A 106599-nucleotide genomic window follows, 5' to 3' on the forward strand; every position below is an offset into this window, starting at 1 on the left:
TGCGAGAAAGAAAAATCGAGTAAAATAAGAAAACATGACTTGAAAAATTCAACTCCAGGTCTTAGGACCTCTAAACATCCCTACTTATATGTATAAAAAAAAACTAAGTCAATTGCATAAAGGCAAAGCAAATTATAGGTCAAATTCACATGGTTATCCGTTTGGGAACGTACATAAATCGGGTATAGAAAATCTAATGAAAACCTAACCAAAACATAGAATTAGACTTTTATCTTTTCCACACAATATGGTATATGAGCCTACTGATATCACACAAAAAATGGCAATCAAATTCTACTCCTAAGGTATTAAACAAAATTAATTTGCGAAACCGATCAAACTTAAAAAACACAATGAACATGTTGAAAGAAAGGATTTATTAAAAATAACAAACTAAGTTCTAAAAATCTAACAAAAATATCAAAAATTTCTACACACATTATTCTATTTAAAACACATTTTTATTGATTTTTTATTTGAACCAAAACAAATTTATGAATCAAAAGTTATGGAAGAAACAAAATTAAAAATAAAATCTAAGTCTGTCTAGAACTAGGGGTGTGTTAGCAAAGGCCTAATGAACTATGCCAATGTTATAAGGCATCTGGGCCTGTTACTGGAGAGGTGTGGAAATGATAGAAACTGGGCCCAATTCAAATCAAGTCTATAGCCCAGATTTTCCCTTACCAATTTGGTTTCATTCTTTTTATTCCAATTTTATTTACTATCACAGTATTATTATTATATGGTATCGTGACAAAAGATGCTCCCAAAGCAATTACGAATTGGTCAAGTATTTTTAAGTGAATAAAACAAAACAAGTATCAAGTCCACTCACGAAATGCCACCTCATGCGCCAATCATTGTAATAGGACAAAGATGGAATAAAACTGTGAATAGCAACCAATCAGGAACGGCCACGTACACCATCGGAGTAGAAAACATGCAAAAAGAATGGACGCCGGAGAACCACCTCCGGTCGTCTTCTCCGATCATACAACCATCGGCTCTTCATGAAAAGAGCCCCAAAATGAACGAAACCGACAGCACTCGACTCGAAATTCGCCGCTGAGTTTGAATATGTACTTCGTTTCACCCAATTCCCACTCTAACAATCTAACCGGGTGCATTCAAGAAACCCTAATGTGACGCAAACTCCATTAAAACGCACAGTTTAAGCACCAACCAGGTCCTTACCGTGTACAATATCCACATGCATCATTCAAGCATCCAAGTACACAACCATCTCACAGAAACCGAAAACGAACTCAAGAATAAAAGATAAATGCACAAAAAACGCACCACATGCGCCATTACACACATGCCCTATCATATTAACCATTATGCTGAGAAGGATAGGAAAACTTACCTGTACGAATCTTTGATGCAAATCTTCAGAAAAGAAAAGTAACTCTATATCGTTGAAGCGCAAGTGTCAATGGCGAGCTCCTTGAGTCTTGTGATGAATAACGAATAGAGGACTGTAACTTCCTGAACACATGAGGATCTTGGCGATGATATTCAGAGGAGAGTGATGAAGATCTTGTGAAGATGCTGTTGGCATGGAAGAGAGGATGAAGGTTGCGCTTGATTGATGAAGGTGATGACGATTCGAAGTGAAGAATGAAGGTTATAATGGTGGTGCGGTGTCGAAGGTCATGATGGTTTGTGGTAGTTGTAGGAGTTTGTTATGGTGGTGGTGCAGAAACGGTTATGGTGGTGGACGGTGAAGTTTGCTGAGTTTGTTACGGTGGAGAGAGACAGATGAGAGAGGTAGAGAGAGAGAGAAGAGAGTGATGAGAGGAGGGTGGAAACTGAAAAAAGAAAAAATGAAATCCTCCCTTGATTTGTGAAGGAATTTTGGTTTTATAGGTGAGGTGCATACATGGAGCTGTGGTGCGCTGCGAGTGTAGAGGATAATTCTCCTCTAGTGTACCCGGTTTTTCCTCTTGTAGTAACTTTTTCTTAATTTTAGTGAGCATAAGATTGCATGATTAAAGGAGGTAATCAGTGATGTATAATTTTGGCTAACAAGTTACGGTCATTTCGTGGCGAGAATGAAACATTTCATATAGAATTGGAGAAGAGTGTGCATTGGTGTGATGGTCGTAGCAGCCCCTTTTTTTATAGATTTTCTTGTTTGCATGGCTTTTGTAGTAAGCTTTTTAGGGCTTTTCATTTCAGAAAATTGCATATATGAGAAAGCAGTGGCTGTGTAGCTTATTACTCTTGCAGCAAGCTACTACAACATGAAACTTTGGCAAACAAACCCATCTAAGATGCTCTCTTCTCGTGCATAAAAATTTTGCTACAGTTCCTTATTTGATTCAAACTTGGACTCTATGCAAAGATGATGCGTGATAGCCTAGATTTCATGTTGGAATGATTGAGAGAATAGGTTTGTAACTGCATGAAAGTGAGCCCTAAAGTTACATGATCATCACCGACTCGCGTGGCCAAAATTTGCGTCATGCCCATAGCTCCTTTACACCTTCGAGCAACCTACTTTAAGGCTCCATATTTTGACAAACATATCACCAAAATTAATGACCTTGGTCCCGTAGGATATAGGACATAGGGTAGGGTAACTTGGTGTGAAGTTTGAGTCAATGGAATGCTCGTAGATCTCTAAATTTGGGCTTGAAACTGACACGCCACGTGTTCGATAAAATGCATGCGTGTGCCCTAGGAACTTGACTCAGCTTGCCATGCAGTGGTGACTTGATGAGAGTGTGACTTTAAGGCTTAGTATCTTCCCAAAAACTAACCAAAAGTCAATGACACTCAATTATTTGGATAGAGGGCATGGAGGAGAGTATTTGAATACCAAGTTTGCACAAAATGGACTTGTGTATTTCTCTAAAATCAAACTTAAATTCAGCACGCCACCTGCTTGTCAAATTGCTCACGCGTGACCTGGATTTGTGCCCAGCAACATGACTTGAACAAATGTGATTCTTCAAACTTCTCTCCTTTGTATCTTTTAAACCATGATTCAAATTAGAAAACTTCCAACTACAAAATTGTAGAGGACCATGCATTGAACAAATTTAGTGTTGAGCTTGTCTTGAATTGAAGCCTTGATCCACGTGTAAATCATCCATGAAGTCAGCTGCTCAACCAATTTCCAACCCTCCAAAATTTCTTTAAGTGTGAAACTTTCTATTTATGGCGAGCTCCAATTTCAACTAACTTGCCATTTTTGGTAATTTTGACATTTTCTTGATTTTATTTATTCCATTGACTTTCTTTGACCGATTTTCCACCAAAAGTCAATATTTTACATTTGACCCTGATTTCGACCACAAAAGTCAACTTTTCCTGATTTTTCCGATTTCAGATGAATTTCCCGATTAATCCGTTTCTGATCTAATTCTCAGTCAATTTTCAACCAAAGGGCTCCAATGAATACTTCCTCCAGACAACCATATTTCATACTCAAAAATCATCTCCTGATTATATGTTGACCGAGAAGTCAACTGGGTTAACTTTGGTCAAAACCCTAGTTTGAAAAGCCTGATGAACTTGAGGATTGTATCTTTTAACCAAAGCTTTGACTCGGAGAGAATGAGACCCTGATTTTAAGAGTATGCCCATGGAAATGATCCTCTTCAATAAGACCTCAGATCTGATTCTTCTTAACCAAGAATTTCCCCAACCTCAGCCTCTTTTGTGTCAATTTTCTTGAGCAGTAACTGTGATATGGATGAATGTATTAGATGAATGACCTACATGAGGTATGTACATGAATGTGATATGAAAGCCAATTGGATATAAATAAATGGGCAAATTTTGGGGTGCAACAGCTGCCCCTATTCAATCTGCTTGGACCTGAATGTACGAACGACACAAGTTCTAGACATGAGAGGTGAAAGTGGATTGAATACCCAAAAGTACCATCAAAATTTGCATTTTGTGGTAAAGCAAAGGTGTTGAATAGTATCAAAGGTGGACCAGACAAGTTGCTAACCTTAGTTAGACTTTGAAAAGATTGCTATCCTTAGATAGACTTGAAAAGGAGAGTGCTAACCGTAGTTAGACTTGAAGAAGAGGCGACATCACCGTAGCGTGACTCCGCAAGGAAGAACCATCCTTAGACGACTCAACCAAATTGCTAACCGTAGTTAGACTTTGAAAAGAAGACACAACCGTAGCGTGACTCCACAAGGAAGAACCATCCTTAGACGACTCAACCAAATTGCTAACCTTAGTTAGACTTTGAAAAGAAGACACAACCGTAGCGTGACTCCACAAGGAAGAACCATCCGTAGATGACTCTATCAAATTGCTAACCTTAGTTAGACTTCGAAAAGAAGACACAACCGTAGCGTGACTCCACAAGGAAGAACCATCCTTAGACGACTCAACCAAATTGCTAACCTTAGTTAGACTTCGAAAAGAAGACACAACCGTAGCGTGACTCCACAAGGAAGAACCCATCCGTAGACGACTCTACCAAATTGCTAACCTTAGTTAGACTTTGAAAATGAAGACACAACCGTAGCGTGGCTCCACAAGGAAGAAACCATCCGTAGACGACTCCACCAAATTGCTAACCTTAGTTAGACTTTGAAAAAGATTGCTAACCTTAGTTAGACTTTGAAAAGAGAAAGGAGGTGCTAACCTTAGTTAGACTTTAGAAAAAGGAGGTGCTAACCTTAGTTAGACTTTAGAAAAAGGAGGTGCTAACCTTAGTTAGACTTTAGAAAAAGGAGGTGCTAACCTTAGTTAGACTTTAGAAAAAGGAGGTGCTAACCTTAGTTAGACTTTAGAAAAAGGAGGTGCTAACCTTAGTTAGACTTTAGAAAAAGGAGGTGCTAACCTTAGTTAGACGTTATTGAACACGGCAAGTGGAAAACTGACCAATGAAACATGATCTTAATGAGGACTAACTTTGTATCCAGTCCACCTTGGAGGAGGAGAACAAGACTCCTTCTGGGAATATATTATCTTGTGCCTTTAGAGCACATACAAACTTGGCTTATGCATTGATGCATGTTTGAATTTTCTTTACGTAATGCTCCATATTCATGGAAATGCTACGCTTTTGAGGATGCAATGCGAATGCAATGGTTACTATATGCAAAGATGACGAGGGCCCTTTAAAGAATATTTCGCTGACTTGTTGATCGAACTTCGTCTTTGACCTCGGGAGAGGTAAACACAAGGGAGAATCCCCTTAGTGTTGTGAACTCTGTGGGGGTGCCAATAGATATTGGACTTTGACTTGCAAGATGTACTTCTTTGTTGACTTGAAGAATGACTTCTGACTTCTCACCATGTGCCATGACTTGGAGAATTTTTAGCTTGAGGAGATTCCCTCAATTCAATCATGGTGGGGATTAGAAATCCGGATAAGGAACTCTTTTTAGGATGAATGGAACAACTCCGAGGAGAAATAAACTCCTATACTTGGGGAGAGAATGAATTCTCAGGAGAAATAAACTCCTATGCTCGGGGAGACACTTTTTCAGGAGAAATAAACTCCTACGCTTAAGGAATGGAACCAACTCTTAGGAGAAATAAACTCCCATGCTTGGGGAGAGAGTAACTTGTTGGGGAAAAGCATTATGATACTTCTCCATTTTGTGATGGTCAACTGCACTTTACAAGTGAATTATGGTTCCCCCATACAAACCAAAAGAGTATGCCCCAGGCTACCTGACTCATGAAGATATCTGATTTACAAAGATATTTGCCTCGAAAGGATCCTTACATTACTTGAGATAATTCTTCCCCAGCATATTCAAGTGTTTGAAATGGTCCTTCTTGATCAACGGGTCCTTGAAGAGATTTGTCGAATCTCGACGTAACTGCCCCAGATTGAGTGAGCTTGAGAGATTCCTCGATGTCACTACCTCCGGTTGGTCGAAATCAAGAGAGAGATTCCTCGTCGTGATCGACCCAGGTTGATTGAATTTGAGATGTCAAACCTTGATTTGCTTGCCCCAGATAGGCTGAACTCACGAGAGAGATTCCTCGTCGTGACTGCCCCTGATTATGTACATCTTATCAGAATCCTCGAGTTTACTTCCCTTGAAGTCAAACAAACTATGGAAGCAACTTTATCATACTCAATGGAGTCTTCAAACTCTTCCCCTCAAGGATACTTAATCAAAATTCATCTCTATACAACAGATTATTCCGACTTCTCCTCTCAAGGTAGTCAATTAAAGACGGTATAAACTAATTATGCTCAATGGAGTCTTTAGGCAACATGCCCCTTGATATATTAGTCTCTGGAATGATTTCTTTTTACTCTGAGGAGTTCTCAAGTCTCTTTTACTTTGACATGATCAAGCTCTTCGTGGATTCTCATCATGGAAACTTCCTTGATGTTTAAGCAAATGTTTTGTATGCAAAAGAATGTTAATTCTAAGAATGACAATTCTAATACAAAGCCTATGCTAGTCTTGAAGTTTAAAACTTTTTATGCAATGAGGTGGCCACCTCTTGTGAATGAAATGTAAAGCGGGCATACGATACCAACATAGATATGTGTTACGCTTCATTGGGAGTCAGCCAAACGCTATCTCTTTGGAGTGCGTCTTCGAAATAAACCCTACTTCAATTAGGACTTTTAAGGGTTGTAACTTGGCTGGGTTCACGGTTTTCAGAAACAAAGGATTTTTAGGCTCAAAATTATTTGGAACCCACCCCCTTCGTGATGTTCTCCACTCCTAAGTTCAATTAACTCAATATGAGTGCTCATCCCTCACAAGGAATTTTGAAATGATTGAGGAATCAATGAGGTTTTTTCGGACATGACAGTCACTCACCTTTTATTATTCTGATTCATTGTCACACGACCTTGTTTTTGCTTTATTTTCACCATTATTTTTTCTTTTTATGGCTATATTTTTCTTTCATCCTTTTTTCCTTTTCTTTTCATTTTTGCCATTTTTTTTTCTTTTTTTTTTTGAACAAGTCGTGTGACCTCGCATTGTATTTAATTTGTGGGAGATGATTGTGACTGCCTCACACCTTTGATTGATGAAGAATTACCATTGCGGTATCGTCATCTTTTGTCCTCTTGGTAGGTGAAGGATAACCATTGCGGTTTTGACATTCCTCAACCTTTTGAAGGATAACCATTGTTGTATCCTTGGATGCATATCCTTTATGAGTTTTGAACACTTGATCAAGTTAAATGAACACTACCCTGCCCCAGGGTTAAAAATGAGGGTTTTTTTTTTCAGAAAAGAAACTCCTACTTCAAGGCTCAAAGGGGTTGACAATGGTCTATCTCCCTTATATCTCCAGTGTTTGGGAATTTGAAACAATGTCTGTACATCCTCAGTAGGTTTTATTCAAAAATACACAATTAGAGATTTTGCATTTTTTTTTCTCCCTCCGCTCTTTGCCTAAGCAAGAGATTAATAAAGTTGGTATCGTAATGCCAAACACATTTTTTTTTTGAGTGAAAACGAATGGATTACTTCAAGACAAACATAAACAATGCATTATGATTTTCATTCAGAAATTAACAAATTTTTACATGCTAGAAATGCTTAAATAAACAATGAAATATTACAAGATGATATTGCAATAAAGAACTTAAATGAATGCCATTGTTGAGGAGACTTGACTCCGTATGGACTTATTGCTCTTGAATGCTTTCTGCAGTTTTGATACCCCTGAATGCTTTCTGCAGTTTTGATACCCCATTGGGACTTCAATTTGTGCATAAACCCTCTTGGAGTGGATATGGTTGTTCTGAAATCAACGAGGACTTGAATTCTGCCTTCGAATGTCCTACCACCTTCAGTCGAATGGCTAGGTGCCCCAGCATGGTAATCACCTAACGTTATCATATGTTGCTTCCAATCACTTTAAATTACTTCCCAAAAGAAAATTCTAACGAAGGCGTACAAGAGTGGTGCATTTTTGCCTTACTTTAGGGATTCGAGCAATGCAAATGATGCAATACTCAAGATAGACAATGTCTTGCTTATCCCTCGGTCGGGAGCCCCAAATATAGATGCTAGAATAGTAATCACCATTATAAATGGAAGAAGATAGTATGATCATCACACTCAGGAGAGCTACGTGTGGTAAGGAAAGCCCAAAACACCAACTGGAATACCAACAATCAAGGATATAACTGAGTACAAGGCCTTGAAATTACATCACTTCGTTTCCCATATTGTTTCTGTCTCATATTCTTTCTTTCTCTGTCGACGATCAAATGTCACTGAGAAGAAAATTTCGGGAAGAGATGACTCATGATATGAAGCAAAAGCTTGAGAATGTGAAATGTCTTCGTAGAACCCTCTTGATTATCACATGGAAAAATATTCTGACGAAGTTGCACAAGAATTTGTAGTGCTTTAAGGGATTCGAGCATGCGAATGGTGCAATGCTCAAGATAGACAATGTCTTGCTTATCCCTCGATCGGGAGCCCCAAGCAACTTCCACATATGTATAAGAGATGATTACCACTTTGGCTTGCATGTCCAAACTATCTAAAGAGAGCATAAATGACCTTTGCAGCTATTGACATTAGGCACAAACCAACAAAGTATAAGTCAATAGAGTCACGACCTTCTATGACTTTCAACCTTTTCTCCAAGAGGTGGAACCTTTTTTCATTTTCAATAATCGGAAACTCGAAGACTTCAATGATGTGAATTCTCCTTACCAAGAATAGGAATCTCAACATTACTTCAGACATGCTGATTCAAAAGACCTTCTCTTGAGGTGAGATTAATATTGCATTTGGCCTCTGAGGAACTTGTCTCATTTCTTCCTTGTCTAAGAGAAAACTCTTGAATAATCTCCATACACTGATTCAGGTTAATCCCCATTCCTGTCCTCATCTCATTCAAGTACTCACGGAGTTGTTCCGTTTTTAACTTTCAAGCACGTAGCGGTGAGAAGTCATTTTGTTGCTGGAGTCGGTATCTGAGTAGAAAGGGCCCTCATAAGCTTCTGATAGAACTATGAAATGCATGATAATGTGAATGCATGTTCCATTTACAGGGGATCCTAAAGTCCTTTCACTCACTTTTGTTTCTTTTTTATCAAAGCTTCTTTTCTTTTCTTTTCTTTTTTTGCATATAGTATCTTTTCTTCTTTTTTTTTCCATCTTTTCTACTTTTTTTCGTTTCCCTTTTTTTTGGAAATAGACTTTAGAATCCCCCACAAATGAAGTGGATAAAGTAATGATGTTATGCAATGCAAAAGCATGGGATCAAGGTCCATATAATCCGAGTAACCACTGTACAATCCTCTGAATAACTGATGTAGGTCAGATGTCATGAGATCAAAGGTCCGACACCCTTTTGAATACCAGGAGAACCAATAGTCACCAACAGAATAGAATAGTCACCAACGGTACCTGTCATGTATATCCCTCCCCACTCACAGGTAAATCTAGGTCAAGGTAGGTCAAAAGGTCTCCAGCGTTAACAACTCTCCTGAAACACCCTCATTGTTGCAAATACATGCCAACAACGGTATCCCATTCGAGTCTCAGCTGGTCGTGGGTCTCATGATCGCAATCAACAGAACCTGACATTCTGTTGGCATCATGACTATCCACTCTATCCTAGGTATCCTATGTGTCAACTCTGGCCTGGGTATTGGGCCTTTTACCTCATAGAACAACCCACCCAACCTGCAAAACAGAACAAAAGACCCCAAGGAACACAGAATATAATCCATATGCATGATGTGCAAACAGAAATAAACATGATATGCAAGCAGAAAAGTAAACATGTAAACATATATACAAGGTATAGACATAAAAACAAATAAACACCCAGTAAATAAACAAACAAACGCAGGCTAGGATCGACTCACTAAGGATGGACCAGCAACAGGTCTATCAACATCCCCAGCAGAGTCGCCAGCTGTCGCTACCGCGAAAAATGGAATCAGAGTCGCCACTAATATATTCATCCCATCGCGGGAAAGGAATATCAGAAAACCTAACTCAGAATAAGAACAAGGTCTTTCGACCAGAGAACAGGGCACGGGAGTCGGTTACGCAAGGGGAAGGTGCTAGCACCCCTCACGCCCATCGTACTCGATGGTATCCACCTATGTTTGTTTCTATCTAAAGGGTGTATCTAATGTCTAAACCTAAATGCGAATGAATGCAAAAGAAATACGGGGAAAAGAAGGAATTATTTACAAGTGTGCTCGCTTAGGCCCCGCGACCCAATGCCTACGTATCCCTTACAAGGAATCAGAGCGACCGTAGTTCGGCTCCATAGTTTCCATTTGTTTTGTGTTTTTTAGTTGAACAGAGGTTAAGGTCACAATCCACGATGCTCGACCTTTGGAGACTTATACGCCTACTTTTGGAAAGGACTTAACTTGTTCTTAAGCGCCTAACAAGGCAAAAGAGTGAACTTGGGTTTGTGTTTTTTATGTAACTACATGATGAACAAAACCCAATACAAGGTTTTGCACCACTTCGTCACTTTGTTTTAATTCGAGCCTTTATTAAGTGTTTTAAATGTTTTTGGTTGGGTATTTTTTAAGGGAATTTACTTTGCGATTCGAATCACATAAAAGTGTATAATAATCGAGAAGCAGATTAGGGAATGAATCCCACTCACTTCTATCCCATTATATAATGTTCAAGAAACAGATTAGGGAATGAATCCCACTCATTTCTATCCCATTAATTAATGTTCGAGAAACAGATTAGGGAATGAATCCCACTCATTTCTATCCCATTAATTAATGTTCGAGAAACAGATTAGGGAATGAATCCCACTCATTTCTCTCCCATTAAATAGTGACCGAGAAACAGATTAGGGAATGAATCCCACTCATTTCTATGCCACTAAGTGATTGAGAAACAGATTAGGGAATGAATCCCACTCATTTCTCTATCACTTTCTTAATGTGATTCGCATCTTTATTTATTAGTGTTTTAATGTTGAAAAGAAAAAGAATGAACAAGGGAACTAACCTATTCTCTAATCTAAGTTATTCTAATCTAAGTCTAATGGCCCTAAGGTCAAGGATAACTATCCTAACCTATCTCAATTCCTCTTAACAAAGAAGGAAGAGTCTAAGGGAACATGGCAAAAGAATGGAGTTACAACTCCAACAAGATGAGAAGAGAGCCCTAGGGCAGTAGCAAACCAAGGAAATAAGTGTCCTAAATCAAACACAAAAGCATAATGGCATCACACGAAAATATTCACAAGAAGTTACCAAAGTATCGCTTGAATCGTTACTTAACAATTAGTGAACAAACATCAATTAACCGAAACAAAAAGCAAACGAAACCATGAACAAAGCTTAAAGTCAGTAACAATTAGTTCATTTATAGGTCTAATACCTCATACCAATCTATGTTAGTCAATTAACTTGAAACAAACAAAGTTCTAACAAAACTATACAAAACTAGGTCAAAACTAGTTAATAGAATTCAAATTGTGAATGAAGTTTAGAAAAATGAAATCAAATGATGGAAGTCAGTAGCTAATAACCTCTAATAGATGTCTAAACAATCATGGAATCAGGTCACAAAGTTTCATACAAAATTATAGGTCCTTCGGACAAGTTATAGTGCAATCGCTAACTAAAAGCAAGTTATTTACATGCGAGAAAGAAAAATCGAGTAAAATAAGAAAACATGACTTGAAAAATTCAACTCCAGGTCTTAGGACCTCTAAACATCCCTACTTATATGTACAAAAAGAAACTAAGTCAATTGCATAAAGGCAAAGCAAATTATAGGTCAAATTCACATGGTTATCCGTTTGGGAACGTACATAAATCGGGTATAGAAAATCTAATGAAAACCTAACCAAAACATAGAATTAGACTTTTATCTTTTCCACACAATATGGTATATGAGCCTACTGATATCACACAAAAAATGGCAATCAAATTCTACTCCTAAGGTATTAAACAAAATTAATTTGCGAAACCGATCAAACTTAAAAAACACAATGAACATGTTGAAAGAAAGGATTTATTAAAAATAACAAACTAAGTTCTAAAAATCTAACAAAAATATCAAAAATTTCTACACACATTATTCTATTTAAAACACATTTTTATTGATTTTTTATTTGAACCAAAACAAATTTATGAATCAAAAGTTATGGAAGAAACAAAATTAAAAATAAAATCTAAGTCTGTCTAGAACTAGGGGTGTGTTAGCAAAGGCCTAATGAACTATGCCAATGTTATAAGGCATCTGGGCCTGTTACTGGAGAGGTGTGGAAATGATAGAAACTGGGCCCAATTCAAATCAAGTCTATAGCCCAGATTTTCCCTTATCAATTTGGTTTCATTCTTTTTATTCCAATTTTATTTACTATCACAGTATTATTATTATATGGTATCGTGACAAAAGATGCTCCCAAAGCAATTACCAATTGGTCAAGTATTTTTAAGTGAATAAAACAAAACAAGTATCAGGTCCACTCACAAAATGCCACCTCATGCGCCAATCATTGTAATAGGACAAAGATGGAATAAAACTGTGAATAGCAACCAATCAGGAACGACCACGTACACCATCGGAGTAGAAAACATGCAAAAAGAATGGACGCCGGAGAACCACCTCCGGTCGTCTTCTCCGATCATACAACCATCGGCTCTTCATGAAAAGAGCCCCAAAATGAACGAAACCGACAGCACTCGACTCGAAATTCGCCGCTGAGTTCGAATATGTACTTCGTTTCACCCAATTCCCACTCTAACAATCTAACCGGGTGCATTCAAGAAACCCTAATGTGACGCAAACTCCATTAAAACGCACAGTTTAAGCACCAACCAGGTCCTTACCATGTACAATATCCACATGCATCATTCAAGCATCCAAGTACACAACCATCTCACAGAAACCGAAAACGAACTCAAGAATAAAAGATAAATGCACAAAAAACGCACCACATGCGCCATTACACACATGCCCTATCATATTAACCATTATGCTGAGAAGGATAGGAAAACTTACCTGTACGAATCTTTGATGCAAATCTTCAGAAAAGAAAAGTAACTCTATATCGTTGAAGCGCAAGTGTCAATGGCGAGCTCCTTGAGTCTTGTGATGAATAACGAATAGAGGACTGTAACTTCCTGAACACATGAGGATCTTGGCGATGATATTCAGAGGAGAGTGATGAAGATCTTGTGAAGATGCTGTTGGCATGGAAGAGAGGATGAAGGTTGCGCTTGATTGATGAAGGTGATGACGATTCGAAGTGAAGAATGAAGGTTATAATGGTGGTGCGGTGTCGAAGGTCATGATGGTTTGTGGTAGTTGTAGGAGTTTGTTATGGTGGTGGTGCAGAAACGGTTATGGTGGTGGACGGTGAAGTTTGCTGAGTTTGTTACGGTGGAGAGAGACAGATGAGAGAGGTAGAGAGAGAGAGAGAGAAGAGAGTGATGAGAGGAGGGTGGAAACTGAAAAAAGAAAAAATGAAATCCTCCCTTGATTTGTGAAGGAATTTTGGTTTTTATAGGTGAGGTGCATACATGGAGCTGTGGTGCGCTGCGAGTGTAGAGGATAATTCTCCTCTAGTGTACCCGGTTTTTCCTCTTGTAGTAACTTTTTCTTCATTTTAGTGAGCATAAGATTGCATGATTAAAGGAGGTAATCAGTGATGTATAATTTTGGCTAACAAGTTACGGTCATTTCGTGGCGAGAATGAAACATTTCATATAGAATTGGAGAAGAGTGTGCATTGGTGTGATGGTCGTAGCAGCCCCTTTTTTTATAGATTTTCTTGTTTGCATGGCTTTTGTAGTAAGCTTTTTAGGGCTTTTCATTTCAGAAAATTGCATATATGAGAAAGCAGTGGCTGTGTAGCTTATTACTCTTGCAGCAAGCTACTACAACATGAAACTTTGGCAAACAAACCCATCTAAGATGCTCTCTTCTCATGCATAAAAATTTTGCTACAGTTCCTTATTTGATTCAAACTTGGACTCTATGCAAAGATGATGCATGATAGCCTAGATTTCATGTTGGAATGATTGAGAGAATAGGTTTGTAACTGCATGAAAGTGAGCCCTAAAGTTACATGATCATCACCGACTCGCGTGGCCAAAATTTGCGTCATGCCCATAGCTCCTTTACACCTTCGAGCAACCTACTTTAAGGCTCCATATTTTGACAAACATATCACCAAAATTAATGACCTTGGTCCCGTAGGATATAGGACATAGGGTAGGGTAACTTGGTGTGAAGTTTGAGTCAATGGAATGCTCGTAGATCTCTAAATTTGGGCTTGAAACTGACACGCCACGTGTTCGATAAAATGCATGCGTGTGCCCTAGGAACTTGACTCAGCTTGCCATGCAGTGGTGACTTGATGAGAGTGTGACTTTAAGGCTTAGTATCTTCCCAAAAACTAACCAAAAGTCAATGACACTCAATTATTTGGATAGAGGGCATGGAGGAGAGTATTTGAATACCAAGTTTGCACAAAATGGACTTGTGTATTTCTCTAAAATCAAACTTAAATTCAGCACGCCACCTGCTTGTCAAATTGCTCACGCGTGACCTGGATTTGTGCCCAGCAACATGACTTGAACAAATGTGATTCTTCAAACTTCTCTCCTTTGTATCTTTTAAACCATGATTCAAATTAGAAAACTTCCAACTACAAAATTGTAGAGGACCATGCATTGAACAAATTTAGTGTTGAGCTTGTCTTGAATTGAAGCCTTGATCCACGTGTAAATCATCCATGAAGTCAGCTGCTCAACCAATTTCCAACCCTCCAAAATTTCTTTAAGTGTGAAACTTTCTATTTATGGCGAGCTCCAATTTCAACTAACTTGCCATTTTTGGTAATTTTGACATTTTCTTGATTTTATTTATTCCATTGACTTTCTTTGACCGATTTTCCACCAAAAGTCAATATTTTACATTTGACCCTGATTTCGACCACAAAAGTCAACTTTTCCTGATTTTTCCGATTTCAGATGAATTTCCCGATTAATCCGTTTCTGATCTAATTCTCAGTCAATTTTCAACCAAAGGGCTCCAATGAATACTTCCTCCAGACAACCATATTTCATACTCAAAAATCATCTCCTGATTATATGTTGACCGAGAAGTCAACTGGGTTAACTTTGGTCAAAACCCTAGTTTGAAAAGCCTGATGAACTTGAGGATTGTATCTTTTAACCAAAGCTTTGACTCGGAGAGAATGAGACCCTGATTTTAAGAGTATGCCCATGGAAATGATCCTCTTCAATAAGACCTCAGATCTGATTCTTCTTAACCAAGAATTTCCCCAACCTCAGCCTCTTTTGTGTCAATTTTCTTGAGCAGTAACTGTGATATGGATGAATGTATTAGATGAATGACCTACATGAGGTATGTACATGAATGTGATATGAAAGCCAATTGGATATAAATAAATGGGCAAATTTTGGGGTGCAACAGGGTCATACCAGAACAAATACCTAGTGGTCGCCGTGGATTACTTCACAAAATGGATAGAAGCCGAAGCGCTCGCCAAGATCACGTCTCAAAACGTACTCCGCTTCTACAAACGAAACATACTCGCCCGGTTCGGGGTACCACAGGCCATAATCACCGACAACGGCACCCAATTCACTGACAAAAAATCCCAAGAGTTTGTGGCCAAGCTCGGCACAAAACAACACTTCACTTCAGTCGAGCATCCACAGACGAACGGGCAAGCCGAGGCAGCCAACCGAGTCATCCTCCGAGGACTGAAGAGGAGACTCGGCGAAGCTAAAAAAGCCTGGGTCGAAGAACTACACAGTGTACTTTGGGCGTATAGGACGACCCCCCACTCGAGCACGGGCGAGACTCCATTTAGACTAACTTACGGCACCGAGGCCGTGATCCCCGTAGAAATCCGCGAACCCTCTCGGCGGACAGAATTCCCCCTCGAGGAAGAGCTCAACGACGAAGCCATGAGGGAAGAACTCGACCTGGTTGAAGAGATCCGAGCAGGGTCTTCCCTCCGAGAAGCCAAATTAAAACAACAGATAGCTCTTCGGCACAACACCAAAGTTATCAAGCGCGAGTTCGAGGTCGGCGCCCTAGTGCTCCGCAGAAACATGAAAGACTCACGCGAAGGTAAACTCGCCCCGAACTGGGAAGACCCATACCGAGTTTACGATAAAACCGAGAACGGGGCTTATTACCTCGAGAACCTCCTCGGCGAAAGACTTGCTCGACCATGGAACGCTGAAAAACTCAGACGTTATTACAGCTAGAAGCAACCAACGCACCCCGGTCGTCCCCTCCCAACACGAGGAGCACCCTGGGAACAGACTCGCGCCGTGGTACGAGTGCGTTCACTCCATGACAACAATCGTCGGATCCATCCACCGAGAAACAGGACCTGCCACACGGGGGGCTCTACACCTAGACCCACCGTGGCAATACCTGCAAGGCAGAACCCCAGCTCACGATGGGAACGTTCACGCCGCGAGCACTTGGCCCCGACCACGGCCTCGTACTCGCTTATAGCGCACACCTGCTCTGCGCAACCGGGTTGTACCCCTCACACCCGGAAGACAATCTAGGCCGAGCATAGTCCAACCCAACAAACATACAAAAATATTTCTAAGTATCAGAATACCTCCTCGGGACAAGCGAAACCCGAGCACAGTTGTCAAACATCAATGAACATGCAATAACAAAGCATTTGAAACACCAATCAACGAAAGCAAAGGAATAATATTAAAGGCCGACCAAATTGGCCGGCGATATCCAGAAGTTACAAAAAATGACTGGCACGCAGGCCCCAACATACAAAATAAAACGGCACGCAGGCCGACAAAGACAGGCACGCAGGCCCAACAACTAAAAAAGATTGATCATTCATCGTCCCCGGGAGACTCAGGCACCATGGCCCCATCAACAATCCTCGACGAGACCCCGATGTTGCCTTCCTTCAGGCCGGGGTTCAGAACCCTCAACTGCCGAACTGCGTAGTCAAACCCCGCTTCAGCCATCTCGGCAAGACTCAGCTTCATCTCGTTTATCTTCTCGACAAACTCCGCCCGAGACTTCAGCACCGCCACATCGGGGAACTCCTCGTCCGACGGTGCCCACTCCCGCTGAAGATCAGCAACCTTCTTCTTCTCCGCCTCGATCTCCTCGTCCTTCTGCTTCAGGGCCTCATCAACTTTCTTCTTCAGCTTCTCCCTATCAGCCTTCAACCGATTGGCATCCTCCACGGCCTTTTTCTTCTCCGACTCAGCTTTGCGCAGCTCCTCGGGAGAAATCGAGCTTCGGCTGGCCAACACTTGGGTCATCTCCAAGACCCTCATGACGGCGGCACCATCGCTCGCCAGATGCTTGAGAAGAGCAGGGGAATCCATAGAATCTACCCGACGAGCCTCATCCGGAGAAGTGGCCATGGGAACCCTATCAAAGTAACCCCCGTCCTTAAAGCAGGGAGGCAGCACAAAGGTACGGTCGGACCTCCGAGTAGACCCCTCCTCGCGGCTCATCTCGGAAGGACGAGGCCTCTTAGGAGACCTTTCCCCCTCCACAAGCACCCGGGGAGATCCAGCCGAACCCGACTGATCGCCCGCAGCTGCCCCTCGGCCTTTCTTCTGCTGCTGCTGCCGGAGCTTCCTCGCGTCTTGGGTCACCATTTTTCAGTATTTTGTCTTCTTTCTTTGGCATGTCCTCTGCAAGGAAAAACGAAACAAGTTAGTAAAGACACCAAAAAATTAACAGAAAGGCAAGATGAACACCCGAGCATGACCTAACAACGCGTGCATCTCCTTCGCAGTTTTACAGGATAGCAAGGCCTTGACGTTGATTCCACGGGCCTCCACTATCGGCACGCCGTCCTCACCTAAAACGGGGTTCCCGTCCTTCGTCACCCATTGGGACATAGTAAAACTGTCCACATACTTGCACAGAACCGAGTAAGAGGCTGCGTCCTGCTCGTCCAAATCCTCGTCCTCCCAGGCATAATTTTTGGGGGGAGCCGAGAAGTGACCCTTCCACCAGAAGAAAGGGAACACCGTACAAAACTCCTGCACTACCTGCCCATTTTCATCCCGGACCAATACACCGTCTGAATCCCGAGCTTCCACTACGTCGGTCAAAGCCGCGTACGCAGCCGGGCTGTGCGGCCGGACGAGGTAATATCGGTCCTTGAAATCCTTGACGGAATCGGTGTGCATTTTGAAAAGCTTCTGCTCGGCATTCCTGAAAGAAACCCAGCTATAGCGCCCGTCAGCCGCCTGCCTCTGTACCCGGAAATAGCGTCCGAACAAGGCGGTCGTGGCCCCGACACCTAAGAAGTCACAGACGATCTCAAACGCCCTCATGAAGGCAAATGCGCTCGGGTGAAGCTGGGATGGGGACAAAGCAAGGGACGCCAACAGAGAAACTTGGAAGCCGCTGAAAGGAAGGCGGAAGCCGAGCTCCTTGAACACGTACTCGTACATGGCAAAGTTGTCCCCGTCAAAACGAGAGCAGATACGCTCCTCCGCAGACGGGCAGCCTACTTGGTAATTCAATTCTTCACCGTCACCCCGAATTTCAACCTCTCGGTGAGCCCCGTGCAATGATTCAGTATACTGGGACACCACCGCCAGCGGTTCGTCGGCTACCCAGCTCGTCTCATGGGGACAATCATAATCGAAGAGCGGCATGGGAGAAACGCCCCCTCGGCTTCAGGGGAATTTTCTTGATCCTCCTCGGTGGCAGTCGAAGGCGGGGTACTTTGGACCTCGATTATTTCAACATCAGAGCTACTAGCGGTCGTCTCTCCCGAACCGCTGGCCCACGAGCCGGACTCTGAACTAGACCCCGAGCTGGCACTCGAATCAGATTCACCTGCATGCAGAAGGAAAAAATGAATTCGACGGTTCATCAAATCCACCCTTCCACCACAACACAAGCGAAAGGGTAGAGCATGAGCGAAGAGCCCCCGGCTAAACCCCTCATCAAGGATACGCCCATCCGACAGCCGAGGACCCACGCCAAAAAAAAACAAAAAGCAGAAGCAACCCCCGGACCTCTAGCCTACAGGCTCAACCCCGGGCATCGCTTGGATAACCCGAAGAAGGAGCACCGACTACGCGCAGGACTCAGCCGACGTAGGTGGCGAGGACAGCAATAACGGGAGAAGGCCGCTTGCTCTCGAAACAGCAAGGCAAAACATAAAAACGGCGAGTGGTTCGTGAACATACCTAATGATGACATGACGAGGGTGGTCGGATTGAAATCCTCGGCGGGAACCCGGGTTGTCACGAACTGCAAAGATAATCAGCTACCTCCGAGGAGCGTTTTTAGAAGCCGAGCACGCGAAGAGAGAGAAAAAATGTTTAAAATGAGGGGATTCACCCCCTTTTATAGGGAAAAGCTCGGGAGACGAAACGTCGCGCCGTCTGACACTGCCTCCCATGCGCCGCTACCTAGCCCCTAGGCAATCATTACCTATGTCACGTCAGCACGTGCGTCACACGCGCGCCTTTCCGCTCGGACTCCCGAAGACATGCCCGTCCAGGCGGACCCACTCGACGAGTGCCTACCCCACCGAGGACGCACATCGTCGCGTAGCCGAGCGTCAACAAAGTCGCAGCCTCTTGACCAGAAGACTCCAACTTGGGGGGCTCCTGTTCTAGACTGGGCCAAGAATTAGGCCCAATGCACCTTCGGCCCGCTAGACCTTTAAGGCCCAAACCAGGTTGCGCCCTCCACCATGTGAAATAGCGCTCGTCACCTCCTTGCTCGGCATGGGTGCTCCCCGCTGACATCTCTGCCGAGGACCATGCTCTCCGCGAGCGCCCTCCTCGCCGAGGACCCTGCTCCTCGCAGGACTCCTTCATATCCAATCCTCCGAATACTACGGAGTCCACGTGGCCCCTATAAGACCGCGTCTCCCTTGGATTCCGGAGCGGTTAACCAGGACAGAGGGCATCACGCACCTCCGATATTTCCGCCCAGGAAACCTGGCAGTCTCCTAGTTGGGCCTGGGAATCCAGCCCACTAGCGTGATCATGGCCCAGCGCTGGGGGCTATAAATACCCTCTCTCAGTAGAGGGTCAGGTATTCAATTCACTTCTAACCTTAGCTTGTACTTGCTCTCCTTTGCTCCTCTACTCACTTTGGCATCGGAGTACCTTGCAGGTACACCCCCCCTTCACTTCACGAAGACCAGCATCCGAGTAGGCCTTGACGACTCTTCTGATCAGGTACGATCACAAGGGTATGAACCCTAACATGGTGGAACTCCAAACAAGCACAGATTTTCTAATTAAACTATCCAAAATCATTATATGTATCATGTAAAACACAAATATGCAAACAAAAGCAGTTTATGATACATGAATGAAAGTAATCGAAGCAATTTTAGAGAGATGCAAACCGTAGGGTATTGATGGTGATTCTGGTCGTGCAAGGACTTGGAGATGATCTGGATAGCTTCAGGAGAACTCAAGGAAGGTCTCTGAATCCTTAGATCTCTTTGAATTGCCCTGCCACTTCAAAACCAAATTCCAATTTTCTTGAGTTTTTTTGGAGCTTGATTAGGGTTCTTGAGAGCCAAAATTCGTAACCCTTGCCTCTAGACTTGTTTAGTACTTATAATGGAGGGATTAGGGCAACAGAAATTGAATCAAATCTTCATGAATCTTTGATTTGTCATTTGAAAAAAAATTGATTGAAATATGGCTCATAATCTTTCTAAATTTGTCAAAAATTTGATTTAATTGTTCCAAATATCAAGTGCACGAAATTTGATTGAATATTGGAGTGAATGTAGATTGGATTTGATTGGAATTGGATTCAAAACTAATTCTTTTACAAATCTTTGATTTTCCTTAATTTTATTGATTTTTAAATGAATAAAAATTCTTATAAAATTAATTAAAATCAAATAATTTTGTGGCCAATGGTTTGTGGGCTCTTAATACCATAAGGAAGGAGATTGGATCTTAAAGACATGGGCCCCTTTGTAAAAATATTCATTTTGAACCCTTTTTCTTCACATTTTCCTCCTCAAATTTGTCCAACTTTGACAAGGCATATCTCCCTCAATGTTTAGGGTATGGGGGAGTTCTAGGATATTTTAGAAACCTTAAAGAGTCCTCTAACCAATGTTTTTGGTCCCATATCAAAATGATTTTCCATGCTCCTTGTATGCTCTTTTGAAAAAGATGACTTTTGGTTGACTTTTGAAAAGGACCTATAATGTTTTGATCCATATCTCTCAAATGAAGCATTTTTAGACTTGGCATGTGCGAGACAAATTTGTAGGGAATTCAATTTTCTTCAAAATAAGCCTTGGATGGAAAATTTTTGATGTTCCATGTAGGAGTTATGGCTGGTCAAAGTTCATTTGACTTTCTCCTATGAAAACCCTTATTTAGAAACTTTTGAAATTGTTGATTTCTGATCTTTCCTTGATGAACCATGATCAATTCTTGATCAAATGGTGAATTATACTTCAATATAAGGATGTTTGACAAAAAATCAGGAGTTTTGACTGTACTTTGACCATAGTTGACTTTTAGGTCAAATCAGTCGACTGTTGACTTTCTGAGCAATCGAGTGATCAATCTTTTGAATTGAGCCCTGAATTTTGTCATGGAAGTAGTTTGGAATGTCATAAACCATATGAGGTGCCTTGGAGTCTTTTGATCCATTGATTTTTCTCAGAACAACAAAACCCTAATTCCTTGAACCTTGTTTAGGAGGGGTGTCTTTGAGTCATGTGCCTTGACTTTGAATTTAATAAGAGAAATGGTATGGGCAAATTTTGGGGTATGACAGCTGCCCCTGTTCAATTTTCTTATATCTAAAGATGTAGACTGGCATGTGTGCCTGTCGGAATCTGAAGGTAGAAGAGGATTGAACACTAGAATACCCAGGAATTTGCCCTAGCTGAATTGTCGATTTGTCGGAGATGGGCTTGAAGATGCCATCCAGGTGTTTGGAAAAATTGTTTGATAGGGATGGGCTTAAAGATTCCATCTAGCTTGATTGACTTGAGAGTCAGAATACGTCGTACGTTAGACCGTATTTGAAGAATAGACTTAGAACGAGTCGTACGTTAGACTGGGTCTAGTTTGCATCGGCAGATGTCTGGAAAAACTGTGTGTTAGGCTAAAGGATATGTCGTGTGTTAGATCAGATCCAATTTGCATCCGTAGATGTCTGGAAAGTCGTGCGTTAGGCTGGAGGATGAGTCGTGCATTAGACTAGATCCAATTTGCATCCGTAGATGTCTGGAAGGCCGTACATTAGGCTGGAGGATGAATCGTGTGTTAGACCGAATCCTAATTGCATCCGTAGATGTCTGGAAAGCCGTGTGTTAGGCTGAAGGTTGAGTCGTATGTTAGACCAAATCCCTTGTATTGATAGTTATCAGCAATACACCGTATGTCAGGTTGTATCCTAAGATGAGTCGTGCGTCAGACTACATCCTTTGTATTGGAGAAATAACATAATGAGCCGTACGTTAGGCCGAGCTTTGATGAGTCATACGTTAGACTGTATTCAATAATTTGTCGGATTGAGCCGTACGTTAGGCTTTGCTTTGAATAAGATTTGAATCTTTGTAATGTACCTGTCAGATATTGTCAGCTTTATGCAATGTCATGATGCATGTATTTATGTGACGAGTCTCTCAAAATAAATGAGAAACTTGTATGTTATGTATGAATTTATTATGGAGTAACGTATGCAATGTATGAATATGTTTATGGTATATGATGTATGAATAAATCTCTATGTCATTGTGATTTTGATGTCTGATCTTGTCTTGGAGATGCTCCGCTGGGGATTTATGACTTCTGTTTTGGGATGAAAATGATCTGAATGATTGATCTTTGGTGTACCCTGACTGAGGATAAAGAGATGAATAACCCTATTTGGAGAAGAGAATGGTATCGGAGAACCGACATTGTCGAAGATGTAAACTTAGTTGAGGAACTAAGTCTTTTGTTGAGAGGATTTGAAGATATCTTCTTAATGACTACTCTGTGGGGATTCCTCCAGATTATTGACTCTGAGTGAGGACTTCTGGATTACTTTAGACATTGTTTATTTGCCTTTCCTATCTTTTACTAACCATAGGACATTTTGCAAAAGGAAAGATAGATGATAATCATGTTCATATGCATATGTTCATTCAAAATTATCATTGGATGTTTGCGTATTCGAAGAAAAGAAAAACTCAGAAAAATAGAAAGAAAGATAACTTGTATTAAGAAAAAGTCGTGAATAGGCAAAATAATAAGAGAACATTTTGTGTGTTTTTGAAAAGGTATGAAAAGTAAAACAAAAGGAAAATAGCTATGTGGGAACAATCCTATTGAGTTTCAATTCTGCTATTGCTAATATGTCTTCGAGCGTCTCATCCCTTGCTTATTGGAGAAAGATGATTGAACTGGTCCGTGCCCTTTGAACTTGATGTTGTAGATATAACTGACTGATGAATGATTCGAACGAGACATAGTCGTACGCTTTAATCCTTAACTTTTGCCTAGACAGCCCTTTCAGGTTTTCAGCCTACCAGGATACCCTTTTTTGCCCAAGTTGCCCTTTCGGGTTTTCAACTTGCCGGGTGTACATTTTTATATATATATCCCTAATTTTTGCCTGAACCCTTTTGGTTCGCCGGGATGCCCTTACTTTTTCCTAGGTACGTCGACCTAGCGGGTCATATTTATGCGTAGTATTTTTTGACTATGTCTGTGTTCACAAGATGTGGAAAGTCTTCGCCATCCATAGTAGTGAGTATCATTGCTCCTCCAGAGAATATCTTCTTGATTACGAATGGTCCTTCATATGTGGGCGTCCACTTGCCCCTAGGATCTCCTTGTGGTAGAATAATTCTCTTTATAACCAAGTCACCAGTCTGGTATGCTTGTTGCTTGACTCTCTTATTGAATGCCTTGATCATACGTTTTTGATATAATTGTCCATGACAAACAACCGCAAGCCTCTCCTCGTCAATTAGGTTTATCTGATCTAGTCGAGTCTGAATCCATTCGTCTTCGTCTAACTCTGCATCTTTCATAATCCTCAGAGACGGAATCTGAACTTCAATCGGTAACACAGCTTCCATGCCATAGACTAGTGAGAATGGGGTTGCCCTAGTTGAGGTACGTGCTGAGGTACGGTAACCATGAAGAGCGAATGGTAACATCTCATGCCAATCTTTGTAAGTAACAGTCATCTTCTGCACAATCTTCTTTATGTTCTTGTTGGTGTCCTCCACTGCGCCATTCATCTTTGGTCTATAAGGAGAAGAGTTGTGGTGTTTGATCTTGAACTGCGTGCAAAGTTCAGTAATCATTTTGTTGTTCAGGTTGGTACCGTTGTCTGTGATAATCCTTTCGGGGATGCCATATTGATAAATAAGGTTGTGCTTAATGAATCGAGCCACCACGTTCTTGGTAATGGAGGCGAATGAAGCAGCTTCTACCCATTTGGTGAAGTAATCAATGGCCACAAGGATGAAACGATGTCCATTGGAAGCAGTAGGTTTGATTTCCCCGATCATATCAATGCCCCACATTGCAAAGGGCCAAGGAGCAGTCAGAACATTTAGAGGAACTGGAGGTACGTGTACTTTGTCGGCGTATATCTGGCATTTGTGGCAAGTTCTGGAATGCTGATGGCAGCCAGTTTCCATAGTAGACTAGTAGTAACCCGCTCTCAGAATCTTTTTGGCCATAGTATGTCCACTAGAGTGAGTTCCAAAGGTACCGTCATGCATATCTTCCATAATCTCTTCTACTTCCTTCTTGCTCACACAACGAAGCAGGGTTGAATCATGGTTGCGCTTGTATAGAGTACCATTGCTTAGGAAGAACTTGGAAGCAAACCTTCTTAAGAACTTCTTGTCATTGATAGATGCCCCTTCAGGGTACTCCTGAGCTTCGAGATATCTTTTTACTTCATGAAACCATGGCTTTTCTTCGGCCTCGTCAGTAACTATCTTATAGCAGTATGCCGGTTCGTGATGTCTTTCAATAATAACTATAGGAGCCTCATTATCCCATCTGACCTTGAACATGGATGACATAGTAGCTAAGGTATCCGCCAATTGATTCTCTTCTCGGGGGATATTTTCGAAAGTGATTTCTTCGAAATGTGGAATCAAAGATAACACCAACTCTTTGTAAGGCATGAGATTAGGATGCTTCGTGTTCCATTCTCCTTTGATCTGACTAATTACTAGGTCGAATCCCCATATACTTCCAAGAACTTGATTCTTAAGTCAATAGCAGCTCTGAGACCCAAGATATATGCTTCATACTCTGCCATATTGTTGGTACAGTCGAAACAGAGTCTTGTTGTGAACGGGGTGTGTCCACCTGCAGGAGAGATAATCACAGCGCCAATACTGTTACCAAGTGCGTTCGAAGCTCCATCAAAAACCATAGTCCATCGGGATTGATCGCGACTTTACGTGTCTATTAATCTGATGACTGCAAGTGCACAGTCGTGTCGTGTAGTTTTAAAAGATATCGAATCCACAGGGACTATGAATCGACCTACCGTTATCTAAGGTTACTATGTAAAGCTAAGGCTACTAATATTTTAATTGTTTCTAAGGGGGAGTGATTGTGAATTCTAAGAAATGTAATAATAGGCGGATATCAGTATGTATTTCGTTTAACTTAGGTGATCTGAAGGTCCATTGGCTAATGTATTAATTCGATTAAAAATCTTTATTAATTCTATTGTTTAAAAGTCCTCCTCTCAAACTCTCGCTCTGTTGATTTAGACTACTGTCCTAACTCGTAATGTACGCTCTCGCCATCCCATTAGATTTAGAATATCTTTTTGGAAACAACGCAATTAATAAAATGCTTGTTTTATGATGTCGTTATCTACTTAAATCTCCTAATCTCAAACTCTCGCTCTGTTGACTCGGAACATGCTAATATCCCTAACGTACGCTTTCGCCATCCCGCGCGGGTTTAAAAACACTTTTTGAAAATAAATAAGTTCTAATTAGTTTTAATACGCTTTCGCCATCCTTAAAACTAATGTCCTATGTCTACTATCCAGTTAAAGATCTCAAACTTTCACTTTATTGATTTTAACCTTTGACCGTCTTAAAACCTCAAACTCTCGCTCTATTGACTTTAAGACTTACTAATTAAATTAGACATACAAACCAAAAACAAGTGATATTTAATAAAACATAATTAAGCCAATTTATTTCGGATCCCACGGTTAACTTACTTTACATACCGATATCTTAATTAATTAGCCAGACATATTAATACGGTTAAACATGCATAAATAGATTTGATTCATAGTAAAAGGCATGTTAAATGGCATACAATATATCATGCAAAACAAATATAAATAAAGGTGGTAAATAATAAACCTGAATAAAATAAATTGCAATGAATTGAACCTTGAAATACTCGAACTTCCACCACAGGTTGGCTGGATCGTTCTTAGGAAATTATTTGGCAGGAATTAAAACAAGGAATATAAAAATAAATCTAACGTAAGGCTAGATCTATAAAAGGTTCACAACAATTTCCGGTGTAGAAATTGTTGTGAGAAAAATAAAGCGGTTAAATTGAAGGCAGGGAAATAAAGGATGGTTGTAGAATAATTTCGGCAGCACTTCGTTAGCAGAAAATCGGACTCTTTACACTAAAGTATCAGCCTCCTTTTATAGGTGAGGCTTTGCAGTTACGATGCGTGAAAAGATGGAGTTCTTGACTTGGACTTGGTGACGTGCGTTTCCACTTTTTGGGGAAGAGCCTTTGAACGACTTGAGACGTGTGTCTCAAGTGGAGAGAATCTAGGGGCATTTGGAGACGGGCGTCTCCTCTTCGTGACGTGGCAGAGAGACGTTGGAGACGTGCGTCTCCACGTGCTGGAATGAGTTGGGCCACGCGCAAATGGTTTCTTTGTGGGCTGGACTTGTACTTTGCACAATTGGGCCTTCTTTGCACCCCTTTCTTGCTTCAACACCCCTTTTTCATCTTTTAGGCATAAATAGTAGTGATTTTAGCTCCATTTCTTTCCTTTTCACAAATAGTCTCAATATGAGCGTAAAACCTGAAACATCGCAAATACCCGCATAATATCACAATAAAACAATATAATTAAATGAAAATGCTAATAATATTTATGGATTTTAAGCTAAATATATAATATAAAATCGTGTTATCAAATTCCCCCATACTTGAACCTTTGCTTGTCCTCAAGCAAATAATAAGATAAAAAATCAGAGGACAGAGAAATGAAGTACATTTCCACCACGTCGTTCGGGTCGTACTCAGCTACAGAGTGTTTTCGTCTGAAACTTATGAGGTAGATCCTAGCAATAAACTTACAGTAGCGACACTAGACAACTCCCAACGTGCATACCAATCTGAATCATGCCATCATAGCTTGACCTCGACTCATCATATTGTTTTACCCGTTTCATTCGCGCGCAATCACATTAAGCCCATTATCTTGACACACACATAGCAGAGTAGCCGGTTAGTGATTATGATCCTTTTAATGGAGTTCTAGCACATTTACGTGGTATACTCCTTAGTGCTCATTTGTGGATTGTGGGGAATCGAACCATAGTCCTTCCTACTAAGTTCAGTACCAGGTAACTTCTGAACCAATCAACAATGAGTTTTAGTTTTTTTAGTATTTGAGATTTGTGACCGTTAGGTTAAATGATCGTGTGAGGATCGCCTTACTTAGTACGTACATTTCTATTGGCGGTTAAGCACATAATTATAATTATATGGATCATACACTTATATTCATCGACTCTCTGCGTAGTTGGTGTCCAAGACGGTGCCGACTGCTAGAATAAACTAATAAGGGTTACTTCAAAATTAAAGTCGATGGTTTCGGTATAAAGGGTATTCAAATCGGTTACGCATACTGGGGGGTTTTAGAGTGTCGGGACGATAAAAGTATTATCTCGAATCTTTACTTTGGTTTCAATATAAGGTAGATAGCTTCGTACTTCTCGAACGTACGGGGTTATGCGTTTATCGTTTTGGAATAAAAATTTTGTTATGGCTCAAGAAAATGGAAAAAATTGTAATAGCCACGGAAATATACATATAAGACTTAAAATTCCATAAATATGCTTTATTGAATTTGAAAAGAAACATTACAAGGAAAGGAAATGAAATAAAAGAAATGATACTAAAGCGAGTAATACGACTCCCCCAGACTTAAATGATGAAGTGTCCTTAATGCATGTGAACTACTCCTCGTTGTTGCGGTTGCGAGAACTGCTTGCGCCTCTTGTACGAACACGTCGACGTCTATTAGTAGGAGAGCCATTTGCACGAATGTTAAGATCATTCAAGTGTGTAGCTATTTCAGTGTATTGGCCTTCGGTCCTAATAGCGTAGTCACGGTGCTCTTGTTGCATTTCTCGAATAAGCCTTAATGTTTCATTTTGATTTGTCTGCATAGCTTGAAAAAGTTGGTCTTGTCGTTGAATTGCAGCATACATGGCTTCGAGAGTAATAGGCGGAGGATTATTTTGAGGAGGTTGGTTGAAATCAGCATCTGCTTGGTTGAACTCTTGTTCCATATCATCCACCGGCTCATTAGGATGTTCAGGTTGGTTTTCTTGAGGAACTTCATTAATAAGCCTCCAACGCTGAATATAACGGATGTTGATTTGCTCGGGGCATGGCAGGATGACATTTGGAATCGGAACTTTGTTGACGACCAGAGTGAAACGGCCATCATGACGTGGTGAAACCAAGTGTGAGTCACGGCAGTAAGTGAGATCGAGGGACTGAGCAGGCATCATGAGATGAGAAAGGGAGATGAGGTTGTCAGCGAGACCTAAGGCACATGCCAAGGTTGTAATAATACTGCCAAACAGGAAGGGGTTTGTAGCGGGAGCGTTGACGCAGCCTTAGATGTGTTGGAGCATAAATGGTGCAGCATTGAAGCGGATATTATTGAGCGCACAATATAGGAAAAATAACTCATTTTGGTTTACCTTGTGGTTTTTGGATCTTGCAAAAATAGTGTTACCCAAAACACATTGAAAATAACGTATAACGGGATTTTGAATATGAGAAGCATGAAGATTCCTCCAACCGGTAGCATTTTCGCCAGTCAGATTAAACCAAAATTTAAAAGCGAGTTGCTCCCAAGGTCGGCCATTGAGTTCTTGAAAGATTGTGCGATGAGCATTTGGTGCATTGTTAAAATGCAAGTACGTAGCAACTGCTTCTTGATCCAAATTAAAGTCACGGTTAAACATCTGAAATTGGATGTTACCGGTTAAGAGTGGTTGATTAGAAGGAGTGTCGTAGTGGAAGGATCTTAGGAACTCTAAGACGAGTGGCTCATAAGTGGGTACGGGTTCGGTACAGAGATGGTGTAGGCTAGATTTTGTGAGTAAACGGGTGACACCATCTATTAGACCCAAAGTTTCCAGACATTCAGTGTTCACGAATTTCGTGGGGACAACTGAACGTTCATAGAAAGCAAGATATTTGGTTCGTTGAGCATTGTCGTCTTCCTCTCGAAAGATAATATGGTCAAGGTTGGGAGGAGGTCTCTCAGGGCGTACACTTCGGATGACTGAACGTGGAGGCATCGTGTGTTTGGAAGGAGATAGTGTGGAGAGTAGAAGAATAGAAAAATGGTTTGGAGGTTGTGAAGGAAAAGGAATGGTGGTGGTATGGTTTTATAGTGAGGTTTGAAAGTGGTGGAGTAAATATAGAATTGAAAGGAATTTATGGTGGTGTTTGAAGTTTGAATGGAATGGAAGAATGGGAAATGCTGTAGAGTTAAAGAGGTGGTGATGGAGGATGAATGTGGTTTATGGTGTTTAAATGGAAGGAATTATGGGGAGAAGGAAGAAAATTGAATGATGAATTTTGAAATTCAAAATTCAAAATTCAAAGAGGGATAAATGATGGTCTGCGTGGTCAACGAAGCAGAGCAGCTGCGGCCCTTGGGAGACGCGCGTCCATATATCAACAAAGTTAGAACACTTTCTAAGGCATCCATACTTAAAGCTTTAGCAAAGATCTTGGCCTTCTCGTATAAGAAATCCACAAGTATTCCATAATAGTCTCTTCTATTGATCCAAACCTTGTTAATTTCTGCCCTTGGTAAGTGTAAGGCAGCAGCGATGTCTTCCAACTTAGGACCTCCTTCCTCACCAGTGTAAGGAATTTGATTAGGTATAGGGATGTCCATTATATGAGAAAATTTTTCCAATGTAGGTACCAGTTGGAAATCTCTATAAGTAAAACAATGAAGAAGAGGATCATAAAACTGCATCATGGAATTGAGGAGAGCTTCATCCACTTTGATTCGCACTAAATTTATCAGTTTGTTGAGAGGCTCGGTGAGGACGAGAGAACCAATAATATCATCACATAAGAGCTTTAATGTAGTAGGTACTTTCTTGAAGTTGAGAAAAAAAGGCTTACGGACTAGGATTCCCATATTCAAATAACCTACAAAACAAATTTTGGTTAAAAAAACCTTTTTTCTCCTTGAAATGGGTTAGCCATGTCATGAATGCATGTATGCATGATGCATCACAGAAAAACAAATGCACACAAATCACACAATTTTTGGCTTAAGGCTTGCATGGAGTATGATCAGGTGTCCTTCCCAAAGGTACTTCTATGGATAAGGAGATTTCAGCAACAGGTTCTATAAGTTATCCAGAATTGTCAGTCCTTCTAAAGCACCTCGGACATGATGCATTTGCACCATGCAATGATACTTTGAGAGAGAACCTATCTGAATTGTAGCATCGGGTAGAGACTAGTTCTCAACATTTGTCAAGAGTAGTCCCCCCACTACGTTCCTAAAGGCCAGGATGGGTTAAAGGTGACTAAAGGTCCTTGAGCTCCGGCGCACCCACAGGCACATACATAGACCTCCCTCATTTGAGAAAGGTGTACATATGGCTATGGAGTCCTAACTCAAGTGTGAACTTCATATTGACTCATCTCCCACATATGCGAAAGAGGTCGTCATGACTATGCCACTCCTAATCTTAAGTAATCTTGAATCCGGGAATAGGATTCGTCCTTCATTTAATTCCCATGGTGCCCCTGAAAAATAAAACAAACAAAGCAAACAATAGAAAACATTTAAAGTGTTCCTAAACTTTTAAGGTAACCCCTCTTTTATAAGAAAATTCTCCCCAGCAGAGTCTCCAGTTCTGTAATACGGTGAACTGACTTTATCGAAATGTGCGGATAGCAAGAGTCGCCACCAACTTTTATTTTATCCAAATTAAATAGAAAGGCTAAAAGAACAGGAAAAACCTTTTAAATAAAAACTGAGTTCGGGGGGTAATTTATGCAAAGGGAAGGTGTAAGGCACCCTTTGCATCCATGGTTATCCATGGGCTCTTAATTGCTTTGCTCTTTAGTTTTGAATCCAAAAGTTCAGAAATGTAGAAGAAAAGAAATAAGGACTTTAGCTCGTAAATGAGCGTAGCCTTATTGAAGTTTTTCAGAAAAAGGGTAGAAAAAGAATTTTAAACCAGAGCAAAGCAATTAGGGGCAAATTACACGGTTAGATGAAAAATGTTCTTTTAGCCTTTCAGGGCTATCCATACCATAGGAGGGTAAGGAAGTCCTTTGATTTGGAGGTTGAAGGGTCGTCGAATTATCGTTCGCCACAAGACTGTCCCATGCCATAGAGGGGCAGGTAGTCCAAGGGAAGGATCAGAATAGCCTTTCGTTTAGGCAACTAGAGGATACCTCAGCACTTCGTAGGAAACTTCGAGGGACGAGATCATATTAGCGAATCGAAGGAAGCATCATTAGGGACTTATGATCTTTGAATGAACTGAGGGCAACATTGTTGAGGTATCCTTGTATTCGAGGGACTTGGCTATTCTGCATTAAAACACAAGGCAACAGGCAACAAGAGGGGTACCATAAAAGGTGCGTGGGTGCAACAATCACGTGATCAGATTCAGTTATATTATCTTGTAATTAAGTGACTCTAATTCAATTCAAGGTTGCACTCCCTAGAATTACTAACCACGCAGTATTATAATGCAGTTTTAAGTGCCTTCAAGGCCAAACAATACTACCTCGAAGCAGATACATAATACCATGGGGATGGGGAAAAAGGAATAATAGAACCAATAGTGCAATAGGTCTGACACAAGTAATAATTAAAGAAAGAAAAATAAATTAGGTTAGGTTTTAGGGTTACCGACTAGTCGAGCTTTGACGGTTGGCTAACCCTGAAAATTGGGGAAAAGAAAAATAAACACAAAGGAGTGAGTGTATGGCCAGTTCATTGATCAGAAAGGCAAAAATAAATAATCGAAATTAAAAGGCAAAAATAATTATTTAAAATTAAAGGCAAAAATAAATATTAAATTAAAAGGCAAAAATAATTATTTAAAATTAAAGGCAAAAATAAATATTAAATTAAAAGGCAAAAATAAATGTAAAAGGAAATAGAATCGGAGACTTAGCTTTGATCTGATATGGTTCGTAGTCGGAGGAAACCCTGGTGCTAACCCATAAGCTACACAAAGAAAAGAGAAAAAATTTTAGTGTAGGCGTGATCTTCGTAAACCCTGATTAGGGTACGAATTAAATAAAATTAACGGAATAAATAATCAATTTAATTAATTATTGATTTTTCAACCTAATTAATTAAATCGATGAAAAAATAAATTTCGATTAAATATATGACCTTACCATAAATTTTTTTATCAATTAAAAGAAATTAATTATGATTTATTAAATTATTTGAATAAATAAAATTAAGTTAAATCAAATAAATTAAAATTAATTAAAACAAAGATTTAATTTTAATATTTAATAAAAAGAAATTTAGTAAAATAAAGTTTTATTGGAGAAATTATTAAAGAGAGAAAAAAAAGGGAACATATAGCATATATGTGTGTGTATATATACATACATATATATATATATATATATATATATATATATATATATATATATATATATATATATATATATATATATATATATATATATATATATATATATATATATATATATATAATAAAAATAAATATTGGATTATGTAATTAAAAATAAAAAAAATTATAAAATTCTTAACTTTTGATCCTGTGTGGCAAGCTGGTGTAGTCCATGATGCACCTGCGTCCCTGGGCTCGTTGGATGAGGATGGGTTGATGATCTGAGGGCTGGAACGAAGAGGCGCATCATACACGCGTGGACCATGATGCACCTGATCCTCCTTTTTAAAAGAATTTTGCGCGTCACTCATCCGGCCAATAGAACGATGACACGCAGTCATCTTCATCCTTGGGAATTTGCAGAAGCGTCTTTTACAACGCTTCTTTTTGCAACGCTATAAAAGGTCCAGACCTTTTACACCTGTGAATTACGAATACACACAAACGGCCATAGAAATTTGGCGCGATGCCATGGATGAACTCGTCTCGACCATGCGAATCCAATAGTACCTGTCTTAGGGTCTAATTTTACGTGGTTTAAAAAACCCCAATTCCAAGGGTATGAACCCTAACATGGTGGAACTCCAAACATGCACAGATTTTCCAATTAAACTATCCAGAATCATTATATGCATCATGTAAAACACAAATATGCAAACAAAAGCAGTTTATGATACATGAATGAAAGTAATCGAAGCAATTTTAGAAAGGTGCAAACCGTAGGGTATTGATGGTGATTCTGGTCGTGCAAGGACTTGGAGATGATCTGGATAGCTTCAGGAGAACTCAAGGAAGGTCTCTGAATCCTTAGATCTCTTTGAATTGCCCTGCCACTTCAAAACCGAATTCCAATTTTCTTGAGTTTTTTTGGAGCTTGATTAGGGTTCTTGAGAGCCAAAATTCGCAACCCTTGCCTCTAGACTTGTTTAGTACTTATAATGGAGGGATTAGGACAACAAAAATTGAATCAAATCTTCATGAATCTTTGATTTGTCATTTGAAAAAAATTTGATTGAAATATGGCTCATAATCTTTCTAAATTTGTCAAAAATTTGATTTAATTGTTCCAAATAACAAGTGCACGAAATTTGATTGAATATTAGAGTGAATGTAGATTGGATTTGATTGGAATTGGATTCAAAACTAATTCTTTTACAAATCTTTGATTTTCCTTAATTTTATTGATTTTTAAATGAATAAAAATTCTTATAAAATTAATTAAAATCAAATAATTTCCTTGCCAATGGTTTGTGAGCTCTTAATACCATAAGGAAGGAGATTGGATCTTAAAGACATGGGCCCCTTTGTAAAAATATTCATTTTGAACCCTTTTTCTTCACATTTTCCTCCTCAAATTTGTCCAACTTTGACAAGGCATATCTCCCTCAATTTTTAGGGTATGGGGGAGTTCTAGGATTTTTTAGAAACCTTAAAGAGTCCTCTAACCAATGTTTTTGGTCCCATATCAAAATGATTTTACATGCTCCTTGTATGCTCTTTTGAAAAAGATGACTTTAGGTTGACTTTTGAAAAGGACCTATAATGTTTTGATCCATATCTCTCAAATGAAGCATTTTTAGACTTGGCATGTGAGAGACAAATTTGTAGGGAATTCAATTTTCTTCAAAATGAGCCTTGGATGGAAAATTTCTGATGTTCCATGTAGGAGTTATGGCTGGTCAAAGTTCATTTGACTTTCTCCTATGAAAACCCTTATTTAGAAACTTTTGAAATTGTTGATTTCTGATATTTCCTTGATGAACCATGATCAATTCTTGATCAAATGGTGAATTATACTTCAATATAAGGATGTTTGACAAAAAATCAGGAGTTTTGACTGTACTTTGACCATAGTTGACTTTTAGGTCAAATCAGTCGACTGTTGACTTTCTGAGCAATCGAGTGATCAATCTTTTGAATTGAGCCCTGAATTTTGTCATGGAAGTAGTTTGGAATGTCATAAACCATATGAGGTGCCTTGGAGTCTTTTGATCCATTGATTTTTCTCATAACAACAAAACCCTAATTCCTTGAACCTTGTGTAGGAGGGGTGTCTTTGAGTCATGTGCCTTGACTTTGAATTTGAATAAGAGAAATGGTATGGGCAAAATTTGGGGTATGACATGAGGAAAACAAACTTATATTCTAACTTCTCTAACAAGTGTGCTTACGAGTCCTCAAATTATAAGATCTCATATATTTTGCTTTAGCTTTAACATGATCTTATCAGAAGATTGGCAAAAGCATTTAGTTTAAAAGACACATGTACTTCCCATTCAAAATAAACAAACGTGTTTAATTTCAAAGAAATGCTCATCTACTCAAAGGAATATCCTCTCTTATCCTCAAAGTACACATTCAGCTAAGAGAGTTACATCCTAATCCTCACAAGTACAAAAGATGCCAAGAAAATTACAACGGTTATATTTCTACAACATCTATATAACCAGCACCTTAGGGAAAGTTGAAACTAACTTTTACACTCAAGATTAATATCATTCAAACAAAGTCAAGAAACACATATTGTTGTAAAAGGAAAGCAAAGGTTATTATCACTGCCATATAGTGAACCAAATTCAACACACTTATTCAAACTTTCGTATATCCTCAAGAGATACAAAATCTTGGTTGTAATAGTTAAAAGAAAAATCTAAAGTGAAACTTTAGTGATTGTAAAGGCCTTTTGAGGTTTTGTAAAGTATAGCATTTTTATCCCTCTTTAAAGGATAAAAGTGTAAGATATAAGAAAATCTCACTGTGTCTGAGGACTAGACTAACCCTTTTTGGGAACCAGTATAAATCACTGTGTGCTCTTTATTATACTAGTCTTCACATACTATTATATTTTATTCACTCATATAAACTAAGAACAATATTTTAAAAGAGGTCACTATTCAACCCCCCCAATCTAGTGACAAATATTGATACAAGAGGTAAAACTTAGTCAACTCACCAAATTTAGCAGCATACTCTACTACAGACTTGTTCCCTTGTTTCAGCTCAAGGAATTCAATCTCCTTCTTGCCACTGACATCCTCAAGAAAGTACTTCCTTAAGAACTCCATGCGGAACACAATCCAAGTGATCTTCTCACGACTAGCTTCCAAGCTCCTACGAGTCTCTAGCCACCAATCATCCGCCTCGACTGCTAGCATATGTGTCCCATACCGAACCTTCTGATCTAGTGTGCAATCCATCACACGGAAGATTCTCTCAATCTCCTTTAGCCATGTCAATGCGCCATCAGGATCATGAGTTCCCTTGAAAACAGAAGGATTCTCTCTTTGGAAGGTAGCCAAATTGCAAGATGCAGCATTCTCACCAACATTTGGCTGATGCTTTAAATCTTGGGCCATCGCCTCCAATGTAGCAGCAATCGCAGCATCATTCCTTCCAGCCATCTCATCTCTTCACTACAACACAGAAACAATCAGCACAAAACAACAATACTAGATTGTTAGACCACACTACGACATGACACTTGGTCGGACAGACCAACCTGCTTTGATACCACTATTGTAACACCCCAAATCTACCCCAAAAATATACAGAAAAATCAGAGTATAAAAGTCTCAAACCATACATCATATTTGAGGCGTCACAATTTCGACTTAAACCAAATCATAAACATGCTCACATATAAAGATACATAGAAAGTATAACGGAGGATAACTCAGACTTTATTAGTTACCAAAACCTAAAAGTTATAACATCGCAGCGGAACGACATAGTCAAATTATACATGCCGATCATGGGAAACAACAAATCCAACATATCTCCTTGGGGCATAACATCATATTCCAATAAGAGATAACAATATACAAATATAACGACAAGAAACAACAAGACAACATAACATAATCAAAACAATCCAGACATCCACCGAGTGCTACGTATCAGAGCATAGACACACTGACACGAGCTAATAGGTAAACGGCTATTCCATGTCGTTACCTGCACGTTACCAACAGAGGGTAACATTCAGACAGAAGGGGTGAGATATCATTCATTATAAAGAAATGTATGATAATATTCAAAGCAAGAGAAAAGATAATACATTGGTCACCACTTCTCAATATACATCATATACCATAATTCACATCACTTAAACAACTTGCAAACGATAAACAATGTCAATAATTCATTTATGACACATATACTCAATTACTACACATATTCAATGACGCAACTATCTCATCGAACATCTTAACATCCACGTCATAAGCACAAACATTCAAATACAACTCATCATGCAACTTTACTTTATGCAACTCAAACTATGCAAATGCATGTGGTACCATTGGAGTAAACTCCCGTCTCAAACAGTTTGCCATTGGGCCGTCTCAAACATTTGCCACAAGGGCCGTCTCAAACAATCGCCACAAGGGTCGTCTCAAACAATGCAATGGATGTGAATAAATGATGCACACCCATATTCACACTTGAACGACTTAATCAGCTTAAACGACATTATCAACTTGAACGACTTAGTCAACTTCAACGACATAACCAATATTGGAATCCAACAACAACAACATCAACGTTATCATTCACGGCAATTCAAAACATCATCAAATGGCAACATACAAGTCAAGGAAAGGTTTCAAAGAAAGGTTTTCAAATCATATACACTAGAAGGACATCAATTAGAGATTCACGGAAGTTCAAACGACACTTAAAGGAGTTACGAATCAAAAGATATGAACATTTGAAATTTCTCAACACAGGCCTTTCGCCCGGCGGAAACAATCACTCGCCCGACGCTCAGAGGCAGTAACTTGGTCACAAAAACCCTCGCTCGCTCGACTCGCCCGGCGGAACCATGTGGGCGCTGGCTCTCCCGGCGAAGCAACTAGCTCGCCCGGCAGAAGCCACAAAACAGCACTCGCTCAGTGAAGCAAAATGCTCGCCCGACGCTCTACACCAGAACCAGAAAAATCTGTGTGTTTTCAACACTTCCAACACCAACCCAAATTCGATTTTAACCATTCAAACTCATTTCAAACATCATTTTATCACATGTTATGGGTTTCTATTCATGTTTCTAGGCATGGGTTCTCATACAAACATCTACAACATGATTAATGGCACAATTTCAAGAATTCTATCATAAACCCTAACAATTTTAAATCACACATTCATGGAGAAACAACATATGATCAAAACCACCCTAAACATCATCATACATCCCTTTAGCATGAAAGAATCCCACGCTTACCTTAGGTTTTGGATTGAAGCCAACTCTATACTTCAATCTCTCTTTCTCTCTTTCTCTTCTCTCTTTTCTTCTTTCACAAAATTCCCAAATGAGCTTCTAATTCCATTTTCCTCTAAAACCCTTGTTTTGTCAAACCCTTACTATCTTTTCTCATTGCTAATGGGCTCTAATTAGTACCCCACAATTACTAACACTAACTTAGGCCCAATAACTAATAGCCTCGCTAACTTATATTATTTACTAATAATTTCCAAATAAAATAACAAAAAATCAATTAAGCATATAATTAACACATAATTCACACAACACACATAATATAAATAATTAAAGTAAAAACGAGCGTTACAACTCTCCCCCATTTAGAATATTTTCATCCTAAAAAATTACCTCAATCAAACAACTCAAGATACAACTCTCGCATTTTGCTTTCCATACAATGCTTCGAAAGGTGCCATACCAATACTCGAATGGTAACTATTGTTGTACGTGAACTCGGTCAATGGAAGATAAGTATCCCACGCACCTCCCTGCTCAAGAACACGAGCTCTCAACAAATCCTCCAAAGACTGAATCATCCTCTCCGTCTGACCATCTGTTTGAAGATGATACGCCGAACTCAACCTCAACTTAGAACCCAATGCCTTTTGCAAACTTTTCCAAAAATATGAAGTGAACCTCGGATCCCTATCCGAAACAATACACAAAGGAACACCATACAACTTCACAATCACACCGACATAAATTTCGGCCAACCTCGAAACTGGATAAGTGATGTTAATAGGTATGAAATGAGCCTACTTCGTAAGCCTATCAGCAATCACCCAAATTGAATCATGTCCTCTAATGGTATCCGGAAAATCCATCACAAAATCCATAAAAATACTATCCCATTTCCATTCCGGAACTTCCAACGGTTGCATTAATCCAACAGGCTTCTGATGTTCAACTTTCGACTTCTGACAAGTCAAACATGCATACACAAACTGAGCTATTTCACGCTTCATTCCAGGCCACAAAAATAAATTCTTCAAATCCTGATACATCTTCGTAGCTCCTGGATGAATACTCAAATTACTTCTATGACATTCTTCAAGAATAGCTCTCTTCAAATCCACATCATCAGGAATACAAATCCGATTGCGAAGCCTTAACACACAATGCACATCCAACTTGAAGTCACTATTCTCAACCTGATCGATTCCAACCATCAAATCCACTAATTTCATATCCAACTTTTGAGCTCCCTTGATACTATCCAGAAAATCATTGTTAATCTTCAACATACCCAATCTAACACTCTTAGGTGTCACTTCACATACCAAACTCATATCTCTGAATTGCTCAATCAATTCCAATTCCTTAACCATCATCGCCGATATATGCAAAGTCTTTCGACTCAAAGCATCGACAACAACATTAGCTTTTCCTGTATGATAGTTCAAACCCAAGTCATAGTCTTTCAACAACTCTAACCACCTTCGTTGCCTCATACTCAATTCCTTTTGATCAAACAAATACTTCAAACTCTTATGGTCGTTAAATACTTCAAATCTAGAACCATAAAAATAATGCCTCCAAATCTTCAATACAAACACATCAGCAGCAGGCTCTAAATCATGCTAGGATAGTTCTTCTCATGAACTCTCAACTGCCTCGATGCATAAGCAACAACCTTATCATTTTGCATGAGCACACCTCCTAATCCCATCTTAGAAGCATCAGAATAAACCACAAACGATTCTTCCAGATTAGGCAATATCAAAATCGGTGCCAACGTCAATCTCTTTTTCAACTCGGTAAAACTCTCTTCACAAGAAACATCCCACACAAAAGCCTTACCCTTGCACGTTAACTTTGTCAACGGAAGAGCCAACTTAGAGAAGCCTTCAATGAACCTTCTATAATAACCAGCTAATCCCAAAAAACTTCTAATCTCGGTAGCCGACTTAGGAGTCTCCCATCTCAACACGACATCAATTTTAGACGGATCCACGACAATGCCATCATTAGAAATGACATGACCAAGAAAACTAACTTCTTTCGACCAGAACTCGCACTTGGACAACTTTGCATACAACTTCTTCTCTTTCAAGACATGCAATACTAACTTCAAATGTTCAGCATGATCTGATTATGATTTAGAGTAAATCAAAATATCACCAATGAACACCACCACAAAATAATCCAGATACTCGTGAAAAATACGGTTCATGTGCTCCATAAAAACTCCCGGTGCATTAGTAACACCGAAGGGCATCACGGAATACTCATAATGTCCATAACATGTTCTGAAAGCCGTCTTCTGCATATCCTCATATTTCACCTTAATCTGATGGTATCCCGATCTCAAATCAATCTTGCTAAACACACGGGCACCGACCAATTGATCCATCAAGTCATCAATTCTTGGAAGTGGATACTTGTTCTTGATTGTCACCTTATTCAATTGACGATAATCAATACAAAGTCTCATACTTCCATCTTTCTTCTTAACCAACAATACTGGAGCTCCCCACGGCGACACACTAGGCCTCACAAACTTCTTAAGTAACTCTTCCAATTGCTTCTTCAATTCAGACAACTCTGATGCATACATCCTGTATGGTGCCATAGACACGTGTCTAGTGCCAGGTACAAGATCTATAGAGAATTCAACTTCTCTCGTTGGCGGTACATCAGGAATTTCATTAGGGAAAACTTCAGAAAATTCACACACCACCTTCAATTCTTCAATGATCGCTTGGTTCTCAATGGACGTTGATGCAACCAAAGCAAACACTTGAACATCCTCTTTCATCAATTTATGCATCTGTCTAGCGGACAACAACTCAACATCTTCTTCTTCAGGAGAAGAAAACATCACCGACTTGTCATAACAATTAATGTGAACATAGTTACTAATTTATTATCCTTCCGTAGATGCATCTATGAAAGGAATCAAATTTTTTCAAATTATAGGATGCTTTCGGATATGCATCTACGAAAATTGAGGGCAAAATTGAACTTTTGCTTGTGTAAGATAACCATCTAGGTTGAAAAACTTTCTTATTAATATATCTTTTTGAGAAAATAATTATGAATATAAATTGAAGAAGACAAAAAGAAAAACCGTAGTCTTGCTTCAATTTTGTTATCTGATTCTCTAGAAGTCTCTCGTATTCCCCTCATTCTCACCCAACAGTTACCGCTAGACCTCAGATTGTTCTGAAGCTTACGCCCATTGTTGCTATCTGTAAGAACCCACTCCTTCATAACTCTCGATGATTGTACTGTATATGAGCTATGACTAATATTTTTTCTTGGCGATGATGTTCTGTTTTAATCAATGTAATTGATGATCCACGTTCATCTTGACTTGTTTTTAGTTTCCAATATTCTGCATGCGATTGCTTTGTATGTTTCATTAAGTGAATTTATAGCAGGCATTGAATCTATTTGATGCATAACGATCATAGATAAAATAGGAATTTATATGTTCAATTTACAAAACCCTAAGATGCTTTGTTGAAGACAACTTCAATGCCCTAAATCTACAATTTACTTATATTTTCAACTCAACATTGATTGCTAATTTCCTCTAAAAACACTTTCTCATTAATTGATAATTTGAGATTTGAGATTTGCAAAGTATCAGATTCGATAATTTGATACATAGTTAATTTAAAATGCCAACCCTTAGTCGCCTCACTATGGCTATAAGTTGCGTCTCTAGGTAGGTACATTTAGTGCTTGGTAATAGCCCATTCATTGTGGGTTTATTCCATCTTTAAGGTGTGTTTCAAGGTTTGTTTTAATGATGTTGGCCTTAAGGCGTTGGCCTGATCCGCTACGAAATTACAACAGTTTCTTGATCAAGAAAAACAAGTTATTAGAATGACAATTGTTTTATGTGTTTTTTTTGGCGTGGTGAATAATACCTGTTTTATTTAGTTGATGATTCTATATTATGTGTCAATTTTTGATATATTCTTTCTTCTGTCAGGATCACACTGCTCATTTTTCTTGGACCTGTGCTATTGTGGCTGGATTTTCTTACAATTTCTGCCATGATCTTTTTATGCCGAGCTATCTTTGTATTTTAGAGTATTCTTGTAATTCAAACAGTTTCAGAATTGAAATATCATCTTGTACACCTGTAAACATTTAATATTTTAGTGCTACTATATATCCTATTTGATAAACTTCTATGGTGTCTCATGATTTGCATTGAATTGACGCTTTCGATATATTACTTTTTGTCTCGTGCTTTGACTAACTTTATATTACTTTTTTGTGTTTCCACCTCTAAATATACTCTTGAATTCACATGAAACCTTGTAGATTTATAATGTTTATACGTGGAAAATGGAGAAGAACTGACTTCATCTGAATTCTTGGATACACTTCCTAAGCAGTGAAGAATGGAGACTTTAGCTCAACTGGAAGCATTGTGTGAGAGGCTTTATAACTCACAGGATTCTGTTGAGCGAGCTCATGCTGAAAGCACTTTGAGATGTTTTTCCTCAAATGCTGACTACATTTCGCAGTGCCAATATGTTCTCGATAATGCATCCTCTCCATATGCATTGATGTTGGCTAGTTCAAGCTTGTTGAAGCAAGTCACAGAGCAAAGCCTTCCTTTACAACTCCGGATTGATATTCGTAATATTCTTGCTTACTTGCAGATGATTAAAACTAGGAGTATTTTAGGGGCTTTATTTGTCCATTTTCCAAATCCGATTTACTGAGTGCGGTTTCAGCATAAGTAGATACCATCAATAATAGCATTATTATATTAGATGTCACATGCTTTTGCATATATTAACCTCTTAGTTCTTGAATTAACCTCCTAGGGAGATTTTCTCCTATTTTATTTTCAGGTTCTTTTGGGAAATTTGTATTCATACTTTTGGATTGTATTGCTGTCATTTTTTAAACTTAGAGTTGCTATATTCTTTTTATCCTTATTGATCAGATTGCTATTTTTCTGAAGGAAACTATCTCTTAAACTATCTGGCCAGTAAAGGACCTGAATTGGAGCCCTTTGTCCTTGGATCGTTGATCCAACTTTTATCTCGTATTACAAAGCTTGGGTGGCTAGATGATGAAAGATTCCGGGAGGTTGTTAAAGAGGCAACAGACTTCTTGAGTCAGGTGACATGACATTTTTATAAGATAGCTACATCTATGTGAACACGCCACTTTCTATATTCACAGTCATTTTGTTTAGTACATGGCATTTATTTGATGTATAAATGATATTCAAACCAAATTTCATACATTGATGGCTACATTATATTAGCTCTTAACGAATCCTTTTGGTTTAATGTTTCTCTTGTTTCTGAAAGTCCCGCTCTGACTTCTGATTTTAGATGCTGTATAGTCCACCCAAATGCAGATGCAGCAAAGTTTAAAAACATTTCACTCTGCCACGTAACTTTGGCTTGCCTTCTTTACTTCTTCAAATATATGTTGAACTGATTAGAAGAATGGGGTCACACCCAATATTTTCGGTTGTTGTCAATTTTTCACTATGGTGATGCCATGGTGGATTTTGTGCCAGTCGCCATAGGCTGCAATATCTATTATATCCGCCACACTTCCCCTATTTGCCGCAACACCACGTTTGTATGAAGGATATTTGGGAATATGATTTTGTGATTTTTTCTTTCTAAATATTTTTGTTCTGTTTTATTTTCTTTTGATTGGTTTTCCCCATTTTTTAAAATTCTTTTCTGTTTGTATTATTACACTTCTAATTGCATTGAGTTTTAATCTCACATAGTCAACACTTTTTGGCAGGGACAATATCATTATGCTATAGGTTTGAAGATATTGAATCAGATTGTTTCCGAGATAAATCAGGTTTGTGTGAATATTTAATGCTTCAATAAAAAGTAATCATTTAATAGCAAACTATACAAAAACACAGCGCACTTGCTATATATCTAGTTGAAAGGAACATTTTTCTGAATAATATTCACTCAATTAATTTGTTCTTGTGAAGGGCTCTACTGAGTAGTGATGATTATTTGAATGATCAATCAAAGAACGATAACCGCATGTTATATTTGATCTTAATGTTACTCTGGTGATCTACCCCATGTTATATTTGTTTTGAAATTGTGAATTTTATTTAGCTGATGATTTTGTTGTTACGTATTTGTTTCTGTGTTCTTCATTTTCAGCATACTGTTGGGTTACATGCTACTCGTCAACGTAGGATTGCAATCTCTTTTAGGGATCAATCCCTTTTTCTGATATTCCAGATATCGTTAACTTCTCTCTTCAAGTTAAAAGCCGATGGTATATCGAATATTTGATATGATGGTCATACACTTATATATTCATTTTTTGGAGAAATAACAACCCATTTTCTGAATTTTGTAATTGTGTTTTATGTAAAACTCTTAGTTGGGAGCAAGTTGCAGGAATTGTCTCTGATGCTTTCCCTCAGTTGCTTATCATTTGATTTTATGGGGACATCATATGATGAAAGCTCAGATGAGATTGGTACTAATCAGGTATATATATTCCTTTGTAAATAGATGGTTGTCTCTATTGCCTTCCCCTAGTTTGCAGTTCTTTATCTGGAATTCACATTATTTTTACAGGTTCCATTAACTTGGAAACCTGTCCTCGAGGATCCCTCAACATTGCAGATATTTTTTGACTTTTATACAATGAATCAGCCATTTTCGAAAGAGGTTTGTTTCTATTAATTTACTTTGATAGGAGAGTCAATGGCTTCTAAATTTTTTTTATTGAATACATTATTTTTGGTGTCGTCTGAAACACCTGTCTAGATTATTTTTTCTACTTTTGTTTGGTTGCGATAAGTTTACGTTTCACAAGAATTCCTTACTTTGTGGAAAACTTAATTTTTCTCTTTATTCTTCTTTATTTACTCCATCTAAGTAGTTTACCCTCAGCTACCTTACAATGGTCTTAATTTTTGGTTAAAATTGTTTATTTTATCTTCCCAATATTTTAATGTGACATGTAATCGGAGTGGTGGCATGTTTTTGTTGTATTTGAGTCTGATGCCTGGTGTTTTTGTTAGTTTTACTTCTTATGCCTGAAACCCTTACTTCTTTCAATACTATGACATGGGTTGTTAGTTATCCTCTTTACACAATACTGTTATATGTTTCTGATTTGGTTGATGTTAAGAATGTTTTTGACCTATGCTATCTTATGTTTGTAATTGTTCAGGCTTACTGAACTTGTAAGGTATGATACTATTTGATCAATGAATATAGTATTTGAGCATTGCCCTATTTACTTTATATCTTATGTGCTAATATTTTTAGCCTAAACATAAATATAAGTCTGTGAGGAATAATAATGAGTCAACTATCAGACCTCCCTGCAAGTCTATCAGAGGAGGAGAATTATCAGTAAGGATATTTTTGGTCTTTTGTAGTTAGTAAGTTTAGTTAGGATATTTTTTGTTTTGTTTTTGATCTCTACGGCCTATTGTACATGATGAATGTCTACATATAAGACTTCCTTTCTCTCTTTCATGGATCTTTTTGGCAATTGTAGTTTTGATTTTGACTGGAAATTCCAGTGAAGGAGAGCATTCTCTCTTGTGTACCTTTTTATCTTTTTCAGTCAATAAACTGTAGGGACGAATAAACTCCCTTTCTACTAATATTCTTCCAAAGAACTCTAACAGGGTCCTTTGTTTCTTGATTTTGACCATAATAGCAAAATTCTAAATTTAAATATGGTATTCTGTTTTATCATCAGTATGTAAAGAAACTCCTATATATTATTATGATTTTTTAATATAATTTTTTGATAACATGTAGGCATTGGAATGCTTGTTGCGTCTTGCTTCTACTAGACGATCTTTGTTTTCTGATGATACTGCCCGATTGAAGTTTTTGTCAGAGTTAATGCTGGGCACCAAAGAAATTTTGCAAACTGGAATAGGTAAACCATATTTTTGCCTCCTGTGTATTGTGCGTGTGCACATATATTGCCCTGCTAGTGTAATTTAGAGTTATCAATCTCGAAATAAGCGCGTAGACGTCGATCCGAAAAAATACTATAGGGGATTAATGGATATAGTGAGATTGACGCCATTAAGAAAATTTTATACACTTTGTATAATTTGAAAAACTAAAATTTGAAAACTTTTGCAATTACAATCTAAGTGGTTAATGCATTTCAAATAGGAGGTTAATTACATCTAGTAGGCGGTTAATGGATATATCAGATGTCATGTCTAAACTCATTAACCATCAACTTAACTTCATAAACCACAAATTAGGATGTGATCAACTACAATTTTAAGGTGCTCAAATTTACATGTAGTTGAACAGTCACATTAATCACTCAAAAATTTGTCAAATCTACATGTAGTTGAACAATCACATTAATCACTCAAAAATTTGTTGCTGTTTAAATTGGTCTAGGGATCTAGGAGGAAACATCCAATATGCTCCAGAAAGGTTAAATAATCTATTCCATGTTGAAGCAACAGCCTATCAATGTTAGAGCGTATGTGGAAATGATCACTACTCATTCATTATTCAAGTGAAACTAGGCTATAAATGTCATCGTTAGCATTGATTTATTTCTTTATTATGTTTCCGTTCATAGAAATTTATGTCCCTAATATTTTTTTTCCAACTTCCCATATTTAATTCACTGTAATTACAGGTCTTGCTGATCATGATAACTATCACGCATTTTGTCGGCTTCTTGGCCGCTTTAAAGTAAATTATCAGGTAAGTCAAATGCTCTTACTGATTCTTCCTGTATCTCAGATAATCTTTAAACCCATTTCCTTTAACTGTGGACATGGTTTTATGGTTTTTTTCAATGTAAGATTTTTATATGAAACTAGTGGGACGCACGGTACTGAAATGTTACGCGCATTTGTTTCCAAAATATAATAAGAATGAAAAGAAAAAAAAACAAAACTGGTTAACCAAAAAAAACAAAAGTGGTTAACCAAAAGTATTAATTTTTTTTAGAAGAGATAATTAGCCCGTGCCTATAAATTTGTCGATATATTTTAATATTTTAATTAGGTTTAATTGCAGTTTTGGTCCCCCTATTATTCTTTTTTTTGAGTTTTGGTCCCCCTATTTTAGAATCCGGAATTTTAGTCCCTATTTTTTGTTTTTTGAGGATTTTGGTCCCCCTGCAAATTCGAAGGCAATTTTAAATGAAATGATGCTCACATTAATGACGTGTCAATGTCAATTCAGCAGTGATATGTTCAAAAAAACTATTTTTATTTAAGATTTATGTTAAACATGTCATCAATGTGAGGTTTATTTCATTAAAAATTGCCTTCGGATTTGCAGGGGGACCAAAATCCTCTAAAAACTAAAATAGAGGGACTAAAATTCCGAATTTTAAAATAGGGGGACCAAAACTCATAAAAAAGAATAATAGGGGGACCAAAACTGCAATTAAGCCTTTTAATTAATAGTATATTTTATCTTGTTTATAAATATTATTTAAATCTAGGCAAATATTTGAATCAATAAGAGTATAAATATCGCTGCCATGTCACCGTTTCTTCACAATTTTCTAAGATACTGGGTCAGGAAACCATGAATGTTTACTTCACAAGACCATTTTTAGTTTGTAAACACGTTCTTCTGCGCATGAGAGCGTGCGTTGTTTTTTCTGAATTGGCTTGAAAACATACATATAATAATTATATTCAGAGTATAGTGTAATGTATAATGGGACCAATGTGTTGTTTAAAGAATTGGGAAGTTGTTTTCCCTGAATTGGCTTGAAAATATACATATAATAATTAAATTTAGAGTATAGTGTACTAATGTATAATGGGACCCATTTTAAGTTTTAGATTGATTGTGTAATGTATAATGGGACCCATTTTAAGTTTTAGATTGATTGTATGGATATTTAGAAAATATAAATGCGTTGTTTAAAGAATTGAGAAATATAAAATAATATAAAAAATTTAGTAGGGTTCCTTTAAAGAACTTAAATGAGTTCTTTGAATGGGGATGCTCTAATAAACTTGTTCCCGTATATAAATTTTAATTTCAAATTCATTGATTAGTCAAATGTATTTTAAATAATAATAAACATTAAAATCAATTACATACCATTAAATTACTTTTGACTCTCTTAAAATAGAAATTAAAGATAAATTTTTTAACTATCTCATTAACTAACAAATTTTGTTTGAATTTAAAACAAAAAAACTTTTTACGCAATTAACTGATTTTGTAATCAAATGAGAAAAAGTATAAATTGTTATAAAATGGTTTTCATAAGTCAAATTACTACAATAAATGCTAACAACTCCCTCCAATTATATCTATTTTTCACATGTATTTTTTAAATTTATTTTTATTGATATTTTATAACTTTTTTAAGTCACAAATTAGTATTATTTAAAAAAGTATTGTATTTTAAATTAAAAATAATTTAAATTTTTTTCTTCGTTAAAGAAATTCCATCGGTGGTACACGAATATTGATGTTAATTTAACAACTTAAAGACTATCTTAAATATAAATTATAGTGATCGTAACCAAGTTTTACTTTTCATTAAAAATAAAGGGATATAATGATCATATGTGACTTAATTAATTTATTTAATATTCTATAAATAAGATAATAAATTGATTTCAATTATAATAAATAATATGTAATGTAACAATAAATCACTATAAATAAAAATGATTAGCCATAAAAGCATTAAAACAAGTCAGAATTTATTAGGGTTTAAACTCATTTACTACCAAAATCACTCAGATAATTAATAAAATAAAATGGAATTAAATGATAACTAAGACATGATTACACGGTTGCTATTTTTACTAATTTTTTAGATAATATTTATTTGTTCATTGAGACATACTATGTAATTTAGCAAGTGCAAAATCAATAATAAACGATGTTCCCAAAAAATAAAAAATCAATAATAAAGGAAAAAAAGTATATTGAATCAAACACGATGGAAATTGAACTTTAAATTAAAAAATCAACAATATTTACATATATTATTTAGGAAAGAGGATTTTAATGTTAACAATAAAGCAGATGCCATGTAGAAAATAACATAAAATCAGCATCATGATTTAAGGCATTTTTTTGGCATTCAAGTTTCAACCACCGACAAAACATGTATTAATAGTTACAACAAATTCGAAAACGTGTACAACAAATTCCAAATTCCCCTTTTGCTTTAGTTCACTCCGATGTCTGGGGTCCTTCGCGTACTGAGTCTATCTTTGAGTCTAGGTATTTTGTCACTTTTATTGATGATTTTTCACGTTGCACGTGACTATTTTTAATGAAGAACAAATCAGAATTGTTTTCTATTTTTGAAATTTTTTATCAAGAAATAAGAACTCAATTTGGCTTGTCTATCCGTACCTTAAGAAGTGACAATGCACGCGAATATTTATCCCAATAATTTCAAATTTTTATACCAAACATCTTGTCCACATACACCCCAACAAAACGGGATAGCCGAACGTAAAAATAGGCATCTTGTAGAAACCACTCGGACCCTACTTCTCCATGGTAATGTTCCTCTCCGGTTTTGGGGGGTGCGGTGCTCACGGCATGTTACCTCATTAATCGCATGCCCTCATCTATCCTTAATAATAAAATCCCTCACTCAGTCCTGTTTCCAAACTCTCCTCTTCACCCAATTCCTCTCAAGTTTTCGGGTCTACGTGTTTTGTACACAATCTGTCCCTTGGTCTTGATAAACTATCAGTTCGATCACTAAAGTGTGTCTTTCTTGGTTATCATCGATCCCAAAAGGGTTATCATCGTTGCTACTCACATACTCTACAACGATACCTCGTATTGGCCGATGTTACCTTCTTCGAGTCTATTCCATACTTCGAGTCCAGCCAAGTAACTCCGGAACCCCTTCAGGAAAGTACTCTTACACCTCTTCCGGAAGTCCCATTTCCCATTATCTCCCTCCATTCTAGCCTTACAGTTGACCCTCCCACTACTCGTCCACTTCAAACATATCAGCGTCGCCAACCCACTTCTGTTGTACCTATTCCTGAGGCAGGACATGTCCCTGAGGTCATTGCAGACTCTCCTCCGACGCCTTCGCCATCACCGGATCCGATCCCGCAACCTGAGTCCGATCTTCCAATTGTTCTTCGAAAAGGTATACGTCAAACACGAAATCCTTCTCCACATTATATTGATTTATGTTATCACCGTCTTTCCCCTTTGCAGTATACTTGTTTGTCTTCTATTTCTATTCCTAACACTCCAGGTGAAGCATTATCTCACCCTGAGTGGAGGCAAGCAATGATTGACGAAATGTGTGCTCTTTAAAGCAGTGGTACTTGGGAACTGGTTCCTCTCCCCCCTGGGAAATCTTTAGTAGGTTGTCGTTGGCTTTATACAGTGAAGGTTAGTCCAGATGGTAAGATCGATTGTTTTAAAGCTCGTTTGGCAGTCAAAGGATACACTCAGATATTTGGGTTGGATTATAGTGATACTTTCTCGCCTGTAGCCAGATGGCATCTGTTACACTTCTTCTAGCCATTGCAGCCATTCGACACTGTCCTCTTCATCAACTTGACATCAAAAATGCCTTTTTACATGGTGATCTTGAAGAGGAAGTATATATGAAGCAACCACCTGGGTTTGTTGCTCAGGGGGAGTCCTCACATATGGTTTGTAGGCTACACAGGTCTCTTTATGGTCTCAAGCAATCTCCAAGAGCTTGGTTTGTCAGATTCAGCACTGTAGTACAACAGTTTAGTATGGTCCATAGTGAAGCTGACCATTCTATATTTTATCGTCACTCTACCCAAGGGTGTATCTATCTTATTGTATATGTGGATGATTTTGTGATAACTGGCAGTGATCAGCAGGGAATACTCCAGTTGAAACAACATCTCTCGAATCAATTTCAGACAAAAGATCTTGGTAAACTCCGCTACTTCTTGGGAATTGAGGTGGCCCAATCTAAAGATGGCTTGGTGATTTCCCAGCGGAAATATGCTATGGATATTTTGGAAGAAACTGGGTTGTTGAACGCTAAACCAGTAGATACTCCTATGGATCCAAGTGTCAAACTGCTACCTAATTAGGGGGAACCTCTATCGGATCCAGGAAGGTATAGGAGATTGGTTGGAAAGTTGAATTATCTCACAGTCACTCGTCCAGACATCTCTTTTGCAGTTAGTGTGGTAAGTCAGTTCTTAAATTCTCCTTGCCAAGAACACATGAATGCTGTTGTCCGGATTCTGAGATACATCAAGTGTGCTCCAGGAAAAGGTCTCGTGTATGAAGAAAAGGACATACTCAGATAGTTGGATACTCTGATGCTGATTGGGCAAGGTCACCCATTGATAGACGACGATCCATCTCTGGGTATTGTGTACTTGTTGGAGGAAATCTTATATCCTGGAAAAGTAAGAAACAAAATGTAGTTGCAAGATCAAGCGCCGAGGCAGAGTATAGGGCCATGACAATGGTAACATGTGAACTCATTTGGTTAAAACAGTTGCTCAAAGAACTTCAAATTGAAGAAGCATGACCAATGACACTTGTTTGTGATAATCAAGCTGCATTGCACATTGCTTCAAATCCAGTCTTCCATGAAAGGACCAAACATATTGAGATAGACTGTCACTTTGTCAGAGAGAAGATTGAATCAGGCGAAATTGTTACAAGCTTTGTCAACTCCAACGATCAATTAGCAGATGTGTTTACAAAATCCTTGCGAAGTCCCAAAAATAATTATATATGTGGCAAGCTTGGTGCATTTGACTTATATGCTCAAGCTTGAGGGGGAGTGTTTATATTTGTAAATATATAGTGTTAAGAATATTTGTATATAGAATAGTCCCACATCGACTATATCATGTAATTAGCTGTAATCTCTATATATAATAAAAATCTCCGTAGTGCTTTAAAGACACACGGTTTTATTCAAATGCCTCTTAGTCTTTCGTATCTTAACAAAAATCAACACATCTAATCAGTTTCTTAAGAATCGCGCATAGCTCAAATTCGAAACTAATTATAAGACGAAGGGAGTATGGGAATTATGTATATATTGAATATATCCAATGCACCTTTCAATGTTTAAAATAAGAGAAAGTAATTTACTCATAGTATTGATCATGTTCCATCACACCAACAGACAACATACATTCTTACCAATGCCCTTCCGAGGAGCATATATGAAAATATCAAATTCAATATGGGTATGATAGATTTCTACAACCCAAGTTGAGGAGTGTTGAAAATCAGCAAAGAATATGTTGTGCAGAATAGAATCACTGATTCTGTTTGTACAAATCATATTATATACAACTCATATAAATTTATATAAATTAATGGGTGTTGTTAACAAGTGCCTTAGGGGCACTCTTTAACGATTTTAAATAAAGAAAATATTCTTTAGAAAAATTGGTCATTTCAATTTCCAATGCATTAAACAGGGATGACAATTGTACCCATATCCAATGGACACCCGCAAAAATTACCCACAACGGGTAGGTAAAAACCCGTTAAAATGGGTACAGGCACAAACACAAGCAATTACCAATTAAGATATGCGGGTATGAGTGCGGGTACGGATACCTTAGTATCCACCTCGCCCCTTACCCGCACAATGTATATTTGTATATTTTAATTGATATCCTCATATAAAAAATAGTCTATATCTTTAAAAAAATAGATCACAATTAAGCTATTACGCATTTTGATTTAAGTGTTCCTTTATTTCACAATTCAGTAGTAAAATCGTTGATTTTTTTTGTTAATTTTGTCAAAAATTAAAATGATATGATATATATCTTTTTTTTTTTGCTTTCGCACCGGTTCCGACCTACATAGTAGATCGACTAATCCGGCTCGTGCTACAGAGGCACGAGCACTGGCCAAATGTTGTTTCTGCCAGGAATCGAACTCGGTATTCCCCGAAATGTGGGTAATGGGTGCAGGTAAAGGTACTTAGGTACCCACAGGGTACGAGCACAAGTATGGATTAACTGTGATAATTTTTTCAAATTAGCTTTAAAGAGTGTCCCTGGGACACTCGTTAGCGTTTCCCTAAACTAATTATTAGTTTACCGTTCCCATCTTTTACCGTTTTTATCACAGTAAATTTTAGCGTTTATAGGAATAACTATTTTCCTGATTTCTAGGAATGTCTTCTTTATGTCTTCTGCATAAAGAAGACATTCTCTTACCTTTTTCTTATTTCTACTGTAGTTATCAGAACTTATAAATGCTGAAGGCTATAGTGATTGGATACGCTTAGTAGCAGAGTTTACATTAAAATCTTTGCAGTCTTGGAAGGTATGTTTCTATGACAATTTAATATGTTCCCCAGGGCCACCGAAATATACATTTTGTTTGGTGAAAGATAGGAGCTGTGTGTCAGGCTTTCTTTATGTTTGGAGGGTCATCTAAATTGTTAAATTTCTTTTTCCATCTTTAGGATGCTGCCTGTATTGTTTTCATAGTTTCAATAAATTGTTTACTTAATAATTGTGCTTTTTTTGTCTCTTTCAGTGGGCTGGCAGCAGTGTTTACTACCTTCTAAATTTATGGTCTAAATCAGTGACGTCTGTGCGGTATCTCAAGAGTGACAAACCTTGCCTGCTAGATGAATATGTCCCTAAACTTATAGAATGTTTTGTATCATTGAGATTTGAATCATTGCAGGTCAGGTGTTTTTGAACTCTTTTACATAGGTGAGTGAAGTATAAGTATTTTTTTCTTCTCAATTTGACCTTAAATCATTGATTAATTACAGTCTGAACTATCTGATGAACTTGGTGAAGACCCACTTGACAATGTAGAAGTGCTTCAAGATCAGCTTGAGTTTTTCCCTTACCTCTGTAGATTTCAGGTTCATGATTTTTCATTCTTCTCCTGAGTTTCATGTTATGTTCAAAATTATATTCTTTGAATATCACGTAGTTTATTCTTTGAATAACTATCTTTTGAGTTCTTTTTGTTTCGTTGAATTTCAGTATGAAAGTTGCAGTTCATATTTAATGAAGATAGTAGAGCCTATCATACAAAGCTATATGGTATTCTTGCAGTGGTCGTTCTTCGTAAAGTGTTTGAGGTTTTATTGTACAATTGGCTGATTTTGTTATATTTTTTATTTATGTGTAGAAGGTAGCAAATCTCCAAATCCCCATGAATAGCTATGAACTTTCTGTAACTGAAACCAAACTTGCTTGGTTCACGCACATTGTTGCTGCAATACTCAAGACAAAGCATACGTCTGGTTTTAGGTAATTGCTTAAACAGTTGGTGAAAACTAAGCATTTTCGGGCAATTAAGTGTTGAGTTATCTATGATTTCTATATTACAGCGGAGAATCGCATGAGGTACTCGATGCGGAGATTTCAGCATGTGTTCTGCAATTGGTAAATATTTCTGACAGTGGAATTCACAATAAGGTATATGAATATACAAGGATAAAATTTAGTGTATCTGAAAATATTTGAAAAATTGCATGATCTTACGTGTGTGTATATGTCTTTTAGTTTTGCTAACGAGTGGGCTCTGATTTATTCAATTGATAGCATCCTAGTAGTACAACTTAAATTGAAATAACAGAGGGAGAAAAGTCGCTTAAACAAAGGATTTTATCTTCCTAATTTATTTAAACTCATAACATCATAATAATCCTAATTTTTCCACACACAGTATTGGGTTTTTGATTTATATTATATTTCTGCAGTATGCTTGAGTAATTATTCGTAAAGTCTATAAGTGATGATTACTGTTAATATTAACATATTAATATAGGAATAGTATGTAAATATACTCTAGCGTTAATAGAGTAGTTTATAATATATGCCTTTGTATTATCTTTCTATTCTATTATGCTGAGCTGTCAGTTTGTTACACTGAATCAGCTAGTTTGTTAGGCTTGCTTTGCTATATATAGCAGCCTCTTGTATCATTGTTAATTCATTCAATACAATCCCCTTGTATCATTGTTAATTCATTCAATACAATGAGAGTTTCTTTCAATTCTCTCCAATTTACCAAACTCTATCATGGTATCTAGAGCTTAAGTTTTTTTTCTCGATCCATGCTTCGGCCTTATTGAGGCCTAAGGTCCAAGCGTGAGTGGTTGTGTTGGAATTTCCGCCTTCTTTGCGGTCTGTCCCTAGTCGCCTAAATTGCGGCATTTGGCTTGTCTTCATTGCAGCCTCCAACTCCTTCATTGTGTTGGGTTTGAAGGGGTATGTTTAGTCCCACATTGCTTAGAGATATGACATGTATTGTGTTTATAAGTGGGGGACAATCCCCGCCTTACAAGTTGATTTTGTAGGGATGCGTTAGTCTCAACCCACACATTCCAAGAGAAATAAACGAACATCTCACCTATACTCGCTTATTTTATTGGGTAATTGCTTGTGTCTATGTATGTACCTATTTTACGGATATTTACTCTGTTGTTGGTATTTTTTGTGGGTACCCATTGAATATGAGTCAAATTGCCATCCCTAACTGAGACTTATTCTAACACATACCTAAATACAAGCTATATAAGTAGAATATAAACTGCGACTTATCTAACAATATTTCATGACTTTGATTTATCTATTTGCCTTGATGTGAAACATTTCACCAGCGTCTTTGTTGTGCATTTTATTATTCTTTGTTATTTCTTTTATTGATGATATATCACGATGTTATAACTGCTTTTGATTGTGAAGTATCTCTATGGCTTCTTGAAGTATTAAAGTCTATCCCTATTCCTTAGCTTTGTTTTTTTGATATTTCTTGATGCTGTTGGATAAATTTAGAGGTATGAAGATGTGAGCAAGCAAAGATTTGATCGAGCTATACTAACCTTTTTACAACATCTTAGAAGGTGTTATATTGGTGACCAGGTTGTTTTGTCTTCCAAGGTATTGCTTCGGGAGATATTTTCCTTTCAACTTTTTAATATTTTTAAGAAAGTTTAGCCACTTATTTTCTTGATATTTTGGATGGCAACTGCAGCAGTTATATACCAGGCTATCTGAACTTCTTGGACTACACGATCATCTATTACTAATAAATGTTATTGTAGGAAAGATTACTACTAATCTCAAGTATTACACAAAGGTGGGGGATTTTTGATTTCATAATCCTCCCGTTACTATTATTATTGAGTTCATAACATGGACACTCTATTTGCAGTGCAAAGAGCTTATTGATCATACATTAACTCTCTTCCTGGAAATGGCATCAGGGTTAGTCTGGTTGTCTTAACTTCCTATATTATAATTAATTAATTAGTTTATTATTTTTATTAGTTTGTTATTTTATTAATAATTTAAGTTTGGATCTTTAGTTAGACCCATTAGATCAAAATTTTCTTTAAAGAGAGTAACACTTGTATATTGATTATAATAATAATATTAAATTATTCAGTTCAGATATGGTATCATGAGCTCCCGTTCAAGAGGGTCTCTGATGGGTTCTTATATGAATATATGGATGAATAGAGAATATATGAATAGAAAAGGAAAAGAATTCTGTAATTGTATTATTATGGATGATCAATTACAGAGAAATAGTGGCAATGAAGATAACAAACTGATAGTTAATAACTATCAGCCCTTAAGCACACAGTGCTTCCCTCACCAAGATGGTGATATGTAATCCTAATAGAATCCCTAGATACCCTCTTCGCTCTATTCCTTCCCTATTTTATAGACACAAACTTAGCTGATTATTTTCTCTCTCTCTTCCCTAATTTATCGTAACAATATAATTATAATAACAAACTCCTATAATTATAATAATAGACTCCCATAATTATAGTAACTAACTCCTATAATTATTCCCTCTATTCCATTATTCCTTTGCCACGTCTTCTAGTATAAACCCTCCGTACTTTTGGCTTAGGCCCAAAGTCAAGCCCAACTTCTTCATCTAAGTCTCTATCAACACCTCGGTCCTTCACAACAGCCTTGTCCTCAAGGCTAAAATTTGGAAACTGCCCCTTCAGATAAGCATTGTCTTCCCATGTGAAATCATCAACATGTTTGTTCTTCCACTGAATTAAACTTTGAGGAATAAAAACATCTCTCAGCACATTAATTCTGGAGCCTAACTCCTTTTCTGGATAAAAGTCATCATCAGGTGCCACCTCTAACTCTGTAGGTAGTGCTCCTTGAGCCTGATAGTCACCTATAGCCTTTTTTAGCAATGAAACATGAAAAACTGGATGGATTCTGGAAGTGTCAGGTAATTGCAACTTGTAAGCTACAGCGCCCACCTTGTCCACAATTTTGAAAGGACCGTAATAATGAGCAACTAGCTTTTGGTTAATCCTCTTGATCACTGACTGCTGTCTGTGAGGTCTAAGCTTCAAAAACACCCATTCACCGACATCAAATTGTACATCTCTTCTCTTTGCATCTGCATACTTCTTCATTTGTTGTTGAGCACGCAACAAATGACTTTTAAGCTGATTCAAAGCCTCGTCCCTTTCACTTAATTCCAAAGCCACAACAGCTACCTTTGTTTCGTTGCTTAAAAATCTTAACAAGCTGGGAGGTGGTCTTCCATACACCACTTCAAAAGGTGTCTTCCCAATAGAAACATGAAAAGTAGTGTTATACCAATATTCTGCCAAGGGAAGCCAGTGAGACCAGGACTTTGGCTGTTCTGATGCAAAACACCTTAGATAACTCTCCAAACATCTATTTAACACCTCGGTTTGCCCATCAGTTTCTGGATGGTAGGCAGAGCTCATCTTCAATTTTGTACCTTGAGGCTTGAACAATTCCATCCAAAAATGACTTGCAAACAAAGGGTCTCTATCACTGATAATAGAAGCAGGAACACCATGGAGCCTGACAATCTCTCCTTCACAAATAACTCTGCTATGGACTTTGCAGTGTAGGGGTGTTTTAGAAGGATAAAGTGACTGTACTTAGATAGTCTGTCCACTACCACAAGTACAGCTGCATAACCCTTAGATTTTGGAAGGCCGGTGATAAAATCTAAGGACAAATCCTCCCAAATCGCATTGGGTATAGGAAGGGGCTGTAGGAGACCACCTGGGGCAGTAGCTGCATACTTTTGTCTCTGGCATATGTCACAAGCTCTCACGAAATCTCTGACCCGCCTTTGCATTCCCACCCAATATAAATTCTCAGCCAACCTTCTATAGGTCCTGAGGTACCCAGAATGACCTCCTGTGGGAGTGCTGTGAAATTCTTGCAACAACAATGGGATTGAGAGAGAGTTTGGGGATAATACCAACCTGCCATGATAAAATAAGGTCCCCTGTTGCACCGTAAAACCTGGCCTAGCATCTGGTGAGGCCATCAATTCAGCAATGATCTTCTGAATTTCCAGATCCTGTTGCACTTCTTGCAACAATTTCTGACCCTCCAACCATTTTGGGAAAGAGACTATAGAATTCATCTCCACATCTCCATAGCATCTGGATAAAGCATCAGCGACTTTATTCTCCCCTCCTGGCTTATATTTAACTTCAAATTGGTACCCAAGCAACTTAGCTAACCAACATTGTTGGTCTGGTGAGGAAATTCTTTGTTGAAGGAAATGTTTCAAGCTCTTGTGGTCAGTAAACACAGTGAATTGTTTCCCTAAGAGATAACGTCTCCAGTGCTGTATAGATAATACTAATGCCATTAGCTCTTTTTCATACACAGATTTTGATAAATTGCCATCAGACAAAGCCTTGCTGAAAAACGCTATAGGCTGTCTGTTTTGCATCAAAACTGCCCCGATACCCCTTCCGGCTGCATCACATTCCACTTCAAAGGGTAAGGAAAAATTAGGCAGCGCTAATATAGGAGAGGTGGTCATGATTGTCTTCAGTTGGCTGAAAGCCGCAGAGGCTTCTGGACCCCACTTAAAATTATCTTTCTTGGTCATTTCAGTCAAAGGTTTGGCCAATTTGCCATAATCCCTAAAATTTTCTGTAATATCCCGTAAGACCCAAAAATCCACGTACCCCTTTTACATTTTTGGGTTCAGGCCAGTCCACTATACATCTAATCTTCTCAGGGTCTACTGATACCCCTGCGCCAGAAATTATGTGTCCCAAGTAATCTATTTGTTGACATCCGAACTTGCACTTAGATTTATTGGCAACAAAACAATTGGACAGTAAAACAGTCAGCACTTGCTTCAGATGGTTCTCATGCTCAGACATATTCTTACTATACACTAGGATATCGTCAAAGAAAACTAATACGAATTTCCTCAAAAATGGTCTGAAAATGTCGTTCATAGTGGCCTGAAATGTGGCTGGGGCGTTCATCAACCCAAATGGCATTACTAAATATTCATAATGTCCATTATGAGTTCTAAATGCGGTCTTGTGGATGTCCTCATCTGCTACTCTAATTTGATGATAACCAGATTTTAAATCAATTTTAGAAAAAATTGTTGCGCCAAATAACTCATCAAGCAGTTCTTCTACTATGGGAATGGGGTACTTATCTGGTATTGTAGCCTTGTTGAGAACTCTATAGTCCACACACATCCTCCAACTTCCATCTTTCTTCTTAACCAAGATAACAGGACTTGAAAAAGCGCTCGTACTAGGACGAATCACACCGGCTTCTAGTAATTAAGACACTTGCCTTTCAATCTCTTCTTTTTGATGATGTGGGTACCTATATGGCCTCACATTAACAGGGTTATGATCTGAGAACAGTTTGATTTGATGCACTTGAGACCTCTTGGGAGGAAGGCTTATGTATTCTTGGAATATGCTCGGAAATTGACTCAACATAGTTTTTAGCTCTTGATTTTTTTCTGCACCATCTAACTTCTTTTCACCTTTTGACCAACTCCACACTTCACCCCTTCTCTAATGTCTATCTTCCAAGAAATTGTTGAGGAAACCTTGCTGTTCTGTTTTTCCTCCCTGCCCCTGTAACATTACTATCTCACCTTTATGCCAAAATTGCATAGAGAGAGCCTTCCAATCCATCACCACCTTCCCTAGAGTGCTCAACCATGAAACCCCCAGCACTAAATCCAACCCACCTAAATCCAAAACCAAGGCATCCACCACTATCACCATTGGACCCAGATTTATACTAACTCCTTCACACACCCCTTGAGAAAACACCCTATGTCCATCCCCCAACTTAATGCTCTTTGCAGCCATAGGAGTGACTTGCAAGCCTAAAGCAGCAGTGATTTTAGGAGAAATAAAATTGTGGCTAGCTCCACTATCCACTAAAACAACCATATCAACATCCCCCAATTTACCTTCAATTTTCATAGTTCGATACTCACCCATGCTTCCCAACACCCCAATGAACTTACACTCTGCTTCCTCTTCGCTTTCAGAATTTTGAGCCTCCATGGATATGATCTCGCTTTTCTCGTTTAAACTCTCGCCGTCTCCCGAAATCAAAACCCTTATTGATCTTTCAGGGCATTTGTGAAGAGTAGGGTGATACTTCCCGCCACACTTGAAACATAACCCTTTAGCTCTTCTCTCCTCCATCTCATCACTATGCACGCTTCGAACCCCTTTCCATTGCTCAGACAAGTTAGAACGACCGTTTTCCATTTTCTTTCCGGTTGAACGCAATGATGAAGAGGAATTTTGCGTGGAACCCACCGAACCCGTTTTCCGAGTCGTGTTTGACCAACCCGTATTAGTTGATCGGGTCAGATCTTTAGGGTTAGAATTTAACCCATTATGATATTTGGGTGAGGATCCCGCCCAATCCCTTCGACCCCCAAAATCACCATCGGCCTTCTTCTTCCCATAATATCGCTCCCCATCGTCATCTTCTTCCTTCAGTTCACCTTCAACATCTTTAGCCATCCTCATCATCTGCATCCTAGTGATAGGATTCAATGTTCGAACTCGCCTTCTGATCTGTGGTTTTAAACTACTCATGAAATAACCCAAATATTGTTCCTCAGGTAATCGACCCACTTGCGACGATAGAAGCTCAAAAGCTTCCACAAACTCCTCCACGCTCCCGGTTTGACGTAACGTGGACAATTCTTCAAACGGGTTTTCTAAGCGTCGACCGCCATAGCGCGCGATTAAGGCCTTCTTCAATTTTTCCCAAGAGAGATCATCCTCTGTTTCAAGCAGTAAATTGAACCAATGTATTGTTGAACCCTCCATGCTCAAACGTGACAGCTTAACCCGCATCTCATCCGGGGTATTCTGCACATCAAAATAGATCTCTGCGCGCGTAATCCACGCAACTGGATCATCACCTTTGAAGACTGGAAGCTTCACTTTCTTCCCAGCAAGACGTGATTCATTGCAAGACGATACTTCAATAGACGGCTCATTCTCCGGGGTTGTCTTCTGTTTGCCCAGTTGCTTGCTCATCTCACCGATCACAAGGCTTTGAGTCTGCATTTGTTCGATCAAGGACTGTAACGTCGTCTTTACCTCACTCATTTGTTCCTCCAGTGCGTCAATTCTGTCTCCCATTTTTGGTTTCCGTGGCATCTAACGCTCGCTTGCAGAAGCGGTGTGGGTTTCGGATCCGGTAGGTCGGACCAATTGATGGGTTCTTATATGAATATATGGATGAATAGAGAATATATGAATAGAAAAGGAAAAGAATTCTGTAATTGTATTATTATGAATGATCAATTACAGAGAAATAGTGGCAATGAAGATAACAAACTGATAGTTAATAACTATCAGCCCTTAAGCACGCAGTGCTTCCCTCACCAAGATGGTGATATGTAATCCTAATAGAATCCCTAGATACCCTCTTCGCTCTATTCCTTCCCTATTTTATAGACACAAACTTAGCTGATTATTTTCTCTCACTCTTCCCTAATTTATCGTAACAATATAATTATAATAACAAACTCCTATAATTATAATAATAGACTCCCATAATTATAGTAACTAACTCCTATAATTATTCCCTCTATTCCTTTATTCCTTTGCCACGTCTTCTAGTATAAACCCTCCATACTTTTGGCTTAGGCCTAAAGTCAAGCCCAACTTCTTCATCTAAGTCTCTATCAGTCTCGCTTCAGCATAAAATAACCCTAGCCGCCTTAATTGCGGTATCTTTTTTGTCAAAAAGCTAGTCACTTTCGTTGTGGTACTGTTCACGGTTTTGCGTTGCTGGCACTGTTCCCGGTACTATTCTTCCACTGTTCATCGTGGTACTATTTCTGTACTGTTCACCGCGCAATGTTTAACGGGTTACTGTTCACCACAAACTGTTCGCCGCAACTGCTTGAACAACCGCGTGTATCTCCATCGACTTCTCAACCTCACTTGTAGTGTTTTACTTGCATTTGTTTCTAAATTTCTTCAATGGCTGGCGGTAAAGAGGAAACAGATAGGTACAAGTCTGAATGAGAATTACCTATTATTTCTCAGGTTAAAAAGCTAAATGGAAAGAATTATTTGAAATGGTCTCAACTTGTGAAAACGACCTTGAAAGGTAAAGGAAAAGCAAAGCACCTTCCAGATGCACCTCCTAAAGAGAAAGATTCTAAATTTGAAAAGTGGGATACTGAAGATTCGACGATCATTGGATGGTTATGGGCTTCAATGACTCCAGAAATTAGTGACACTTGCATGTTTCTAAGTACGACAAAAGAGATTTGAAAAGCATTAGGAGAAACTTATTCTAAAGCCAAAGATGATGCCCAAATATATGATGTGAAGGTGAAAACACTGGGAACTAAACAAGGCAACAAAATAGTTATAAAATATGCTAATCATTTCAAAGCCTTGTGGATGGAGTTAAACCATTACAGAGTTATCAAAACCGAGTGTAAAACAAATGCAACAACACTTAGGGAGTACATTGAGCAAGATAGAGTCTCTGACTTTCTGGTAGGACTCAACTCTGACTTTGACCATGTTAGAGTACAAATTCTTGGCAAAGAAAAAGCACTGAATATTAATGATGCAGTGTCTATAGTGAGGAGCAAAGAAAGTAGAAGGGAATTAATGTTGACACCACCACTTGTAGAAATATCAGCAATGCTTGTTGAGAAGAATTCAACCATGTTAGTTGATCAGAAGAAATTGGGAGAAACCTATGTCGAGAAGAAGGGCGAAAGGGTGTGGTGTACTTATTGCAACAATACTCTAGAAAAATGTTGGAAATTGAATCGCAGACCTCCTAATAGAGAGTGGGGACAAAAAAGAGACTTATCTAGAAAGGGAGGACATGCACACATGGCTGAAAGTACTAGTGGAGACAGTCTAGAAGGAGAAGTGGATCAAAATGGTCTCGCGAAGCCGGTCCCTGGACAGCCAACCGAAGACTCACCTTAACCTAAGTGAAGTAGAAAAGGTGGGATCTCTCCTTAGTGAGTTGGAGAAACCAACAGGTACTTGTTTGTAACACATTCAGGTACGTTTCTATTATCTTTTTCATTTAGCAACTCTCCATTTCCGTTTGGACTTAATGCTTCAGATATACCCTTCAAACAATACTGAATACTAGATTCTGGAGCCACTAAAGATATGACACCCTTACCCATACACTTCTCCACTTACTCACCTTGCCGCATATACTTGTTATGTAGCACATTCAAGTACGTTTCTATCATCTTTTTTCGTTTGGCAACTCTCCAGTTTCGTTCGGACTTAATGCTTAACATATACCCTTTAAACAATACTGGATACTAGATTCTGGAGCCACTGACCATATGACACCCTTACTCACTCACTTCTCCACTTATTCACCTTGCCCCAGTAACAAAAAAATATCCACTGCAGATGGCATCCTTATAATTATAGCAAGTGAAGAAACAATTCAACTTAATTCGTCCATGACTCTTAATAACTTTCTTCATATCCCAAAATTGACTACTAGCCTAATTTCCATACATAAACTCACAAAAGACCTATCATGTAATGTTATTTTCTATAATATCTCTTGTGTTTTCAGAATAAGAATTCGGGAAGGACGATTGGAAGTGCTAGTGAATGGAGTGGTCTTTACTACTTAGATAACAAAGATTCAATCCCAGCTTTTCTCAATAGCAATTCCTTTTTTTCAGAATCAATAAAGACCAACAGGGAGAAGGTTCTCTTATACCATTGTCGCCTGGGTCATCCTTCGTTTAGAGTCATTAAGCAGTTATTTTCTATTTTATTTAAAATGTTAGATGTTGAGTGTCTTCATTGTGAGGTGTGTGAGCTTGCTAAACAGAAGCGTGAAACTTTCTTTGTTAGTAATAAAATGAGTACTTTTCCGTTTTATCTAGTTTATACAGATGTGTGGGGTCTATCTAATATTCCAAATATTTCAGGTGCCTGTTGGTTTCTCACCTTTATTGATTATTGTACTCGGGTTACTTGAGTCTTCTTCAACAAAAATCTGAAGTTAGTCATGTGGTTCTTCAATTTTTGTTAAAAAACAATTTGGTACGAGTATTAAGAGGATTGGATTTGATATGCCAAAGATTATTTTAATCATAATCTTAATTCTGTGTGTCAAAGTGAAGGAATCATTCATGAGTCTTCATGTGTTAAAACACCCCAACAAAATGGCGTTGCTGAAAGAAAAAATATGCATTTGTTAGACCAAACAAGTGCTATGATATTTCAAAATAAAGTTCTCAAGAAATCTTAGGGCGAGGCTGTTTTAACTGCATCAAATTTCATAAATCGTTTGTCTTCTAATGCCCTTGCTTCCAAAACTCCTATGGAAGTCTTATCCTCGTTTTATCCTAATGTGTCTATATTGAATGAGTCTTGGGCTTAGCTACAGTAACAGGGTGTTTCACTGACAGTTGTCAGTTTATGTAATTGTGAACCTGCAGTTGCAAGTCACATCTACCAGCTATATTAGCTTGACCCTAACTGTTTTGTAACTAACAGATTATGAAATATAAATTATGTTACACCAATGAGAAATCTCATCTACACCTTCTAATAGTCTACCTCTAGTAACCTCACTCCTAGCCTAGGATATTTGGGTGTACATTGTTCGTCCATATTCATAGTGATGGTAGAGGAAACTTGATCCTAGAGCCTTAAAGTGTGTCTTTATAGGATATTATTCCACCCAAAAAGATTGCAAATGTTATCATCCACCATCTCATAAGTTCTTTGTCTCTCGAGACGTTACTTTCCATGAACAAGAAAACTACTTCGTTCAAACTCATCTTCAGGGGGAGAACGTATATAAGGAAGATGAGTCCCTTATACTTTCCGACTTTACTCTTGGACCTGGACATGATTCTGAAAAAAATGAAACTAATGTAAGATATGGGAAGAATTTAGTATATAAAACAAGGAAGACCATTCTTAAATCCAATTCAACTACCTAAGTTTTGAACACATTTCACATACCCATAAAGCCTTCCTTACAAATCTGAACACTGTAAAATTACCTACCTTTTTATCTGAGGCATTGTCTGACAGAAAATGGAAACAAGCCATGGATTTGGAGATGGAGGCACTGAAAAAGAACAATACTTGGAAATTGGTTTCTTTACCTACTGGAAAGAAACGTGTAGGGTGCAAGTGGATATACACTGTTAAATACAAGGCACATGGATCGATTGAGAGGTAGAAGGCAAGATTGATAGTCAAAGGATTCACTAAAACCTATGGAGTAGATTATTTTGAGACATTTGCTCCAGTTGCAAAAAGGAATCTTATGACTTGGTAAAGTAAAAAACAAAATGTCGTATCAAGATTTAGTGTTGAAGCAGAGTTCACGACAATGGCACAGGGGATTTTTGAACTCATATGGCTGGAATCAATCTTAGAAGATCTGTGGATAAAGTGTGATGAATCACTGAGACTTTATTGTGGTAATAAGTCTGCTATCACTATCAGCATAGCTCATAACCTACTGCAACATGACAAAACCAAACATATTGAAGTTGATAGACACTTCATTAAAGAAAAATTAGACAGTGACCTTATTTGCACTACATATGTGTCTTCACAAGGCAACGTTGCAGATCTTCTAACAAAAGGGCTTAGCAGCTGTTAAGAAATGTGGTTGGGCCTAACTTAACCCTACAAAACCGGCTTGTAGGATGAGGATTGCCCCCACTTATAAGCAAATGTGTAGGCCATATATTGTCCGATGTGGGACTCTTAACACACCCCCTCACGTCAAGGACTAGACAACTGGAGCGTGGAAATAAATGGTGGGTGGCCCGATAGCGGAAACCATAATAGGTGGCCCACCGGATGAGGCTCTTGATATCATGTTAAGAAATGTGGTTGGGCCTAACTCAACCCTACAAAACCGGCTTGTAGGGTGAGGATTGCCCCCACTTATAAGCACATGTGTAGGCCATATATTGTCCGATGTGGGACTCTTAACAACATTAATACTTTGAAGAAATTGTTTTCAAGCTGGGAATGATTGATATACATTCACCAGCTTGAGGGGGGAGTGTTATATAAATAATTAATTAGTTTATTATTTTTATTAGTTTGTTATTTTATTAGTAATTTAAGTTTGAATTTTTAGTAAGGCCCATTAGATCAAAATACTCTATTTAAAGAGATTAACACTTGTATATTCATCATAATAATAATAATATTGAATTATTCAATTCTGATAATTTATTATTGACATTGTTGGATGTCGTCTATATAATTGATAAGGATTTTGTTTCTGTAGATCCATGACGGGAAAGCTGCTTCTTAAGTTGGATACTGTTCAACACATAATTTTGAATCATAATGTGAGCTACTTCTAACCAATAAATATGAGATACACTTTTGTTTTGGAAATTCGGAATCTGGCTCTATGACCGGCCAATTCCGTTGTCTATTAGCGGGGGTCCAATTAAAGCCAGAGCAAGCTCTTTATGAACTGCTCCAATAAAATATTTGCTGGCTCTATTTGAACTTGAGACCTTGACAGAAACACACGTTCCAAGCCTTCACCAACAGGCCAAACCTGGGGGTTTATGAGATACACTTTTGATCTCCTTTGTACTCCCTCTGACCTTATTTATCTGACCTTATTTATAAGCAAAAGCCTTCTAAATGTTTTGGCCTTAAATCTATGTGCATTTAATGCTTGTATCCCAAAATTATCCCTGCATTAATTACTTAATAGTGTTAGTGGTTGACCATTAAATTAAGGGTATACTGGTAATTATGTTATCTCTCATACATGAAATCAAGAAAATTAAATGCATTTAGTTGTCTTTTTTAATAAGCGTGAAATTTGTCTTTTTTGCTTATAAATTAGGCCAGAGTAGTACTACTTTCATACTAAAGTTATACTGTATAGGGAATGAGAAAAAGATAGAAGAAATACTACACAACATATGATTTTGTGCATCATGATGTGATAGAATTACAGAACACTGACTTAAGAGAAACTAATTTCTTGATTTTTGTATACTTGTATTCTTGTTTTTATCAACAAAGTTCTAAGGGAAACTTTTTTCTCACTCTCCTTATTAGAGGGAACAATTCCCTTTTTTAGAAAATTGGGAATGTTTTCGCAGCAGAACAACGCTGTATTATACATTTGGCATGTTGGTGTTCATGGAAGATAGCCTATTGAAATTCAAATCATCAATGGAACCTTTCCTACAGGTTGGTAGTTTTTGCTTACCATTTTACCATTACAATTCAATAGAAAGTGCAATAATGAATTTTAGAAGATGTAGTTTTAATTTTTCTTCATATTAGTTTTATGAAGTTGAGTCAATTGTATAAATCTTGGGAAAAGATGTTCATCTGATTTCCGTGCATGTAATTTTTTTATAACCTTATACTTTTATAACCTTATACAAGACACTCTTGACGTCTTTGAACAACTTATCAACCAAACTACATACACTCGTGCACCCCCTTCAATTATTGGTCATTTGTGAATAACTGGTCCTAATACGTTTAACTCCCCAAACTTAAAATATTGTCTACTTAATCCTTTTTTTGATTGGTTTGACTTCTTTAGATTCTTATGTAACAACTGATGCATGTTGTTCTACCATCATATACTGAACTAGTTTATAAATATGAAATATGTCCAGCAAAATGTTTGCAACTTACAGTTTAGCATTGTCAGTTTATTATTGATTGGTTTATCCTACCTTTTTTTTTTCATTCTGATTGATGGTTTTTCCACGGTAGGTTTTTGGTAGATTGAATTCAACACCTGATGCACTGTTTCAATCAGATGCTGTAAAATATGCATTTATTGGGTTGATGCGTGATCTTCGAGGATTAGCAATGGCAACTAATAGGTTGGTAGAATTTCTGTTTTATTGTCTGAGGCCTTGTTTGTTTGTCTTCTTTCCTTTCTCCCTGTAGTTGAAAATATTAGTTCATTTTGGTTTCTTTGGATTGCATTTTAACAGTCGTAGAACATATGGATTCCTTTTTGATTGGCTTTATCCTGCACACATGCCAATTCTTTTGAAAAGCCTTGCACATTATGCTGACGCTCCAGAGGTATGTGATCACAAAGTAACTGATGCAATACAAGGAATAATATCATCATCTTAATTTTCCTTTATTTTTATGATTTTTCGTCACATCATTATAATTTTATTTGTGAGTCTAGTATTTAATTTTCCCTTAAACAGTCTTGCGATATCAAGCACGACCAATTTTTTGCATTAAAAATATTACTATAAATAACTTGTCAATTAAAGTTGAGATGTCTTACTCTATGGAGTACCTAATATAGGCATGAAGTTTGTATGTTTCTCCCATGATTTTGTTGATAAATTGGCAGTAGGTGAGTTAGTTAGGTAATAACATAAATAAGTTGGAGGTGCTTGAAAGGAAATTACTAAAAATTATTTCTTGACAATAATAGTAGTGTGATATACATCATATAGACTAATGCATATAAATTCTATTTAATGCTAGCTTAAAATTCTAGGGTGTCATTGCCATAATAACATATTAGGGAAATAAATACCAACATAACAAAATAGGAAATAATAGAAACAAATCATTTTTTTTAATGTTAATGAAGTGCTTAGATACATTGCGCTCAGCTCAACAGCATACAACAACAACCAAGCCTTATCTTACTATGTGGGATCAACTACATGGATCAATTTTTGCCATAATGTTCTATCTAAAACTATGCTTTTATTCAAATTGTTAATTTCAAGATCTTTCTTAATCTTTTCTTATGGTCTTTTTAGGTCTTCTTTTTCCTCTTGTTGTTTGACTTATCTCTATCTGATCTACTCTCCTTACCACTGAATCTATAGGACTTCTCTCTACATGTCCAAACCACCTAAGACTAAATTTCCACCATTTTCTCTACTATAGGTGCTACTCCAACACTCTCTAATATTTTTATTTCTAATCCTATCATTTCTAGTCGTACCACGCATCCAATTCAACATCCTCATCCCTGCTTATTCTTGTGTTGATTTTTAAGTGCCTAGCATTTTGTCCTGTACAATCTTGCAGATCTTACCGCTGTTCGATAAAAATTTTCCTTCACCTTGAGTGGTACCTTTGAGTTACATAAAATCTCTGAAGCCCTCCTCCACTTCAACCACCCTTTTTGAATTCGATGGTTTACATCCTTTTTTATTTCTCCGTCATTTTGTATTACAGAACCAAAATATTTAAACTGTGTGATTTGAAGGATAATATGGTCTACAACTTTCACCTTTATGTTATAAACACTTCTTCTTTTGTTGAACTTACATTCCATATACTCCGTCTTACTTCTGATTAGGCGAAAACCATGCATTTCTAAAGCTCGTCTCCAAGTCTCTAATCTCATTTAAATCCTCTTTCGATTCTCCAAATAGGACTATATTATTTACAAAAGAGATGCATCTCGGTGCAACAAAAGGCTTAAATCTATAATCACTGTAGTTACAACTTACAAGGGTAATAAATAATTATGTCCAATTTACAAGAAAGAAATTAAACTAATACAATTTAGCAATACAATTTAGCAAGATACATAGAACTTAGTATGCAATGAATTAACTACTTGAAAAATGTTTATGAATGTGCTTGAGATACATTGCTCTCAGCATAAAGTTTAATTTATAATCATTGTAGTTACTTACGAGGGTAATAAATAATTATGTGCAATTTTCAAGAAATTAAACTAATACAATTTACCAATTTACAAAGATACATAGAATTTAATTTTCAATGAGTTAACTACTTGGAAAATGCATAACTAAATTATTTTAATTTTCAACAATAACAACAACCAAGACTTATCCTACTAAGTGGAGTTTGCTACATGGATCAAGTGATGCCATAATATTCAATCAAAGACCATATTTCTATCTTGTTAATCTCGAGATCTTTCTTAATAATTTTCTTTATAGTTTTTCTGTCATCCACTACTTCTAGTTGATTGACAACTTTTCATCTGATCTATTCTCTTTACAACAAAATTCACATGTCTTCTCTCTAAATGTCAAAACTATCAAAGCCTATTTTCCTCCATCTTTTTAACTATATGGGCTATCCCAACACATTCTTTAATATTTGTCATTTCTAATATTATTTTGTCTCATCTAATTTTACAAAAAACATTAGTAAATACGACCAATAATAAAATAGTAGCATATTCATAAAATGAACATTCAAATCTCAAAATATATTGTTAAATTTTATTATTCTAAGATATTTTTAGTACGTCTGTCATTAAAACACACGCTATATAATTTAGGTAGGGGCAAACTGCAATGAAGACTAAATTTCCAACACTTCCTCTTATGCTCGGGCCTCGATGAGCATGTACGGTGGATGATGTGGGAAGTCTAGCAACAAATCTAGGATATATTCTGATATCATCTTAAAATTGTGGTTGGGTCTAACTCATCCCTACAAAACCGACTTTATTTACGAAAACAAATATCTGAAAAACGAAAACAAAAGTCTGAAAACAAATGCCTAAGATATTGAAATTAGGGTGCTCTAGTCTATTATGCCAAAGCATTATTTGATCCCTCATTGTGGTAGAACTCTTACCGCTAAGGCCATGGGCAACTTTATTTGCGAAAACATTCTCAAAGTAATTGAGTCCATCTATCATTTTAGTATTACTAATCATCTTTCTAGAAGTTCGGTCCCAAAAAATACATAAGGTGTTAAAGAAATTTACATTGCGATTGGAGTATTGGCATGTTTTACTACCAGAGAGGAGGTTACATGATATTTTTAGTCCAAGTAGCATATTTTGTAACTCAATGTGTCTAGATAAAGTGGTTTTTTCCTCTGCTGTAATTGATAAATAACTTATATATGCAACTCTTATCTTTTTATTTTTGGGGAAAGGTAAATAAGTTTTAAAGAGAGAAGAAAGACTAGTCGTATGGTGAGAAACATCAAAATCTGTGATCCACGGTTCACCCATATTTGAGGTACAATTTTAAGAGAAGCATTAGGAATATCAAATAAAGATCTACATTTTAACATGCTCCTCAACTTGATCTTTGTTCAATGTGGTTTTTTCCACCTCATGGACAGATCTGGGTGCCTAGGACCTGCATTCTTCATATGTGCTGGTTTTCCATAGAGTATATAGCAAGTTTCTCAGGTTTCCTTCTGGACAGATTGAGACCATCGAAAATAGTTCGCCCCATTAAGTCAGAAATAGGTGTCCATCTTGCCTAAATAAATAATAATTTCCAATATTGAGTTTGTGCTAAATAGCTCATGTCAAAATGGCTAATCTTATAAACCTGACAATTTTAATTTCCATACCTAGAAGGATGTTTGATTTCATTAGCTTAATGCAGGTAACAACTCCATTGTTGAAATTTGTTGCTGAACTGGTCCTGAACAAATCCCAGCGATTGACTTTTGATTCTTCTTCCCCTAATGGAATACTACTTTTTCGAGAAGTCAGTAAACTGATTGTTGCATATGGATCTAGAATTTTACCTCTTCCTAATAAAGCAGACATGTATTCATCCAAATACAAGGGAATATCAATTTGTTTGATAATTCTTGAACGAGGTTTGCATCTACTGTAACATATTATCATATTTCTATCGCTTTTTACTTTTTAACATCAAGGATGTGATGAAGCGGATGAATTGTCCTGAAGCGATTAATCATAAACACCAAATGTTAAGTTTTTTTTTCCAGAGACATCATCCCTACCACACTATTCATAATCATCTAACTCTTATTTAAATATCTTTTGCATGTTTTACTTAGGTAATGACTTTTCACGTGATCCGTAATTTTATTCATAATATACATGTAGTCTGAAATATGAAAAATGCTAGAGATAGCACTATAAATTCTCAATATGTTTTATATATTGTAAAACCTGGGTTCATGCTTGATTTCTTCTTTCACATTTGCAGTCTTATTTATAATATTGTATTCAATTCTTTGTGCTTGAAGTGAAATACAATGGAGTAAACAATATAGTAAGAGCATCATATTTTCATTACCCGTGAGTTTTATTTGTTTAATATTTCTTTTTTGCCTGCAGCACTCTCTGGGAACTTTGTCAACTTCGGTATATTTGAACTTTATGGTGATAGGGCCCTCTTTGATGCTCTTGATATCACTATAAAGTTGATGTTGTCAATTCCTCTGGGAGACATGTTTGCATTTCGGAAGGTATTGCTTTACTTTTATGTTATGTTCTTTATTGAGTTGGTTAATGAAAGACTTGCTTTCCTCCTTTGGTTTCTTGTTTGTTTGTTGTAAATTGTAATTACAAGTACATTTCATTATCAAACCCTACACGTAATAGTTGAATCTGAAATATTTCACTAGCTCTCTCAAGGAATTGATAGAAAGAGAGAAAGAGATCTTCATTGAGTCTCAACAACTTTTCATTGATTGAAAGTTAGTTAGCTTTGGTAACTAACTTTCCTTTTATATTACAAGAATGGTGATCTGCTATAGCAGGTTGAGAACTAAAGACCCTAGACAAGTGTCAGTCATAGAATGCAAAGCTATCTAATTACAACAGCTAGCTACTACTCCTGATAGGAATTTACAAGTCAAGGGAGCATGTAGAAACCTATGGTGTCATGTGCCGGATACGTGTCGGTGACCGACATGACAAAGGTGTCCTACAAAAATCTTTTTTTTTTCTTGACAGACCTTCGGCAATGTTCAAACATAACACAATCTCATATAAGGTAATAATGAACATCTCTAAAAAAAGTTAGAACAAAAACAAGTTTTAATACTAATATAATAGTATTTTAGTTAGGTATTTAAAAAATTCTTGCATATTCTATTCAAAAGAAAATTCTTGCACATGTACGTCTCTTCACATACAAAGACTTTTTAGGGGTAGAGAAACCGATTCCAAGGTACCACTAGTTTGGAGAGTACACATCTCGTCAATAATTGCTTGCGTTTGCCTATGTCAGGAAAATTGGCTTGATGTCTTTCTCTATTGCATTTCATACTATATATAATAGTATTTGTATTTACACGTAAATACAACTTATAATGTCAAATATTCTATTGTCTAATTTATCTTACCTAGTACAGGAAAGTAAATAATTTACATAAAGGATAAGATGACTTCCTAATTAACATCCCCCCTCAAATTGATGCGTCTGGTCAATAAACATCAATTTGCTAACAAGAAACTGATGGCGTGGGCGTGGAACAGCTTTGGTAAGAATATCTGCAACTTGAAGCTGAGTACTGAAGTGGATGTGCTATAAGTCAGTCATCATAAGCATCACGGACAAGGCACATTACTCTGGATAATACAAGATTGGATGACACTTGTATTGTCAGCATAAAGCAATGTAGGCTCTGTTTGAGGAAATCCAAGTTCAGTCAAAATACCACGTAGCCAAATAATTTCCGAGCAAGCAGCAGACATGGCACGATACTCAGATTCAGTAGAGGATTTTGAGACTCTTGCTTGCTTCTTACTTTTCCATGAGATCAATGAAGAACCAAGAAACATGCACCAACCAGTGATAGATCGACGAGTGTCCGGACACCCTACCCAATCGGTACACTATAAGCACTCAGTTTGGGAGCTATTCCGGTGGAAAAAAAAGTCCACAGTGAGAGGTTCCTTTCAAATAGCGAATTATACGATGAACCGCTGCCAAATGAAGATGCCGAGGAGAATGCATGAACTGACTTACTTGCTGAACAACAAAAAATATGCCAGGACGAGTAATAGTCAAGTAATTAAGGCTACCCACAAGTTGTCGATACAGTAAAGGATCTGGCAAAAGATCACCACCATCACGATGATATTTGACATTAACCTCAATAGGGATATCCACTGGATTAGCTGATTCGAGACCAACCATAGAAATCAAATCAGTGACATACTTATGTTGATGGAGGAATATTCCCTTGAACGTAGAATGAACCTCAAGACCAAGAAAATAATGTAGATTACCAAGATTTTTCATGTGAAATGAGGCATGTAACTGTTGCTTAAGTCGCTGAGTGGAAGCATGATCAGAACCAGTAATAACCATATCATCAACATACAAAAGAGGCAAAACAATACCCGCACATGTGCTATGAATAAATAAAGAGGAATCATACTGACTCTGAGTAAAGGAGAACCCAAGGAGAGTGGAACGAAATTTCTCGTACCATGCTCTAGGTGCCTGTTTCAAACCATATAAGGAGCGTTTAAGCTTGCATACACCTTTAGATGAAGAGAATAAGCCTTGAGGTGAAGTCATATAAATATCTTCTGCCAGGTCACCATGAAGAAATGCATTTTTCACATCCATTTGATGAAGAAACCACCCTCTAGAAGAAGCTATAGAGATGACCATGTGAACAATTGTCATTTTGACAACCGGTGCAAATGTCTCATCATAATCAATTCATACTCCTGTTTGTTGCCTAAGGCAACCAAACGAGCCTTGTAACGGTTGAGGGACCCATCAGAATTCAATTTCACAGAATACACCCATTTACAACCTATAAGTTTGACATGAGGAGGACAAGAGACAATATCCTATGTGAAATTCTCTTGAAGAGCTTGAAGCTCTTCTCATTCATTGCTTTTATCCATCGCACATCTTTAAACAGCCTGTGAGTAACAAGTAGGAATCGATATGCTAGAGAGTGAGGCAGTCAGAGAAGTATGTGAAGAATCATACCTTCTGGTGAATATCGATCTGGTGCTCGAGATATTCGACCAGAATGTCGTGGTTCAACTGGTACAATATCAGGTGGCAGATCAGCGTTGGGTAGGGGTGTGGGTACCTGTTGTCTGGATTTTCTAACATATACATGTCCTGGTTTATAACGTTCTATAGATTGAGGCATAATGGAAAAATTTGGAAGAATAACAATATCATCCATGACAGGAGAAACACAATTAAACATAAATTGATCATCAAAAAATGTCACATTACGGAAAATGCGGAAGCGACAATTAGATACATCATAACACACTAAACCTTTATGAGAGTGACTATACCCCATAAATGCACATTGAGCAGATTGTGCTTCAAGCTTATGTCTTTCAAACGGAGGTAGGTGAACAAAACACACACAACCAAAAGTATGTAAATCATTATAATTAGGTTGAGTTTTAAAAAGACGAAAACAAAGGAGAATCGTGATCAATAACCGTAGAAGGAAGACGATTGATCAAGAAGAGAGCTGTGGAAAGAGCCTCCACCCAAAATTGGGGTGGTACGGATGATGCATGTAGTAGTGTATACAACTATTATTAGTTGTATTGGGTTGTTATAACTGCTTAGACAGTTATATATAATTAGAAAATAACCATTCAATGTATGCTTTTGTTGAATAAATAAAACACTCTTTCCTTATCTCTACTTTCTATTCTCTCTCTCTTTCTCAATATTCTCCCTCAATCCCCTAACATTGGTATCAAGAGCCTGTCGACCTCATCCACATCATTCATGGCAGAAGCGACGCGAATGCAGAACGCCATTCGTGAGGCGGAGGAACGCATAATGGCAGCAGTGGAGCCATGTATCACGAGGCAAATTCGTGAATTGGTGAATCGTTTCGAAACTCAATTCACCAATGTGCAAGAAGCCATATGCGGAATTGGATTGCAAATGGCAGAGTTAACGGCGTCACGTTGCCATGGTGGTACTGGTGACGGAGCAACTCGACCAGCAACGCGATTAACGCGTCTGGATTTCCCAAAATTCACTCGCGACGATGTCGAATCTTGGATTGCGAAATGCGAACGTTTTTTTTGTTGTTGGATGGAACGCAAGAAGGGGACAAGGTCTCCGTTGCGAGCATCGCTCTTGATGATAACTCTTTGTTGGTTCCAAAGTCTAGAACAGGGATCGAATGGCTGATTGACATGGCAGAATTTCACCGAGGCATTGAAGATGCGATTTAGCCTCGAGTTCGATTCACCGATGGAAGAACTCAAGAAATTGGTGCAGACTGGTTCACTGGAGGCGTATCAGGAAATGTTTGACAATCTTGTGGGTAGAACAGCTTTAACGGAATCTCAAAAGCTCCAATACTATTTGTGAGGCCTGCAACAGGAACTGTGTAATGGTGTGAAGATGTTCGCCCCGCGTACGATGTTGGAAGCCACTCGTATGGCAAAGCTGCAAGAACGAAGCTTGGATTTGTTGCAGAAACGGTCGGGACCTGCAAATCGAACACAAAGTTCTTGGAGTGAAAAGAAGAATACAATTTCTAACACCTTTGACAAGAAAGTGATGCCTCAGGAGAAGAAAGGGATTGTCGAAGGTTCTCAGAAGAGCATTTTGGGAAAGCCGACATATACGTTTCAGAAGAAGCTTTCTCCTAAAGAAATGGATGAACATAGGGCTCAAAACTTGTGTTTTTTCTGTCATGACAAATTCTTTCCTGGACATGATTGTCCTCAGAGGATGAAAATGCAAGTGTTCCTTATGGTGGTTGGGGAGGAAAACCAAGTGGACTCAATTGAAGTTGATTCTGTTTCTGAGGAAGTGTCTAATGATCCTACTCAAGGTGTTGATCCCACTGTTTCACTTAATGCCATTCAGGGAGACTCTTCTCATCCTATGATGAGATTGATAGGATGGATGGGCAAAAAGAGAGTTCATGTACTTATAGATACAGGAAGCACTCATAATTTCATCAACCAGAAATTATGTAAAGAGGGGATCAATATTCTACAACCTATGCATCCCTTGCGGATAACTGTAGCTGATGGTGGCCGTATACAAGGTGCAAGACGGTGTGAAGGCATCCGGTTAAAGCTTCAAGGGTATGATTTTCTCACTGATGCTATTGCAATACCATTGTCCAGTTGTGATATTATATTGGGCATGTAATGGTTAAGGCAATGGGGAGTCATCCACTGGGATTTTACCAATATGGCTATGGAATTTTCTATGATTGGTATGCATGTGAAGTTACAGGCTGTTAAAGAAATTAAAAGTAGGGTAGTTCCAGCTGCTAAATTGCATCAATTAATGGTTGAAGATAGCTTCTGTTATATGCTACAGTTGCTACCTAGTTCCACAGAGGCAATGTGCTGTTCAGTGACCACTGAGGAGCTAGAGGATCTGGTGATGAGGGATCATAGAGAATCTATTCTACATGAGTTCCAAGAGGTCTTTGATACACCTACTCAACTGCCACCCTTTAGGGGTATTCATGAACATCAAATTGTGCTAAAGGAGGGTTCTAACCCGGTTAGTTTAAGACCTTATAGATATCTACCAGCTCAGAAGGATGTCATTGATGGCATGGTTAAAGAGCTCTTGGATTCGGGAGTAATTCAACCAAGCTCTTCCCCTTTTGCTTCTCCAGTTGTGTTAGTCAAAAAGAAAGATGGGAGTTGGCGAATGTGTGTGGATTATAGGAGGTTGAACGACATGACGGTGAAGGCTAAATTCCCAATTCCTTTGGTGGAGGATTTATTGGATGAATTAGGTGGGGCAGTGGTGTTTTCTAAATTGGATCTTAGGGCTGGATATCATCAAATAAGGATGAAAACGGAGGACGTACCAAAGACAGCGTTTCAAACTCATGGGGGGCAGTATGAATATGTGGTGATGCCTTTCGGCTTGTCCAACGCACCAACTACTTTTCAAGAAACAATGAACACTATTTTTTCTGGTTTATTGAGAAAATGTGTTCGTATTTTCTTTGATGACATACTAGTGTATAGCCCATCTTTGGAGGCACGCGTGGCTCATCTTCGACACGTGTTTCAGATCCTCAAAGCTCACACCTTCTATGTTAAGAGAAGTAAGTGCGCATTCTTCACTACACGGATCGAATACTTGGGTCATTTCATTACACCTACAGGAGTTACTACTGACCCAATTAAAGTTCAAGCTGTGAGAGATTGGCCGGCGCCTCAAACAGTTAAGCAATTGAGGGGATTTTTGGGTTTGACGGGTTACTACAGGCGGTTCATTAAAGGTTACGGCATCATTGCTTCTCCTCTTACTGATTTACTCAAGCGGGATTCATTCCATTGGACACAAGAGACGCACACCGCCTTCACTACATTGAAAGATGCTTTGAGTAATTCTCCGGTGTTGGCCATCCCTAATATGCAAAAGTCATTTGTGGTTGAAACAGATGCTTCGGGCACTGGAATTGGTGTTGTGTTAATGCAGGACAGGCACCCTATGGCTTTTATTAGCAAGGTTTTGTCTCCTAAAAACAGGCTGTTGTCAGTTTATGACAAGGAATTATTAGCATTGGTTCATGCAGTGTCTAAGTGGCACCAATATCTTTCCCTGAACACATTTACAATTTTTACTGACCAACATAGTTTGAAATACCTATTGGAGCAACGTCTATCTACTCTAGCCCAATATAGATGGGTCACTAAACTCATGGGTCTTTCTTATGAAATTGTGTATAAGAAGGGTAAGGATAATATAGCTGCAGATGCCTTGTCGAGAGCCTCGCATGGTGAAGTTTTACAATTGACCGCCTCTTCTATTTCTTCTGAGTTATGGGACTCTCTCCTTAAAAGCTATGAACAAGATTCAGCGTTGCATGACCTCAAGCTGCAGGTTCTCGCTAACCCAACCTTGCATCCCCATCTTTCTGTTTTGGACAATTTATTGTATAGGAAATAGAAGCTAGTCATCCTAATGATGGACAAGTGCGATCGGTGATTCTACAATGGCTTCATTCTTCACACCAAGGAGGCCATTCGGGCATCAGGGCTTCTATAGCAAGGATCAAGAGCATGTTTTATTGGAAGGGCCTTGCCAAAGATGTCACAAAGTTCATTCAGCAATGTGAGACTAGCCTTAGATGCAAGTATGAACCTAGAGCTGTTGCTGGTTTACTTCAGCCCCTGCCAGTTCCAGAGGGAGTGTGGCAAAGTATAGCCATGGACTTCATTGAAAAGCTTCCTAAATCTCATGGTAAAGACACGATTTGGGTAGTTATTGATCGGCTGAGCAAATATGCCCATTTTATTCCTCTTGCTCACCCTTTTATTGCATCAAAATTGGCTGAAGTTTTCATTTCTGAAATTTACAAGTTACATCGTGCACCTGCCAACATTGTGAGTGACCGAGATCCCTTGTTTACAAGTAAATTTTGGGGTTCCTTCCTTGGTCAATTGGGCATTTCCCAGAGCTTAACAACAGCCTACCACCCTCAATCGGATGGTCAAAGTGAAGTCTTGAACCGTTGCTTAGAACATTACTTAAGGGCTATGACATGGCAGCGGCCTAAAGAATGGGTCAAGCTATTCAAGCTATTCAATACCACTTATCATTCTGCTATTCAAGCTACCCCTTATGAGATTGTGTACGGTCAAGCACCCCCTCTGCATCTTCCTTATTGCCCTCAAAGTACCAAGGTGGAAGCGGTAGATCGAAGTTTCATTGTAAGGGAGGAAATGATCAAGAAATTACAAGGTAACTTGGTTCGGGCTCAAGCACGTATGAAGCGGCAAGCTGATAAACATCGCAGTGATCGGGAATTCAAGGAAGGAGATTGGGTTTTCCTAAAGTTACAGCCCTTTAGACAATCTTCTGCTCAATATCGTCCTTCCGAAAAGCTTTCCCCTCGGTTTTATGGTCCTTATCAGGTGCTACATAGGGTGGGAAAAGTTGCATATACCTTGATTCTCCTAGCTAATTCGCGGATTCATCCTACGTTCCATGTATCTCTCTTGAAACCGTGTCCTGATGCGAACATTCCCGTGGTTGCACTTCCCGAAGAGTGGGGAAGTTTGGATGATCCTAAGGAGCCATTTAAGATTTTGAAGAGGCGCTCGATTCAGAGACATAATAGGGCAGTTACTGAGGTTTTGGTACAGTGGAAAGGGGAGGCTATGGAAGAGGCTACTTGGGAGCTACTATACAAAATCAAGCTATAGTTTCCCTATTTTGATGTTACAGCTTTTCCTTGAGGACAAGGAAGATTTCAAGGGGCGGGATATGATGCATGAAGTAGTGTATACAACTATTATTAGTTGTATTGGGTTGTTATAACTGCTTAGACAGTTATATATAATTAGAAAATAACCATTCAATGTATGCTTTTGTTGAATAAATAAAACACTCTTTCCTTATCTCTACTTTCTATTCTCTCTCTCTCTCTTTCTCAATATTCTCCCTCAATCCCCTAACAAGTAACAACGGAAGCTTGAAGAAGTAAAGTGTGTGTCACATCAAGCAAATGTTGATTCTTGCGTTCCGCCATCCCATTTTGTTGGAGGGTATTGGGACAAGATCGTTGAGACAAAATGTCTAGTTCAGGTAACACAAGTACATCCTGAAAATCAGAGTCGAGGTCACCAACATTAGTGATAGAAAGGGCAGTACCATCAGCAATTTGAATTTTCTGATTACCATGATAAAAGTGTAAATTGTGCAAGTATTCAGCAGAGCCTGTCATGTTATTGGATGCACCAGAATCAAGAAATCATGGGCAAGAAACATTAGAAGACTTACCCTGAACTCCCAAGGCTTAAAGAGCAGAAAGTACCATATGTTGGATTAGTTCAGGCTGTATACCACCGCCATTAGATGCACTAGGGATGGAAGGACCAACTGCAGAGCTTGTAGTGGCATGAAATGCTTGCACCGGACGTTGTGATGATCGTGGAGGACGGGTGGGACAATCAGAGATAATATGGCTCCGCTGCTTGCAATAATTACAAAACTTCTTACTACAACTACGAGCAAAATGTTCAAATTGTTTGCAAGAGAAACATTGGACATGTCGAATATCACGACCTTTACTTCTACTCTGAGCAGCATATGTAACCATAGCAGGCTCATAAATGACACCATCGTGAGACATGGTTCCTTGAGTAGCAAGGCGTTGTTCCTCTCTGAGAAGTTCACCAACACATGTAATCTAAAGAAGGAACATGATTCCTATTCAACAAAACACCTCTAACAACTTCAAATTTTGGATGAAGTTTCATAAGAAATTGATCTCGCCTACTAGTGTTGTAGACCTCCTGGACATCTGCAAGAGAACTCTTGGGAACATCAACATGTATACGCAGAGTGTTCTGTCCACAAACTCAAAAAACCAGAATAATATTCTTGAACTGACAGATTACCTTGTTTGTAATTGGCTATCTCTAGCTCCAACTGAAAACGTTTTGCCGCATTGTCCTGATTGTAAATACGTTTCAAATAGTTTCACATTTCTTGAGCAGTGGAAAAAGATCGCAAATTATTACTCATCTGAGGATCAATAGTACCAACTACCAAGAATCCAAGTGATAATTTGAGCATCTTTGATTTCCCATGCATCTAAATCGGCTGTCTCTAACGGTGCCATAGAGACATCGTCCAAGTGACTCCATAATCCCTTCCCTTTAACATACATTCTGAACTGAAATTTCCAAGCCGAATAATTTTTACCGGTAAAACGAACACAAAAATTATCTCTTTCTTTTTGTGAAGCCATGGTATAATCCTAAAACCTTTAGAATATATTTCTCTGACTCAATACAGTAGAACAAGCCTCACGTGCAACACACAATATATACATATTTTTTTAACACTGTCACTGCTTGATAACAAGTTAACAAGGAAAACAAGTTACCAAGAAAGGCAAACGCAGTACCGTAAAGAAGGAAAACAAGTTACCAACAACAGTACCACAAACAAATGTACCGAACCAGAATTGCAAATCAAAATTGATCGCAAACACTAAATTACGATCTCAATCCTTCAAATCGAGAATCACCGGAACAAAATCAAGATACAGCACAAAACCGTAAACAGCTACAGCAGCCACAATCTAGGTTTTGAAAAATAAATACGAATCGAAAACAAACAGGAACGGAAGAAACAATTCTGAGAGCGACCCAGTGGGCGTCGCTGAACAAGGCCAAGATAACACGATTTCAAAAGTTTGGATTGATCGAACCTTCTAATACCATGTCAGGAAAATTGGCTTGATGTCTTTCTCTATTGCATTTTATACTATATATAATAGTATCCGTATTTACACATAATTACAACTTATAATGACAATTATTCTATTGTCTAATTTATCTAACCTATTACAGGAAAGTAAATAATTTACATAAAGGATAAGATGAATTCCTAACTGACAACCTCTACTCAGGATGGTGGGGGTGGTTTGCTGGAAAGTCGCCAGAAGAATTGACAACAGCGACCGGTAAATGAAACATAGGCCGGAATGAGTCACGACAGTGATTGAGAGGCAAACAATTATTGTAACACGGTTTGCCAGAAAAATTTCTCATTGAAAGACAGTGTGCAACCTGGTAAGCACAGTGAAAAGTTGTCTCTCAATAGACTATGAATAGGTGAGAAAAAGAGAAATTTAGATAAACCGTGTGTCTAGATGGTACTAGGGAAGTTGTATTATATAGTAAATTATACAACTAATTGTATTAACTAGATAAGGAATATGCCACGATATATCTAAGAAACATAATATGGAATATTCTATTCTAAATATATACAAATGTCAACATGGACCTTCAAAGGGGAGAATGTTGTTGAATGTCGACACCATTTGAAGTTACATGATGAGATGCACCAGAGTGTAGAGTCTGGATACCAGTTGGTGGATCCAATAAGATTAGAGTTGAGATAGAGAGTTTGAGGTGATGGTGCGGGAACTGTCTGAAACATCTGTGAAGTAGGCAGAGATTGAGGCACATGTGGAGGATACATAGAAGAGTTGTGTAGAATTCATGGAAGACATCTTAAGTTGAGGCATAGCAGGTAGAGACATGGAAGGTATGAGACATGGTATTGAGGACCAAAGATACTCCAAGCAGAGTAAGATCAGAGCAGAGGTTGGCAGCTAGCTTGTGGAGCGTGAGTAGGAGTTGCTATGCGTTGGCCATGATGAAGTAGAATAAGGGAGAGCATGGAGCATGCAACACATCCCGAGAAGTGGAGGGCAAAAAGTCATGTTAAAGCGATGGTAGCAAATAGATGCTTCGTTGCCATATTTTCTGCACACCTGGCAATGAAACGAGTTACCGTGGCCTCCATGAGTCACATACTGTCGTAGAATATTTATGGTCATACTGTCATAACTTTTGATCATTTGGATAAATTTAAGTTACAAACATTTTTCTCTTCTGGTCTATTTTGCAGGTTGCAGCGTCTTACTTTACGTTTTTGGAGACTCTATTCAATGGCCATTTGTCATTTGTGCTCAATTTAGATAAAAACGCATTAATGCTAATTGTTGAATCGCTCGAGTTAGGCATTAAAGACTTGAGTGAAAAAATATCATCTCAGGTTTGTAAAAATTTGCACATATTTTTGATATGTTAATTCAACTCTGTTGCCATGAAAATATCAAATGCGAATTTTAATTCATGAAGTGCATGTCTGCTTGTTATGCTCATGAATAAGGAAACTGAGCACAAATTATTTGATGATCTAATGCCATTTGTTTACACTTTACATTGATGCATTAAATTTCCTTTTGTTTATGTAGTGCGCCTCTGCTATTGACAACTTAGCAACATTTTATTTCAACAATGTCACAGTTGGATTCATCTCTGAGTTCCCTGAGCTATTCTCTAGAGTAAGTTTGTGGTTTTCTTGCTGCTTAGATTTGACTTTGTTCCCTTATAATTTACAGTTTTTAAATGGTCAACCGAAAGATTGAATAAGATAATTGTGTAATATGATTGTTAATAATTTTATATTAACTGGATACAAAAAAGATTAAAGGCATGTTTGAATTGGTTTTGTAAAAATGTTTTTTAGTTTTAAAAAATTGAAAATAGTAAAACTTGTATGGTAGTCTAATTTTATAAAACTATTTTCTGTCTCAGTTTTAAAAACTAAAAATTAAAACAGGTTTTAGTTTCTGATTTTTAGTTTTGGTATTAAGAAATCCTAAAGTCTCACGTTGGTTGGAGATAGAGCATTGAAAGAGTTTATATAGGGTGACACTCCTCACCTTACCAATCGATTTTGTAAGGATGAGTTAGGTCAAACTCTAATATGGTATCAGAGCTTGAGGAAAAAACAAAGAAAAATGGTTCACTTGACAAATTTGTAATATTTTACAACTTTAAAACTGATTTTAAAAATAAGATTATCAAACATGATTTCTTTTATTTTTTTTCTTCAGAACTATTTTTTAAAATCGATTTACAAAACAGTTTTTAAAAACTAAAAAACTAAAACTCTTTCAAACAAACTTTGAGGGCCTGTTTGAATTAGTTTTAGTTTATAGTTCTTAAAAATTATTTTGTAAATTAATTTTAAAAAACAATTTTGAAGAAAAAATGTAAAAGAAAACATGTTTAGTATTCATATTTTTAAAAATTATTTTAAAGTTGCACAATATTACAAATTTGCCATGAATGTAAAGTGCAACACTTTTCCATGTTTTTTCTCTTCTCAAGTTTCAAAATTAAAAACCACACATTTAAAATAGTTTTCAAAAATAATTTTGTAAAATTAAACTACCAAACAAGTTTTATTGTTTTCAAATTTTTTTTAAAAAAAAATCTTACAAAACTAAATCAAATAGACTCCTAATCTTAAAAAAATAACTAATCTTAAGAAATATTTGATGACCGCATCTCATAGTTTTGTGGACTGTGATCAGCTAGCTATCATGTTTTTATTGACTCTTATTTGTTAATGGATTACCTAATTTATTTCGAGTTTCATATTTCTAGAATTTTATATATTGTACTTAAATGTATTGTGCAACGCTATTATGTTTTTAATATACCCCTAAATTTGTGATTCTTGTTTACAAAAGAGACCCTTTTTTTTGTATGTTTAGATAAAATGAATTTGTTTCTCCAAAATCTTCTTACATTCTCATGTTATTCACCGTGTCCTAATCATTAATTATCTCTTAATATATTTTCCTCAGATATTGAGAACCTTATTTGAGGTTGTTATTTTGGAGGACCGTGGGAATCAGTGGACTCATAGCAGTGCAATTCTAAGCATGATACTAATTAGTAAGGAGGTATGCCCATCCTGTTTTAACTAGCTTCCATATTAGTATAATGTGTTTGTTAAAAATAGGACATTTGATGTGATAAGGCCTGAAAGTAGGAGGAAATCCTCCCCATATTGGCTGATTTTGTAGGGTTGAGATTGCCCAAATTATATGATATCAGACCACTTGGACCATGCTCTCCGGATTCTAGTCCTAGTTGTTGGACTGAGTTAGACTCAACTCAAATTCTATTTTATATATTATGAATTTGGTGCATATGATTTATATGCTCCTGCTTGAGAGAGAATATTGATATTTATGTAAGTTAGGATGGACATGATATCGTAGTTATTATGCAATTAATACTGAGATTGTACGTTGATTCTATCAGAACCTATATATTAGAACCTCTCATTCAAGTGTTGTAATGTGTTCATATTATCACATGTAACCTGAAGAATCATTTCCTCCTATAATTGAAGAGCAATTTTGAGTTTTTCCCCCTTATTTGATCTTGGTTAGTAGTCTTGATTGTATTGACGGGCTTGGATTAACACTTGTACTTGACGTAATTAGCAGTTTCATATATATATTTTTTAATATCAATTCATACCTATGTTTATAATCTAACACTATTAGGAGAATCCTTTCTTACTACTCCCTACAAAAATCCTATGATTTATACAGTATACTATATACTAACTTGTTGATTTTTATTTTTTATTTTTCTTGCAGATGTTTGCAAATACGAAGGCTCAAATTTTGGCTTCATATGTAAGTCCAGAGCTGTCTGAAATTTGCTATTGTCCTGCATGTCTTATTACATAAATTAGCAGTATTATGGTTGTTGCGAACCCGAAAATCCGCAACTTAGAGAATATAGAAGAAATGGATTAAAATGCACAAATATGAAAAATAGTGTATTATTTCTAAAACTGAAAGGTAAATGCAAGAGGAAAGGTAAATGCAAGAGGATGAATATCCTAATGCCCACAGAGCAAAGCTCCTACAGAGGCTTGAAGCCAACTGTTCATAACAAACTATATTCTTCCATGATAATCCCCACACTCCCTCACCTCACTCTATATACTACTAAGAGGCATAACAAACTTGCCAACTAAGCAGCCTACCCCACTCATTATTTACCATATAACCTCACCACACTCTTTATTACAATAATAGCTCTTTTTCCTATTTAACTCATACTCGGGTCTCTATCAATACCCACCCCTTCAAAACAACCTTGTTTCCAAGGTTGAAATGTGCATCCATCAAACTTGCCTCTATCAAATACAAAGTTGAGCAAACCGTTCCAACAGTAGTCACAAGTTGTAGCTGCCATAGGAAAATTGAACTCTCCTGGATCCCATTGTCGGATCGGTACAACGTAATACAACGACATAATTGCCAAACCTAATGGCCCCCTTGTAAAACCATCATTCCTCTCTATAGATTTATTTAAAACAGGTCCCATATAAGATGTTAAGAGTCCCACATCGGACAATATATGGCCTAAACATGTCCTTATAAGTGGGGGCAATCCTCACCCTACAAGCCGGTTTTGTAGGGTTGAGTTAAGCCCAACCACATTTCTTAACATGGTATCAAGAGCCTCGTTTAAGATCCGGTGGGCCACCTTCTATGGTTTCCGCTATCGGGCCACCCACCGTTCATTTCCACGCTCCTGTTGTCTAGTCCTGGGCGTGAGGGGGTGTGTTAAGAGTCCCACATCGGACAATATATGGCCTAAACATGTCCTTATAAGTGGGGGCAATCCTCACCCTACAAGCCGGTTTTGTAGGGTTGAGTTAAGCCCAACCACATTTCTTAACATAAGACAAAATTCTGGAAACCAAAGGATATATACAACCCAAAATTCTTTTGATTGCCTCAAGAACTTGAAGTGGGTCAATACTGACCAAAATTGGTTTAGGCACCATGTAATTGACCACAATAATAGACCTTGTACTTGTTACCAATCCTTGATCATACCCCTCTAGTTCCATTGCAAACCTATGAATACCCAGAACATAACATACTGCAAGTGCTACATTTCCAAACATGTGGTGTCTTGATGGCTTTATCAAAGCACAATCAGTAGGTGTACTTGTCTCTTTCCTTGAAGCTGCAAGTATTGAGTCAATTAAGACTAGCTCAACACCCAATGCTTGTATTTCCTTCTCAATATCAAGTAATATGTTGGTCAATGATTTTATTCTCAGGATATTATATGAAAGCATATTCTTATCAGTCTTAACCCTTTTAGGTGTATGGTCTGCAGCTATTAGAGACTTCTCCATGAAGGGAGACTCTACATTTATGAGAAGAAGAAATTCTGGCTCATGTTCATCGAGTTCCAAAGGGACATCATTTGCACTTTGACCAAAATTATCAAGTGTTTTTCTTGTAGCAACATGTACTGATTTACTACTCTCATACCTGGATATCGCCCTTGTCCTTGTAGCCACATAAGTCTTCTGTTTCTCTTTCTTGCTAATCTTCAGTTTTAGAACCCATGATGCTCCTCTTCCCAAAAATTCTACGAGTTCCTTCCCGAGACTCCTCTGTAACCCATTTGTGAAAATAAGAGAGCTCATCCCACTGCCTTCATGATTAATATTTGGAGCAATGGATTGGGGAAAATACTGCTTAGCGGAAGTCGAACCTTCTCGTTGCTTAGTCACTAGCTCTGCGTTTTGTAAGTGTGAAAAACAACACACATAACCATTTTTTATTTTTATGATATGTACCCCCATCAAAAATAACATCTCGCTTGTCAAATCCAAACTGGGTGTGAGCCACTTTACATTCTTAACATGAAGAATTGGCAGTGGCGGTGGTTTGGATTGTAGTAACAGAGGATTGGAATCCAAATACACAGGTTTCTGCGTTATGTGCCTCTTTGTGTAGATTCTATAGGATTTCCCTTGGTTACAACCCATTGCAATTGGGCCCAGTAGTGATATGACCTCATCTAATTGGACCAGGCCCATTATGTTTAAGTCTTGACCTAACTTACAAAATGACAGATTTGCCCTTATATCTCCCTCTTTCATTCGGGTCGGATCTTCTATTACACGCACCCGTTCTAACTCGTTCTGCAGTGACTTCATCGTTATTACACGGTGAACTATGATTGAATATTCCGATTGAGGAAGAATTGTCTCACATATGCCTCCAACCAGAATCGACCCATCTGGGGGTTTGGGTGGCGGTTCTCCCCGTGGATGTGTTGTCGTGAGTTGATCAGAGTATCGCGAATCTGACGGACTTAATTCCAGCGGGAGTAGTTCAGGTGGCTTTGGTTCAAGTAAAGTCTTAATTGGTGAACCCAAGTCCGTCGGTTCCAGCGACAGAGGAGGCTTAAACACAAACACCTGATTCTTTCCTCTTTGTACCTCATTCACTTCTTTCTTCTCCGTCACCATCTCTGCGATCTTTTCTGACTGAGGTGTTAACCTTGGTCGTAATTCATTGCAAGACGTAATTTCTCCAGTGTTGTTCATCACATCTAGCACAGATTGATTCTCGGCACCCTTTGGCATTGAATTGCTCTCTGCAGTCTTATTCAAAACATAATCATGGTTTTCTTCCTCCTCAACTTCTGCAGGATCCATCATCTCCCACAGATCTGGGATGAATTTCATAATGAAAGCCCTTTCAAAATTCTGCCATGTGACATCCTGTTTACCTTTCTTCCAAGAAAGCCACCAGGTAAAAGCATTACCACACAACCCAAATGCAGTCACCCATCCCACCTTTCTTCCTTCACAAAGCCAAGTGTTAGCCTCAAAATACCGATCTAATTGGATCAGCCACCAATAACCATCTTCTGTTCCGTCGAATCTAGGAACCACCTTCGTAGATATCACTGGCTCTCCGTCGGATCCGGCAGGTCGGACCATTGTTGCGAACCCGAAAATCCGCAACTTAGAGAATATAGAAGAAATGGATTAAAATGCACAAATATGAAAAATAGTGTATTATTTCTAAAACTGAAAGGTAAATGCAAGAGGAAAGGTAAATGCATAGCTCCTACAGAGGCTTGAAGCCAACTGTTCATAACAAACTATATTCTTCCATGATAATTCCCACACTCCCTCACCTCACTCTATATACTACTAAGAGGCATAACAAACTTGCCAACTAAGCAGCCTACCCCACTCATTATTTACCATATAACCTCACCACACTCTTTATTACAATAATAGCTCTTTTTCCTATTTAACTCATACTCGGGTCTCTATCAATGGTCATCTATAAACTATATAATACAATCATAAATACAAAATGACCAGTTTCTAGATAAGTTGATTAGTAATTGGTCTAATCTTTATGACATTAAACAAAATCAACTGGAATTATTCACACTCTAGATGCTTAATCATAGGTGTGAAGGACATGTTGAGAACCCACTTATTCCACCTACATTGGCCTATGCTCTAGATGTTCAAGCCTGAGCTTGAGTAGGTGTGTTTAAACTCCCATATTGACTAGATATAATGACCTAGGTTGTGCTCGTGACACATTGTTGCTCATCTTACAAGTTGGTTTTGTTGGATTGAGATAGGTTTTGAGCCCAAATTCTTAGATTCTCTGTAATTAGCTAGTATCAATTTAGCTTAACTGTAAATTGAATTGACCACAAAACACAAAATTGTTCAAAAGAATAACAAGAAATTTGATGTCAAAATCTCCAACACAAATCCTTGTTCCTAGAACAGCTTTCAACTGAAGAGATAGTGAGTTTGAGTTTCAGGTATTGCATCAAATTATGGATTTAGTTTGTTCCAAATGGAAGTAGGCCTGCTTATAATATATCCAATGAATTTGACTCTTCCGTAGAGTATGTAATTGGAGTTTTATTGCACCATGTTCCTTCTTTCCCGAATGTACTTTAGCAGCCATTTACATGTTAATGCATGGGGTGTTTAAGTTTGTTTGCACACTAAATTGCAATGACTACTGCATCATCATATTATATCATAACTTATATTTTTGAGCATAATCCAAGGGTTGTTTTAGTTTACAAACATCCGTAGTTGGAAGTAGATATACCGAGGACGAAATAGGTTTTATATGCGGGGGTATCCACCACCATACAATATTTTGTACTAAATAGCATTTCGCAGAACAATAGCAGTATAGCGGCAATTTAGCAACATTGATTCATTGTAATCTGGGATTTAAGATTTCTAACAAAAGGAAATAAGATTTCTTAAACGATCTTAACCAGTCTTGTATTATGCTTACTTCTTTAGTTTTTGTACTTGTAATACAAGTTGCAATAATTTCTAGTTTTAAAACTTAATTTTCTCTAAATTAATATGCAGCCAACAGACAGACATCAGACACTTTCTCTGTGCTTTGACAAGCTAATGCAAGATGTGAAGATCAGCTTGGACTCAAAGAACAGGGGCAAATTCTCCCAGAACCTAACCAGATTTAAGTCTGAGTTTTGTGTAAAATAGCATCTGCCTGGCTGAACTATTTTTGTTAGCTCAAGAAACCATATTGTATCTCCTGCTTTTTCCTTTCCTCATAGATTGTATTTGCCTGGGTGTTTGATTTAGAGTCCTTTACAGTTGTACATTTTCTATTTTGGTCATAGGGTGAGGAAAGGTCTGCTAGCACCAATGTTGTTAAATGGCAGAATGATGTCGTCAATTTTTGATAGCTGTCATATCTGATTTAATACACACCGCAGTAGTGTGATTATATGACAGGTTTTTGGCCATTTTCTACTGGCATATCTTTAATAGAAAAAGCAGGAACATACTGTGATGGAAAATCTTTGCATTTACTTTATATTTAAATGGTAGGTGAGTTGGGTTTGGGGATCCCACATTTTTGACCCATTTTAAAAGAGAATTTTTTAATGCACCTTTACTAGCGTACTTCATGAAAATTCAAAATGCATCTGAAAATACACAAAATATATGGGGAAGTGAATCACACCTTCATTTTGTCAAAAAATATACTTCAGAAATATATTTCCGGAATCCGAAAATACATTTCCAGAAATTAGAGCCAATCTACTGTGCTTACTGAAACTACACAAGGCCTTCACCATAACTGTAAGTATATTCCATTGTTGTGCTTTGAAGGAGGTGTTGTCTGGTCTTCATGAGCAATAATTTGACTCTGTTGGAGAAATCCACCTAAACAAAAGGTTGGAGCATCTGATTTAAATTGAGAATTTCTTTACGGACGCCCCAAAAATCCCTGCTGGAAATTCGAAAATACCCTCGGAGATGCATCTCCGAAAAAATTGGGATTTTGGTTAATTCGGAGATGCATTTCCGAAAACACAAAAAAAAAAATTAGGATTTTGATTAATTCGGATAAGTATATCTGAAAAAATCCCCTAAAAAATGGTCAGAGGTTTTTTCGGATATGCATATCCGAATTAGTCAAAATCTCAAAAAATTAAAATTTTTAGGATATCGATTAATTCAGATATCATAAAATTGTTATATTTTATAAGTTATGAATAGTAATAATGATAATTATACGGTTAATATTTCTTTTCTAATTTTAATTATAAATTAAAAAAAAACATAAAGAATTTAATTAGTTTTGATAAATTTCATAATAATAGTTACTAAAATTTAACTAATACACAAATTATATAAAAAAATAAATACATTAATAATTATTCAACAAAAATTTAAAATAAAAGAGATAAGTAAGAATAAAATTATTTACTACTTTATTTTTATTTTAATATAAATTTTGAATTACATTTGTTTTTCAAATGATTTTTTTAAGTATCATAAAATAAATAGTAAATAAGATGTTTATTTAAATATTTATTAGACTAATATTATTATTATATCTTATTATAACGGTACATATTTAATAATATATTTTAATTAATATAATTAATTATACTATTAATTGTGTTGATTTACCTTGATTTTAATTTTTTAATGATTTTTGAATTTTCTTGAATATGCATATCCAAAATATTTCAAGACCAAAAATTGAAATATTTCGGATATGCATCTTCGAAGACACCCCTCTAAAAAAAGGTGATTTCAAAAATGCGCTCTCTATCAAGTCTAGCGCCAATAACCACTAGACCAACTAACAATCGATAACTATTTAACTAAACTATTTTCTGATACATGTATTTCTATAGGATATTTAACTGAACTAATAACTAATAAGTAAATGCACAAAAAACTTGTGACTAGTGAGTACAACTAACAATCGGTAACTATTTAACTAAACTATTTTCTGATACATGTATTTCTATAGGATATTTAACTGAACTAATAACTAATAAGTAAATGCACAAAAAACTTGTGACTAGTGAGTACAAATAGGTGAAGATAGAGATTACTTTTGGGACTAAATTTTAGGAAAAATATGATGTGTGATTTAGTTTGAACGTATTTTGGGGGTGATTTGAATGCGTCTGAAAATATATTTTCGAAATATGAGAAGTATTGTGCATTAATAAAGTTTCTTTTAAAAAGATCAAGCCTCAAAATATGTATCAAAATATATGGGTAGTCTTTAAAAGCTTTTTCCTTCAAATATAATGTATCAATATATAATGTGTATGATGATATTTTTAGTTATATGTTTGGTTATTTATTAAGGAGGGAAGATGAAAGGAAGATATACTTTTTATAATTTAATTACATTTTTCACATTATTCTTGTGTTTATTTTAGAATTTCAGTAATTACTAAATTAGTTTAAATACATTTTTGGTCATTTTATTTTGATTTTATTAATGTTTTAGTGATCTTTAAAAAGTTAACTTTTCGATCTCTCTTTTAATATTTTTAGAAATTTTGCTGGTCTCCTTTTAGATTTGAATAGATAGCATTGACATAGTATTAATTTTAGAGATTTTCTTTGCCCACCTTCCAACCTTCTAGGTCACCTCTGGTGAAAAATCATATATACTCTTGACTTCGGAAATGCATTTCTGAAATGCAAGAAAAAGATGTTTTTGGAGATGCATCTCCGAAAGCGCATTTTTTTTTCAAAATTTGTCTTATTTCGGAAATGCATTTTCGAAAACAGCATTTCGGAAGTGCATTTCTGAAATACTGCGCGTTTTGCAGATTTAGCAAAACAGCCCCCCTCCCCCAATTCATTTACCCTAATTCAACTTCAAACACAACCCCAGAGAAATTTTGTGCAAACCACTTCCAAGGCTACATCAAAGGCTCCAATAACCTTGCTATACTACATTCAAAAGCTCTCCAATCTCTTCAATCGGTAAGCTTTTCGAGTTTTAGATCTATGATTAAAATTTCTATTAGGGTGTTTAGAAATAGCAAAAATTGTATTAGGTTAGGTTGGTACTGCTATTTAGGTTGTTTAGAATGATTAAACATAGTTTTGAAGTTTGTTTTTGGGGTCTGCCATGGAAGTTGCAGAAAACTTTTTCGCAAGGGTGTTTCGGAAGTTCATTTCCGAAAACACCTCCATTCCAAGTTTCGGAAATGAACTTCCGAAGTGTATCAGAAATGATTTCTTTTTTTAGTTTTTTCTGTTCTCTCGCATATTTATTGATTTCAATTGTTTTCAGGAACATGTCAGGCAACCAAGCACGCATCAGACAGGGTAGAGAGACCCAGATTGCGTCGGCTAGACGCGAGCGGGCGGCGTAGCTGGCGTCGACGCAGGGACGGGGGCAGGGATGGGGACGTGTGCGAGTTCCCGTGCAGATGGACGAGCTGAGGGTACCTCTACATCTGTATCGAGGAGTCGTCTGACTCGTGTATCTTCTTCCCGCCAGCGAGAGGAGGAGGAGGAGGAGGCAGTGACATACCACGAGGCGGAGGAGGTACCGGATGTTGACCCTTCACACGAGAAGGAGGAGGAGGGCTACCCGGGAGGGCCCAGTGACACTACCGTGCTGATTACCTACCACGAGCACGTCGCTCGGCGCATCTGGGAGGGAGAGATATTTTTTATAATTTGCCCGACTATATTATTTAACCGTTTATAATTTAGCCGTTTATTCAATATTTTCTTAACGGTCTAATTAACATACTTTTTTATTTGTTTTTTTAACAGGAGAGAGAGCCTTTAAAAATGGTGAACCACTCTCGGAAGGTTTTCAGTCTATTTAAACCGAATGATGAGTGGTTTAACGACGCGGTGAGAGCTTCAGGGCTTAGCGGGTTCTGCATGACGGGGTATACCACCATCAGCCACGACATGCAGGGGGCCTTTGTGGAGAGGTGGCACAGGGAGACGTCTTCTTTCCACTTACCGATTGGGGAGATGACGATCACCTTGCATGATGTGCAGTGTCTTCTCCACTTGCCGATCAGGGGGACGCTGTTGCACCACTTTCGGATCCAGAGGATCGAAGCCAGTGAGTGGATGGCGCTCTATTTGGGTATGGAGCCCGAAGTTGCTGACTTTGAGTGCATAACTACAAATGGGCCTCATATCCGGTTCACCACACTGAGCACTTATTTCGAGCACCACCTGGTGGCGGCGGCCGAATCCGAGGAGGCGGGTGACGCCCTATTTACACAGTATCACCGTGGCTGCACTCTCCGGTGTTGGTACATGTTTGTGGTAGGCGCTGCAATCTTTGTGGACAAGAGTGCAAGGTACGTCGATGTGACCTGCCTCCGCTACTTCATGGACTTGACTACCGTTCACCAGTGGAACTGGGGGTCAGCTACTCTTGCATACCTATACCAGAAGCTGAATGAGGCCTCCAACTGGAGGACCAGGCAGTTGACCGGATCCTGCACACTACTTACAGTACATTTCATTTTAATTGTTTCACATTTATTTATGTTTCGTATTTATTTTTAATACATTATCGTGTTTGTGTTTCAGAGCTGGATCATCTCTTACTTCTCCCGCATCCACGGCTTCCGCGTTGATCCTAAGTACGATGACGCCATGCCCAGGGCCTCCAGATACGTTCTCCAGAGGGAGGGGGAACAATACAGTGGGACCATACCGTGGGTACCTCGAACGCACGATGCACGATGACGTCACTTGGGTACCTCGAACTCATGTTGTCCCCTTTGACGGCATATCGTTATATTCTGGATGGTTGGCATGCGGGACCAACATCATGGTGCGGTATCTCCCTGAGCGGTGCATGCGGCAGTTTGGATATGTGCAGATGATACCCAGGTCACCTTTTGAGGCTGCTCCCGACACAGTGACCCGAGTGCAGCTCACTGGCATATTTGAGGATTGGGAGCGTCATGTGGTCCTGGAGGAGTATCGACGCATTCGGGTCACCCAGGACTGGCACTGTGTGGAGGGGTATGTCACATGGTTCTATCGGGTGTCACATCCTCTGATGAGACCCGACGCTCCCGGCGCTCCTAGGCCAGCACACGAGGAGATCCTGGAGAACCAGCAGGCCGAGGATGACCATGCCATTGATCTCCTGCCGATCTGCCAGTGGATAGAGATGCTTGGGCGCGATGCGTTGGATCGAGGTGTCGTTCATCAGGGCGGTCCAGAGGCAGTCGCCGTGATGGAGATGATCGTCACTGATGCGGGCCGTGTGGCGGCATATAGGCGGCAGAGGAGGTCCCAGGGAGAGAGTGTTAGGCATACCCAGTAAGGGTCCGAGTTTATGTTTTTTGTTTTCGGATTATATATTTCGCACACTATTACTATTTGGTTCGGCTTGTATATATTATTTGGATTTTATTTATCATATTAGTATTTTCTGTTTATATGTCGTTTATTTTATTTGGCGTTTTCCTTTAATTAAAAATACGAGACTGTTCAGAAAAACATAAAAAAAAAAAAAAACACAATTTCTGCATAATTCGGAAGTGCATTTCCGAAACCCCCAAAATGTGAAAAAAGGTGTTTTCAGAAGTGCATCTCCGAAAACACCCCCCATGAGATTAAATATTTAATATAAAAACCTAAACCCTAACCCTAAAATCCTAACCCTAAAAATTAGCCAAACCCTGATAATAAACCATATACCCTAAATCTTAAACAAACCTAGCAGCATAATAATTCGCCTTTAAGTTTTTGTCCCCAGCAGAGTCGCCAGCTGTTGCAACCTGCTCTAAAAATTTAGATTTTAGAGTCGCCACCTATTCTGCCAGGGCGAATAGGAAACCCTACGAAGTTTAGAGATCTGGATAAGTTATTATAATCAGGTCAAGGGAAGGTGTTAGGCACCCTTAACCCTTTCCTAAGGTTTCTTTGTAAGGTAAAGGTTTATGGCTAATAAGGAAAGGTGACAGAAAGTTTAATAGGGCAAGTCTCAAACCTATTGAAATTTTGGGGAAGGAGACTCGCCTTGTTACCAAGTGCCTACGTACCTCCTTATGGAGGATCAGATTCTACGTAGTTCGGGATATGTTGGTGTTTTTTAGAGGTTCTATGCCTTTGAAGTTTGTATGTTGAAGTGTATTTTAAATTACCGTACGCAGTTTGGTAATTGTCGCAGTTTCGTATAATTCGCAGTTTGTGAAGATGTTGAAAGTTATTAGTAGCATACAACCCTATTTAATATTTTGAAATTTTGTTAATCGCGTTGATCAACGATAATTCCCGGATCAATATTTTCAAATCTTTTTTTTCTTGCTTGCCCTATACTGCATTCAACAAAATGGCGCCGTTGCCGGGGATGGTTGTGGATTGCATCGCAATAGTTTCCGTGGTTTTGAGCTTTGTATGTATCGTATATATTGTATAGTTTCACTTGTATATATATTTACTTGTACATGTTTACTTGTTTATGTTCACCATATAAGTTTACTTGTATATGTTACATATAAGTATACTTTTGTTGGTGAATGTTGGTGAAACATGTTGATCTCGGATGAGCTCTTTAATAACAAATCTTCACTTTTCAACTTGTGAATTCAACATTCACTAACTTTTCTCTTTTTGTATGATAATAGTGTATTTGTTCCATACTTGTATATATGTGTTTGTTTGTGTACTTATTTGTATACTTGTGTTTTCTTTTATGTTCATATAATTGTTGTATATATTTGTACCCGTAACGTTTGTTGAGTGTTTTGGTTAGGAAACTTTCTTTAGGCTTGTGCGGTGAGACGTCACCATGGCATGACGGGAGGAAGCTACTTTCCAAACACCGAAACAATAAAGGCGTCGAGCTAATGACGTAAAACAAGCGCTTGTTGGGAGGCACCCCAATGGTTGTAAAGTTTTGGTTATTTTTATGTTTATGAGGTATTTAGGTGAAGTGGAAGCAAGCTAAACAGATGTTCTGTTCTGATTTTTCTGGTTTTTCTGTCATCCGCTAAGCGAGCCTAGCTCCGCTAAGCGATGACAGTAAAATTTTGTTTTCTTGCTTTGTACTAGTGGGGTTCCTATTCCACTTGGTTCACTCCTTTTTCCTACTCTCACCAAGGCTAATTAATAGTATATATTAGTTTTGTTTTTCTAATTCTTTTATTGGTTGTTTGTACTCGAATTTTGTCGGTGATTCGAAGATTTTTGAGGTGATTTTCCAAAGCTTGAGTGTTTCAACTTACGGATGTATGGTAGGATATTATTTTTTGAAGTTGTATCATTCAAGGTACTCATTTATCGCTTTCTATAGCATAGCATGTTTAGGAAACTTTTCATTTGTACAATTACCATACCATTCATTCTTTTGCATTACTTGCTTGTTGATTGAATCACTTTAGTTCCTAAATCATAAATGCGAGGAAGCTTTCCATTGTTCATATATGCTGGAGGCCACAATCTTTGTTTTAACTGGATTTTATTATGCTTAATCTTTTGTTTATGTTGATTTTATGAAAGCATAAAAAGGATCAAGGCATTTTGTTTCATTTTGAGCACAACCACCATAACCAAATAGTCAATTCACCTTGTGAGTGTGTGATCATTTGTTAACCCTTTTGAGCTTTTTGTCAATGTCCATGTTGTTTTTGCTAAATGCTTATCTTTGAGTGTTTAGTTCTCATTTTTGCATGGATGATTGATTCTTTTTTTTCTTAAACCCTCAACCATGATTTTTGGTATGAATTTTTACATTGCCTTAGAAGTAGGGAGTATTCACATGATGATGTGGTTGAATTCAAGTTGGGGAGAAAAATGATTATGTACTTATTTGGTTGTTTCTATGAGGTTGAAAAGAAAGAAGAAAAAAAGAAAAAAAATGTGAAAAGAAAAGAAAGAACAAAAAGTGAAAAAGTTTTGAAAAAAGAAAAAGAAAAGAGAAGTGAATAATTGTGCTAACAAGTATTGTGATTGGTTTGAGAAACTTGTGGTTATGGAAGAAGTTTAATCGAGGTTTTGTTGTTTGAATCTTTGGTGGATTGATTGCTGTCATACCCCAAAATTTGCCCATACTATTTCTCCTATTTCAAATTCAACTCAAAGCATAAAGCTCAAAGACACATTCTCCTATACAAGGCTCAGAAACTAGGGTTTGGTTGTTCAGAAGGAAAATCAATGAATCAATGGCTCCAAGACATCCCATATGGCTCAAAATATCTCACATTACCTCTATGACAAGTATCAAGTCTCAGCTTAAGAGATTGGTCATTCAAATGTTCAGAAAGTCAACAATCGACTGGGTTGACCTGAAAGTCAACTGGGGTCAAAGTAAAGTCAAAACTCCTAATTTTTTGTCAAGATCCTCATATTGAAGTATCATTCACCATTTGATCAAGGATTGATCATGATTCACCAAGAAAATCTCCAAAATCATCAAAAACCTAAGTTTCTAAATTAGGGTTTTTAAGGAGAAAGTCAACCCAACTTTGACCAGCCATAACTTTCACATGGAACATCAGAAATTTCTCATCCAAAGCTCAATTTGAAGGAAATTGAATTATATACAACTTTGTCGCTCACATGCCAAGTCTAAAAGTGCTTCATTTGAGAGATATGGATCAAAACATTACAGGTCCTTCTAAAAAGTCAACAAAAAGTCATCTTTTTGCAAAGAAGTGTACACGAACATGGAAACCTCAATGAAGATGAAACCAAAAGGATATTTTAGAGGACTCTTTGAGCTTTCTAAAAAGTATGAAAACACCTTCACGTGATTAAAAATGAGGGAGATACGTTTGGTACAAGTTGGTCGATTTTCAAGAAGAAAGCAAAACCCTAATTGGCAAATTCTTAATTTTTGAGTAATGGGCTTGTGGTTTTGGGTTTACCACGTGATAATAAGCCCAAGGAGAGTCCTTTGGTCAAATATTATTTATTTTATGAATTTATTTTATTTATATTTAATTTTATTCAAATATATTCAAATAAAATCATCAAAATAATGATATAATTGGGGCATTAAACTTTTTATTTGATTCAATTAGATCAAATCTAATTCAATGGCTGATATTAAAAAGAAAATATGCATGAAATAGGATGGTGATCAAACTTAGAAAGATTTTATGCAAAGATCTTTTTATATTTCCAAGTCATCAAATTGATTCAATCTCAAGCCAAGATACTTGACCTAATTCTTCTCCTATATATGCTAAAGGAAACAGCCATAAAAGGGACGAAAAGAGGAGAGGAAAGAAACCCTAACAAAACTTACAAGAGACTCAAGAATAAGGGCAAGAGAAATTTTCTTATATAGAAAGTCTTAGCCGTTTTCAATCATGCCATTAGCCTCAGGAGACTCCCAGAAGCAAGACCCTGCCATCCTTGAAGCTACATGCACGTCCAAATGTCCTGTCCAAGCATCACCGGTTTGCTTTCTTGTTCAAATTTTAAATTCTTAATTCATGTAACATAAACGATTTCTATTGCTATATTTATGATCATGATGACATCTGGGGTCGATTTGAACCTTTGTTCATGAGTTTTCACGCAGGGGAGAGTGTATGCCATTGTTAGGGCATGGAGCTCGGGTTGCTTCGTACCCATGGCTACCGTGCGTTTAAGGCCGAAATAATGGCTCCATTGGGTTCGCAGCCTATCAATTAGTGGGTATGGGTCTTTTTCCTATTCGTTTTGATGCAAATTCGCATGTTCGCTCAGACCACCTTGCCGGAGAAGATTACGGAATCTCCTGTTCCGGCGACGGAGTTTCTTGGCCATAGAAGCTCAGACGTGCCACCTTCTGATTCACACATTTGAATTTCAAAGCCTGTGGGAAACGCGTGCAAGGATCCCATTAGCCAGTCAACAAATTCAGCCTCTCTCTCTTTTTCCGATTGGTCCTTTCCAATACCACTGGGGCCCAGTTTGACTGCTTCTGAATATTTCAACTTAATCTATGTTTTAAAATATATTGTTTAATCTTGGTTATATTATCAGCTAACATATGCAGTGTTGATGGCAAAGGAAGGAGGCTTGTCACTCAATGAATGCAGGTTTGATCCCTGATGTCTCCTATCTATTTTTCTAATTTATTTGAATGATCATGCTTTCAGATTCCATGCGCTCCCCTTCACGCACCTCACGATACACCTTCAGTTGTGGACCGTCAGGCCTCCATCAATTCTGATCCAACGCCCAGTATCCGCAGGTGCACCAAAGGACCTTCACAAGAGCATCACACCTGATCACCAGCTAAGTTTCCACTAAAACTTTATTTTTTACAATTCTTTTTCCTTTTATTTTCCTTTTATTTTTTATTTTCTTTCCGTCTTTATTATTTATTTTTCTAAAAAAATTTTATAATGTTATTATTTATTTTTCGAAGGTTCGACTTTTTAATAATTTTGTCAAAAATTTAATTTTTGCCTATACTTTTAATAATTGATTTTTAGGTTTGTTAACCTCGATTTATTTATAAACCCTAGAACTAGTTAGGTGTTGTCCACTAACGCATCTTTAAGCCTTACAAACCCTTTAGGTCACAATAAGTTTTCTTAAATAAACTTGTTAGGTTCAGGGGTAAGGTTTGTAATCCTTTTTAGGGTTTATAGATCATTCATACACTAAATTTTCTTTTCCTTATGCAATTTTTCAGGGTTATCATCAGAATCCTCCGATTACGCGCTACGCCAATCAAAAAGCTAAGTTCCGATCCTTTTCTTATTTAAGTTTAATTTTTTTTTTTGTTTTTTATTATTGTTACTTTTGCCTTATAGGTTCAATTAGGGTTCACTTCATCTGTTAAGGAACTTTTCCTACTCTCACCACTATCATTTTTCTGTTTAATTCTCAGATGATCAAGTCAATCAAGGTTCGAGGAAGATCAAGGGCAGAGATCAAGATAATTAAATTAATTGTCTATATTTCTTATTTTCTGTTTTAAATTTCCCCCATCCCCGCAGGTGTTTATTGTAATAGCGTAGGAGTTTATTTTCTGCCTTTAATTTCTGCCATTTATTAACTGCGTGGTTAGTAATCCTAGGGAGTACAAGCCTTTTTTAAAACAGATTAGCTCACTAATTACAAGATAAATATCATCGAAGTTAGCCACGTGATTGTGCCACACACACACCTTTAGGGTAACCCCTTTTGTTGCCTGTTGCCTTATACTGTTGCCTTTTGTTGCCTTGTTATTTATGCCTTTAAATAGTCGAGTCCCTCGGTTCCGAGGATACCTAAAGCAAATGTTGCCCTCAGTTCATTCATCATCAAATTTGTCCCTCGAAGTTGCCTCGGTAAATGATGATTTGTCCCATTGCTAAGGTATCCTCGCATGATGCCTAATTAATGACTATTATATCCTCCCCTTAGACTACCTGCCCTCTTTATGGCAAGGGACAGTCTTATGGCGAACGATTATTCTCGACGTTTTTAAACTTAGGGTAGTTGTTGTTAATTGCTTGCTCTTCATTTCAAATTCAGAAATTCAAATTACTTTTCACACCTCTTTTCAAAATCAAATTCGAAAGACTACGCTTATTTACAAGCTAAAGTTCTTCTTCGAAATTTCAAACTTATTCAAAATCTTCTCAAACAATTCAAACAAAGTGAGCTAAGCAATTAAGAGCCCATGGAAAACCATGGATACAAAGGGTGCCTTACACCTTCCCTTTGTATAACTTACCCCCCGAACTCAAAATCTTTTCAAAAGGTCTTTCCTGTTCTTTTAGCCTTTCCTAATTGGATAAAATAAAAGTCGGTGGCGACTCTTGCTATCCGCACATTTCAATAAAGTCAGTTCACCGTATTACAGAACTGGCGACTCTGCTGGGGATGCTTTCGAATAAAAGAGGGGTTACCTTAGAGCTAGGATCACTTTAAATTTGTTTGACTTGTTTGCTTTATCTTTAAAGGTTGTTTTGGGTATTCTACTGTGTGAAAGATCCTACACCCGGATCTAGTGTACCTTAGGTATGTGGCATGAGACCAAGGAGGTTGTACGACATGTATCGTTATGGTTGAACTGTTGGCCACCGTTAGTGCGACACTTTGGTTTGTCCTGACGGCCCTTGAATATGATCGAGGAGACATTTGGCTACCGCGTGGTGTCATAAGCGCTAATTCGCCCTTAGAACCCTAGTTGAACTTGACTTTGGCCTATAGGAAGTAGCGAGATAGCTGGCTTTGGATTCCTGACTTTGGTTTCCATTCATTCATTATTGGATAGAGCATTGAATAAGCTTTCCAACGCTTCGAACCGGGCGCAATTCGGAGTTATGGTTCTCAACTTATGGCGAAAAGAAGATTTCACTTTTGCTGTCAGTCCGCTGAGCGGAGGGGGTCCGCTGAGCAGAGCTCCAGCGGAGAAAATCAGAGTCTGGATGCAATTTTGAGTCCGCTGAGCGGAGGGGGTGCGCTAAGCGGACCTGCTAAGACAACAGCTTGTTAAAAGGGGCAAAAATCACATTTTTAGGTTATGGGTTGGGTATTTTTGAGTCCCAACTCCATCATTTTCATTCTTAGATCAAAATTGGCTTAGAAAACAACTCCGGAGGTTGCATAAGGATGATCGGGGGTGGATTGAGCGTCGAACGGAGCTGACAAACCGGGAGATTTTCGGTTCATTTCTCTTCTTCTTTGTGTATTTCTCTTTGGTTGGGTTTTGTTTGTATATTTACTTGAATCTTATGTATATTTAACGATTATAATGTTATGTTTAACTTGCTTTACGAATCTGTGTTGATGTTATCCTGGATTTTTGCTCTATGCTGGGGATTTGGGTTGCTTTAGAGATAAACTTCTTGAATCCTTATCTAGGATGATAATCTGTTGGTTCTGAACTCTAGAGATAGATTTAGAGCTAGCATTCACTGTTTGTATCTGTTCTTAATGCTTTCGTATTTGAGCGGCGCGCGAGAGATCGCCGACGCGAGAATACGGATGTTCTCGTGACTTTGCGTTAGAGATAACCTTAGTTGTGAGATTATCTCGTTTGTGCTCCAGAGATGGACGCTTATGTGAGAGATACGTGATAACATAGATGAGTATCGTAGGTTGAGTATAACGGGTTGGTAAGTGTATGTTTGTGAAGAGTGAATATATTTACATTCCTGATAAGTTATTTCTCTTCTAAGAATGTGTTTATTCTTTTCTTGTCTATATCTTTGTTTACTTTTTGCTCATTCAAACCCGAGCTCGAAACCATAGAAACTATTGAATGGCATCTCTCCATCTCTGTGGACGATAATTCCCGGATCAATATTTCCAAATCTTTTTTTTGTTGCTTGCCCTATAGTGCATTCAACACACGTTCGAAAGCTTGACACGTATTGGTTATCGCCTAATAGTTTCAAAAGTTGTTGTATTTCCGACCGAGGGTCCATTTTCAAGACTTTAAGATTGTGTCATTCATTGTATACTTGCTTGATATTAGAAATGCTATCCGGTTTTTTTCACTTCAAATCCGCAAGTATGTTTCTCGGCGCCACTTGGACTATCAATAAATCCGAAATAACATTCTTCTCTTCGCGGGACAACCGACACGCCGTTGGATGCCCGTGTAGCTTGGCATCCAAGGCATGATTATGAATTCCACAAATTACGCTTAAACGCCACAAATCATCAACCCTCCGAGTCACGCGCAACTTAAACGAACACCCACACTTTCTCGATCCCGTGTCTTCGTGTTTTAACAACCGGTTTGTTGGTACGTACCTCCCACCCCTCTCGCAACTCAAAACGACAAAAGCTCTCCATCTACTATTTCCATTGTCGGACCTTAAAATAACAATGCCAAATCCAAGTTTACTAGCTTCGCTACGAACCCAATCAAGCGATTGTTCACGACAAGCGAAGCTCCGATCATTTGTAAATTATTGTCGTACATCTACCGTATCGATCATGGATTTAACATCGTTAATCGGATCGTTATTAACGTTGACATCTTCCGGAACTACTACGTTATCGTCGACAATGTTGTCCGGATGCACCATACCTAACATATGCAAAAATTAGCAAAATTGGCCAAAACTGTTTTTTTTACTGTCAGGCATGATTTCGGAAGTACATTTCCAGAATTTGTTAGGTAACTTATTTCGGAAATGAACTTCCGAACCATCGCAGTTTTCATCACAGATTTCATTAATCAATGTAGTGAAATAGGGGATGAAATGAGAGATGTTTACCTCAAATTGTAGCTTTCTATGCTCCCTTTAACTTGATCAACGATTTGAAACTTGATTTTGAGCCGAAAAATGGATTGATATTGATGGAAGTTTTTGAGAGGGTTTGGGTTTGTTTTGGAGAAAAATGATGAAATAGTGAAGGAGGGAAAATGGTATATGAACAGATTATTTCGGAAATGCACTTCCGAAATAATACCTGACTGTAAAACCAACGTATTTTTTGAATTTTCATGCATTTCGGAAATGCATCTCCGAAAACACCAACGTATTTAATAAATTATTTAATAACTATAAGTATTATTTAACATTCAATAATATTATTTATTTTATTTTATAATATTAATTCAAAACTAAATAAAACATGCTTTCTAGCCTAGTGGTAGCGCCCTTTCTATTCAATATAGAGGACATGGGCTATGTTGAAGGAATCTTGGTTTGTTAAGAGGGGATTGGGGGTGTAAGTGGATCCAAAAAAAACAATTAAACAGACAATCCATTGAAAATCGATGTGGTTTGGTTCGGTTCTCGGTTTTAGTTGTTAGGAACCGCCAAACCGAACCAATGGATATAATTACGCTCTAAATATTTTATTTTACCCACCATTAAGCCTAAATTTTGTATCAGTCCAACCATTCTCCATATTTGTTTACACTTCCTTCCTTTCAACGAAACACACATCTAGAACCAAGCTCAAAAACGTAGAAAATAGAAACCATAAGTCAATAAAACTTGCTTTCACTAAAATACACTCTCGCTGCCCACCACAATTGTTGCTCTCTATATTGTCGTTATGGTATGTTATGGTTGCCTTCTTCGTGTTCATGTTTTCTTCATTAATTTTCATATTTTATTTTTATCTTTTTTTTGTTTCTTCTTCAAAAAAAATCTTCTAGTCTTGTTACAAAATATTTTGACGTGGGTTTTGTTGTTTTCTATTTGTTAAGTTTTCATATCCCTTCCCAAATTCTAATATAAAGTGTCAACTTTTATAGTTGATAGTGAACATATTTTATGATGCAATGGAAATCATATCTATGTTTCGTGTGGATTAAGAGCAACTTGTAATTTGTTTGAAAAAATAGAGCATGAAATAAATTACATAAAATATATTATTTTCAAAAAAATAATAGTAGAAAATACACAAAAAAACATAATAATGGAGAATACATTGATGCATATAATGTTTGAAAATAACATTGTAAACCGATCAACCGAACCAAACCAAACCAAACCGGATAGTTTGGTTTGGTTATATTTTTGAAAAATGTTAAAAATTGAACCAAACGAAACCGATGGAGATATCATCGGTTTGGACCTTTTTTTTAACCAAAAACCGGTCCAAACCGATCAGATTACACCCCTAGAGGGGATCACCATTTTTTTTAAAAGGGGCAAAATTAAAACTCGCTACATTGACAGGGGGTATGATATATTTAACCCTAATAATAATGAATAAAAAAATCTAAATGAAAATCTCCATTGGACTTGTTCCGTTTCGTACCCCCCTAAGGCCCACACACTCCTTTTTTTATTAAAAATTGTAACACAAAAACTCTTCCTTGGGCTCTATATGCTTGGGCCCTGCACAGATTGCTAGCCACACACTCATTCCAGATTTAATGTTGAGATATTATTGGGATTGATATTATTAATATAATATCAAATATAATCCAAGTTGTGTAAGTCCAAGCCTAATTAGGGTTGTATATAAATAGTCATAGTCTATATCATTATTTGTACAATTTAATAATATAATCCTTATATCTTTTATTCTCTCTATTCTCTCCTCACTAAAAGTGCCTCAAGAACTAACAAATTGGTATTCATAGCTTCTGGTTATTATTCTTGAGAACTTCACGTCAGAGATCGTGTTTTCAGGGAACGTGAATCAATCACTACAAAGATG

General features: G+C 37.7%; 2 protein-coding genes across 7 annotated transcripts; one reads left to right on the top strand and one right to left on the bottom strand.

The window, feature by feature from the left end:
• Positions 1-16789: 16789 nt before the first annotated feature.
• Positions 16790-17575, bottom strand: LOC131662676 (uncharacterized). Its single transcript, XM_058932525.1, has one exon. It carries the CDS (start codon positions 17573-17575, stop codon positions 16790-16792), a length of 786 nt encoding a protein of 261 aa, XP_058788508.1.
• A 23572-nt stretch (positions 17576-41147) lies between these two features.
• Positions 41148-91067, top strand: LOC131644787 (uncharacterized). 6 transcript variants are annotated; one of them, XM_058915376.1, is made up of 30 exons: positions 41148-41300; positions 42051-42203; positions 42389-42709; positions 43041-43201; positions 43850-43912; positions 44236-44353; positions 44462-44571; positions 44662-44754; positions 45865-45988; positions 46721-46788; positions 53263-53349; positions 53566-53718; positions 53810-53905; positions 54030-54089; positions 54178-54299; positions 54380-54467; positions 55830-55934; positions 56029-56133; positions 56209-56261; positions 66621-66684; positions 67418-67552; positions 68093-68205; positions 68320-68413; positions 71701-71920; positions 72408-72538; positions 83452-83598; positions 83801-83890; positions 85205-85303; positions 86012-86050; positions 90610-91067. In XM_058915376.1, exons 3-30 carry the CDS (start codon positions 42469-42471, stop codon positions 90745-90747), a joined length of 3117 nt encoding a protein of 1038 aa, XP_058771359.1. In that variant the 5' UTR covers positions 41148-41300; positions 42051-42203; positions 42389-42468; the 3' UTR covers positions 90748-91067. The 6 variants fall into 6 exon arrangements, with proteins under 6 accessions (XP_058771359.1, XP_058771362.1, XP_058771360.1 ...); XM_058915379.1 differs by having other exon boundaries at positions 56032-56133; XM_058915377.1 differs by having other exon boundaries at positions 42051-42159.
• The last annotated feature ends 15532 nt before the right edge of the window (positions 91068-106599 follow it).

The sequence above is a fragment of the Vicia villosa genome, linkage group LG1, assembly GCF_029867415.1.
Source record: "Vicia villosa cultivar HV-30 ecotype Madison, WI linkage group LG1, Vvil1.0, whole genome shotgun sequence".
In the NCBI taxonomy this organism is placed as follows: Eukaryota; Viridiplantae; Streptophyta; class Magnoliopsida; order Fabales; family Fabaceae; genus Vicia; species Vicia villosa.

Bases quoted from the DNA above. Each gene is read 5' to 3' on its own strand.
- LOC131662676 (XM_058932525.1), bottom strand. From the start codon at position 17,575: ATGGTGACCCAAGACGCGAGGAAGCTCCGGCAGCAGCAGCAGAAGAAA.
- LOC131644787 (XM_058915376.1), top strand. From the start codon at position 42,469: ATGGAGACTTTAGCTCAACTGGAAGCATTGTGTGAGAGGCTTTATAAC. The intron at 56,262-66,620 runs GTTAGTCTGGTT...TTGTTTCTGTAG, and splicing joins TTCCTGGAAATGGCATCAGG to ATCCATGACGGGAAAGCTGC. The intron at 68,414-71,700 runs GTATGTGATCAC...AGCTTAATGCAG, and splicing joins ATTATGCTGACGCTCCAGAG to GTAACAACTCCATTGTTGAA.